At 41.3% G+C, this 133,098-nt stretch overlaps 2 protein-coding genes and 1 pseudogene across 4 annotated transcripts in view; 2 read left to right on the top strand and 1 right to left on the bottom strand.

The window, feature by feature from the left end:
• The first annotated feature begins 23,414 nt into the window (after positions 1 to 23,414).
• Positions 23,415 to 111,566, top strand: TPD52L1 (TPD52 like 1). Of its 3 annotated transcripts, XM_081524423.1 has the most exons (8): positions 72,429 to 72,483; positions 81,711 to 81,826; positions 89,882 to 90,030; positions 97,153 to 97,254; positions 100,499 to 100,513; positions 102,166 to 102,204; positions 105,102 to 105,162; positions 110,951 to 111,566. In XM_081524423.1, exons 1-8 carry the CDS (start codon positions 72,456 to 72,458, stop codon positions 111,077 to 111,079), a joined length of 639 nt encoding a protein of 212 aa, XP_081380549.1. In that variant the 5' UTR covers positions 72,429 to 72,455; the 3' UTR covers positions 111,080 to 111,566. The 3 variants fall into 3 exon arrangements, with proteins under 3 accessions (XP_081380550.1, XP_081380548.1, XP_081380549.1); XM_081524422.1 differs by lacking the exons at positions 72,429 to 72,483; positions 100,499 to 100,513 and adding an exon at positions 23,449 to 23,683; XM_081524424.1 differs by lacking the exons at positions 72,429 to 72,483; positions 100,499 to 100,513; positions 102,166 to 102,204 and adding an exon at positions 23,415 to 23,683.
• Positions 84,754 to 86,471, top strand: LOC145520848 (large ribosomal subunit protein P1 pseudogene; annotated as a pseudogene).
• Positions 111,567 to 116,331: 4,765 nt separating the features above from the next.
• The window catches only part of HDDC2 (HD domain containing 2), a 20,312-nt gene continuing 3,545 nt past the window's right edge, over positions 116,332 to 133,098 (bottom strand). Inside the window, exons 4-6 of the mRNA XM_081524421.1 lie at positions 125,201 to 125,269; positions 120,610 to 120,748; positions 116,332 to 116,681 (exon numbers count right to left, since the gene is read on the bottom strand). Coding sequence (XP_081380547.1) covers positions 116,584 to 116,681; positions 120,610 to 120,748; positions 125,201 to 125,269 — 306 coding nt within the window. The 3' untranslated portion in view covers positions 116,332 to 116,583. The remainder of the gene's footprint in view (positions 116,682 to 120,609; positions 120,749 to 125,200; positions 125,270 to 133,098) is intronic.

The following is a 133,098-nucleotide window of genomic DNA, read 5'->3' as shown; positions in this document are numbered from 1 at the left end:
GATTCCCCCCAAACATTAGAATTAGCCACTGTTAAATTATTTGTTAGCATTGCGTGTGTCTTAAGTCACTTCAGTCATGTCCTTAGCCCTCTAGGCTCCTCTGTCCATGGGATTCTCCAGGCAAGAATACTGGAGCAGGTTGCCATGCCCTCCTCCAGGGGATATTCCCGAGCCAGGGATTGAACCCACGTCTCTTATGTCTCCTGCATTAGCAGGCAGGCTCTTTACCACTCGCGCCACCCAGAAAGCTATTTGACTGAGTCTAAATAACTTGCCCGTAAAGCCTGTCAGGGACAGAGCTGACATCTGAACCCAGGCTGAGGAAGACCCTTGAGTCACAGCACTAGATTGCTTCCCCATCTCCTCTTATTAACCAGGGAGTCAGGTAAGCTACCTTATCCATTTTTTAACATCTGCCATTTTTTACAAAGAAAGTGAAAGATGCTCAGTCATGTCTGACTCTTTGTGACCCCATGGACTGTACAGTCCATGAAATTCTCCCGGCCAGAATACTGGAGTGGGTAGCTTTTCCCTTCTCCAGGGGATCTTCCCAACCCAGGGATGGAACCCAGGTCTCCTGCATTGCACATGGATTCTTTACCAACTGAGCTACCAGGAACAAAGGAACATTGGGAAATAGGGAATAATAACTCATACAGGGTTGAGGCTCCCGTCACATGAGACCATGTGTCTGCAAGCACACAGAATAATGCCAATGATGTTCTCTTTTATTTATTTATTTGTTGAAAACCTATTCAATATTTTTTATTCAGTTAGTTATTTAGTAAACATATATTGAGCTCCTCCTTTGTAAAAAGATTCATAATGTATATGCATTTCAGAGAAGGCCGGGCCCCAACATCTGTCTAATGGAGAGAGTGCCAGGCAAAGGTTTAAGGTATACAGCGTCAGGATTTGACTTACATATCAATACATCATGAAAGTATTATCACAATAAAGTTTAGTGAACACCCATCATCTCATATAGATAGAAAAATTTTAAAAATAGAAAAAACAATTTTTCTTTGTGATGAGAACTTTAAGATTTACTTTCTTAAAAACTTTCATATGTCACACGAGCAGTGTTAATTATATTTATCCTATTGTGCATTACATCCCTAGTACTTATCTTATTGCTAAAAGTTCGTGCCTTTTGATTGACTTCATCCAATCTTCATTCCCAATACTCCCTGCCTCTGGTAACCACAGATCTGATCTGTTTTTCTGTGAGTTTATTTTTGAAGTATAATTGGCCTAGAACCCTGTTAGTTCCTGTTACACAACATAGTAGTTTGATTTTTCTATACATTTCAAAGCGATCACCACAATAAGTCTAGTTACCTTATGTTAACATACAAAGATACAGGTATTGACTATATACCTCACACTAGGCATTTCATACCTGTGACTCATTAATTTTGCAACTGAAAGTTTGTGGAGAGGTATAAACTTTCAGATGACTTGCATTCTTAAGCAAGAAACTTAGATCATATGAATAAGATGCTCTGGGGTACTGAAAGAGCGTGACTTGAACCCAAAGACCTGGCTTCTGCTGCCTGCTCCTGGGTGTATGGCCTTGGAACAGGTGTTCGGTCTTTCTGTAGACAATTTCCCTTCCTTGAATATGGTAGAACCAGATTTCTCACATACTATGTGAACAGTAATATGTAATAAAGTCAAACTACAGTATTAAAAACCATTTATAATTGTATACAGTTAAATTTTGCTTTAACAACTGCACAATGGGAATAAATATACTGGGGGTAATGTTCATACAGGAGGTTCAAAGTAGTAGTCAATGAATGGCAGCTCCCTTCTGCTTCCCTCACAAAAAACACACTTGACCCAGAGAATGTTCTTAATAATCGCTGGGTTGTAATGTGCATGTTCAGTTGCTCAGTAGCGTCCAACTCTTTGTGACCCTATGAACTGTAGCCCAACAGGCTCGTAGAGACCCCAAATTAATAGACTTCTCATCCGGGTTATTAATTCAATGTTGAATTAACATAGTGGCTTGCCAAATTAGAATTTTGGTTTACCTAGTTAGACATGATTGCAGACTTCAAGACGTTTTGAGACTTGTTTCTCTTAGCTGATCTACTATTTAAATTAGGTACAGGAAGTACCCACACGAGGACAGCCCAAGAAATCATCCAGGCATTCTATGAGGGAGGTTGGAGGACTCCCCCCAGCACACACAACCAGCAGCACAGAAGCCCTTTCAACATCCAGAAATAGATCTCCCATTGAGCCTCTGTTTATCTCCTCTGACCATAAAAAGCAGCTGGCTCGGCAGGAAAGACTGGTGGCTGCAATTAACTCCAGGAGACCGTAAGCCCAGTCCCAAGCAACATGAATAAAGGCTGCTCAAAGAACTTTTGGAGTCATATTGCTAGCTCATTGCTAGGACCATTTGGTCATCTGAGGAGGAAATCTGTGAGCTAAACACCAGACACATTACTGCAACATTTCCTGTAACCAGCAGGGGCACTCAGAATCATCGCATTATTCTGGGAGATGCTTCAGAATGACGATCAAATATCTACAAAATGATTAAATGCTGATGGCATTTTGTTAAGTGAAAAGCATCAAATAAAAAAAAATAAAGGATTGCTTGATCCCATTGCTTTCCTCTTCCATGAATTTGTATTCAAACTTTTGCTCAATATTAGACTAATAGGGACTTCCCTCATAGCTCAGTCAGTAAAGAATCTGCCTGCAATACAGGAGACCCAGGTTCGATTTCTTGGTTGGGAAGATCCCCTGGAGAAGGAAATGGCAACCCACTCCAGTATTCTTGCCTGGAAAATCCCATGGACAGAGGAGCCTGGCAGGCTACAGTCCATGGGGTCAAAAGAGTCAGACACAACTTACCGACTAAAAGAAAGAGAGAAACTAATAGTAGTTGCAAAGAAAAAGCTGAATTAGAATTTTTAAAGCCACTGGAGGCAATAAGAGGTCTGTATTGGAACACTTTACAGTTCATTGCTAAACAATTACCAGGTCATTAGGAAACAATGTCAAACATCTCTCATATTTTTGCTAAGAGCCCTTAAGAGCACTATTTTTGTTGCTTATTTTCTATACAAATGAATTAATAAAGGCCTGGAAAATTGCAGTAATTTAATTCACTAGGCATGTGTCCAGGAGCAGAAACAGGAAGTATCAAGTGCAACCAAATGACCATCTGAAGCTCATTTCAAGTTTATATCAACTTGGTATTATTAACATTCTTGTGCTCATGCTCAGTGGTGACCGACTCTTTGCAACCCCATGGACTGTGGCTCCCCAGGCTCCTCTGTCCATGGGATTCTCCAGACAAGAATACTGGAGCAGGTTGCCATTTCCTTCTCCAGAGGATCTTCCCAACCCAGGGATCAAACCCATGTCTCTTGCATCTCCTGCACTGGCAGGCAGATTCTTTACCACCAGCGCCACCTGGGAAGCCCATTAAATAAGCCAAAAAAGGCGCCAAGTCGTTACCCCCAAAATTTCTCTGGGATCCAGCAAATGCTTTTAAAGCTACAGGCAGGCATTTTATATTATAAAAGTCTAGCTCTTTGCTTTTATTGCATCTAAAATTTGTTTTATATAAAACTAAAATAAATATTTCTAGGGTGCAGTTTCTACTATGTTGTAAACCCTCTATAGCTGATGGGTCCCTGCTGAGTACAATGAAAATAAAAACCAGTTACTGAAAAAGGTAAGAATAAGCAAAACCAAGCAGGTTGTGATGGGAAATCAAATATGGAGAAGCAGCCCCCTTGGTGGGAGGGTCTCGATTGTTTTCCTTGAATGTTTTGCTCCAAAGGCATGATTGTAGAGGACACAGCTGCAAAAATTTCAGTTGAACCCTCTGCCATCTTTACCTGCCTTCAGAACTAAGAAAGAAGACAGGGCAGGAGGGGTATGGTGGAGGGGAGAGAGTGGAGAAGGAGAAATGAATGAAAAGAGGAAATCTCAGCAGAGAAACAGAATCTGTTTTTAAAAGAACCAAATAAAACTCTCAGACTCGAAAAATGCAACATCTGGAAAAATTTACTGGTTGAGTTCAGAACTATAAGAGAGAGAGCAGAGTGAAGCGTCAATCAACTTGAGGACAGATCAATAAAAAATATTATATCTGAAGAACAGAAAGAATTCAAAAAAATGAATAGAATCTTCAGAATCTGTGAAAGTGAAAGTTGCTCAGTTGTGTCCAACTTTCTGTGACCCCATGAACTGCAGCCCGCCAGGCTTCTCTGTCCATGGGATTCTCCAGGCCAGAATACTAGAGTGAGTAGCCATTCCCCTCTCCAGGGGATCTTCCCAACCCAGGGATCGAACCCAGGTTTCCAGAATTGCAGGTGGATTTTTTACCGTCTGAGCCACTACGGAAGCCCTGTGTAGGATGATATCAAAAGTTCTCACATATGTAAACTTAGACTCCTAGACAGAGAGAAGAAAGAGATTGGAGGATAGACTACAATTGGACACAAGAAATCTTTTTGGAAAATATTCATTAACTTGATTGTGGTAGTGATTTACACACCCGTGGAAACTCATTCAACTGTACACTTTAAATATAAAAGTTTAATGTCCATTCTATATCAATGAGACAGTTTAAATAGTTTTAAATTATATACACATGCAAAAAAGAGAAATAAATGTTCTTACACCCAAATAAGATTTTTGGTTTTTTTAATATTCTTTTTCATATTTTCTAAATTCTCATTATATACATGTCTTTTTGTGTGTGTTCAAGTTGTATGTTTTAAAATTGGGAAAAATTAAAATTATTCGTTTCTAAATAAGCAACTTTACTTTGCCAACAAAGGTCCGTCTAGTCAAAGCTATGGTTTTTCCAGTAGTCATGTATGGATGTGAGAGTTGGACTATAAAGAAAGCTGAGCGCCGAAGAACTGATGCTTTTGAACTGTAGTGTTGGAGAAGACTCCTTCGAGTCCCTTGGACTGCAAGGAGATCCAACCAGTCCATCCTAAAGGAAATCAGTCCTGAATACTCATTGGAAGGACTGATGTTGAAGCTGAAACTCCAATCCTTTTGCCACCTGGTGCGAAGAACTGACTCATTTGAAAAGACCCTGATGGTGGGAAAGATTGAAGGCAGGAGGAGAAGGGGACAACAGAGGATGAGATGGTTGGATGGCATCACCGACTCAATGGACATGTGTTTGAGTAAGCTCTAGGAGTTGGTGATGAACAGGGAGGCCTGGCGTGCTGCAGTCCATGGAGTCACAGAGTCAGACATGACTGAGCGACTGAAATGAAGTAAACTAAAATAATCAACTTAGTTTAAATATAGTATTACTTATCTGGTTTTGTATTTGAGTACTTTCTAGTAAAGTTTTTGAGAAAATTTAAGTTTTATATTTGTCTTATCTATTGGATATGTTGTGTGTTTAGAGTGTTTCTTATTTTATTTTATTTGAAATAGCATGCCTCCTATTAAGTTTTGATTTGTAGCTATCTGAAAGACACAGAAAACACAAAAATGCATAAATCAAAAATAGCTGTCTTACCATATTTAAATGGTTCAAACCTAAGCCAAAAAGGGTATATTCCAATCTACTCAGAGTGTATATGGATTAAAATTACCTTCTGAGTTCATTATTAACTTTTTAAAGTTTTATTAATGAAAATCAGAATCACCATGTTTTGTTATTATGACAATTGTTTCCATAACCATTTTAAACACTGCATAAGAATTTTGTCTGTTCTTAAGCATATTTCTTCTACTATGTGACTATAAGAACTCATATTTTGTGAATGTGGGCAGAAGTACTAGTTTATTAACTAAATGTTTCTTTGTCTCTGATAGTTTACTGATATATATAAACGTTAAATAGAAGAAGCCCAAGGCAATTGATTTTATAAACCATTGTGTTGCCAGTATTTTCTCCTTTTTATAAGGCCACTTGGGTTTTATCATATAACTTTTTTTTAATTAGAAGTTACAAATTAAGAGCCAAATGGTTTTAATTTGCAGTTAAGCTAAAAAGAAAGCAAATTAATTGTTTCGTAGACAAAAATTTAACTAATAACCTATTTGGTGTTGCTGACAGTGATTACATTTCCTCACCTCATTATCATCATATAGACTTAGTTATAGGCCTAGAGTCTCAGGCTGTGCCCTCCAAAACAGCAGAGCCCAAGATTAGATCTTGCTTGTAGGTAATAGCTTATTCTGGCATGTGAATCTGAGAAACAAAAGCAAGCTGCTGGCAGAATGAAACAGGAAAGGACAGTGGATTTATCTAAGGCTGCATTATCAAGGCTACTGTTGCCTCTGTGGGCACCTTGTCTCAATCAATCCTCGAGGTCCCTCTGAAGAGCTTGGTAGAATATTTCTCAAATTGTCCACCCTAAAAACAGAAGAGGAGATGTTTATCCACCTGCTCTGATTCCCACTAGTTGAGGGTTGCTCCGCGGAACAAAACTCCCTCATACTTCTATGTACATGAATCTCAAGGGCTCAGCAGTCTCCGCAGGGCATCCAATGAAGCAGAAGCAGAGAACTCCCAAGAAGGAAATCTGAGGAAGGAGCTGTCAGATTGCCCTTGCCAGCAACTGACTGCCTCTGTGCGGCTGAAGACAAAGGATGGGCTGAGACATGACAGCATAAGATACAACAGTGCGGCATTCTAGGGATAAACATACCAACAAAGAAGAGAACCAAGACAATTTGTTAGGCTAATCCCATTAGCCTCTGACACACACACACACACACACACACACACACACACACACACACACACACACACACACACACACACACACACACACACACACACACACACACACACACACACACACACACACACACACACACACACACACACACCTGCGTGTGTGCATGTCCTGACATTACGTCCATCGTATTTCAAGAATCAATTACGTTCTTCTCTTCCAGACTCTACGTTCAGTAATATCAAGTTAGTAGTTTCAAATCAGCAAAGATGTGAGTGTTTCGCACTATAGAAACTGGCAGAGGATTTTTGTTTCTTTCTTTAGTGGTAGTAGGGCAGGGAGCTGCTTTGCCAGCATGCCACCACTATATATGACGTGTAGGTGTATGCATGTGCTTGCATATACGTAGACACACATGACAAAAGGTTTAACTTACTTGTAAATTGTAAGTTAAACAATTTTGGTAAAATAACAAAAATAAATTTAAAAGTAGTATTTTGATTTCAAAATAGAAACTATCATAGGAGCCTTTGTATGAAGGAATAAACTTGAAAGCATAAGTAAAATGTTAATGCACCACCTACCTAAACACAGATTAAGTGGGAAAGAAAAGAGCCTAGCTGAGATAGTAGCCATATGACAGTCTGTTACGGCCTGACTGGTGTACACATGAAATTTCTCAGACATTCAAGGACTAGACACATAGTACAAGTAGCCCTCCAATTCTTTCAAAGTTCCTGATTTTTTTTTTAATAAAAAGCATGTTTTAACATTCAAATAGCCATTTGGGGCCTAAATTCAAATTACTGAATTCATCGTGTTGCTTATAACTTCTTGCAGTTTGAAAGATCTTACTTATAACTTCGGATCCACAAGTTTCAACCAATTTAGAGGACAATCTGGTTACCAAAGGTAGCAAAGCTTGTCACAGAAAAGTATTAGTTCAAAGGGCCAGAACATACAAAAGGAGAAAACTTCTACAAAAGCCAGTGCTTCAATTCTGCAGTTATCTTTTCTGTCAGGAGCCAAACGTAAATTCTATTTACACTTATCCCAGGCTACTTATTGATAAATATCCTAATGTAGGACTATTATTGCATTTAAAATTTCACAATTTAAATTTCTTTCATGACGTTTCCACTTTAGAATAAACTTGAAATAGAAGCTTCTTGTGGGAAACACTCTGTTGAGTGTTCAGCATTTCAGCTGCTGGTGAAATGCTGTTAGCAGCATAAGTATTAGCTGAACCAAGATGTGGTTATTGAAGTCATGATAATGAAAGTGATTACCCTGGAATCTCTCTTTGGTTCTCTCACTCTTTTTTTAATAGGTAACTCTCTTGGTCCTGATACAAAGATGTTTGATCTTTGTTTTTCCAAAATGACCCAGAGTCATGTAGCTGACAATGACTTTAGGTTAGTTACATTATTCTTACCATCCGGGTGCCCCCTCCAAAAAAAAAAAAAAAAAAAATTATTCTTACCTTGTTATGTGGCACTTCATTGTATCATCAACTGAATTCAGTATCAAAGGTGAATTTACTTAAGTTGCTCATTCCTTTGTTTTATTTTTCTGATAAACATAAGAACATTGTAGTAAGTGTCCAACACTTGTATCAACTCTTTTATAGCTTACATGATGATTGCTTTTAACACTTTAACCTAATACCACACTGCTATAGGAGAAGTGAAATGAAAATGCTAAATGCTATGTATTTAATGGACATGAAGAGAAAGATGCATTGTGAAATACTTGAGAAACTTTTGACTTCATGAAATCAGAGGCTTTAGTTTCAGACAGACTTACCTCACCAAGAATTGCCTAGCCATATAATATTGGGCAAATTAATTAATCTCTCTAAGCCTCAGTTTCTTCATCTGTAAACAAGGAATGCAATATAACCTAACTCTCAGGGCTCTTGAAAATTATAACTAAGATGATCTATATCAAAGCATCAACACAATGCATGGAACAATATTAAATTCAAAAGATCAAATCAAAACATTGTTATTTTCAGAAGTAATGTCATCTTATAAAACGGAGATAATAGCTCATTTCAAGGGATATTGTGAGGAATAAAATAGTTTACACATGTAAACTGCCTAGAAAAAAATGCTTAAGATAAAGTAGATAATCAAGAAATTATAGCTGTTATCATCATTGGATTTATTGCCACTGAACCAAGTTCTTTTACATGTTACGTTTTATAGCGCTTATAATTTGGAGCCCTCTGGTGTTCATATCGGACACTGCAATTTTGAATCATTTGGTAGAGTTATGCTTAGATCGGTATTTCCTCAAACTATTATTTACATGCGATTTTGTCAATCCAAAAGACCTGTTATTTATTTAATATTTTAATTTAACTTGACTTATTTCTTAAGGGAAAATCAATATATTTCCTAAAACAATTTTCTATCGTTATGATAAATATTAAACCAGTATGTTTTTAACATCTGTTAAATACATAAATATTAACATAGAACATTGTAATTTGGGTACCAACCAGAATTATACCTCACACAACACTTGAGAAACCTCATTTTATATCAGTAGATTTCATTATATGCATGGTTAGGAGAACTTCCAATTTTTAAGCAAGTTTAAAAAAAAAAAAGAATCTTAAAGAATTATGAGACATTAGTTTGATGGACAAAAGGACAAAGGATTTTTCTGAACAGAGGTTAAAGTACATGTAAATGCAGAGGGCTGTGGAAGCACTTGCCTCATGGCAGAAACTGCCCGCGGCTGGACCTGAGGTCCACGTGAGAGGTGGGCGTGGCCACATCAAGGTCTGCCTCCTGTGTCCTGGGGAAAACAGACTCCTTTCCTGTAGAGTCATTATTTTCCCAAGAATTGAGTTCCACGAGATTTTAGTAAATACTTCTCACCATCTCTCAAAAAAATATACGTGTGTGCGCGCGCGTGCGTGCGTGTGGTGTCAAGTTTGCAAAAAGCTGAGTTAAACCAAATTACACAATATTTTTTTATTGCAGAGGTTGTCACAAGCACTGTAAAACTTTAAGGGGAAATTAAATTGGTAATATGCAGATTTTGTAATGGTGTTTGATCTTTGGAGTGGTTTAGTTTTTGAAATGTCTTGTGAGGAAAGTAAGAAATGCCTTGGGATTTTTTATAAAGACAGTAATAACATGATTAGATTTGTATTTCAGAAAAATCATCGGTAACAGTATGGTGACTAACTTGAGAGAAAAAAAAAAGTAAGGCTGCCAAATGTGTTAGATTATGGGTGAATCACCCATGCGCTATGCTTAGTTGCTCAGTCATGTCCGACTCTTTGAGACCCCATGGACTGTGTAGCCTGCGAGGCTCCTCTGTCCATGGAGAGTCTCCAGACAAGAATACTGGAGTGGGTTGCCATGCCCTCCTCCAGATCTTCCCAACCCAGGGATCCAACCCAGGTCTCCCACACAGCAGGTGGGTTCTGTACGGTCTGAGCCACCAGGGAAGCCCTGAATCACCCATAGTACATGTGGAGAACATAACACAATCACTACATATGTCATGAATTTTAAACTATAATAGTGAAAAATAATTTTAGGGCAGTACAAATTTGAAAGCAGTAATTTATGCCTGAAAAGAAAAAGAGACTCATTAAATAAAGTAATGGAGCTTATTGGGAGGAATGACAAAACCTGACAGATAAAAAGAATGGACAGAAGAAGAGACTTCTTAGAATGTCAGAAAAATATTCCATGCCAAGAAATTAGTACAACAGTAAATATATATGAGTAATAGAAAATAATCATGATGATAGAATAAAAGGTATACTAGATGCTAAACAGTAACAAATTATAAAAAATTATTTCTTTTTTATTTGAATAATTATTTTGTGTACTTTAAAGGTTTCTTGCTGCTTTTGTTGAAAATGACAGATGGAGGTGGAATACTTTAGCTTATGAAATAGAAATCAATTGTGGCTCTTACTATCATTATGAGTTATCAAAACCAGACTGTGTGTGAGTGTATGTGTGTTAGTGAATGGTAGTGTTTTGGCAAAAGTGAGTTGGAGATAGAAAGAGGTGGAATAAAAAAAAAAATCTCGTAAGATAGAAAGCAAAACTCCTTGAACATTTAAGAGGAATAAAAAGGGAGGAAAATCTTTTCCAGAGGATATTGAATTATTCAAGCAGGTTGATGGATCCCATTTGCTCTCAGACTGAGTTTATTAACCAGCATTTAGAGCAGCTGCTCTACTCATTTGACAGTTATGGGGAATAATTACTTGTTTTCCTTATCGAACTGGTTTGAAATGTCACATTGTGTGAGAGTTCCTGCAGTTCGTCAGATTGTGTTAATTTTGTTCATTTTTCTAGTGAATGGTTGAAACTGTTGACCCAGCTCATGAATACAGCAGCCTTTTTCTTTCTCTTCTGAAAAGACAGGTGATTGGGTAACAGACACCATTGGATATGCAGAAAATGAAGCATCCTGATATAGAGGTAAGTCAATATTTTTAAGAGAAAGTCAACATAATTTTTTCTTCTTTTCAAATTCTTCCATTGATATTATGCGACATTTATTTCAGGTGAATTTAATCAATTAAATTTTGTTTTTAATTTATATGTTCACTGACTATTCCCTAATATTATTACAGAATGAATTGTGGTTGTGATTTTTTTAATTGTTCCAAGGAACGGAGAGAAAGAAGATTAGAAACTAAGAGGCAGTCTGGAGTCTATGTGAAGAACATAAGTTGAGGAATTTAATCTAGGTTCATAGTCCAGTCCAGTTATTAGTGGTCTGACCTAAGCCAGTTAAACAATCTAAGACTCAGTTTCTTTGTCTGAAAGATGGATGAAAATAATACCTCTCTCCAAAGAGATTTTATGCATATGTGAGAGATTATTTTATTGTTGTGGAACAGTCTAAAATTACATTGTTAATATTAACTTAATACTATTACTTTGGGTTTTATTTTTCAAAATGAAAATTAGAACAAGAGCCCTGATAGTATGAAACATTCGGTACTCCAGATTCTACTTGCGTTCCATATCCAACCTCGTCTATAACTAATTCCCAGAATTAATCCCCCATTTCAGCATGGCTGGTCTTGTTGACCAAATTCCTAACTCCTGTTTTCTTGAGATTCCAGCTGGATCATCCCTTCAAGGTCACATTCTTGTGTCAGACCCAACTGAAGTGCCTTTGTACACAGCACAGCACAAAACACTCCAAGTGGTTGCCTGTCCACTCTGCCCATTTATAAGCTCATCCTAGATCAATAGGATAATACTTATATGTGAAGTCATTGCTTCATCAAAGATTAGAAAATAAGGAAAACTGGAATGAGAAAACCTTGCATTACTAAATTTAAATTTGGCAACTAAAAACCTCAAATCTCTAAATCTCATAATATGATAGACCAGAGATCCTAATACCATCCCACAATAAAAAATATAAATATCCTTAAACTATTAAAAATGTTAAATACACTTTTAAATGAAGAGAAGGGGCTAAAAAATAGGGGAGATATAAGGACAGGAGTGAATTATGAGAAGATGTCTGGGGAAGTAAGCTACCTTGGAAACATATGCAGATTCTTATTTCCATTCAGAGAAATAAGAAATTTTAGAAAGAAAAAAAAAGAAATTTAAATAAGAAATTTAAAAAAAAAGGTCTTCTAACTACAAAATATGGGGAGCCAAACAGAAGAACAGTCTTCATCAAGTTTAGACTCAACAAAAAATACAAGGAACCTAGGAATTAATGTAACAAAGTTCAAAGACTTTATTAAGAATATGATAAAGTTAAATGAAAAGGTCAGTTTTCATTCCAATTCCGAGGAAAGGCAATGCCAAAGAATGTTCAGGCACAATTGCACTCGTCTCACACGCTAGCAAAGTAATGCTCAAAATTCTCCAAGCCAGCTTTCAACAGTAAGTGAACCATCAACTTCCAGAAGTTCAAGCTGAATTTAGAAAAGGCAGAGGAACCAGAGATCAAATTGCCAAAATCCGTTGGATCATCGAAAAAGCAAGAGAGTTCCAGAAAAACATCTACTGCTGCTTTATTGACTACACCAAAGCCTTTGACTATGTGGATCATAATAAACTGTGGAAAATTCTTAAAGAGACAGAATACCAGACCATCTCACCTGCCTCCTGAGAAACCTGTATACAGGTCAGGAAGCAACAGTTAGAACTGGACATGGAACAATATACTGGCTCCCAATCGGGAAAGCCGTATGTCAAGGCTGTATGTTGTCACCCCGCTTATTTAACTTATATACAGAGTACATCATGTGAAATGCCAGGCTGGATGCAGCACAAGCTGGAATCAAGATTGCTGGGAGAAATATCAATAACCTCAGATATGCAGATGACACCACCCTTATGGCAGAAAGTGAAGAAGAACTAAAGAGCCTCTTAATGAAAGTGAAAGAGGAGAGTAAAAAAGTTGGCTTAAAACTCAACATTCAGAAAACTAAGATCATGGTATCCGGTCCCATCACTTCATGACAGATAGATGGGGAAACAGTGGAAACAGTGACAGACTTTATTTTCTTGGGCTCCAAAATCACTGCAGATGGTGACTGCAGCCATGAAATTAAAAGACGCTTGCTCCTTGGAAGAAAAGCCATGACCAACCTAGACAGCATATTAAAAAGCAGAGACATTACTTTGCCAACAAAAGTCCATCTAGTCAAAGCTATAGTGTTTCCAGTAGGCATGTATGGATGTGAGTTGGACTATAAAGAAAACTGAGTGCCGAAGAATTGATGCTTTTGGACTGTGGTGTTGGAGAAGACTCTTGAGAGTCCCTTGGACTGCAAGGAAATCCAATCAGTCTGTCCTGAAGGAAATCAGTCCTGAATATTCATTGGAAGGACTGATGCTGAAGCTGAAACTCCAATCCTTTGGCCACCTGATGCGAAGAACTGACTCATTTGAAAAGACCCTGATGCCAGGAAAGATTGAAGGTGGGAGGAGAAGGAGATGACAGAGGATGAGATGGTGGGATGGCATCACTGACTTGATGGACATGAGTTTGAGCAAGCTCCAGGAGTTGGTGATGGACAGGGAAGCTTGGCGTCCTGCAGTCCATGGGGTTGCAACGAGTTGGACACGACTGAGTGACTGAACTGAACTGAAAGCTTAATTGAAAAATATTGAAAGACATAAATGAATGGAGTTGGTTACTATGGTCATGGATGGAAGCTTCAAATTTCTTTAAATTTATCTATAGGTTCTATGATATTTTGATCAAAATTCTAGTATCAGTTTTTATAGAATTTGTCTTTCTAATTCTAAAATGTATGTGAAAGAATAAAGAGCTATGTATGGCCAAGACACATTTGAAGAATACAAGCTAGAAGTTTTCCTGAGCAGATTTGCAATTTAGTATAAAATACTGTTAACTAAGATTCTGCAGTATTGGCCTAAGGATAGATACACTGATCAATGGGATGGAATAAATATTACAGAAATTAAACCACATACGTATTGTTTAGTCTTGATAAAACCATTTCACAGATTTTCACAGTAGATTTTTTAAAGGTTTGAAATGAACTTAGAACAAATCTGTATATATGAACAACAAAAGAAAATTTAAAGTTTTTTTTTAACATAAAATGTATTCGCTTGAATTTTGTGAATGTAAAATGTAAATACTTCCTAAGTTAATTATGACTTAATATTACATGGGATATATTTGACTTGTGAATTTTTCCTGTACTATTTGCTTCATCAGTTTATCATAGGAAAGTTCCCTGGAGAAACAGATTTCTCTTCATTCATGAAGAAGACTTACTACGAAAAAACAAGAACTCACAGACAGCTCATGAAAATGTTTTTTCCTGAACAATTTTCATATATGTTCATTTTCATTCAAATTGTTAAATATTGCAATATTAAGTTAATAGAATATTTGAACAATTGAAGTTTATAGTACTTCTAAGAATTTTTCAATTCCAAAAAGCTCTTAATGCTAATTAATTTAGGGTATATTTTTTCTTCTTCCACAAATATGTTGGCACTACACAGTGTATATAAAATATACTGGGCTATATACAGTACTTCAAATCAATTTTAAATTGCTTTCTTCCACGTTATAGTTTGCAAAACCACAAGTTAATTCTGCTCACTCATTCACATCCCTAGCAGAGCTGATTTGATTGAGTCTTAACTAAGACAAGCCTACCTACCAGGCCAGGTCCTTGAATTTGACATAAACCAGTATAACAGAGGGGCTTCCCCTGTGGCTCAAGTGGTAAAGAATCTGCCTGCAGTGCAAGAGACTCAGGAGATACTGTTTCGATCCCTGGGTCAGGAAGATTCCCCTGGAGGAGAAAATGGCAATGTAATCCAGTATTCTTGGGAAATGCCATGGACAGAGGAGCCTGGTGGACTACAGTCCATAGACTCGCAAAGAGTCAGACATGACTGAGCACACACACATCTCCAAAGTAACAAAGCTTACATTGACATGTTCTTATTGACCTACTCCAGTTTTCATGATCAATTTGTATTGTCTATAACATTTACTTAAGACCCAGTTTAGATGATTTCAGGGTGCCAAAGTCACTTTGAAGTTTAGAAAACAGCGATCGTGGTCATGAAACAATCCTTTGCCATTTTGTGGTGTGGTCTGTGATCTAGCCTATGGCCATGACAACAGATGTGGACTGTCATTAAGATTTGCTGTATGGCTCAGGAAACTCAAACAGGGGCTCTGTATCAACCTAGAGGGGTGGGATGGGGAGGGAGATGGGAGGGAGCTTCAAAAGGGAGGGGGTATATGTATACCCATGGCTGATTCATGTTGAGGTTTGACAGAATACAACAAAATTCTGTAAAGCAATTATCCTTCAATAAAAATAAAAAAAAAAAGATATCATCCAGATTTCTGCTAAACCAAATAAATGAGCCTCCTGGCTCCTGTAAAACTATCCCTCAGGATTTTATCAATAATCTCTGTGATGGTCTACTTAACCTTTCTCTAATTTTTCAATGTCACTTACAAACAATGAAGCCAGAAGTGTACATTGTGTTCAAAAAAGCATGGCCCATACCTGCCTTTCTGCTTTTGTTTTACAAGAATGGTATGGTCATATCCATTTATCGAGAGGTCAAACCCTGACAAAGACAGTCACTAGATACACAGCCACTAACCACAAGAGCCATCTCACCAGCAACAAGCCATTCTGGAGCCTTTTCTAATGAAATTGTACTTTTCAATAAACCAGAAATCCTCTAAGGAATGAGGGAAGAAAACAAATAATGAGAGAATTGACTGTGTAGTAGAGACCTTGTCTTTTCATCCCGTCCTTTTGTGCCTCTTTTGGAACTTCCACGTTTTCATCACCCTGGCCACATCCTGTGCTGGCCTAGCTGTAGTTGACAGCACACTCCCTTTCTCTCTTTCCTTAGTGCTACTGAAAGAGTTGAACATTTTTGGAAACACAATAAACACTAAACAGAAATACATAACCAACCAGGACCTGCTGTATAACACAGGGAACTCTGCTCAGTGTTATGAGACAGCCTGGATGGGAGGAGGGTTTGGAGGAGAATGGATACATGTATATATATGGCCAAGTCCCTTTGCTGTTCACCTGAAACTATCACAACATTGTTAATTGACTACACTCCAATACAAAATAAAATGTTTAAAAAAAACCAAAACACTAAGCAGAGAAAACTATCCAAAAAAACCAAAAAACAAGAAGATACAAATAGCCTGAAAATAGCCAACTTTGGCAAACTACAGGTTTTGAAATCTAAGAAAACCAAATGAAAGAAAGTGAAAGTTGCTAGTTGTGTCCGACTCTTTGTGACCCCATGGACTATACAGTCCGTGGAATTCTCTAGGCCAGAATACTGGAGTGGGTAGCCTTTCCCTTCTCCAGGGGATCTTCCCAACCCAGGGATTGAACCTAGGTCTCCGGCATTGCAGGCGGATTCTTTACCATCTGAGCTATCAAGGAAGCCCAATGCTACCTCTCAAATGACTGGTGCTGGACAAGGCTTCTTTCTTGCCAGAGTCTCAGATTCTTTGTGTCTGATGGTCACCTTCCAACCTGAAGGCCCACATAAGTGATGTCTTCCCCGTCCTCTTTGTTATCCATCTCCTAAGAAAAGAAGTTGGGCTAAGAATGCTATCACTGGAAGGTCAAGTGTGTACCTGGGCAGAACTGATATGAAACCACTCAACCTCAAAAAAAAGAATGGACTTCTAGCACTTTCCTCATGCAGACTTACAGAGAAAAGCCACAGGGATCCTTCTGCCTTCTCTTGCCCTCTCTCCTTAGGAACAAGGTAAAGCCCCTCTTAGTCCTTTTTTGGACCACGGTGTCTGTTCAGGCAGCAGATAAGGAATGATTGATAAGAAGGGAAGAAGATGACAGGAAAGCTCCAGAGCAGCGGTGTGTGGAAATGAGGGGTAAGAACACCTCCTTGCTAGGCCCAGAGGCCCTCCCTATACTTTGTGTGCTAAGTAGATTTGGTCGTGTCCGACTCTTTGCAACCCTATGGACTGTAGCCCTCCAGGTTCCTCTGTCCATGGGATTCTCCAGGCAAGCATACTGGAGTGGGTTGCCATGCCCTCCTCCAGGGGATCCTCCCGACCCAGGGCTCAAACCCACGTCTCTTCTGTCTCCTGCACTGGCAGGTGGGTTCTTAACCACTAGCGCCACCTGCCTCCCTGTACTGTGGGGGCCTCCTTACCCACCCAGGGTAAGCATTTCTATTCATATGATTCTATTCATAATGACCTTCAAGAAATAAAGTCATGGCTCTTACCTGGGGGCAGTTTGGCCTGCCAGAAGACATTTGGCAACATGGAGACATTTTTGATTGCCCAAGCCGAAGAGGTGCTACTGGTGTCTAGTGAACAAAGGTCAGGGAAGCTCCTACCCATCCTATAGCACAAGAAAGGATTAGCAAGTGAAAAATGGCAACAGGCCTTTCCCTGGCAGTCCACTGGTTAAGACTCCACCTTCCACTGCTGGCGGCTATAGGTTTGATCCCTGGCCAGGGAGCTAAGATCCTACATGCCTCATGGCCAAAAAACCAAAACATAAAACAGAAGTAATATCGAAACAAATTCAATTAAAGACTTTAAAAATGGCAACAGTGTTGAGGTTAAGAAGACCTTAGAAAATTAATGCATTTTAAATGTATTTTAGAGATTGCTATATTTTAAAATGATTCTACATTTTAAAGCTTCAAAGTCTAAAGGAGTAAGTTTTAGTATTTGTGTATACTAATCCTCAGGGTACAATTAAGTAATATGTCTCTTTTCAATGGAAAAAAATCACCTTTATCCTCTAAAGTCTCTGAACATCTATGCATAATTTATGACCCAGAGAACACATTTAGAAATTTTGGAGGAACTTAGAAAAAGCAAAATCTGTACACTAGGTTTTTTGTAAAGGATTTTGTATAGTATGATCAATTTATTGAGGAGTGTTTGAGGGATAAACACATCTCATATGGGGTGCAAGGGAATTCACTGATATTTTCCTACACCACTTGGAAGGATGGGAAACTCAAGGTGATACCCATTCTATCCTAACATTTCTCAAAACGATTTGGACATCAGAGTTCCCCATGGGATTGTCAGGGTCAAGTCTTCTTTGCTCTGCTGGGAGGAGGGAAGGACAGGGTAAAATGCACAGACAGACCTATGTCTAATCTGTCCTTCAAACTTCTCTGCCTTCCCCAACTCCCCTGCAAGGAGGGACAGAAAATCCTCGCTTTGTCTGCTCACATTTCTTTTTCATTATACTCTGTTTACCCAGGTGGTGACTTTTTAATCTGAAGCTCAAATTTTCATATCCTTTAAGTATTTAAATTTTAGTTTAAAACACAAACTTTAGCATCAGATAGACTTAGGTTGAAATTGTGACTTTACCATATTTTAGGTATCTGTGCTTGATTTTACACTCTAGGAACAATGGTAATTATTAGTAATAATTATAGTGAATATGAAAGGTTGTTTGCTGAATCACGAAAAGACGCCGGGATTCTTGGCCTCCGGAGGAGAATTCTATCCGGGGCCAGAGACGAGGCTTGATCGCTCAGAGCTTTTGTGTAATAAAGTTTTATTAAAGTATAAAGGAGACAGAGAAAGCTTCTGACATAGGCATCAGAAGGGGGCAGAAAGAGTACCCGCTTGCTAGTGTTAGCAGTGGAGTTATGTACTCTAAAATAACAGGATTAGCCAGAAGATTTAATCCAGAGACTGTCCTCAGGCAGGATATATTATTGTTATATAATCCTTGTAAAGACAGACCTACTCCCATAATTTACATTTTAAGATAACAGAATTAGAATCCAGAGAGTTTAATCCAGAGACTGTCCTCAGGCAGGATACATTATTGTTACATAATCCTAAGGAATGTAGAGAGAAAAGAAAAAGTTTGTCCTTTCTTCCTCCTTGAGAATTCCAGACCCCTCTCTCCTTGGGGACCCCTAGACTTCTTATCAACCTGCCTAGGAAAGGACTCTCCCAAATATATGTCCATATGTGTGTGTGTGTGTGTGTGTATGTGTGTTTGTGTGTATATTAATATATTCATCTTCAGATACTGTGGACAGTTTCTAAAACAGTCATTCTCAATCTTGGAAGCATATCAATATTACCTAGAATGCTTTCAAATCTAAACGCATGCAGAGTGGAAGCCAGGTGGTCAGAAATGTTTAAAAGCCCTTCCCTGTGTTGTGAGGGTGCACCAGTGGGCTGGGAAACACTGCTCTGGCCCCAGAGGATAGGAGGGAAAGAACACATTAATTAATACTGCAGAGAACATCCTGCCACAAAACACCACAAAGTACCGAAACTCGGGCGTGGAGAGGCACAGAAACTTGCCTCCAGTTACATGTGCTTGCGCGCTTGGTCACTTCAGTCGTCTCCGACTCTTTGCGACCCCATGGACTGAGCCCGCCAGGCTCCTGCCTATGGGACTCTCCAGGCAAGAATACTGGAGTGGGTTGCCATGCCCTCCTCCGGGGGATCTTCCTGACCCAAGGACTGAACCCGCATCTTCTGCATTGCAGGTGGAGTCTTTACCACTGAGCCATTGGGGAAGCCCCTCCAGTTACATAGCTAGTACTTTTCATCAAAAGTACTTTCATCAAAAGGCATCAAAATCATGTTCTAAACGACCCAATCAAAACATGGGCCAAAGAACTAAACAGACATTTCTCCAAAGACATACAGATGGCTAACAAACACTTGAAAAGATGCTCAACATCATTCATTATCAGAGAAATGCAAATCAAAACCACAATGAGGTACCATCTCACGCTGCTCAGAATGGCTGCAATCAAAACGTCTACAAACAGTAAATGCTGGAGAGGGTGTGGAGAAAAGGGAACCCTCTTACACTGTTGGTGGGAATGCAAACTAGTACACCCACTATGGAGAACGTGTAGAGATTTCTTAAAAAACTGGGAATAGAACTGCCATATGACCCAGCAATCCCACTGCTGGGCATACACACCAAGGAAACCAGAATTGAAAGAGACACATGTACCCCAATGTTCATCGCAGCGCTGTTTACAATAGCCAGGACATGGACGCAACCTAGATGTCCAGTGGAAGAAGAATGGATAAGAAAGTTGTGGTACATATACACAATGGAATATTACTCAGCTATTAAAACGAATATATTTGAGTCAGTTCTAATGAGGTGGATGAAACTGGAGCCTATTATACAGAGTGAAGTAAGTCAGAAAGAAAGTCACCAATACAGTATGTTAATGCATATATATGGAATTTAGAAAGATGGTAAAGTGAAGTCACTCAGTTGTCTCCAACTCTTTTCGACCCCATGGACTGTAGCCTACCAGGCTCCTCAGTCCATGGAATTTTCCAGGCAAGAGTACTGGAGTGGGCTGCCATTTCCTTCTCCAGGGGATCTTCCCGACCCAGGGATTGAACCCGGATCTCCCACATTGCTGGCAGACAATTTACCCTCTGAGCCCGTAACAACGAACCATATGCGAGACAGCAAAAGAGACACAGATGTAAAGAACAGACTTTTGGACTCTGTGGGAGAAGGCAAAGGTGGGATGATTTGAGAGAATAGCATTGAAATATGTATATTACCATATGTGAAATAGATGACCAGTCCAAGTTCGATGCATGAAACAGGGCACTCAGGCTGGTGCACTGGGACAGCCCTGAGGGATGGGGAGGGAGGGAGATGGGAGGGGGGTTCAGGATGGGGGACAAATGTACACCCGTGGCTGATTCATGTCAATTGTGGCAAAAACCACCACAATATTGTAACGTAATTAGCCTCCAATTAAAATAATTTTTTATAAAAGCATGTTCTTCTTCAGTGTATTAGTAAGGATCACGGTCAGAGTGGCATAATTTATCTGCCCTTTCCTATTTGTACCTCAAATTTCTCTGCTCTGCCCATCTCCCAAGGGCTCCCTCAGCCTGGGTTTGAGTGTGCTCTGGGGAGTTTTAAGTGACCCAGGAACTTATTTAGGCAAGACTGTTGGTATACCATCCCTTTGTATACGTAAGATTCCCACTGCATCTCCACCTCTGAAGAAAGATCAATTGTGGAGGAGTGAACAAGTTTTCATTAACTTAACCACACACACATACCCATTGTTTTCCAGGTGGATTATCTACAGAGACAAAGAACACAAGGGTGAAGATGGCTGTTTTTCTTAGCTTTAAAGATGTGAAGGAAATTCACCATCCTAAGTGCCAAGAAAAAGCAGGACATAAACACAATCTCCCTTGACTAAACCATTAACCTGGTTAATTCCTCCATCCTTCAGGACTCAGCTAGGCAAGTATCCTCAAAGAAACCTTCCTTTGTCTCCTCCCCCATCTGAGTTAGGAGAGCTCTCTTATTTGCCCAGGTGCATACTTGGCTTAACTCTGGCACGGGACCTATTATACTGCACTGCTTTATAGAACATCTGTTTATCCCTCCTTCTCATGAGTCCATGAACTCCCTGGGTAAAAAGGATCATGCCTCTTCCTGTATCTTTAGTATCTAGCACAGTCCTTGGCACAGAGAAGATCTTTAGTAGATGTTTCTGAGTCAATATCAATATTTCCTTATTATGAACAGTGATAGAAGACATCAAGAGGGCAGACCTTAACATTTTGTAAATCAGAAAAATGAGTCAGAGCTTAGAAGAAGTTTAGATGACTCAAGGTGGAAAGTCATTAACTATTTTTAGCTCCTTTTAACTGCTAAGAGTCAACTCTAACCTGTTGTTTAATCTCCAGGGTAGAGAGGACCGGAACAATGAAATAGGCTCTAAAAAGTGATTTAATCACTGATTCTGATTCATCCTTTGGCGCATCCTTGTTCGCTATCACCAAAGCCATTTAAAAGCCATGCTTGGTGTTCTATAGAGGAATTTTAATGGTGATGATTACAAATCAGGGACCTCTTCAATATAACAAGAAACACTGATGTGTTTATACATGTTCCAGGCAATTATGAATGTCCCTCTTTCAAGCAAAAGTGTAAGTCTCTCTTAATGTTTATTAGACTATATTCTGAGAGTAACTATAGAACCTATTAGTTAGTTGTTTATTCAATAAATCATTTTGTAGCTATGAATCTGTATAAGGCTCTTTGGCAGGCAATGAGAGGCTCAATACAAAGACCCACATTGGCAATGCAGGAGACCTGGGTTCGATCCCTGGATCAGGAAGATCCTCTGGAGAAGGAAGAAATGGCGACCCACTTGCCTAGAAAATTCCACTGACAGAGAAGGCTGGTGGGCTACAGTCCATGAGTCACAAAGAGTCTGACACAACGGAAGGGACATATCACACATGCACGCACGCACGCACCAAGCCTAGTGCTGAAGAGCCGTGGGGTATCCTGAGTGCCTGAAGGCTGTCTGTGCCTTAGGGAGAAATGCAGATATTGAATAAGCTTCGAAAGTTCTATTCAATTTTCCTAAGTTAAATAAGCTTAATAGTGCCGCGGGCTAGGAGAGTTCAGTATTAGTGAGTGAACAGTATGTATTAAATAAGGTATTTTTAAACAGAAACACACATCAGACAAAATTATATACTAACAAGTTGACAAAAAATTATTGAGACCAGAGGGTCAGAGGAACCGACCACTGTATTTCCACCAGAAGCAAGGATCCCTTATGGTAAAGCCCCCTTCCTTCCTCTCTTCAGGCCATTGGCCCCCTGTTACAAGCCCATGGATCTGGCCATAGGTCAGCAACGGCATTCATAAGAAACAGTCCCATAAACACACACACACACACACACACACACACACACACACACACACACATACCCTTTCATCTCCAGTATTCTGGCACCAAGTGTCAACAGTGGTACTTTCTTCACCTAGGATATTGATTCCTAATTATTTCTTTTTGTTGATGATTGATACTCTTTTCCTTGATTTAAACGTACACATAATTTTACCCCACATGCTCCGTTGGCATAGATTCCAGAGCCACCGGACACTTGAGTGTTTAAGGGCCACTGTTTAATTATTTATCAATATTCGGGTCTGTGAATCGGCAGATGATTCTGACGATTGAGCATTTACACGGACCACGGTGATACCCAAAAGAAAAAAAATGTTTATATGTTTGTGGATTATTTCAATGAACTATAGACAGTGGGTATCAATAAATGCGTTTACAAAAAAAAGGAAGGCACCGCGGACCTCAGGCCGGCTTCAGACATCACCGGGCGGAGCACGCGTCCTGAGCCCGGAGCGCGCGCCCCCGGCCCGATGCCCGAACCGGCCGGCAGGTGGCGCCCAGCTGTGGGCTGCACCCCCGCGAGGTCTGGGCCAGGTAGACTGAAGGGGCGGAGGTAACCCGGAGCGGGTAGCGGAGGCCGCCCCGCGGCCCCCACCCCCTCCACACTGCGCTCGCTACACGCGCGCGGGGACAGGACGCGGCCAGCTGCCTTCCGAGCTCCGGCGCCGCCGCTGCTTCTCCGCCAGGCGCCGAGCGTCCCCGCCACTCTCAGTCCGGAGTCGGCCACCATGGAGGCGCAGGCTCGAGGTGAGTGGTCGCCGGTTGCCCCGAGGGTCAGGCCCTGGGGCTCCCAAAGGCCCTTTCCCCGCATCACCTAACTTTGCTCCCTGGCCGAGCGGGTGGGTGACCTCACCCCATGTGTCCACCAGTCTACTCCTCCCCGCGCCTGCGGGACAATTCCTGCTCCCCCAAACTCAGGATGTGCTGTGGGATGGCGACCAGTGACGGAGGCGTGAAGTGGAGAGGACCCTCGACAGGAAACGCGCCCCCGGATTGCTCGACTTCTTCCCCAGCCAGTCGCGCTTGCGCTTCCCACACCTCGCGGGCGCCCTCAGGACCTGTTGGGCAGGGTCCGGAGAACGCCTTTCGTCCCCTTCTCCCCGCGGGGAGTAGGGAGGGGACGCGACGACTCCTGCCGTACACGGTGGGCTCGCGTCCTGCACCTCCCTAATCGCGGGCTGAGCGCAGCGCGCGCCGCGGTGCTGGCTCCGCGGAGACCCCGGGTCTCCCGGACACGCGAGGGGTTTGCAGCGCGGGGACCTGCCTTCCGAGACCCAGGAGTGCGTTACCCGCCCTCTGATCTTAGCAGCTCGACCCGAGTGTCCCGGTTTCCTTCGGTCCGGGAGCGACCTCTGCCTCCCTTGGCGCGCGGGGCCTTCGAGCTCCGGGGTTCGCCGGCTCCAGGAGCCCGAGAGGGCTTCACCGAGGGCAGCCTGGTGTCTTGAGGTCACCAGCAGAGAAGGGTTAGGAAATTCCGATGGAATCGTACCAGAATGGAAGTAAATGGTATGTGTAAAGAGGCAGGGTTGGACGAATGTGGAGCAGGAGACTGGTGGGAAGTCTCTGACTCTAGAGTCTCTCTTGGGAGCAATACCAAAAAGGGATGGATGTGGAGTTCAGCCTTTTTCAGGCTTTAGAACAATCATCAGCACCTTTCTTCCACGGGGAATTCTATATAGGCTTTTAAATCAAATAAGAGCCCCGTCTAAAAAATTTCAAAAAGGAAGAAGAGGTTCATGACCCTCTGTGCTCCCCTTTTAGGGGCTTAAGTGTCCTACATGAGAGCGACTTGGCAGATGCTTGGTCTGGAGTCACCCAACAGGTTTGGCTGCCAGGCTTACAATGGTCTGAACAGTATGAACCATCCTCATTCTTTCCATCAGCCAAGATCTTGTCCGTAAAGCTGCTGCTTCCAGTATTTTTCCTCCACTATCTATCTAAATAGGAAAGGAGAATTCAAGCAAGGGTGGGGAATTTTTGTATGTGCGCTATGTGCTCAGTCGTGTTGGACCCTTTGCAACCCCATGAACTGTAGCCCACCAGGCTCCACTGTCCATGGAATTTTCCGGGCAAGATACTGCAATGGGTTGCCATGCCCTCCTCCAGGGGAAATTTCCCTCAGGGATCGAACCTTCATCTCTTGTGTCTCTTGCCTTGCATTGGGAGGCAGATTCTTGACCACTGAACCTCCTGGGAAGCCCCTGGGGAGCTGTTAGTCTAATGCAAAAGTAGAGAACAGGTTTAGGAGGCCTTCACTCCTAAACTGAAGCAGGTGGGAACAGCTGGAGCTTTCCAACCTGCTTTGCCAATGAGAATTATTTGCAGTTTTAAATACAGGCCCTGGCCCATTCCAGATCCAGCAAACTGGAATCTCTGGGGCCTCGGCATGGGGTTGTTTGAAAGCTTCCCAAGTGAATCTGTTATTCAGTGAGGTTGGAAAGAAAAACTACGGCAGGTAGGAAACATTCGTCAGATTGGACCCACTGGTGTTATTGGTTTGCTTTACTTGTGAGATTTACTTAACAAACACTCCAGTGCTTTCCTTCGCCAAGCGCTGTGCTCAGCAGAACAAACATGGCCTGGATCCCTGCTTTGTGAAATTTATAGAAGAAGAGACGGACATTAATTTGAGAGTTATCTGATAACTAAAATGAAAAATTGCAACCATCTAAATGATAAGAAAAGGACCACAGTGTAGTGAGAGCCTGAAGGAAGCTCCCAGCCTAGCAGGTGAGAGTCAAACCAGCAGAGTTTGCTAACTGTGTCTGTTTCTGCTCTTTGTGCTTTACATGGGTTGACTGACTGCTTCACAGCAGTTCCATGAGCTAGGTAGTGTGGTCCTTCCCATTCTCCAGAAAGGAAACAAGTCAGATATGTAAATTCCTTGTAACAACAAGTATATAATATCGCAGAGTGGATGCTGTAAAGGCCCAGTCCCCACACAAAGCCTACCACTTTTCAGAAGAAAGCTAGAACTTAAGTCCCTGCCTACTCTTCCTCTGCCTGCTCCCCTCTGCCCTTATTCCCTTTCCCTCCGAGGGAGACTGGATTAGGGTAATGGTCAGCCAGGGGGACAAAAGTGAATACAGTTAAGAAATACTTGGGAGGAAAAAAATGGTAACTTGGATTGGCTGTGAAGGCTGGCGGTGTCAAGGATGACTTTCAACTTTATAGTTTTACAATCAAGTGGATGATATTTGCCCCTTAAATTCTCGTCTTCCCAGTACTTTAAGTTCTCCATTTTCAGACTTTTTTTTTTCAGTTAAGCAGCAGACATGTTAAGTTCTTTAAGAATGAAACGTTTCACAAAATGTTTATGGTTTATATTAAATAGATATTCTTTCCATTTGGTACATTTCTCTGACTAAATAATTGCCTCTTAGATTCTAAGAGAGTCCTGTGATTTCCTAAATGCAAGCTTCTATCCTCAGCACTGTTTATTTTAGAATTATCTAGAGTGGGGGTGGCTTATCTTTCTGCCCCTTGATCTAGAGAAAAGCAAACATGGATGAGGTTAATGGTCAGTGCTGATGAGATGTCCTCAGGTACTTTATAGTACCTCTTCCTGGAGGACGGCATGGCATCCCACTCCAGTATTCTTGCCTGGAGAATCCAGTCCATGGTTGCAAAGAGCTGGACAGGACTGAAGGGACTCAGCACGCACTTTATAGTACAGATGCTATGGACTTCATTTGCACACAAATCTCCATAAATGCAGTAGCAGGTCTTAGAAGTGAAATGCTGCTGTTAGGTTCTTTGACTTTGTAGAAGAACAGATTACTTCCAACAAAACATGAAGACATTCTGGGAAGTTGGCAGAAGGAAAAACACAGAAGTGGGGTTAAGAACAATTCCATGAGGAGAGGCTGGAGAACTGTGTGCAGTGAGAGGCCCACATGAGGCTAGTGTTGCCAGCTTTCCTGGTACTAGAGAATTTTGCTTTAATAAAGTTGATATATTAGAGAGAGAACTTATTTTGGAATGTAGCATTTTCCTGAAACATTTGGCAGTCCTTTAAAGAAGGTTCCTGATCTTTTGGAACCACCTTTCATATTTCATTACTCTAGAAATTAACTTTTTGTCTTTCCCAATGTCTTGAATGTTACAAGGAAAAATTTCACTTAATGCTTATATGTATTCAGATTAATAATTGTGTTAGTGTCCTATGATTGCTGTAACTGTAGGGTAAGGGAGTTAGGGACGGCGAGGTTCAGAGAAAGAATGAGACTGGCACTTTACGGGAACAGATCACCTTTAATGAGGCGAGAAGGGGCAGCAGTCAGATTAGTGAGCTGCTGCACTTACCCAAGAAAAGAGTAAGTATATATAGGCATATATGTGGAAACCTACTGTCTTAAGGGGGCCTGTTCTTCTCGAAGGTTGTTCGGAGTAGTTCTCTCTTAAACGGCCAGGGCAAGGAATTCTGGAGATTGCCCAGAGGGTGGATTGCTGGGAGCTGGGCATAATCAACCTTAATGGCTTTGTTTTGTATAGAATGGTGGTGGTGGGGGACCCGAAGGGGAGTTTTAACTCCAGGCTATTTTGAGCCATGTAATGGCAACCCACTCCAGTACTCTAGCCTGGAAAATCCCATGGACGGAGGAGCCTGGTAGGCTGCAGTCCATGGGGTCGCTAAGAGTCAGACAGACTGAGCGACTTCACTTTCACTGTTCACTTTCAAGGATTGGAGAAGGAAATGGCAACCCACTCCAGTGTTCTTGCCTGGAGAATCCCAGGGACGGGGGAGCCTGGTGGGCTGCCGTCTATGGGGTCGCACAGAGTCGGACACGACTGAAGCGACTTAGCAGCAGCAGCAGCAGCAACAGCAGCAGCAACTTTCCTTCAGTAACAAATTACTACAAATATAGTGGCTTAAAACAACAGAAATGTATTCTCTCACAGTTCTGGAGGCTTGAAGTCCAAAATTACCATCACTGGACCAGAATTAGGATGTCAGCAAGGCTTTGATCATTCTGGATGCTCTCAGAAATACTTTTTCCTTGCCTCCTCCAACCACTGGCCACATCTCTTCAGTCTCTGCCTTTGTGGTCCCATTGCCTTCGCTTCTGTCAGATCTCCCTCTGTTGCTCTTATAAGAATATTTGTGATATTTCATTTAGAACTCACCTGGAGAGTCTAAGATAATCCTCCCATCCCAAGATTCTTTTCCCATAAAAAGTAATATTTACAGGCCCCAGGGACCAGGACCTGATATCTTTGGAGGCCAATATTCAGCCAATTACAGTAACTATTTTTTACATTCAGACATTCTATTCGGGAGGATTCTCAGAAGTCCATGAATGACTTAAAGTAATACATGTCAGATTAAGCCTGTTTGCAGATTCCATTAAAGTGAAATGTCATGTTTATCTTACGTTCCTCTTTGCTCACAGGACATTTGTTTGGACTCGTCTTGTTCCAGGAAGAAGTCAGGGCACTTTATACAGACAAATGAAACACAGGAAGATAATGTAAGTTAGATGAAAGAAAACAAACAGATAAGAACAGAAAATAAAGCAAAGAATGAGCTCTAGGAAAAAAATGAATACAGTTATATCCTTTTTATTAATATTCCATGCAAACAAATTCTTGCTTTGTAAGCAAAGCATATTATTGTTTTTTGACAAAACAGTAAAATAATCCCTTCTCTCTCAAAGAGCAAGAGGTCAAGTCTTCTATATTGTAGGGATCAGATTACCCAAAGAAAAAGAAATCTATTTTCCACATTTCAGGCTGTGCAATCATAAACCTCAAACTATGGAAACTAGGTATTATACCTTTTGATTATGACTTTTAAAAATATTATGAAGAGTATTCTTACTGTCTTCAAAGATACTTTCTACTGTTTTACTTTCCCTCTAAATAGAAATTTTAAAGTATGTAGTGATGTATATATAAGATAAAGTCAATCATTTGTAACAAATCATATACTGTTAGGCTTCCCTGATGGCTCAGTGGTAAAGAATCCACCTGCCAGTGTAGGAGACACAGGTTTGATCCCTGGATTGGAAAGATACCCTGGAGAAGGAAATGGGAACCCACTCCAGTATTCTTGCCTGGGAAATCCCATGGACAGAGGAGCCTGGCAGACTACTGGTCCATCGGGTCACAAAAGAATCAGACACAACTTAGTGATTAAACAGCAACATGTACTGTTGTTGCAATTAAATTTTTTATAAAATGGAGTCACACGAATCATAAGTATTATGTTGTTGTCGTTGTTGTTTAGTTGCTAAGTTGTGTCCAACTCTTTGTGACCCCATGGACTGTAGCATGCCAGGTTCCTCTGTCCTCCACTACCTCTAGGAGTTGGCTCAAGTTTATGTCCATTGAGATGGTGATGCTATCTAATCATCTCATCCTCTGCCGCCCCCCTCTCCTTTTGCCTTCAATCTTTCCCAGCATGAGGGTCTTTTCCAAGGAGTCAACTCTTCTATCAGGTGGCCAAAGTATTGGAGCTTCAGTTTCAGCATCAGTCCTTCCAATAAATATTCAGGATTGATTTCCTTTAGGATTGACTGGTTTGATCTCCTTGCAGTCCAAGGCACTCTTAAGAGTTCTCTCCAGCACTACAGTTCAAAAGCATCAACTCTTTAGTGCTCAGCCTTCTTTATGGTCTAGCTTTATGGTTTTTGTGGACTAACTCTCATATCCATACATGACTGCTGAGAAAACCATAACTTTGACTATATGGACTTTGGTCAGCAAAGTGCTTTTTAACATGCTGTCTAGGTTTGTCATAGCTTTCCTTCCAAGGAGCAAACTTCTTTTAATTTCATGGCTGCAGTCACTGTCTGCAGTGATTTTGGAGCCCAGGAAAATAAAATCTGTCACTGCTTCCACTTTTTCCCCATCTATTTGCCATGAAGTGTTGGGACTAGAAACCATGCTGTTAGTGTCTTTAATGTTGAGTTTAAAGTCAGCTTTTTCACTCTCCTCTTTTACCCTCATCAAGAGGCTCTTTATTTCTTGTTCACTTTCTGCCATTAGAGTTGGTATCATCTGCATATCTGGGGTTGTTGATATTTCTCACGGCAGTCTTGATTCCAGCTTGTGATTCTTCCAGCTCAGCACACTGGAAACTATTTTGAATTGCATTCCCTAATATATGCCTTGTTTTCTTAATACTCTTGGTAGACAGAAGTTGCTTCAAAAAACTTAGAAGTCAATGAGTCCATTTTTCTGGTCAATCATAAGATTTGGTACTTGGTGTTAATATGTTGTCTCATGTATTCATCACAATACAACCTCTGAACTAAATCTGCATTTTTATACTATGGAACTGAGACTGAGCAGTCTCGCTTACTTCCTCTAATTTACCAGCCAATGTGTGTGCTGAGTTGCTCAGTCATGTCCAACTCTTTGCGACACCATGGACCATAGCCTGCCAGGCTCCTCTGGGCATGGGATTTCCCGGGAAAGAATACTGGAGTGGGTTGCCATTTCCCTCTCCAGGGGATCTTCCCCAGCCAGGGATCGAACTCATGTCTACTACATTACAAGCAGATTCTTTATCCCCTGAGTCACCAGCGAAGCCTAGGGAACTAAGTAAATAATAAATAAGTACTTTGGCAACTATCCTTTAAAACGTGTAAACCATCTGTACTTAAAAACTGGCAACTGGAGAAAAGGCAGTGGCAGCCCCAGTTGCCAGCCTGGCTTGCTCTCCACGTTTGTGAATGTTCGTCATTACTGCAGTTCTCCAATGTCCCCAGCAACACTTTGAAGCACCTCCTAAACTGAGTCAGGATGCAGTTAAGAACACATGAAGGATGACCCTAAACTGTGGATTTTCAAGCCTGTCATTCTATTTGTCATTGAATGTTTATGAATGAAGTGTAATTTATTTAAAAATATATGCATTAAATTAAGAATCATTATTAATGCACCAGAGAAGGCAGCAGAACATTTTAATGAATTTGAGTTGGCTAAAAGAAAGCTTTGGGTCCTCAGGGAAAGATGAATTTTCTATAGTTTCTCACAGTGTGAGTCGTTTATAAATGTTGCATTTTGATGCAGAGCATGTGAAAGTCCCAGAATAAAACCACAAATCTCCAAGAATACCCCTTTATCACCAACCTATTACTTCTTTCTCAGAAGACAAAAATCTGATGCTTGACTATTTGTGCTGTAGCCAAATGATGTACCACATACCAAAAATGTGTGTATATATGTTACATCTCATCTCTAGACTTATATCTGGTTATTTGCACCTTATACAAATTACATTTTCTCTGATGTGTATCTAAAATGCAGAATCTACCAAGCCCTTGGAAACTGCAAAATGCAATTTTCTTATAATTAGACACTTTTTTTTTTGTCAATCAGTAGCAAGAGCTGCTTGTCAAGGATCCTGGAAACAGAACTGATTCATTCAGAAGAAAATGATAACTACGGGGACAATAAGAGGGGAGTCTTTTCAGATTTCTCTATTTCAGAGTCTCTGGATGTTGGATATTTATTTGTTTGTTTTCCCGACTTCCCCCCCTGTTCATGAACGGACTGAGAGGAGCGATAATGAGAACAGAAAATATTCTATAAATATTGCCAACATTTGGGATTTCAGAATTCATGTAGGATTCATTTCTACGTGAAGACATCATGGAAAGATGGTTCCCTTACTTAAGAGTCGAGACAAGTCAGGAGGAAATTGAAGTCTTTGATCCTCATTATTCCTCTTTTGATACCCCATGATCCATCTTCTTGCTTTCTGCAAAGTTTATTTCAAATAATGGAAAGGTTCTTCTCCTGTTTTACACATTCCATGAAGGACATTACTGACAAGGAAAATATCCGTTTATTGTAGACTTACTGTGTGCCAGACCTGGTTCCAATCGCTTATGAGATGTTCTGTCAGGTTCCCAGAGCCCACTATCAATGACTCTGTACCTGAAAGAAGGAAGCTTATTCTGAGGATTAAGACACGTTTGTCACCGTGAACATTGCAAGAATGTATAGGGGTAAGAACACAAATGCGGAACTCTTTTGAAATATGATCTTGCTGTTTTGGGAGGGAAGTATCCACCAAAAGGCAGTGGGTTACTCCATGGTAGTGCTCAATGCATGTGCCTGATGGATTCTCTTGCATGCAGGAGAAGGGCTGAGTGGAGACCTTGGCCTCTCCTTTCCAGAAATGATTTTGGCATCTGAGAAAGGCCCTTGTACTTACAAAGAGAAAATCAAATACATTTGAAAAGCAAATCTTGTATTGGAAAAAAAAAAGTGGGTTGAGTACCAGTAAAAAACAGAGGGAAAACACACATCTAAAAATCGATTCATACATACATCTGAAAAGAATTGGAATCACAATATTACCTAGCCCCCTAATGACTTAAATTCTTTTTTTTTTACATTTAAAAATATATTTTATTTTTGAATTGGAGGATAATTGCTTTACAATGTTGTGCTGGTTTCTGCCATACAACTATGGGAATAAGTCATAATCATGTATATATCCCCTCCTTCGTGAGCCTGCCTCCCCCCTCCTATCCCACTCGACTTAAATTCTTTGATTATGTATGTTATGGGGTTGCTGACTTCCTTCATTAAGAGAATTAGACAAATAATAGTGGTATTAATTGGAGGATAATTGCTTTACAATGTTGTGTTGGTTTCTGCCATACATCAACAGGAAGCAGCCATAGATACATATGTCCCCTCCTTCTGGGTTGGGGACATCTGAACCTACATATGAACCTCCCTCCCCACCTCCCACCTCATCCCATCCCTCTAGGTTGTCAGAGAGCACAGGGTTGAGCTCCCTGCGTCATACAGCAAATTTCCACTGGCTATCTATTTTACACTTGGTAATGTATGTATTTCAAGGCTACTCTCTCAATTCATTCCACCCTCTCCCTCCCCCGCTGTGTCCATTAGTCTGTTTTCTATGTCTATGTCTCTATGGCTGCCCTACAGATAGGTTATCAGTATCATTTTCCTAGATTCCATATATAAGCATTAATATATGATATTTGTTTTTCTGACTTACTTCACTTTGTATCACAGGCTCTAGATTCATCCACCTCACTAGAACTGATTCAGATTTGTTCCTTTTTATGGCTGAGTAATATTCCATTGTATGTATGTTCCATAACTTTTTTATCCATTCATCTGTCAATGGACATCTAGGTCATTCTATGTCCTGGTTATTGTAAATAATGCTGCAGTGGACATTGGGGTGTCTTTTAGAATTGTGGTTTTCCCAGGGTTTATGCCCAGTAGTGAGATTTCTGGGTCATATGGTAGTTTTATTCCTAATTTTTTTTTTTAAAGAAATCTCCATACTGTTCTCCATAATGGGTGTATCAATTTACATTCCCACCAACAGTGTAGGAGGGCTCCCTTTTCTCCACATCCTCTCCAGCATTTATTGTTTGTAGATTTTTTTTGATCATGGCCATTCTGACTATTGTGAGGTGATATATATATATCTCATTGTAGTTTTGATTTTCATTTCTCTTATAATAAGCAATGTTGAGTATTTCTTCAGGTGTTTATTAGCCATCTGTATGTCTTCTTTGGAGAAATGTCTCTTTAGGTCTTCCACCCATTGTTTGATTTTCTTGTTTGTTTTTCTGATACTGAGCTGCATGAACTGCTTTATTTTGGAGATTAATCCTATGTCAGTTGCTTCATTTGCAGTTACTTTCTCCCATTCTGAGGGTTGTCTTTTCACCTTGTTTATGGTTTCCTTTGCTGTGCAAAAGCTTTTAAGTTTAATTAGGTCTCATTTGTTTATTTTTTCATTTATTTCCATTACTGTAGGAGGTGGATCATAGAGGATCTTGCTGTGATTTAGGTAAAAGAGTGTTTTGTCTGTGTTTTCCCTGTAAGAGTTTTATCTGGTCTTACGGTTAGGTCTTTAATCCACTTTGAGTTTATCTTTGTGTATGGTGTTAGGAAGTGTTCTAATTTCATTCTTTTACACATAGCTGTCCAGTTTTCCCAGCACTACTTATAAAAGAGACTGTCTTTTCTTCACAGTATATTCTTGACTCTTTTGTCAAAGATGAGGTACCCATAGGTGCATGGGTTTATCTCTGGGCTTTCTATCTTGTTCCATTGGTCTATATTTCTGTTTTTGTGCCCATACCATACTGTCTTGATGACCTATCAACATCACTTGGCACAGTTGCTCAGTCCCTCCTCCCTGGAGCAGTTTCTCTTGGTTTCCAGGATGCTAAGGGCTTTTCCTCCACTCCTTGTTCACAAGCCCTGCCTCAGTCTCCTTTCTTTCTATATGCACTCATTCTCTTGGTGAGCTTCTCATACTTTTAAATTCCATCCATAAACTAACAACTCCCACATCTGATTTTCCAGCCTGGACCTGGCCCCTCACCTTCAGCCTGTTCACTTGCTGTCTCTACATGAATGTCTAATAAGCATCTTGAACTTAATGTGTCTGACGTTGAATTTCTGATCTTCTTTTTTGGAAATAACCCTAGAATCCCATTATCTCCCAAAGTTATCCCCATCTCAGCTAACAACACCATTTCAAACACAGTAGCCCCAAACCTAATCCTTGGAAAGCTTTTGTTTTGGGGTCCCCCACCCCATCATATCCCATTTCCAGTCTGTCATGCTAGCTCTGCTTTCAAAATGTGAAAATGTGTGTGTTAGTCACTCAGTCGTTCCCAACTCTTTGCAACCCCATGTACTGGAGCCCACCAGACTCCTCTGTCCATGGGATTTCCCAGGCAAAAATACTGGAGTGGGTTGCCATTTCCTCTTCTGGGGGAGGTGGGTCTTCCCTACCTAGGGATCAAACCCAGGTCTCTTGCATTGCAGATCCTTTACCATCTGAGCTACCAGAGAATCCCCCTTTCAAAATAAACCTAGAGTCAAATGGCTTGCACCCTCTCTGCACCTCCCAGATGGTGGTCTGGGCCACCATCATGTCTCACTGACTCTCCGCTACAGTTTCCTAGTTGGTCTCCCTGCTTTGGCCCTGGCCTGTCTTCAGGTTGTTCCCCACATAGTGACGAGACTGACCCTCTCAAAGCATGTGGCATCAGGCCACTCGTCCCTTCAGGACTCAGCAGTCAGCTCTCCTTTCACTCAGGATAAAGGGCGGGGTCCTTACTGTGGCCACGAGGCTGCTACATGATCGGTCTCCCTTCTTCCTCGTTTCCTCCCTGACCTCATCTCCTAACGGACTCCCTCTGAGTTCCCCCGGCTGCCTCCTCACGGCCTTTCAACTCACTGAGCCTGCTGCCTCAGAAACTCTCCCTCGCTGCCTGCCCGGCTCGTGTCCTCATCCTCGTTTCCAGTCGGGGTCACCCTTCGTCCTGGCAGCCGGGCCCTGTTGTGAGGAGACAGTTCTCCGTTGGCCTCTCGAGTTTCCGCACGGCTGGGCTTGTGAGCAAAGGCATTCACAGCTAATTCTCCCGGGACTGTCTTTTCTGGGAGGCTTTGCATAGCAGGCAGCCTTGGAAGACAGAGACTGTCTCCCTTAGGGGTAGATAGGTTTACCGTCCGAGATAATAAAGATCAGGACTCCGGCGAGACCCGATGTCTGTGGATCTGTGTAAAATCGGAGCATCCTAATCTCGGTGTTGCTCTCGGAAACTCATCCCACTGTGTAATCAGACAGCACCTGGGCCTCAGCATGTCACCCTGCCGGAATTAGGGCTCGGGGAACCGGTGCAGTGATGTTACCATGGCTACTGCTATCACTGTGAGTAATAAATTCTCTCTGTTCTGTGACCCAGGAGTTGGGTGTTTTCTGCCAGCATCTCTGAAGCTGGCAGGCTAATTTGTTTGTTCGCCAAGTGGGGCAAAATCCAACTCTTCACAATTCTTGACACCCATCCTGAGTCATTAACTTCAGACGGCCCCGTTTTAGCCTTTGCCTATCTGAGCCTTGTCCAGAGGGAGCAGTCTGTAGCCCCAACCTAGAACCCGTGTCTCTTCTTCTAGGCTGTCCTCTGGGTACCCAAGACTCCAGAACGCTCTCTGTAAACAACCCTCAGTGGGCTGCCAGGTGTGGGTGGACCATGCTGCCAGCATGAACAGTCTTCATCCTGAGCTATGACAGAGCTGACTGTCCTTAGAGGTGGCAGTGGTGTACGGGCAATGTACTGCTTGTCAAAGTGTGATCCCTTGACCAGCCTCATTAGCTTCACCTGGGAACTTGTTAGAAATGCATATCCTTGAAGCCCCACTCTGGGCTTCCCAGGTGATGCTAATGGTAAAGAACCCGCCTGCCAATGTAGGAGACATAAAAGATGAGAGTTCAGTCCCTGGGTCAGGAAGATCCCCTGGAGAAGGGCATAGCAATCCACTCCAGTATTCTTGCCTGGAGAATTCCATGGACAGAGGATCCTGGTGGGCTATAGTCTATGGGGTCACAAAGAGTTGGAAACAACTGAAGCTACTTAGCATGCATGCACGCAAGACCTACTGAAGCAGAGATTTTGAAGACGAGCCATCTCTGTGTTAAAATGCCCTTCCAATGATTCCGATGCACACTCTGCTTGAAACTTCCGATATAAACTCACCAGGCTAGGTTTCTGCATGCACGTGTATGGGAGCCCCTACTTGTGCTCATGGTGGACAGACCCCAGGGTGACCCCAGTGAGGAATGATTTCAGATTTGCATACCCCTGTGTGATCCCTCCACCTGGATTTCAAGTCTGTTTGCTCACCTCTTACTCGAGAGGTTGAGTCAAATGTCCTTTGAGCTTTGACTAGCTTGTTCTTGAAAGGCTCATTCAAATTCTTTATCACATGTTGCTTTTTAAAAAATGAAAGTATGTATACACGTATGTACAGGATGTCCCAGGTGGCACTGGCAATAAAGAACCCGCCTGTCAATGGAGGAGACATAAGAGACTCAGGTTTGGTCCCTGGATCGGGAAAACCCCTGGAGGAGAGCATGGCAACCCCCTCCAGTATTCTTGCCTGGAGAATCCCATGGACAGAGGAGCCTGGTGGGCTGCAGTCCACAGGGTTGCAAAGAGTTGGACATGACTGAAGCGACTTAGCACGCATGCATATGTGTATGTGTGCGTGTGTGTGTGTGTATGTATATATATATAAAGCCACTCTTCCTATATATATATACAAAGCTATAAAGCAGCAATAATGGAACTATGCTTGCTTCCATTTCTATGTGGAAAGTTTGCAGCAAAATTAGATATTTTCTTTTCCTAATGTAATTCCTAAAATTTAAGTCTGGATGCTGGTCCTTCGCATTTAGAGAATGACTGTACACCCACATAAGCTGTTTCTCCTGGCTAAGGATATGAATGTGGTCATGTGGGAAGAAGTCAGAAGGAAGAAATAGAAGAAAAAAATAAAGAGGTTCTGGCATATAAAGGGACTCTAGCCTAGTGGTGGGAGCACAGATGTTGTCTCATAGAAATGAATTCGTGAACTGAATTGAGTTCAGTTACTTTTTGGATGTGTGACTTTTAACTTAAGCTTCAGTTTTCTCATCTGAAAAACGGTGAGAGTGGTGGGTTTGGTGATGACTGAGACGATGCCCGTGAGGCGCTTAGGACAATGCTTGGGTACTATTCCAGTAATGAAACAGAAAGGTGAGATTTATTAATTAAACCAAAGTCCTTTCTTATGAGCTTACCACTCTATTTTTGTCATAGCAGTTAGGTGTCAAGCTACTATCTTTAATGCATTCTTTTATCAGAAAATTCTTTGGATTTTGTACACCACCTACCATGCGATTAAAAATAGCTCTCTGGAGCTAAGGAAAGATGAGTAGGTTGAAGATAGAAATAAATATATAAGTTGCTGGAATTTGGACATCTGGCCTGCATGCAAAGTTCTTTTCTGGAATGCAAATTTTACCTAGTAAAGCACACTGCAATTTTGCTAACAAGAAGGTATTTTAAATGATTGCTCCTTTGGTCCTTCTTGGATCAAAACTTACAGATAGGCAGACATACAAAGTCGTATTCATCATTTAGACACATTTTGAGGATGTGAGTGCTAAGTTGCTCAGTCATGTCTGACTCTGTGACCCCAGGGACCCGCCAGGGTCCTCTGCCCATGGGATTTCCCAGGCAAGAATACTGGAGTGGGTTGCCATTTCCTACTCCAGGTGATCTTCTCAACTCAGGGATTAAACCCGCATTTCTTGCATCTCCTGCATTGGCAGGTGGATTCTTTACCACTAGCACCACTTGGGAAGCCATTTTGAAGATGAATGAGTTAAATTCTTTGCTTCCATTTCCACTGCTTCTCTCATAATAATTCCATAAATCATCGGAGGCGGGGGAGTGCTGGCAGTGCTTATCTTTTCAGATGGCAGATCTTATTTCTGGTCTTTTGTGGTTTGGATGTTGATTATTACAGTGCAGCCTTGCTGAAGCAATGCAGAGCCCATGGAGCAAGGTGTGTGTTCCGGGTGGCAGGCCTTTGAAGATCCTGGTGTCTGTTGCTTAGCAGCACGCTTGAGATTTCCAAGTATTCTGAAAAGCTCCTAATGACAAATGTAGGTTTCTGCTCTCGCTATTTCAGAGGTTTCAAAAAATAAGGTACAAATGAAAACTACATATATATATATATGTATATATATATATATACATATATATATATATGTGCTATGCTGTGCGAAGTCACTTCAGTCATGCCCGACTCTTTGCGATCCTATGGACTATAGCCCGCTAGGCTCCTGTGTCCATGGGATTCTCCAGGCAAGAATACTGGAATGGGTTGCCTTGCCTCCGCCAGGGAGTCTTATATGCATATATATTTTATGTATATATATATCCATCCCAATATATTTCCTTTATTCTGCCTTCTTTTTCTTCATAGCACTCTGGCATTTTATATTATGCAGAACTGTTTGCTTCCATTTTCTCCCAACTATTATTTAAACTCCTTGAAGGCCGGGAACTTTGTCTTCCTTGTTTTCATACCCCCAGTGTCTGGAACAATGACTGGTCCATGGAAAACACTCTGTAAATACTTGTGGAGGAAACAAAAATGAAGGAGTAAATAGTACTGAGTAGATGACATCTTATCTAACTCCAGCAAGGTGTAATAGGGGATGAACATCTCAATTTTTATATGAAATGACTAGTTAAAAAAAAATTTATTGTAACTTCTCATCAAAGCTTTCTAAATTAAAGAAGTGCTAGTAAGAATTATGGGCTCCCCCAGTGGCTCAGCAGTAAAAAAATCTGCCTGTAATGCAGGCGATATAGGAGACACAGGTTCAATCCTTGAGTCAGAAAGATCCCCTGGAGGAAGGCATGGCAACCCACTCTTAGTATTCTTGCCTAGAGAATCCCATGGACAGAGGAGCCTGGCAGGCTACAGTCCATATGGTTGCACAGAGTTGGACACGATTGAAGCAACTTAGCACACCCATGCATAAGAGTGGTAGTAAAAATTCTCAGTGTTCTTTCACTGTCATGATTATCTCCAACGTAAGTACTGAAGATGATATTAAGCTTAGGAGTTGAGGGATGTCGATATAATAATAGAAGCTGGGGTAGAACTAAGTTGTTCCTCTTAAGAAAAGGAGAGTGAGAAGGCTCTGGAGAGGGTGAGGGAGAAATACAGGAAGTAGGGAAGGAAGGACCCACAAAGAGTGAGCCTTGGAGAGAGAAAAGGAGATACAGCGGGAGAGAAGAAGAGATGCCTGGAGGCTGAGGAGAGAAACTGAGGACAAGAGGTGCTTCTAATGGCGCTTTCCCAGGAAATGCTATCAATCACCTCCTAGTTTTCCCTGTCATATCTTGATTCAATGAAGAATTTCTTTTTTAAAATAGAGTTTTGTTGGTAAGACAGCTCAAAAGAAAAGAGGTCACAGGACACCTGATGTATATTTGACAAGCAAAGAAATAGATAGTCAGTTTCTCCCAGTCTCCATTTCATAAGCCACTATCGAACAAATACGTAATAGACTTCAGGATGAGCTGTGCAGATGAACCGTGTGCCCCTGCTTCCCAGGTTTTTCTGGCTGTCCTGGTGCAGAGTTCAACAGGGCAGAGGAGGGACCAGAAAGAGAGACTGTAACCTACTCTCTTGAGGATGCTTTACCCGAGCAGCTGATTTTCAGTGCAGTGGAAAACCCTGCATCAGCATTACTTGATCATGCTGTTTTACTTGGACAAATGAAAGTCTCATTCATAGAAATAAAAGCTACCAGAATTTGGTAGCATTTTCTTCTGCAGGTGGCCTGCTCTGCTTGCTCTTTTGTAGAGATTTATAAGATATGTCCTTATTCTTACATCCACTCTTCTGCCTGTTGCAAGAAGTTACTGAATTAAACTTGAAAAGCACTTATTTCCTTCCCTGAATGAGCCACCTCCCCCAGGTCTTTGCTGATGGCCTGTGAGGGTTTGAAATATTGATGCATATGCATCCATTTTTCTCCCACTTTCACTGACCTTTCATTGGAGAGTATTTTTAGCTTTGTTGAGAATTTAGGGCAAATTCTGATTTCTGAGGACATCTCTTACAGAAATATCAGACTATGTGGGTATTCTTTCAGTTTCATAAAACTCAAGATGTATTCTGTAAAATGAATATTTGACTCAGGATTAGCCCTTATACTAATGAAGTTGTACACTATGAAGTAAATTTAAAATAAGCTCCTAAGGAATTACTATGTAATGTAAAAGCATATTTTTTTGGTGAAATCTAATCTTAATACAAATAGATGTAATCATTTTGATAATCAAATGTTTGTTGAAGCACTATGTAAATACTGCTATTGTGCTGTTAAAATGTCTCTGACTTCCTAGCAGATACAGTAAATGCTGCTGCTAACACATTAGCTTTTTGAGCTGTGAGCTGTATTTATCCACACACCAGTGAAGAGCTCTCTTGAGTGTACTGGATGGCATGCTCACCATTGGACATTTTTCTGTCTTTCCATTTCCCAAGCCCACTTTCTTGTTTCCCGTGCTTTGTCCACCTGGAGTCCTGGTTCCTCTCATGTTGACTTGACAGATCCCATCCACCTGCTAATGAACTTCTGGTTTTCTCCCTGGAGTTAATCCCTCTCTTTTCCCAACTTCCGCGGCATTTTGAATCTGTTGTGTCCTTAAGGAACAGCATCATCGCTTAGAGTTGGGAAAAGTTAATTAGTGATCTCATACAGTCTCCTCCTTTTGTAGATGAAAACACGCCGAGATCTGGGGTGGGGGTGGGAGCTTGACTCATGCTGGGTTCCTTTACGTGGGGACATTGGGACCGAACGTGGGTTTCCTTCCTGCCTCGCGGCCCTGTGACCCTGTCATGTGCGGCCTTCCACTTTCTGAGTCACGTTGTGATTTGTTCCTGTGCCCTGTTGAAAAGACTATTTGGAAGTGTGGTTTTTTTTTTCATTTAACAGTTAACATTTTATTCATTGCAATCAGATTCAGAAAATTTACATTCTTAAGTTCAGCTTGCAGATCTTATCCTATTTATAAAATGAGCAAATGCTAATAATTACTGCTAAAGGAACTTTGAATAGTATGATATTAACCAATATATACATGTAGCTGATATAGTCAGTTTCACATGTGAGTACTTCAGTTTTTCCAGTTGACTATCCAGCCCGATTACTTAAGTCCTGTAAATCTAGAAATTAAATATATAAAGATAATAAATCTAAAATTCTCCTAAATGTCATAATATTACTTACAAATTTAGTAAGATTTCTACTTTAAAATCACATTTAAATCAATGACCTAATTAAACATTTAAAATTGCAATTATCAAATTGATAGTCTCTCAAAAGATGAAACTCTCTCAACCATAATATGAAATACCAAATATTCAAATGCCTTCCCACAGGTTCCCTGGTTCTGTGGTCTTATTCATTTCTTCATGCAATAATTACCTAAAATATCCATGTGTCAAGGCATTGTTCTAAGCTCCAGAAAAATACAAAGAAACAAGAAAATTTCTGCCCTCAGGAAATTCCTTCCCCCTACTTGAGGGAAGAAAGTGAAAGTCACTCAGTCGTGTCCAACTCTCTGTGACCCCAAGGACTATACAGTCCATGGAATTCTCTAGGCCAGAATACTGGAGTGGGTAGTCTTTCCCTTCTTCAGGAGATCTTCCCAACCCAGGGATCAAATTCAGGTCTCCCACATTGCAAGTGGATTCTTTACCAGCTGAGCCACAAGGGAAGCCCATTCGAGGGAAGAGGCAAATAGTAAACATGGGCTACCTCCTGGACTGTAGCTCACCAGGCTCTTCTGTCCATGGAATTCTCTAGGCAAGAATACTAGCTTAGGTTGCCATTCCCTTCTCTAGGGTATCTTCTGTACCCAGGGACTGAACCCAGGTCTCCTGCATTGCAGGCAGATTCTTTACCGCTGCACCACCTGGGAAGCCCATATAAATAGTAAACAACATAAATTAATTAAAGATGTAATATACTAGGTATATTGGTCAATGTTAAAAAAACAGTGAACAGTTGAAGGGGGTGGGTGGAGTGATGCTCGTAGATGATTCTGCATCTTTGTGGGGTTGATACTCCCATAGAGACTTTATGTATTAACAAAGCTTACTTTTCAGGAGACAGAGTTGGCTTTCTGAGTACATATGAAGTTGCACAAGGACAAGAGATCTGGGTTGGGACATTGCCTACATTCTCACTGGTGACCCTGGTGAATACCCAGAACTGCTGTGTCCATAATTCTGGGACTTCTAGATGGAAATCTGTAGCCCCAACTTGATTGGATTTTGCATTTCTTTGCCTCTTACAAAATATGAACATTCTTTCCACCCAACTGTAAAGACCTCTGCTGTATCTCTGAAATCCTTCATATTCTTTGAACCACTCAGTCTTAACAGACACACCTGACTGCATTCTTGGCATCCTTCATGGTTCTTTCCTTCATTTGGACACAACTTCCCTAGTCACTTTCCTGTTCAACTTTAGCTCTCCTGGCAACAGAGAACTTCAAGAAGAAAAACACTGTGCTTTGTTCCATTACTCTGTTTATCATTGTGTGCTGTGGAACACAGTGGATTACCCAAGAAACCCCTCAGGACATGTTGCTCAAAGCAGTAAGTACCGGGTACGCTCCCTGGTCGTCTGTGATTAGGATTCAGAGCTCTCACTGCCGCAGCCCGGGTTCTCTTCCTGGTCAGGGAAGCCTTTCTTCTTCCTCTCCACCTGCCACCTACCAACCTCCTCAGTGCAACCATGCCACCCTTTGGGCTTCCCTGGTGGCTCAGGTGGTAGAGAATTTGCCTGCAATGCAGGAGATGCAGGTTCGATCCCTTGGTTGGGAAGATCCCCTAGAGAAGGAAATGGCAACCCATTCCAATATTCTTGCCTGGAGAATTCCATGGACAGCTGAGCCTGGTGGGCTACAGTCCATGGGGTCACAAAGAGTCCGACAGGACTGAGCAATTAGCACAACAACAACAGCAGTTAGTGTTGCTCAAAGAAAGACAGGGTCATCCCACTCAGCCTCCTGGTTAAACTCAACTGCTCAGAGGCTGGACTCCCTCAAGATTGAATGTTGTTATTGTTCAGTCACCAAGTCAGGTCCAACCCCACCAGGCCTCCCTGTCCCTTACCATCGCCCAGAGTTTGCCCAAGTTCATGTCCGTTGAATCGGTGATACCATCCAGAGGATACATCTCATCCTCTGTCACCCTCTTCTCCCTTTGCCCTCAACCTTTCCCAGCATCAGGATCTTTGCTGGGGTGGCCAAAGTATTGGAGCTTCAGCTTTAGCATTAGTCCTTCAAATGAGTATTCAGGGTTGATTTCTTTTTAGGGTTGACTGGTTTTATGTCCTTGCAGTCCAAGGGACTCTCAAGAGTCTTTTCCAGCACCACAGTTCAAGAGCTTTCAATTTTTTGGCGCTCTGCCTTCTTTATGGTCCAACTCTCACATCTATATATGACTACTGGAAAGACCATAGCCTTGACTATATGGACCTCTGTCGGCAAAGTGATGTCTTTGCTTTTTAACACACTGTCTAGGTTTGTCATAGCTTTCCTTACAAGAAGAAGTCATCTTCTAATTTCATGGCTAAAGTCACCATCTGCAGTGATTTTAGAGTCCAAGAAGAGGAAATCTGTCACTGCTTCCACCTTTTCCCCTCCTGTTTGCCGTGAAGTGATGGGACTGGATGCCATGATTGTATTTTTTTTTTAATATTGAGATTTAAACTGACTTTTCACTGTCCTCTTTCACCCTCATCAAGAGGCTCTTTAGTTCCTCTTTGCTTTCTGCCATTACAGTGCTATCATTTGCATATCTGAGGTTATTGATATTTCTCCTCGCAATCTGGATTCCAGCTTGTAACTCATCCAATCTGGCATTTTGCGTGATGTGCTCTGCATATAAGTTAAATAAGCAGGGTGACAATATGCAATCTTGTCGTTCTCAAGTGTGAATAGGAATTATAATAATCCTCACATGCCTCTAAGTCCTTTGTTAACTAAGAACCACTATTGGAATACTGATTTCCATAGTATTAGTGGTTGAATGTTTATTTTATAAATTCCTTAAAACATTTCACAGGCAGATCATCTTTTCCCCTGTCTATTTAGGCGTTAGGGTAATGTGAGTTGTATTACTGTTTTGTTTCTAGCATGCTGATAATTTCATTGTGTCTGGTATATATTTCAGGCAGAAGTTTTTTCCACAGGATAGCTTCAATGTAGCAGAATGATTTTTCATTTCTTTCTTTTCACTTGGTACTACTAACTTTTTTTTCTAGTCCTTCAGTATACTTACTCTGAATGCCAGTGACCTTTTTATGGACAGAAATACTGAGAAGGCAGCTCTTATTTGAAGTGAGTCTTTTCTGTTCTCGTGCATGCGAATGTTGTTTGAGCATTCTAAGAAAAATTCAAAAAATAGTTTTTAAGAGGGCTGTGTTGCCCTGGGGAGTAGCATCTTAGAGGCAATTGGGTTAAGGGAGAGAGTTTGAAAGCCATGTCGACAAGGAAAGTCACTTTCTACCTCGAGTCTGAATGCCCCTGAATCCATCACCAGGCAGAACTCTGATACCATCTTGACACTACCATTTCATTATCTCTTATCCATAGTTCTGGTTATTGCTGTTCTTCAGTCAGCGCTCTATCATGTGAGTAATTGTTCCACTCAGAGTCTTTGGGAATCATCAGATGTGTTAGTTTCCCTGTGTCTTCTCATAACTACTATACAGGCCCTGTTTTATTTTTGTGTAATTATTTTCTCATATATGATGTTGTAAGTCAATTCAACTCTGTTATGGAGTGAAGGTGGAAGACAAGGAAGCAAGGAAAAGAAAGGCAGGATTGTATTTGTTATGATTTCAAGGACAGATATTTGAAATTTAGCCTTTTTCCAGGGTTCCCTACCACCTGCTACGGTTAATTGGACAGTTAGTGCCAAGCATAGCTTATAACTTTTTTAAATTGAGCAAAATTTCACTTTTAACTTTGAGGTTCCCGAAAGTACTATCAAATTGGAATATGCAAATTAAATTCAATACATAATTTTTAAATAAATAAATTCAGCATATCTATGTGTGTGTATTCAGCTTTTCTTTATCAGAGGATATAAAGGAGAATATGAATTACCCCATTCTGTAGAATTCAACTTATAATTGAAAACATGAGTGGGATTCTTTAACATCTATATAAAACACTGTTTCCCAGTTTTTGTAATGATACATTCAGGTATCAAAAATGTTTTCTATTTACTTGCTCAAAGTTCCTTTAAATAAAGAAATAGAATCATACCAGCTCCAAGCTCTGGTGGCCCACAGAATGGCAGCCAAATGACTTGCTATTACCATAAGCCTTTATACTTGCTGAATGCTATTCAATACATCTAACTGTGAGTATTCACAGTATTTTCTGGGGGTGTGAAGGAGGCTGGCATTGCTCTTGTGCAGGTTACAAAGCTAGAAACAGAAGGGGGGAAAATCATGGCTTAGAGTAGGCTTAGAAGTTGGGTTCAGGTCTACAGTTTGCTTTTCTCTTTACGATCCAGAAAGGTGAAAAATCTGATGGCAGTGAATATGATGTCATATTATTAATAAATTATTAATTTATATACTTCAAATCAATTTGTAGCAATGAGGTAGCAAACCTGTTAATATGTGATCTAAATGATTAGCATAAGTAACAATGCCAAGACCAAACTTCAGGAAGACTAAGAGGTTGTAATATAAGATACCTCTTCAGAAGGATTTAGGAATAAGCCAGGGAACTACGCAACAGATCTAAGAGACTTGAGAAACATTATCGGCCATAGTACAAAAAGAACTAAGGCTGCTGGGAGTTTAGTGATACTGTCAAGGTGACCAGCAATTTTACCTGATTATGTATATGCTATTTTCTAGAGAAAAAAGAGAGAGAGGAAATCAAACCAAGATTTAACCAGAATCATGGAATTTAAATATCAGACTAAGAACAGCTATAGAATTTGGGTGTTTTCCACTAACACTGAGGATAGAACTAGACGGAGGCATATGTTACTTTATGATAACATTTATTAAATGATAAGCATTTCCTGAACATCTTCTGTATTCTGGGAAATGTATTGTTGTTCAGCCTCTCAGTCATTTCTGACTCTTTGCCACCCCATGGACTGCAGCACACCAGGCTTCCCTGTCCTTCACCATCTCCCAGAGTTTGCTCAAACTCATGTCCATTGAGTCAATGATACCATCCAACCATCTCATCCTCTGTTGCCCCCTTCTCCTCCTGCCTTCAATCTTTCCCAGCATCAGGGTCTTTTCCAGTGAGTCAGTTCTTCTCATCAGGTGGCCAAAGTATTGGAGTTTCAGCTTCAGCATCAGTCCTTCCAATGAATATCCGGTGTTGATTTCTTTTAGGATTGACTGGTTTGATCTCCTTGCTGTCCAAGGGACTCTCAAGAGTCTTCTCCAGCACTTGAGAAGTGTTCAAAAGCATCAATTCTTCAGTGCTCTCCTTCTTTATAGTCCAACTCTCACATCCATACATGACTACTGGAAAGACCACAGCCTTGACTATGCAGACCTTTGTTGGCAAAGTGACGTCTGTGCTTTTTAATGCACTGTTTAGATTCTGGTGATACAGTGATGAACCAGAAGGGATACTAAAATGTGTCAGCATAGATGATTATGGGCATTCAGGATTGATCTGTTTCCCTTGGCATGGTATGATCCATAGGTCTCTGGACAATTTCTCTCTTTTTTCAGGTTTCAAAGGAGAGCTGGAGTGAGTTGGTATTGGTTGGTGCAGGGTCTGAGGAGTCTCTCAGACAGAGAGATTCTGGGGCAGTTGGCTTTTGTTTGGAAAGTGGAGTTTGAGTGCTCTTCCCCTGGTGGTTCTGTCCTAAATCACCCCTTCAGGCTAGTTCTTGTGGGCCAGGCTACCTCTGGGATGTTTCTGGCTTTAGGAAGGCATGACTATGCTCCCTGGCTGCTGTACTTTCTAGAAATCAGTTAAGCATATAATGACAGTTCCTGAGAAGGCAGAAAGGCATAGATGCTGAGTCAATGCCCAGGGGCATTTTATTAAGCCAGTACTCATAAATGCGTGTCACTTGGCTGCACATTGTACACATCAGTTTAAACAGCAGCTGTGCCTTCTCTAAGTCAGAGGTGCGAAGCACACGGCATTGCAGGGAAAGTGTGTGAACCTGAACAAAAGCACAGCACCACATTGTTTTTGACCATGCAGAGGCACAAGCTGCCTTTTCGGGGTTCGTGAGCTGAAGTCGTGAGCAAAGTGGTGTAGGAGTTGCATTTTTAGAACGTGAGGTGAGAGCAGTGGCTGCCTCTGTATAGACAGTCAGGAGAGGGTTGCTGAGGGGGCGGTTTTGAGAGTTGGTTGAAGGTAGAAAGGGAGGGAACCTGCCATTTAGATGGATGATGACTTTCCAGGCGCTGGGTACAGCTTCCTTTTATTTTTCTTTTTAAAAATTTATTCTTGAATTGGAGGAAAATTGCTTTACAATGTTGTGTTGGTTTCTGCCATGAAATAAAAGAAAGTGAAAGTGTTAGTTGCTCAGTTGTGTCCAACTCTTTTCAACCCCATGGACTGTAGCCCACCAGGTTCCTCTGTCCATGGGATTCTCCAGGCAAGAATACTAGATTGAGTTGCCATTCCCTTCTCCAGGGGATCTTCCCGACTCAGGGATAAAACTCCAGTCTCCTGCATTGCAGGCAGATTCTTTACTGTCTGAGCCACCAGGGAAGCCCTACAGCGACACAATTCAGCGATAATTATACATATATCACCTCCCTTTGTGCCTCCCTCCCATCCCCCCATCCCACCCATCACAGAGTGCCAGGCTGGGCTCCCTATGTTATATAGCAACTTCTCACCAGCTATCTATTTTACACACAGTAGACACATTGCTGCTGCTGCTGCTGCTGCTAAGTCGCTTCAGTCGTGTCCGACTCTGTGCGACCCCATAGACGGCAGCCCACCAGGCTCTCCCCTGCCTGGGATTCTCCAGGCAAGAACACTGGAGTGGGTTGCCATTTCCTTCTCCAATGCATGAAAGTGAAAAATGAAAGTGAAGTCGCTCAGTCATGTCCGACAGGAGAAAGTAGGACGGAGGGAGAAAGTAGGTTTGACATACACACACTACCATGATTGTGGGTACAGCTTCTTAAAGAAGCCTTTGCTTTTGGAGTACATGGGTAGAAGGAGATATTAAATTAACTTGGCTGAGAACAGCTGAGTGAGTCAGGATGTTATGGCTTGATTATTAGACATCATCTTCCCTACCATTTCCTCACCTTGGGATGCTGGACCATGGCTCAGTGAGTGTTGCCATATAAGATCCCATTTCATGTTCTCCAAAATATAGCTATGTGATAGGTGACAGCATCTTCAGTTTGCAGATGAATTAATGGAGGCCTTGGGCTTCCCTGATAGCTCAGTTGGTAAAGAATCCACCTGTATTATCTTAAACCCAGAAACTGTCAGATGCACTTTTGTCTTTATACCTCCTCATCTACCAAGGTTTATTATGGCATTCAGACATGAAGGGTTTTAGCTGGGGTTTGGAGCGGGGAGTAAGGGGAGCATTTCACCTTTAACAATAATTAATAGAGATCTTGTTTTGGAAGTTTCTGTTGAGAAGGTGGCCAGGATTTATGGCATCGCCTGTTGAATAAGATACCCCATAGTTATCCAAGTGTATTGTACATCCTGCTAAAGCCTTCACAGCTGGGTAGGTTTTGGAACAAGTTACCATATCTGAGAAAACTAATGACTCCAGTGGAAACTACAGTGCCTCTCTCCTCTGTCAACTTGGTATCTAAGTGGAAAGGCACATTTTTATCCTTCGGTGGATCTTCTTCCTGTAGTAAGTGTTGATTCTTCCTCCTACAGCTGTGTTCTAAGTGTAGCTAAAAAAGCCTCACTCATCCTGGTTTACTCCTACCCTTACCTTGTTGGAAAGAGGGACCTATACAGTGAGAGTGTGTGAAAATTTAAATCTTGTATTAAAAAACGTTAAGCGTCCTTCTTAGATGTGCTTTTCAAGCTTTTCAAACCTTGATACAAAATAACCAATACATCTTATGTTACATTCTGTTATATTGGTGTGTATATGTATATGGTTTTGCCTATATATATATATATATATATATATATATATATATATAATAATGGTTAAAACTTAAGCAAAATTTCATGAAATATTACTTGCCCTAACCTTGTGTATTCCTAGTAATTTCTACTCTATTCTCATCTACTTTGTTTTATTTCATTAAAAAAAAAAAAAACGCTAGTCACAGACTCTTAAGTTGACTTACTGATCCACTAAATGGGGTAGAGACCTGCAGTTAAAAAAAGACAAAAAACGCTTCAGAAAACAGCCATCAAGCTGGGAGCCTGGCCTTCCCTGGTCAGAATATTTCCACTGGGCTGGTAAGGCAGTTACTCAGTGAGGTCAAATCCAGACCTAGATGTTCTTTGCTTTGTTGAGTACATGCCAGTAAGGCCAGCTTATGTAGACATTCAGGGAGCAGATTCCTTAAGATATTGGGTTGGCCCAAAAGTTCATTCAGGTTTTTCCATTACATCATATGGAAAAACCTAAGCAAACTTTTGGGCCAACCCAATAGTTTCCAGTCTTAAGGAAAGCATTGTGTGATACTTTTAGAGAATTAGCTTAAAATGGGAGCAGACACTTTTTTACTGCTGTGGAAGATGCCTTAGGTAATAATTTTTCTCCAGCAGTTGGATTTGTCATAAGAAGGCTGATCATCCTGATATAAATAGAAGGCATCTCAGTTAATTTCACCTCTGCCCTAAGCATTCTTTTCTACTTAGGCTTTAAAATTATATGCTTAAATAGAAAGAAAAAAGTTCCATACCATACTTAACAACAATTAAGTATATTTTTATAACAATTATCCCAGTTGGGCAAACTGCTAAATTAATTCTTTTTAGGACCAGTAGAGATCAGCTGTACACTTCATTTCAAATACAGGATTTGTGTGGGTCATAATCACAGAGGTGGCTGATGGAGGCATTGAAAGTGGAAGTATTTAAAAATCTGACTCCTACTTTGACTGCAAAGGAAAATGACATGTATTATATCTAACTGGATTTGGGAGCAACAAATTTCAAAAAGAAGGCAGAAAATGGATTCTGCCTACAGCGTCCTGGGATACCTAATTTAAAATGTGTATAACAAACATTTTTAGGTATTCATTAGGAAAGAAAGCCTTTATATCCTGCCATCAACTTAATTTTTTTAATCTAACATGTTTTTCATAGTCATTAACACCGATGCCTTTGATTTTGCAGGTGTTGTCAAAAGATGGGTAATCACACGAGGAAAGAGCCGAGCTGGGGTTGGCAACCTCTCTCTTCATAGTACTGGTCCATAAGACTTCTTTCAACAACCTCATTGTTCTTCCCTTTTTACTCTGAAATAGATCTAATATTGTAGGAACTTGATTTTGTTTCCTTATTCCATGAGTGCTTGAAATAAATTGAGCCATAAGAAGAATATAAAATAAAAGCCATAGCAGTAATACTTACAGTTAATGAAACACTTAATAAAATGGGTATTCTAAGACAGTGAAAGTCAAATCATAGGTCCTCCTAAAATATCCCTTTCCATTTGTCCTCCCTTCCTAGAATTCTCTACCAACCCTGAAGTATTGGAGTTTAGGATAGAAAGGAAGTGTGGATAGAGCTTTCTGCTCTTAGGTCGTTTCCCACATCTTTAAATCAAGACAGCCTCAAGAGCCAGAGTAGAAATAGCTTTTATAATCTATACTGGTCATAGTTTGAACGATTCCTACTGGCTGTGACTTTGTAACTGGCAAGAATTAATACGCCTTCCTTGGTTTTTGTAGGACTGTCAAAAACTGAGCCCCCAAACGTGTGACTGGTCCCGAGTGAAACAGACCGTTGCCCCTGGTGCCCTATTTTCAGAATAAGTCCTAGGTCATCCTCTCCGAAAACAGTTCTGAAGTAGGTGGCGTTGGGAGTCACTGCAAAACCCAGACTGACGATAGGAAATCAATGAAGTGGAATGCCATCAACATTATATCCGCATGGTTCGGAGTTTTTACAGTGTACCCAACATGATCTCTTTTGCTAGACCATGGAAATAACATGGAGTCATCCATTACTGTTGTCTCTGCTCTACTTACTGATGACAGTGGTTTGTATTATGTCGTATGATGTTCCATGGCATCTTAACTGGATTCTGAATCCGTTTGTCTTCCAAACTATAGCTTTGTTTTTTCTAAGACTGAGTTCTTGATGACCTTGGGATTTTGTTTTGTTCTTGACGTCTGCTTGGTTATTTTGTTCAAATTATATTTTCTCCATTCCTTTATTCTCAACAGCGTTCCTAACCTTGTTTCCTAGTGGACGATTTTGCAGGAGAACAGACTGTCCTTTGACACTTGAATCTCACCCATTGGCCACTTGCTTGACGTGTTTCATGAGCACAGTCGTTTCTAAATGGAGAGACTCAATGTCCTCTTTCAGGTTCCATCAAAATATGGATTTAATTAGTTTTCCTTTAATTTCAAAAGGAAAAGGAGAAGGGATAATGATGTGTTCAAAATTGGGTGCGTATTATTTCTTTTAAGTGAAACAGTGTAGAGGAACCTACCCACTACCAGCTATCACTGATGCAGCACTGAAAGTGCCCAAGAACAGCAGTGTGTTCCGCTTGGCTGGCTATTCTCACATGCAGTTTGTCAAAATAGAGAAACAGGGTGCAGATATTCAAAGTATTAATATAAAGCCAAGCATACTCTGAGCCTGTCTGTCTCCCTAATATCTGAAGAGAGAGAGAGTTCTGAGCAAAGGAAGAGATGGACAACTGTGGGACGTCACAGTCCTCACCGGCCTTCAGATACTTGATTTTTCTTTCTCCTCTTTCTGCACACTGGACACCAACATACCTTGTCATTATGAACTTTTTCTGTTTTTCAACAAAAAGTTCAAGAAAAAAGAACCAGTATTCACATGGTATAATAACATGGAACTTGCTATTCTAAAGCACAATATAGAATCATAAAAGGTTTGAACAGGATTATGAATGAAGAACCTGAAATAGCGACTACACAGCCACCAAACTTTCCTAGTCGTGCTGTTGCAGAAAACTGTCCCCTCCTCATTATTCCCTCAGGGCCTCTGTTGCAGAATTGTTGGGGTAGGGGGTGGTTAAGGGTAGTTTTACTCCAAGTGGAAATTGTTGTTCTCCTGATGAACCTGGCTGGCACTCAGGACACCAGGCATTTAGCTCTTGGCATATGACTGTCACCCAGCCATACTGACACCTGCCCTTAATGCCAAGGGCTTCAGAACCAGCATCATGAAGTTCTTTGGGGTTAATTCATAGCAATAATACTTTTGAGAAAAGGGGGAAATCCTCATTTTCCTTATCTGAAAGTGCCTCAGAAGGATCCCCAAACTTACTTGCTGGTAACTTGATACATCATCTGCTAAGGAAGAAATGGACATGCAGACCTTGTCCCTGTAATGGAAAAAACACCTGCTATGACATCACTTGGTCACCAGGGGATGCGTTACTAGCCCCTCGTGGGAAAGCAGAGGGGGATGGGTGTGTTTTCTTTTCTTTTCATGCAGCAGTACTTCACAGTGAGTCTTCCTAATGCGCATCTTCAATTCTAAGGAAATCAGTTCAGTTCAGTTCAGTTCAGTTCAGTTGCTCAGTCATGTCCAACTCTTTGTGACCTTATGGACTGCAGCACGCCAGGCCTCCCTGTCCATCACCAACTCCCGGAGCTTACTCAAACTCATGTCCATCGAGTTGGTGATACCATCCAACCATCTCATCCTCTGTCGTCCCCTTCTCCTCCCGCCTTCAATCTTTCCCAGCATCAGGGTCTTTTCCAGTGAGTCAGTTCTTCGCATCAGGTGGCCAAAGTATTGGAGTTTCAGCTTCAGCATCAGTCCTTCCAATGAATATTCAGGACTGATTTCCTTTAAGCATCAGTTTTTCTCCCCTTTGTTAATTTACCAGCTAGGGCTAAGCCCACTTTTCTGAGAGTTATTAAGAACTCAGAGAGAAAAGAGAATATTAGTCATGGTTCTAAACAGCAACCACGCACTTTGCAGTGGGGATCTGCTTCGGTGGCCGGCCTGAGCCTGCACGGACCCCTGTGGGACTTGGCTCCCCTGTACTCCACACTGGACATGCACATGACCCTTACTGATAAAGTCAGGCCCACGTGTGGCCGTTTGAGTGAGAGCTGGTTCTGTCACAGGTGTCCCACCTGATTTCTTGAGAGATTTTATTAGCATCCATGTCCTCCATTGTTGTTGTTCAGTCGCTCAGTCACGTCTGACTCTGTGACCCCATGGACTGCAGCATGCCAGGCTTCCCTGTCTGCTATCTCCTTGTCCTCCTTGGCAAGCATTTAATCCTAAGGGCACTGATGGTGGTGTAGCTCTGCTTAGCTGGTTGTTTGCAATAATCAATGCTGACATCTATTCATTATCCTTCTGTGTTAGACATTTTACCCAAGAGATTACATAATTTAATCTTATTTAATCTTCTGGGCAATTTTTTGAGGAATTGACTATTATTTTCTCTATTTTACACATGAGGAAAGCAATGCTTAGAGAAGCTAAGTGAGATAGCCAGGACTGCTCAGCTCTTAAATGTGTTGCTAGGACTAGATTCAGGTCCATCTTATTCCGAAGGAGATATTCTGAAGTTATACTGCGATTCTCAGTAGAGGGGGTGGAGACCAGGGCTAAGACCCGTCCTCAGTGGGGTGGGGCAGAAGGACCTACGGGATTTTTGTCAAGCTGTTTGTGTTTCTGTTCCCCTTTGCGGTGTTCCTCCTCCGTCCTCCCCTCTTTCTTCCCATTCTGGTGCCTCTCTTCCTGGGTAGACAGGGTGGGGGAGTGCCTCTCCTCGACACTGCCATTCACTGCCACAGTGAGTCACTGTGCCTGAGAGTGTGTCACAGCTCTTACCTTCGTAAATCGCTGAGAAACCAGTGGGCTGAGGAAGGCTGCCAAATCCCCAACCAATTTTTCTGTGACTTCCTGTGTGAGGCATTCTCTCTACGACGGCATAGCTTCAGGCGCACGCACAGTGGCAGAGTGCTAAGGCAAGCTGGAAACAACCTCTATGGATAGGAGAAATGTATGCATAAAAAAATAGGAAACTTGTCTGTAAAATGTATGTGTGTGTGTTCACTCAGTCGTGTCTGACTCTTTGCGACCCTATGGACTGTAGCCCGCCAGACTCCTCTGTGTCCATGGAATTTCCAGGCAAGAATACTGGAATGGGTTGCTGTCTCCTACTCTAGAGGATTTTCCTGACCCCAGGGATCAAACCCATGTCTCCTGTATTGGCAGGTGATTCTTTACCACTGTGCCTTTGCATGTACACATACATATGCAAAGCACATATTCATGAAAAATATATATGTAAATGAGAAAATATATATATACATAGATATTTTATATATAAATCTATATATCTAGGTATAGATATTGATGTGAAAGTATTGGACTCTAGGTACGTATTTCCTCCCCTCCCAATTCCAACATCAGCCTTAGTAAAGGTGCAAAGCTGTTATGCGTTCATTACACAGCAGTTCTCCTTTGAGACTTGCAAGACTGATCTGGGGAGTTGATGAGGATGAAGGCATGCCCAGGCCTTCAAGGAGCTCACAACCCAAAGGACTTTTGTTTTTCTTGAGGATGATGTTGACAGTTCAATTTATAGATCACTGCTCTTAGAGCATCATGATTTAGACAGCCAGAGAATTCTGTGGAGAAGTTTTCTGAAAAGTAAAAAAGTTAAAAAATGAATACAGGGCCCCATGCCATTTAATCCGTAAGAGCTGACTAGAACCACCTTTGGAGTTCCAGAGTATTTACTCAATTACACAATTGATATTGAGTGCAACTTTTTTTTTGTTTTCCTTGGCATCCTGTAGTTTGCAATCGGTTAGAAGTGGGCAGTTCACAGCAGGGAAAGCTGGAAGAAGCAGGAATAGATCTGGAAGCTCAGTACTTCTGAGTTTTCTGTTTAAGGATGAAAGGGCCATTGATAGCTCAGCAGCCCCTGAGGTCCTCCATGAGTACATCATAGCATCAGGAAAGTCGTGCTTCCTTCTCTCAGCACATCTCCTATCCTGTCATCCCTCTGCTCAAAAGCCTGTCCTTCTCTTTTTCCAGCTCCTGCCTCCAGTCTCCTTTCCATCTTTTTTCTCATTCAGGGTCCTCTAGCATCCAGACCAAACATTCTTTTTGGTACATTTCTTATCCCTTCCCCTAAAAGCCTAACTTCAGATGGTCAAGCAACTCTTCATTCTTGTACTAAACCTGAACTTTTTTGGTTCTTATACTTTGCCAATGCTCTTCCTATAAGATTTCCCTCCCCAATACTACCTGTCAAGATTCTCCTATTTTGTGAGACCAATATTAAACAACGTTATTTCTGAGAAGACCTTGAGGATTAGTTTTTGGAATTAAACATTTCCTACTTCATGCCAATAGTATGCTGTTTAAACACTTTATTACATTCTTTCTTTATTTATACTTAGCTGTGCACACTGAGGTGCTCTACTCTGTTCTTTGAGGGTAAGAAGCATATCATGCATTTTTTGTGTCTCTTTCATGAGAGAAAGATTTTGTATAAAATGAGTATTTTAAAAACATCAAGTAAACTTTAGGTCTACGAGAAGCGCACTGATGTGGCATTCGCTGGTAATACTGGGTAAGTGAGCGTTGTCCTCTTGAGTTGCTTTAATCAGTACTTGCGTGTTTTGATTCTTTGATGTTCCAAGCAGGTTTTAACCTTAGGGCTTTTGAGCTAGTTCTTGCCTGTCCCTAGAAATGTCTTTCCTTTTGCAGTTTTAAATTTCAGCTCCTTCTTGGGGCCAGCACAACGACCCATCTTAGAGAGGCTTCTTTTGACTTCTGAGACCGCTGCTGGTCCTGTTTTGAGATGGAAACCCTTCCTCCAGTCACTCTGCTGCCCTGTTGCACTGTGGCACAGCCACAGCCTTGTGAGTTGTTGCTTATCTGCTCAAGTGTCTCTTAAGTTTCATGAGAGCAAAGACTTTGTCTGCTCTCATGATCATTATATTTCTAGAAACTAGACCAGGGCCAATCTAACTGTGACACCGCTTATATCATATTATGTCATTTAAAATCAGTTGTTCTCAATCTTGACTGCCCATCAGTGTCGCCTGTGGGACTTAAAAAAACACAAATGTGCAAGGTTGACCTCAAAGATTCCAGCTCATTTGACCTGGAGTGATGCCTTAAATTTAGCTCTAAAGGCTAAATCATCAAAGGCTCAGGAAAACAAGAAAAGATAAGCTTTGCATAGCTTCCAAAGTTGTGGTTGTTTTCTAAGACTTCCTATATTTTATGTTAAGACCTCATCTCATATCCTTAATCCTTGTGACTGTCACAGAGAGATAATAAGAAGATCAAACATGAACTTGCATCAGAAACATCTGGGGCAATTCCAAAGTGTTAATTACCATTTCAGTAATGTAAGAGCTTAATTATAGTTTGAATATTGAAACAAGTTCAGGTATGTTGCCCTGCAAATGCGGGAAATGTAAATAAATATCATCCGGGCTTCTGTCTCAATACAAGACTGACAATCGCCAAATGGTTTTTAAGAAACATACTGCAAGATAAATTGTTATTTTTTCTCTTAGCTTATATAAGACACATGACATTGATTAATGAACTTGACATAAATATTTATTTTTCATGTCAATGTATAGCAAAACAAATACAATGTTGTAAAATTAAAAAATAGAAAATAAACTAATTAAAAATAAATAAATAAATATTTATTTTATCCGTAATATGCACTTTGGTGTTTATCAGATTCCATTAAAATTGTACAACAAATTTCAGTGGAAATAGAGCTTTCCTTTTCCTCATGTTTGTGTATGTGACATCAGACTTTATTCTTAGACTCTCCACCGACCTCATCACCATGGTATCTAAACAGATTTATGAGTCTGACGTGCTGTCCGTGTGTTACACGTGAAGCACAGAGGTGAGAGCACAGAGGAGTCCTGCGTGGAGCCACTTACCTGGAGAGTGGCAGACCCGGCATTAGAATTCCTGCCCCTTAGTAGCAAAGGTGTAGTCATATTCCTAAATCGTTTGGCACAAAAATGAAAAAATAACAACCGTAAAACTGTTCCTCGGAGATACTTGGCCAAACCCATGCTTTTAATCAGAATAGTCATGTGGTGACTCTCCCACTAAGGAGCTCCGGAAAAGATTCTCCCAACTTTTTCTAGACTTTGAGGAACTACATTTAATTTATAATCTGAAAACATTTCTGAATACAGACACGTAATCTTGCTTACTGCAATGTCATTTCATCTCTCTTGTCACTTACTGAAAAAATAGCTGTGGCTCCTTTTAACACGCCTCCTAATATGAACAGTCTTTCATATAGAGAAAGAGATGTCCCTTTCCCAGATTAGAGTTTCTTTTTGTGTGTTATCACTTTGAACGTCTAAACCCTTGAATCTGTTAACTTTTTCATCTTGGTAGGTCTGTTCTCTTCATAATCTCTAATTGGCTAGTTCTCAACAACACATATCTGCCCTTTGATCCAGTTCCGTACTGAGTGGTATGAATCAAGTTCACATGCTTAGAAATGCAGGAGATGTAACTTTCCTTATTTTTCTAATTCTCGTTTTCATATCTCTTTCAAGTTCTTTTTCTAACAGGGAGACTTTTGGGGAAATGTTTGTCTTCCAAGTCAGGAATCACTTCCCTCTTTCTCCCTGCCAGGCCCTAAAGTAAAGACTTTTTTGAGTGTTAAGTGTACGACTCAGAAAGTGGCAGAATGCGTGCCATATGCTAAGTCACTTTAGTCGTGTCTGACTTTTTGCGACCCCATGGCTAGGCTCCTCTGTCCACGGGATTCTCCAGGCAAGAATACTGGAGTACGTTGCCATTTCCTTCTCTAGAGGATCTTCCCGACCCAGGGATCTAACCCGTGTCTCTTAATATCTCCTGTATTGGCAGGCAGGTTCTTTACCACTAGAGGCAGAACAGTTGGATGAATTTTTTTTAAGCAAAGTCTGTTTTCTACTCAAAGTAAAATATGATGTTCTAATCATGTGTGCAAACTTGGTATTTCTGAAATAACATATAATTTAATATTTTGTTAAAGTTAGCCCATACTTCAGAAACAAGAGTTTCTTTCCAGTGACTACTCTCATTTGAGCTCTACCCCAAACGACCATTAAAAACTTGGCCAAGTTGCTTTTCATTTCATCTTAGTGCTAAGGATTCAGATGGGTGGCAGGAACTAGGTAAACAATAGTGTCTGTAATTGGTGACATGGAAGAGTCCAAAGAGAACTGAATGAAGCCCACTAACCTTCGGAGGTGAGAGGTTACACCATCCAGTTTTCAAAGAGGCATTTGAGTGCTCTTTATTAGTGTTCTGGAGTCATTAATGTCTCCAGAAAAAAGGGAAATAAGAGAGAAGGGAGGGGATGTTATGGGCTTCCCAGGTGGAGCTAGTGGCAAAGAACCTGCCTACCATGCAGGAGACGTAAGAACCTATGCAGGAGACGTAAGAGATGCAGGTTCAATCCTTGGGTCAGAAAGATCCCCTGAGGAGGGCATGGCAACCCATTCCAGTATTCTTGCCTGGAGAATCCAATGGACAGAGAATCCAGTAGACAGAGGAGCCTGGCGTGCTATAGTCCATGGGGTCACAAAGAGTCGGACACGACTGAAGCAACTTAGCACACACACACAGGGGATGTTACAACCGAGGGTGGTTGGCAGCAGTCCCTGCTGGTGTCCACACGAGTGAGGCTGACCAGCACTTCACCTCTGCAGCTCCTGGCCAAGGGATTAGTTAGTCCAGGGCCCTGTGAGTGAACCTGTTGCTCCAGTTAAATAAGTCTGGGTCAGGATCTGGCAAGGTCAACACTGTCAAAACCCTACCAGGAACTAGGACTGTGCCCAGGGCTTCAAACCAAGACCCTCGCTCCCCGCCTGTTCTTCATGTGATCTTGAACTCTGCTTTGCTCCCTGAGAGGAGGAGCTCAAGGTTTGTCTGCCTCTAGGGATGGATGTGGTTAGTTTCCAGTGGACCTGATTACATCAAGGGCAGCCCCAAAGGCTCTCAGTCACTGTGAGGCTCTTACTGTCCTTTAAATCCTGAAAGGTGATTCAAATCTTCCGAGTCTGTTGTCTTTGAGGGCATCCTGTGTGGTACCTGAAACGTGTAGTGGCTGGGTTGCCAAGTGCTTTTCAGTTACTCCCTGGAGATGGAGAAATCACACGGTTCTTTATTTTACATCTCTAGTCATTTGCAGTGACTGCCCCTACTCTGTCCCTCTGCACACATGCTTGGATACATGGGGGTAAGGGAAATCTATTGACAGTCAAGTGACCAGCTCTTAAAGCTGGGAAGTCTAGGGACACATTGAAATGATAAGTTGCCTAAATGTAGACAAAGCAGGTTTCCTCGGTGGTAAAGAATCCGCCTGCAATGCGGGAGATGGGTTCGATCCCTGGGTCGGGAAGATCCCCTGGAGGAGGAAATGGCAACCCACTCCAGTATTCTTGCTTGGAGAATTCCATGGACAGAGGAGCCTGGTGGGCTACAGTCCATGGGGCTTGCACAGAGTCGGACATGACTGAAGTGACTTAGCACACACGCACGCAGAAAAAGCAGGAGAACATGGCTCGACCATTTTCTCTCTGTGAACACCAATTTTCTCATCTATAAGTTAGGAGTGGTGATACTTAACTGTATGAATTAATGAGCATCAAACCCACTGACCTAGTGCCTAACACACTGAGAACATGTGTCAGTTCCCTCCTGGCAGCCATAATAGTGGAAATGGGGCTGCCTCCATGCTTCCAGAACTTCTTCAGTGGTTCCCAGCTGGGTGTGGTTCTGTCCTGCAGAAGACATTGGGCAATGTCTGGAGACAGGTAGTCCCAGCTGGGGGAAGTGTCCTACTGATATCTATCTGGCAAAGACCCTGTAAACTACTGAGCATCCTACAGTGTGCAGAACAGTCTTCCATAACAAAGAATCCTCTGACCCCAAATGTCAAATTGTGCTGGGGTTGAGACACCCATCCAACTGAAAAGTCATCGCATAAAAGAACAAGTTTGGCTCATCTTCCTTCACCGTTAGGAAAAAGAACATGTAAATATACTAACATCATGTTAATATAGCATTACTGACCTCTTCTGGCCCTTAAGGAGACAAAGAGCCTATAGAATCTAGACACTGCTGTGAAACTGAATCTGATTCTGGTGAAAGAAAACTTTTTCTTTAAATGTAAGGGTGTTTTTGTTTGTTTATTTGAATTTAAACAAGCACTCTTACCTACTCAGCTGATTATGGATTGAAGGATCGAAGGCTGGATTTTATTGATTTTCATTTTTACCAAAAATATAGCCTAAAAAATAATGTTTTACAAGATTTGCATGATTCACTAAATAATTACTGATGTTTGCATGACACATAAAACCAAGAAAAAGTCAAGTGTTAAATTCTTTATTTAGACATTTATTTCAATTCAAATGAGACTCTGAAGGAAAAAGACATCAAATTTAGCTTGCCTTAATATACAAGGAAAATGTGCTAGAATTGAATACTTCTATCATGCAATGGCAACCCACTCCAGTACTCTTGCCTGGAAAATCCCATGGACAGAGGAGCCTGGTAGGCTGCAGTCCATGGGGTCGCTAGGAGTCAGACACGACTGAGCTACTTCCCTTTCACTTTTCACTTTCATGCATTGGAGAAGGAAATGGCAACCCACTCCAGTGTTCTTGCCTGGAGAATCCCAGGGACGGGGGAGCCTGGTGGGCTGTCGTCTATGGGGTCGCACAGAGTCGGACATGACTGAAGCGACTTAGCAGCAGCGGCATCATGAAATATCAGATGTCAATGAAAAATTTTAAATGACTTCCTGCACAAGAATGCTTTGGAATCATAGGGCAGTGTTAAAGCTTGACTTTTCTTGTGTTTCCACATTGTTGCACCACCGGATGAAGTCTCCTTAGTGGATGATTACCACCTCACTGCCTGCGTTGGGTTGCCTGGGACACATCGCCATGGTTTAGAGCTGCTGTGTGTGCGTGCTAAGTCGCTTCAGTCATGTCTGACTCTTTGTGGCAGTATGAACTGTAGCCCATCAGGCTCCTCTGTCCATGGGATTCAACAGGCGAGACTACTGCCTGGGTTGCCATGCCCCTCTCCAGGGGATCTTCCCAACACAGGAATGGAACCCGAGGCTCCTGTGTTGCAGGAGGATTCTTTACTACTGAGCCACCGGGGAAGCCCTTAGAGTTGCTAGCATGTGTTAAACTTCTGAGGTGCATCTATCTAAAAGAATGTACATTTTAAAGCCACTGATTATTATTTAAACCCTTCTTTCAGTCATTTTACTTGAATAAATAAATTCTTAAGATAGTTTGATCTTTTTTAAAAAAAACCAGTTCTTGCTTAGTCATTTGTTAAAAATGTGTTGAAAATTGACTACATGTGTACAGAATTGTACTAACTACAAACTAATTTAAGTACATATTTTCTTTGAAAGAATTTGCATTCAAAATATAGGAAATGTTTTCACAAAATAGAAACAAATGATATACACAGTTTCTCATCAGTTCAACACGACCTGATTTTTAAATGTTCCTCAGTAGTCATTGGTCCCCAGAATGAGCAAAGGCTTGTATGTCTGAGAATGTGGGGACAGCAGACCAGCCTCTGGTAACTGCTGACCACGGTGGGTCTGTGAGCACGGTCTGAGGCTGTTGAAGATGATGACGCTGGGTCTTTGCGTTCTCCCTGTCCCTCCCCTGCTGATCTCCAAAGTCACTGTCTCTTCAGTTCAGTTCAGTCGCTCAGTCGTGTCCGACTCTTTGCGACCCCATGGACTGCAGCACACTGGGCTTCCCTGTCCAGCACCAACTCCCAGAGCTTGCTCAAACTCATGTCGATCGAGTTGATGCCATCCAACCATCTCATCCTCTGTTGTCCCCTTCTCCTCCTGCCCTCAATCTTTCCCAACATCAGCGTCTTTTCCAATGAGTCAGCTCTTCACATCAGTGGCCAAAGTATTGGAGTTTCAGCTTCAGCATCAGTCATTCAGGACTGATTTCCTTTAGGATTGACTGGTTTGATTTCCTTGCAGTCCAAGGGACTCTCAAGAGTCTTTTCCAACATCATAGCTCAAAAGCATCAATTCTTCGGTGCTTCCCTGTAGCTGAAATGGTAAAGTACCTGCCTGCAATGCAGGAGACCAGGGTTCAATCCCTGGGTGGGGAAGATCCTCTGAAGAAAGGAGTGGCAATCCACTCCAATATTCTTGCCTGGAGAATTCCACAGACAGAGAAGCCTGGCAAGCTACAGTTCATGGGGTCACAAAGAGTCACTCAGTCATGTCTGACTGATGTCATGTCTAACAGACACACACAGCTTTCTTTATAGTCCAATCCATACATGACCACTGGAAAAAACCATAGCTTTGACTGGATGGACCTTTGTTGGCAAAGTAATGTCTCTGCTTTTTAATATGCTGTCTAGGTTGGACATAGCCTTTCTTCCAAGAAGCAAGCGTCTTTTAATTTCATGGCTGTAGTCACCACTGCAATGATTTCGGAGCCCAAAAAAATAAATTCTCTCACTGTTCTCATTGTTTCCCCATCTATTTGCCATGATGTAATGGGACCAGATGCCACGATATTAGTTTTTGAATGTTGAGTTTTATACCAGCTTTTTCACTATCCTCTTTCACTTTCATTAAGAGGCTCTTTAGTTCTTTCTTCGCTTTCTGCTTTAAGGGTGGTGTCATCTGCATATCTGAAGTTATTGATATTTCTCCCAGAAATCTTGATTCCAGCTTCTGCTTCATCCAGCCTGGCATTTCACATGATATACTCTGCATGTAAGTTAAATAAGCAAGATGCCAGTATACAGCCTTGATGTACTCCTTTCCCAATTTTGAACCAGTCCATTGTTCCATGTCCGGTTCTAACTCTTCCTTCTTGACCTGCATGTAGATTTCTCAGGAGGCAGGTCAGGTGGTCTGGTATTCCCATCTCTTTAAGAATTTTCCACAGTTTGTTGTGATCCACACAGTCAAAGGCTTTGGCATAGTCAATAAAGCAGAAGTAGATGTTTTTCTGGAACTCTCTTGCTTTCTCTATGATCCAACGGATGTTGGCAATTTGATCTCTGGTTCCTCTGCTTTTTCTAAATGCAGCTTGAACATCTGGAAGTTGATGGTTCACTTACTGTTGAGGCTTGGCTTGGAGAATTTTGAGCATTACTTTGCTAGCATGTGAGATGTGTGCAATTGTTGAGTAGCTTGAACGTTCTTTGGCATTGCCTTTCTTTAGGATTGGAATGAAAACTAACCTTTTCCAGTCCTGTGGCCACTGCTGAGTTTTCTAAATTTGCTAGCATACTGAGTGCAGCACTTTAACAGCATCATTTTTAGGATTTGAAATAGCTTAGCTGGAATTCTGTCATCTCCACTAGCTTTGTTTGTAGTGATGCTTCCTAAGGCCCACTTGACTTTACATTCCGGGATGTCTGACTCTAGGTAAGTGATCATACCATTGTAGTTATCTGGGTCATTAAGATCTTTTTTATTTAGTTCTTCTGCGTATTCTTGCCACCTGTTCTTAATATCTAATTTAATTCAGATGACCATTATATCTACTACTGTGGGCAAGAATCCCTTAGAAGAAATGGAATAGCCCTCATAGTCACAAAAGAGTCCAAAATGCAGTACGTGGGTGCAATCTCAAAAACAACAGAATGCTGTTTGTTTCCAAGGCAAACCATTCAATATCACAGTAATACAAATCTATACTCCAACCAGTAATGCTGAAGATGCGGAAGTTGAATGGTTCTATGAAGAGCTACAAGACTGTCTAGAACACCCAAAAAAGATGTCCTTTTCATCATAGGGGACTGGAATGCAAAAATAGGAAGTCAAGAGATACCTGGAGCAATAGGCAAATTTGACCTTGGGGTACAAAATGAAGCAGGACAAAGGCTAACAGAGTTTTGCCAAGAGAACTCTCTGGTCATAGCAAACACTCTCTTCCAACAACCCAAGAGAAAACTCTGCATGTGGACATCACCAGATGGTCAATACTGAAATCAGATTGATTTTATTCTTTGCAGCCAAAGATGGTGAAGCTCTATACAGTCAGCAAAAGCAAGACCAGGAGCTGACTGTGGCTCAGATCATGAAGTCCTTATTGCCAAATTCAGACTTAAATTGAAGAAAGTAGGGAAAACCACTAGACCATTCAGGTATGTCCTAAATCAAATCCCTTACAATTTGGGGATTTGACAAATAGATTCAAGGGATTAGATCTGATAGACAGAGTGCCTGAAGAACTATGGACAGAGGTTCTTGACATTGTACGGAAGGCAGTGATCAAGACCATCCCCCAAAAAAAGAAATGCAAAAAGGCAAAGTGGTCGTCTGAGGAGATCTTACAAATAGCTGAGAAAAGAAGAGAAGCTAAAGGCAAAGGAAAAAAGGAAAGATATACCCATGTGAATGCAGAGTTCCCAATAATAGCAAGGAAAGATAAGAAAGCCTTTCTCAGTGATCAGTGCAAAGAAATAGAGGAAAACAATAGAATGGGAAAGACTAGAGATCTCTTCAAGAAAATTCGAGATACCAAGGAAACCGTCTCCTCAGCCACCTTCTAAAATCCAGACCCTTGGGACTTCTCTTGCCGTCCAATTTTTAAGACCCCGCATTCCCAGTGCAGGGGGCACATGTTCGATCCCTGGTTGGGATTCCGCATGTCACATGGGTGTGGCCAATATGTAAGTAAATAAATGAATGTTTAAAAAATAATAGTAAAGTAAAGTCAAACCCAGACCCCTTTGGCCCAGGTCCATTTTGCTCAGCTTGTGTAAGTTTTCCTTGTGCATGTTCCTTTATCAACTTTATATTGGAGATTAAAATCACCATTCACGATTCAGAAGTGTGCATTGTCTCCCTCTGGTACCAAAGCTGTAGACTGAAATGAGTTATTTAATGGTTTATACCTATACTGTATATATACTGTCCTTGTGGTGATAGCATTGACACATTTGAAAAGACTCATCTATTCTTTTTACTCCTATATATTTTAAAAGTCTATCTTCCCCCCCAAAATAGGGTATGATTTTGGATTGCAATTTGTAAGAATTGGCAACTCTCTTGCTCAGAAAGACTCCCTGATTCAGTAATTTTTCTTGTCTTTTCTATTTTCTTGGTGATTTTTGACCAGAGGTTCCAATCATTCTCCTATTATATGCTACAACTGTGCTAAGTGCTGGAGATTCAGACATAATGAAGACAGAGTCTGTATTCTCAAAGAGTTCTTAGGTAAAGACTAATAAACCCTGAAGTCAGTGTGATGAGTGCTGGAGCAGAACCAGTCAGAACAGATAAGACACCTATATGAGAAAGCAGTTAATTCAGGGAAAAACTTCACAGTGTGGGTACCATTTGACCTGGGCTTCCCAGGTAGCTCAGACGGTAAAGTGTCTGCCTGCGATGTGGGAGACCCAAGTTCAATCCGTGGGTTGCGAAGATCCCCTGGAGAAGGAATGGCAACCCACTCCAGTATCCTTGCCTGGAGAATCTCGTGAACAGAGGAGCCTGTTGGGCTACTGTCCATGGGATTGCAGAGTCGGACACGATTTAGCGACTGACACTTTCACTTTCTGAGACTGAAGGACTTCCCAGGTGACACGAGTGGTAAAGAACCCACCTGCCATTGCAGGAAACATAAGAGACACGGATGCAATCCCTAGGTTGGGAAGATCCCCTGGAGGAGGGCATGGCAACCCATTCCAGTATTCTTGCTTAGAGAATCCCATGGACAGAGGAGCCTGGAGGGTTACTGTCCATAGGATTGCCAAGAGTTGGACATCACTGAAGTGGCTTAGCAGGCAGGCTGGCTGAGGAAGAAGCAGTGCTGAACACATGAAGATGCCAGGGAAGGGTATGACTTGCCAAAGAGTAGCGTGAGTAGAGGATTGGGAGCTGAGATTGCCCAGTGCTCTGAGAATGGCTGATGAGCTGACGTAGGTGGAGAGCAGGCTGCCTGATAAAGACTTCCGAAGGGCTCAGTATAGAGGGGCTCTATCCAGTCTTGATGCTCTGCTAAGATGGTTATATTTTATTCTGTATCTAGTAAAGAGCCATCAAAGGCTCTACAGTGATGTTATAGACCAGCTTATCCTTAGGTGAGCTAGGTATGATGTAGGGGCCCCAAGGAACCCGACTAGAAAGATCTGGACTTTTTTTCTTAATATGTATCTATTTTAGAAAATTTGAAGAATGCAGAAAAGAGGAAATAAATGAAAAAGTCACCTATAAATCCACTTCGCAGTAATACTCACTTTAAATATTTTGTGGATTTCCTCCATATAGTCTTTTCCTATGCATAGAAAATATATGCATTTTACATAAAATTTGTTTTAAAATTTCAAACTAGAGTTTTATATGTTTTAAAGTTAGCATGATATTTTGAGCTTTTAATGTTATCATTAATTGTTTTTCTGGAAAATGATGTTTTACAATGCAAAATGTTTGTTTTTAATGGACTTATCATGAAGTGTAAAAATAATCCTCCATTTTTTTGACATTTAACATTTCACTGTTTTGTTGTTAGTTTTCAATATTTGTCTTTAAGAGAGTTTGCTGAACATACCAGTTAGTATTGTTAAAAATAACACATCAGTGATATTGTATAATTTTTAATTGATTCCACTGAAACGAGATAATAAATGTTGTTTGTCCTGAATGGAAATGAGGCATTTGCTTTGATGGTAGTGAGAGTAATTTGAGTTAGACATTAGAAAGGACTTTCTTACTCTAACAATGGGAGACATATTTGTAACCATGGGACTCCTGAACCTATAGTCTCATTTTCTGGATATCTTAAAAGATAAATAGCCAGGACCTAAGTACTTATCTTTCTTACCTGAATTGACTAGGATAGGTAGTATCTTGTATATATATATTTATATTTTTGTTATCCTTTTAAATTTTACTTATACATAATTTTGAAATTATAAAATGAAAATTTTGAGAAATTTTAACAGTTATATACTATGTTAGTCCATTCAGGCTGCCATAACAAAAATGCCATAGACTGAGTGGCTTAAACAACAGAAATATATTTATCACACTTCTAGAGGCTAGGAAGTCCAAGATCAAGGTGCCAGCAGATTCTGTGTCTGGTGGGAATCTACTTCCTGGTTCATAGACAGCCATCTTTTGCTATATCTTCACATGGTGGAAAGGGAGAGAACTCTCAGGGGTCTCTTTTATAAGAGCACTAATCCCATTCATGAGGCCTCCACCCTCATTACCTAGAAGTGTTAGTCACTCAGTCATGTCCAACTCTTTGTGACCCTATAGACTGTAGCCCGCCAGGCTCCTCTGTCCAGGCAAGAATACTGGCATGGGTTGCCATTTCCTTCTCCAGGGGATCTTCCCAACCTAGGAATTGAACCTGGGTCTCCTGCATTGCAGGCAGCTTCTTTACCATCTGAGCCACCAGGGAAGCCCTCATGACCTAATCTCTTCCCAAAGACCCCACCTCCTAATATCATCACATTGGAGATTATGATTTCAACATGTGAATTTGGGGGGACCACAAATATCCAGTCAATTGCATATACTTATTGTAACCAGCCAGGTAATACAGAGGTATATGGAACAGTTAATCTTTTCCCTGTCCAATCTCACCCTTTTGCAATAAATAGCATTAATGATTTGGTGTGTATTTTTTCTCACCTTTCTCAGTACACTTACAAACACACAGACATTCATGTTCACATATAAAAGGTATTTCTGTTGAGCAGAGTACTAAGTGCTGGATATTTATCCCAAGGGAGCAAAACACCATGCACCAACGCCAGGAGAGAATTTTAAACACTCATGTCCATTATATCTTGATATTGAAGTTGCCAAGGAAAATACAGCAACACCGTCAAGCACTCGATGGAACAGTGCTTTGCTTACATAGAAAGAGCACGATCAGCTTCATTAGTGTGCCTGGGTCCCTCAGGACTAGCAAGTCCCCTCCGTCCCCTCCCTTACCCAGGTTGACAAGGGCAGTGGATCTTACTTGCTCCTCTCCTTTCTACCATCATCAGCAATGGACAGGAATGATCCCAACCCCACCCCTGTGGAGTCTGAAATACTGAAAGCTGGGGTGTGCTTGAAGGCCATTGCCACGTGCTTAAGCAGAGCAAAAAAGCACCCACTAAGCCTGAGATAAGGAAAGAGATTCCCTTACGAGGTGATAAACCCTGCAGAGGCCATGTGGGCTCTTTATCTCTTGGTCTGAAATATCCCAGGCCCAAGGCCCCTTCTTATTCTGCCAGATGGAGGTCCGAAGACCTCATTCTTGAGACTCCCTTTCCCAACAATTTTTATTCTTCTTCCCAAGTGGGTCATAGGCAAACATGACTCGACAATTTGCTTTAACACATTTAACAACACACAATGAACCTTCCTCCTGGTCCATGCATGTCGATCCAATTCATTATTTTTAATAACTGAAAAATAGTACTCTGTGTGAGTATACTGTGCTTGTCTCTGACATTTCTATACTAATGAGCATCCAGGTTTTTTTTTTCTAGTTTTCTACCGCTGCCAACAATGCTGCTGTAAATATTTCATACCTGTTTTCTTAAGTGTTCTTTTCTTCTGTAAGATTGATTCGCAGAAGCGGGAGGGCAGGGTCAGAGGGGCTCTCGATCAGCTGTCACAGTCCGAAAGTGAGTGACGTGACGTGACCTGTTTCTCTACAACCTTACCAGCACAGGCTGTGCTCCCACGTTCGCAGTTTTGCTAATCTCTTAGATGAAAAATCATATGATTTTTCAATTTTAATTTGCGTTTTCCTTCTTACCAGTAAGGTTATATTTTCATATTTTATTTAGCCATTGCATTTTCTTGTATTTAACTTGCCTTAAAAGGAACAAACTTGCCTTTATGCATGCTAAATCACTTCAGCCGACTCTTTGCGACCCTGTGGACTGTAGCCTGCCAGGCTCCTCTGTCCACAGGATTCTCCATACTGGAGCAGGTGGCCATGCTTTCCTCAGGGGATCTTCCCGACTCAGGGAATTGAATCCCCATTGCCTCTGTCTCCTGCGCTGGCAGGTGGATTCTTTACCACTAGTGCCACCTGGGAAACCCTGAACTTTCCTAGTTCTTGCATATTTTATTTCTGCTAAAGATTTCATGATTCAGAAACACATCTTTCTAGCTCCTTTAGCATTTATTTTCCTCCTCAGATTTCAGGAGAACAAGAGGTTCTTCTCCTGGACATTGTCAATAGCAGCTAATTGAAATGCTGAAGTTTTGATAAGCGAAACTGGATAAATGTGAATGTTATTGAACTGATTGTTTAACTTAAAGGGAAGACTGCCTATACCTCATGCTCTTTAAATGAGCAGGCATTGGAGTGAGACTGTGGTACCTGTGGCTGACGGTATAAGAAGGAAGAGGGGAGAGGAAGGGAGAACAGGACAAGGGATTTCTTTTTTAAAAAATGAGTGTTAATTTTTGTTGATGAGTTTGGATCCAGGATAGTTTATTACCCTGGGCTCTTCTTGTAATAGAAAAGAGACCATCTCCCTTCTCGTTCAAGGCAAAAATCTGAGGCTGGGTGTTAAATTTGGAGGATTTATCTTTTGTCAGTTTTTATTTCTTTTTCCAAATTCCATGAGAGGCAAACTTGAATATGTATGTATGGGGCTGGGAGTTGTGAAATGAAGATGGGGATGCAAAAGAAAAGGATGATTTAAAGGTTTAGATGGTCTACCTATTTTGGGTTTGTCTATACACACCCCTGCAATAATTTTATTTTTCTGCAGCAGTGTAGGAGTTTATTCAGAGAAGGAAGTTCCTAGAGTCTGTCTCTCAGGAAGATTAGCTATTTTTTGTTTTTCCACAACTATTTGTTTGTTTTTTAGTCACAAATTTGTGGCTGCTCTTTTTATGACTGTGTTTTTGGGTTGCTTTGGTCTGAGTTGCAGATTTATCCACCACGCATCTATTTTGTGTGTGTTGAATTGTGCCTTTCAAGACTAGCAAATGATGGTTTGAAATGGGAAACATATTCTAAGTGCCTTAATCTTATACTTGAAACATAGGCCATTGGAGAGCCAGGAAGATTCACAACAAATATTTTACATCTTTTCATTGAAAATTGACTTCATGTTTTTCTCCGTGGTTTGGAGTGTGTTCACTTGAAATGCTTGTAAGCAACAGAAGCCATTGGTGTGAATAAGGCCACGTGACCTCAGGTGAGAATAAAAGCTCAGGTCTGCGTGGCTCACTCTTTGCTTGTGATGCATGCTTTTTTTTGCTCTTTGCTTGTGGTCCCATGGGAGTGACGTTCAGAAACAGCCCCTGACAGAACGCATCTACCACATCAACTGTAAGGAACTTAAGCTTCTCTGTTGCTGGCTTTCATTTCAGAAAACCTAACTAATGTCTTATGTTTATTCCCTTGACCCACTTTTAAACATTTTTTTTAAAAAAACTTTTTTTACAGTATTCACAGTTATCTTTTATCAATATATTCTAAACAACATAAATTAACCCTAATGTTGGAAAGTATAATACACCTATGTCCTGGGTGACAGGAAGAGAACCTTTCTATCACAAATGTTGCTGTTGTTCAGTCGCTCAGTCGTGTCTGACACTTTGCAACCCCATGGACTGCAGCACGTCGGGTTTCCCTGTCCATCACTATCTCCTGGAGTTTGCTCAGACTCATGTCCATTGAGTTGATGATGCCATCCAACCATCTTATCCTCTGTCATCCCCTTCTCTTCCTGCCTTCAGTCTTTCCCAGCGTCATGGTCTTTTTCAGTGATTTGGCTCTTCTCATCAGGTGGCCAAAGTCCTGAGTGTATGTCTAGTTTCAGTTTGTGGGGATGGTGGGTAAGATCCTGCTGTAGGCGTTTTCTTTCTGTTACCAAATGGAGTTAACTTTCTTGGGTCACCCATCATGTCTTAAGGATCCTAATTCATCTTAATCTTTCTCATTTTACTTACTTGTATCTTTTTCAAGGAAGTAGAAACTTAGAATTGTTTTATCTGGAATTATGGAGGTATAAACTCAGGCAGAACATTGATAGAATGAAAGCTAGCCTCAGGTTTAGCATAGTTCTTGAAGGGACTAGATGCAGTAACAGAGATGGAGTGCTGCTACCAGGGCAGCTGACATATTGATGTGTGTTGATTGTTACTTCTCTGCCATGTTACTTACCACTTTTGTCAATGGCCATCACACTGGTTGTAAGTCTTGGTCATCTTGTTGTCAACACCACAGAAAGACAGGTGTTCCCCTGACTAAACAGCAGATTTAATGTATAGACATTTGAATAGCACATATGTAAGGTCGTGATAGATAATTAAATTATTCCACAGATATTTATGGAGTACCAAGTATTGAGTGAATAAAGTACCTCATAATCTAATGAAGGAGAAAGACAATGATGAATCATACAGTTAAAGTACAGCATAAGTGCTAAACATCTTGATGTCGTTGAACTCTCTGTGTCCTTTCCAATGCTTACCAAATAATCCTTTGCTGTTCATTTGGTTTCTCAAATAGATATTGTTCTGAGAAAGTAAAGAGCACAGACTTTCCTGTTAGAAATTTGATGTACTTGACAAACAATCTCCCAGAAAACCTGTTAGTAAAAGCTATCATCTAAGAGGCTGATTACCACAGTGTGAAATAGTGACATAAAATATCTGGACCTAAGAAACCCCAGATGACAACTTGGAATCTGACGTCTCTCAAATATGCAGCCAACCCGGTGATCCCAACCTGAATGGCCAGCTAGTCTTTCACAATAATAATGGCCTGCTAGTCTTTCACACTGTACTTAATGCAATGACATTTCCTATAGCTCAGTAAAATGATGCCACAAAGCAAGCCACTCACATGGGCCTGGACAGTGGCACTCTAGCCGTAGGGGGAACAAGGTCTGCCCATCCTCAAATGCCCACAGTTTTCAGTGTCTTCAGGAGCACCCTGAAGATGTGGGTTGGGTGGGAGCCCAGGGAAGCCTTGGATAAATGGGGCCAGTTCATGCTATCTGGGATTCTTATCCTGGGAGGTGAGTAAGAGCCCTGGTCAGACCTTAGTCACAGAAATGATCATTTAGATTTAAGTGCATCCTGGATTGATCTGAGCTCCTTGAAGATAGACTACCTTTTGGGGCTGTGCAATGCTTGTGTAAGCACTGGGTGCCATATACTTTCTGCTAACTTTAGTTTTCTGTTGAATTTTGGTGACCTCATCAATACCCAATGCAAAGGTATGTTTCCTTATACAGTCAGAAGACAGTTACCTTGTACATATGTATGAGTGAGAAATGGAAGGAAATATTTCGTACATATGTTCATCTGTATCTGTAGTAGCTTGTTACTTCCATCTCCAGCCAAATTTAGGTTTTGATCAGTCATAAATTTTTCTTTAGAGATGAATCTATTTTAACTAGCATCTAACTATGTGGGTTATCACCTAAATGGCATATTTTTTAAAAAAGTAGAAAGATGGAGTATAAGAATTTAATTTAGTCTTCTACAACCTCAGAAGCATCTTTAGATAAAATACTTAGTAAAAAGCATGAAGTCTTCCTTTAGTTAGCTGATTAATAACTCTCAGGCTAAGCATTACAGAGATGACTTGTTTTAGTTACATTATTAAATGACGCCAAAGCTTTAGAAAACAATGCTTTTGATAGTGGTGATTCATGTGTCCTTCATATTTTAAAAAGGATAAGAAACTTTTACAAAACAGTGTCTGAAATGTTTTCTTCATAAACTTAGTTAATTATAATTATAGTAATATATAGTATTGTGTGTTTTACTGCAATTTATAATGCAAATTGTAATGTAGCTTATACTCTATATATGCTATTTAGTAGCAATATGTAGAGTAGTATATGTCCTAATATGTAGAGAAAGCAAAAAAGGCAACATGGTAGATTAATTTAAGGCACACAATGTGTTAGCTTGTTTTCCTAGTGTTGTTGGCAACTTGGTAGGATTCTTAGACCAGAAACTGAAGAGGAAGCGGAGAGAGAATTTGGAGAAAGATGAGGTGGTTCAAAAACAGGAATGAATAGGATATGACAGAGGGACATAGCATGTGACAGCCTGTTGGGTTTTGAAGCCTTGGTGGGAAACTCTTAGGCAAGCTAGTTGGAATCATCACTTGTAGACCGCTATAGAAAGTTTTGAATGCTAGTATTAGAATTTTCAAATTTAGTCTAGAAACAAATCTCATCCATTGAATGTTTTTTAAACTAGGTTTTGACATGATGAGAGTATTGTGTTCAAAATATTAATCTGAGTGTTGTGTAGGTTGAGTGGTGGAGAAAGCCACTGAAAGCAAGGAGATAAAATTTAGCTGAGATTTAAATGTTTTTGGGTGTGTAGTGGTAAAAGCCTAAATCAGAGTAGCGGTAGGCACAGCAAGCAATATTGGGTCGTAGCAGTGAAAATTCAAAAGGATAGACAAATATGACAGATAATGAAGAAATATGCAAAGGGCATCAAGAAGACTTGATAGGATGTAGAAAACAAACTTATGGTTATCAAAGGGGAAAGGGGGTGGGAAAAGGATAAAACAGGAATTTGGGACTAGCAGATACAAACTGCTATATATAAAATAGACAACAAGGTCCTACTATATAGCACAGGGAGCTGTAGTCAATATCCCATAATAAACCTTAATGGAAAAGAATATGAAAAATCTATAAATATATATGTATAACTGAACCACTTTGCCATATACAAGAAACTAATACAACGTTGTAAATCAGCTATATTTCAGTTAACAAAAAAGAAGAGTTGATCGCGTGGTTTTCTATTCTAGGGTATTGGTTCAATGACCGTTATTTGAGCAACTCCTATGCAGAAGGTTTGGGAGATGAAAGCCCACCCTGGACTTTTTCCAGTGTTCAATGGTGGCGAAGCTGCCTATATTAAAGCTACAGACTGTCATAGGTGACAGTCGGGGTTTATGTTTCACCCCTGTTCTCAAAGGTGGAGATAGGTTATCCCTGCCCAGTTATGTCCTGCCTTAGGGTTCAAGCCTTGATTTTAGGATGTGGCAGTGCAGAGGTCTCACTATATTGCTGTTAGCATTTGAGGCCTCTGCCAAAACTACAAGGCGGTGCATAAGAAACAATATTTTGGCTTCTTTGTGGAAGATTTAGTGAATGTACAGAAAGGATTCTAATAAATAAATTTGTTTTATAGCTTTAATTTCTATCCTCCTCAAATTAATATTTATTAGAGGCTTTGTACACTTAAAGATAATCATAAATCCAACAGTAATGAGATTAGCTCAGTTGTTTTTTCCTGAGGGAATAAGTGGAGATACTTTGAAGTTTTATGTTAAAAGAATGCTGAGAGCTATTTTTACCAAACATCCTAAAGAAAATGTGATTAAATAATAAATATTGCAGTCTGAAATTTATTATTTAAAACATGGTTAATTTTCATTTAAGCTATTTTATTGAATTCTTTTTTTAAGTCCTAGGATAGCTGTGTGTTCTTTTTGACAATATACACTATTCTTCTTTGTTAGGTTAAATTTATTTGTTAATTTCTGAATATTGGTGCAAACACACACATACATGCAAGATTATTTTGCTTTTTAAAAGAAATTCTGTAACTTTTCTGTATTTGCCAGCAATTCAGGATATGATCACTCAACTGAAATCATAGTTCATTTTAACTCATAGCTGTCTGTACTGTTTCAATCATATACATGAAGCCACAACCTAATCCATTGACTCTTGAGAGTCCCTTGGAAAATAAAGAGATCAAACCAGTCCATCCTAAATGAAATCAACCCTGAGTATTCATTAGAAGGACTGATGCTGAAGTTGAAGCTCCAATACTTTGGCCACCTGATGCGAAGAGCTGACTCACTGGAAAAGACCCTGGTGCTGGGAAAAACTGAGGGCAAGAGGAGAAGGGGATGACAGAGGATGAGATGGTTGGATGGCATCACTGACTCAATGGACATGAGTTTGAGAAAACTCAGGGAGATAGTGATGGACAGAGAAGCCTGACATGCTACAGTTCAGTTCAGTCGCTCAGTCATGTCCGACTCTTTGCGACCCCATGAATCACAGCACACCAGGCCTCCCTGTCCATCACCAACTCCCGGAGTTTACCCAAACCCATGTCCATCGAATCGGTTCATGCTACAGTTCATGGGGTCACAAAGAGTCGGACATGACTTAGCGACTGAACAACAACAGCAATCCATTGGAGCACTTGACAAGGATGCATTAAAAGTATGTTGATACCAGTGGCTGATTTCATTTCAAGACTAGAGGGAAGATATTTTCATCCAGAGCTCGCTCTTGATTTGTGTTTGCCAACATTTTGTTTACTATTCTTCAAATGGTTGCGACATATAGAAGGATTAGGAGTCGGACTAGCCTCAACTAGAGCCCAACGACTTGTGACCGAGCCAGACTCCAAACACAGCTCCTGTGAGTGAGAGTCCCCGTTAGCAAAGGCTGAGACCAGCCCACAATGACTTCTCAGTTGGATCTGGTTCAGTTTGTTGTCATTCAGCCCTATATTCGGGACTGACCCATCTGTGTCATTACTGGCCAGTGGTAGATATAGTGAAAGCAGGCAGATGCTAGCATTGGATGAGTATTTACAGACCTACCTGCTTCCCCAGGATGTCACCTCACCAATGTAGAAGCACGAATCCTGCAGTAGAGTCAGACCTGTGGATATTTGTTACTTTTGTTAAAACTGTATATTTTGTTGCGTGTACTAAATGAAAGGAAATCAATTCCGAATATTCATTAAAAGGACTGATGCTGAAGCTCCAATACTTTGGTCATCTGATGTGAAGAGCTGACTCACTGGAAAAGACCCTGATGCTGGGAAAGATTGAAGGCAGGAGGAGAAGGGGATGACAGAGGACTAGATGATTGGATGGCATCACCGACTCAACGGACATGAGTTTGAGCAAGCTCTGGGAGTTGGTGATATACAGGGAAGCCTGGCATGCTGCAGTCCATGGGGTCGCAAAGAGCTAGGCATGACTGAGTGACTGAACAACAACAACTAAATGAAAATAAAATGGCCATCTTTGCATGCCAAGTACTCCACAGCAGGACCACAAGATTTATTCACGCTACATCTTGGTGTACATACATGTGCTCCATTTCGTTTTTTAAACCTATCCCTGATCTATACCTGTATCCCTACCACCCTTGGGCTTTGGATAGTGTGGAAGAACAAATGGTTTAGTGCATTCCAGTACAATCATTTTTAAAGCCCCTTGAAGTAATACTCAATTCCTCAGTAAAATTACCCTCGAGCTCAGAGTTCTCATTTTTAGCTGCCCCTTCCCTTTTCTCAGCTGGGAGTGGCTGGTATATGGAAGCAGGAAGGGCCCGTGCAGTGCCTTGTTTTCTTCTCTGGCTCTTTGGGCAGTTGGGACCGTGAAGTCGTCTGCTGCTGCTGTTTTCTGCAGATATTACTTGTGATCTTGTCTTCCTCACCTGAGTTTCGGCCCAGTAGCCCTTCCAGGCTGACTCAGCCTCACTTTGGCACTCGCTGGCGTCAGATCTCTCTACCTCCTCCATCGAGACCTCTGGCCAGAGCCAGGACCCTCCACTCCCACTGCAGGACCCCAACCCCTTGCCAAGGTGGCAAGTTTCTCCCTGAGTATGAGGGGTCTTCTGGATCCCATGCATGGTTACCTGACAGCAGAAGAGTGAATTAGGAAACTAAACACCAGGGATCAATTTGCCCCACCACTCAACACCTGCCCAGTTTACAGAGACGTGGCTGTGTTCCAGATTGGTATGGGACAACCTGAAAGACATTTTTTTTTTCTAGACACCTCACCCCAAAATAAAAGGAGAGTGGGGGTAGTCTTCCTGTACCAGTCAGGGACCAGGAAAGAACTCGATAGATGGCATGCTCAAAAAGGGTGCCTGATTCAAGAGGGTTTAATGAAGGAACTATTAGAAAGATAGGAAGGATTAAGGGAAACCAACAGGGGATGTTGAAGTTCCTCAGAATGACAGAAGCAGGAAATCAATACAGTCTCTAAGCTGGAGGAGAGGTAAGGGTTCTAGGAACTAGATGTGAGCTGAGCTATAGAAGAAAACTATCTAACAGGAGCAGTGGTCTTTGGTGGTGGAAACCTGATTCAGTATTTTGATATATTGAGCCAACTCATTGGAAAAGACCCTGATGCTGGAAAAGATTGAGGGCAGCAGGAGATGGGGACAACAGAGGATGAGACAGCCGGATGGCATCACCAACTCAACGGACACGAGTCTGAGCAAACTCTAGGAGACAGTGAAGGACAGGGAAGCCTGGTGTGCTGCAGTCCATGGGGTCATGCAGAGTCGGACATGCCTGAGCGACTAAACAACAAATACTCCATTTAAAGTTATTATAAAAATATTGGCTGTACTTGACAATATATCCTTGTATCTTATTTATTTCATATAGTAGTTTGTCTCTCTTAATCTTCTACCCCTGTGTTTCCCCTTGCTGATCCTTCTTCCCACTGGTAACCAGTAGTTTGTTTTTTATATCTGTGAGGCTGTTTCTGTTTTATTTATTTGTTTTATTTTTTTAGATTCTACATAGAAATGATAGCAGACAGTATTTGTCTTTCTCTGTCTGACTTATTTCACTAAGCATAATACCCTCTAGGTCCATTCATGTGTTGCAATGTCTTCTTTGTTCTTTCATCTGTTGATGGACGCTTAGACTGTATCTGTATCTTGGTTATTATAAATAGTTATGCTATGAATATTGGGGTACATATATCTTTTCAAATCAGTGCTTTTGTTTTCTTTGGGTAAACACACAGAAGTGAAATTGATGGATCATACAGTAAGTTTTATTTTTGGTTTCTTGAAGAATCTCCATACTGGCTTTCCATAATGGCTGCGCTAATTTGCGTTCACAAAGATTCCCTTTTCTCCTCATCAGTATTTGTTATTTGTGGTCTTTTTGACAATAGCCATTCTGACAGGTGTGAGATGATACCTCATTCTTAATCTTATCCTTCCTTTCTTTCATGATTTGCCTTTTTTTGTGTATCTTAAGAAATCCTTTCTTACCTAGAGGTCCATAAATATGAAGTCCCACGTTGGCTTCTAAAATATTTATAATTTAATATTGGTGAATGGTGTGAAGGTGTCCTGTCAGGATACACTTAACAGGAGGCTTGCTGTGTGCTGTTTTCAGTCTTGCATGAATTCTATGTTCCTTAACAGCACCTGAATACAGGTGCCAGAGAGCTGGCAAGCCGGCTTTCGGGGATAGTAGAAATTCGTGTATCTCATTCGTATGGAAATTCCATACAGGGAACAGCAGCCATTTACAACTCTCCTCCTTTCTGATATGTAAAGTAACTTTTACAACCCCCTCTCTTGAGAATGATTCTAGCCTCTGGCTTTCTAGATGACTTGTTAGATTTTTGATCCCTGTCTCTGCTAAAAAGGGCTATCTTGTAAGAGAGTATATATATGCCCACAATATGTTGAATAAATGCCTTTGTTCCATCAGAGCACTGGTCCCCGTGTCTTTCCTAATTGTCTGTCTGTCTGTCTCTCTCTCTCTTTCTCTCTCTCTCACTCTCTCCCCCTCTCCCTTTCAGGCTGCTTCCACGGAGCACAGGTTTCCACCATGTCTACTTACTTGCCCGGGCTTTCAAGACCTCTTCGAGAGGGCGCCCTGAGCCTACGTAGATGGTGCTAGCTCTCTGTCCTAGAGTTATATTGGCATACTGTGTAAACCAGGGAATATCAGCCTCTTTTCTTCCTTCTTTTACTTTCTTATTGGTCGACTCTGTACCCCCAAGTTCCAGTCCATTAAAGGACCACAACAGTGTCCCATTTTATTTTTTTAATATGGGTAACAAGTTGTTCCAGTAGAATTTATTGTATGACCTCCCTTTATCCAGAGATGTATAAATGCCAGCACTGTCGTAATTCATGTCATAAATAAAGCTTCCCTATATGTGTGTGCCTGCATCCTACACCCCCAGAGAACAATGCATTTGCGTTGACCAGATACTGACGAACTCTATAGGGAACCTCTTTATTTTTTTTGCTAAAAAGGCATTTTTCTCACATGACAAGTCAGAAGTCCCTTGACAGTCTGTGGCACAATGGTGTTACCAAGAACCCAGGCACTTCCCGCGTCCCTTACTGAGAGTCCGTGTGGTCATGATGTTTCCTTACTGCTGCAGCTGTTTTAGGCTCCATAGCTGCATATTTCCATTACCAAAGTGTAAAAGAGTTTATTTAATACCTCTTGTCTCAAGGTTTGTTCATAGTGATGCTTCCAGTGGAGGTGATGGAATTCCAGTTGAGCTATTTCAAATCCTAAAAATGATGCTGTGAAAGTGCTACACTCAATATGCCAGCAATTTTGGAAAGCTCAGCAGTGGCCACAGAACTGGAAAAGGTCAGTTTTCATTCTAATCTCAAAGGAAGGCAATGCCAAAGAATGTTCAAACAACTGCACAATTGCACTCACCTCACATGCTAGCAAAGTAATGCTCAAAATTCTCTGAGCCAGGCTTCAACAGTACATGAACCATGAACATCCAGATGTTCCAGCTGGATTTAGAAAAGGCAGAAGAACCAGAGTCAAATTGCTAACATTCGTTGCATCATCGAAAAAGCAAGAGAATTCCAATAAAACATCTACTTCTACTTTATTGACTACGCCAAAGCCTTTGACTGTGTGGATCAAAACAAACTGTGCAAAATTCTTCAAGAGGTGGGAATACCAGACCACCTTACCTGCCTCCTGAGAAATCTGTATGCAGTTCAAGAAGCAACAGTTAGAACCAGACATGGAACAACAGACTGGTTCCAAATTGGGAAAGGAATATGTCAAGGCTGTATATTGTCACCCTGCTTATTTAACTTATATGCAAAGTACATCACGTGAAATGCCGGGATGGATGAAGCATAAGCTGGAATCAAGATTGCTGGGAGAAATATCAGTAACCTCAGATATGCAGATGACACCACCCTTATGGCAGAAAGTGAAGAAGAACTTAAGAGCCTCTTAATGAAATTGAAAGAGAGTGAAAAGTTGTCTTAAAACTCAACATTCAGAAAACTAAGATCATGGCATCTGGTCCCATCACTTCATGGCAAATAGATGGGGAAACAATGAAAACAGTGAGAGACTTTATTTTGGGGGGCTCCAAAATCATTGCAGAAAGTGACTATAGCCCTGAAATTAAAAGATGCTTGCTCCTTGGAAGAAAAGCTATGACCAACCTAGACAGCATATTAAAAAGCAGAGACGTTACTTTGCCAACAAAGGTCCATCTAGTCAATGGTTTTTCCAGTAGTCATGTATGGATGTGAGAATTGGACTATAAAGAAAGCTGAGCGCTGAAGAATTGATGCTTTTGAACTGTAGTGATTGAGAAGACTCTTGAGAGTCCCTTGGACTACAAGGAGATCCAACCAGTCCATCCTAAAGGAAATCAGTCCTGAATATTCATTGGAAGGACTGATGCTGAAGCTGAAACTTCAATACTTTGGCCACCTGATGGGAAGAACTGCCTCATTGGAAAAGACCCTGATGCTGGGAAAGATTGAAGGCAGGAGGAGAAGGTGACAACAGAAGGTGAGATGGTGGGATGGCATCACTGACTCAATGGACATGAGTTTGAGCAAGCTCTGGGAGTTGGTGATGGACAGGGAAGCCTGGCGTGCTGCAGTCCACGGGGTCACAAAGAGTCGGACATGACTGAGCGACTGAATTGAACTGAACTGATCTCAAGTTTTTTCGGACCACCTTAGGATGTCGTGAATTCTCGGGGGAGACTCTATTGATCTGTCCATTCTGTGCTGAGGGTCAAGGCAGGTGATCTGCCTTGTATATCCTTGTGGGGAGAAAGGGTATTTATTTCTAGTTCACCTTCCTCTCAGGGTGTAGCTCTGTGGGGAGGTAGATTTATGGAGGGGTCTCCCTCAGTAGTCCTGGGCTTTGTCCTCAGTCCTCTGCACCCCATGGGACAGTGAAAACTGAGGCTGGGATTCGTCTGGGTGGCAGATGTAGAACTAATGAAAACTTGTTTATATCTATAGCTTCCCGCTTTCACTTAACTTTGGGGGATTCTTAGTATTCTTCACTTTCTTGGCAGCTCATTACACAATAGAATGATTTTCTTCTGTAATTTTTAGTTGTTTTTCAGAGCGAGGGTCGATCAGAGTATCTAGTCCTTCAGACTGTGGAACTAGAATTTGGCTAAATTCATTCTTTAAATGACAGTATATTTTACCAATCTTGCCTAAAGGTTTGTTGGAGACCGAACCACTGCAAGGAAGAGATGAAGACGCGATAGCCAGTGCTGACTCCCCTAGCACGCTTTCCGAGGAAGAAAAAGAAGAGTTAAAGGCAGAACTAGTTCAGGTATGCATAGTGATCTTCTTGTTGCTATGCCTATCTCCGGATTCTCAGAATTATTGTTAGTCTGATGTTGGGTTGGCCAAAAAGTTTGTTTGAGTTTTTCCACAAGGTCTTATGAAATGGAGGTCCGTTTATATGGACCAATATATTGGAACATTTATATGGTCCAATAAAAGCTCCATATTACAGTTATGTTGCCTTTCATTTAATAAGATTGAATAGATGTAAGATAATTCATTTTCTATGGTATTTTGTAATGCTAATGGTCCATTACCCATTGGTGACCATAGGAAAACAAATGGTCATGATGCTCAAGCAACAATAAACAGTTGTAAACATGCACCTCATATTTAGTATCACAATGCTTAAACCTGATGGAATTCCTTCAAGACCTCAGTTTAGGTGCCAGCTACCTTTTAACAGCAGTTGTTTTTGGTCAGCAGCCTAGCTCAACAACTACTTGGAAATGATTTATTTTTATAATGATAAGTCAGTCACGGAAGCAACTGAATTTATTAAATTGATGTGCTCTTTTTCAGAAGAACAGAGCTCTGGGGTTGGAGAGGGAACTGTGATGACTTTAGGCTTCATTAGAGCTTGTGTAGTTGCTCCGAGCATCTGGTCCTAGATTCGGGGAGGCTGCCTGGCTTGTTGTGAAGATAACTCTTGGTTCAAGCCATTTGTCTGTATCACCCACAAGCCCCTCAATACTTTGCTAAGGAGTGTTTACATTGTGGGAGGAAAGGGCAGGAGAAGGGGAGCTTCTTCAGTAGAAGCAGCAATAGGGCAAGAGGGAAGGGGCCAGCGTTCCTCCCCATTTTGAATCCCCGGCTCAGAGGACAGGAAGCCCCTGGTCCAGCGGGAAGCAGGGCTCCACCTTCCTGCTTTGGCTCTTCCACTGCTTTAAATTAAGCTTCACCTTACCCTCTCCCCACTTCATTCATCCCAGACTCTCCAAGCTCTAAGGTTGTGATGGTGAATGTTCATGATAGCTCTTAATAATACTGAAGACATTTCAGGTGCTTTCACAAGACACACCCTAAAATAACTTCATGCTCAAATAAAAGAGCAGCTTGTTCTTCTAGTGCAGCAGAGATTATTTTAGTAAGGACAGTGCTTCAGATCAAATGGCCTAGTTCTTTAGCTGGGTCTGTTGTCTGTGGCCACTGATCCAGAACCACCTTGTTGACTTCAGCTTGGCCACACCTTCCAGGGTTCATGGACCAAAGTCAGCCTTGACAGAGAACATCCTAGCTCACATTTTCTTAAGGCCTGGGATCCTGGATCATGACTTGTTTGTGTCAGTTGTGGTGTCCAAAAGTTATATTCTACCGACAGGTGTTAGCTAACTGACTCTAAGCTAAAATTTAACTCCTTCACTGCTACCGTCCAAGTTTAAGTTCATACACAAGCTCTGTAACAGACCAAGTTTTATGACTTGATTTTTCTTTCGGCAATTACTGATAGATAGATAGGTAGATAGATAGATGGATAGATACACACATATGTACATCTATGTCTTTGTGTGCCTGCATTTTGTATTTTCCAAACTTTCAACAATGATCGTATATTACTTTGATAATTGAGAAACAGTAAGCCTTGGTTCTCAATGGTTGCCCCCATGAATATAAAAACCCAATGTTTTCACACATTTTTGTCTCGTTTGGCCACATTAATAATTCTCCAGTGTGTCTATTTTTGCGCCTGACTTCTGAAAGTAACATCAGACTCCCTGTTGTTTGTTCACATTATCAGGATTGATGTTTTCATCCCTTAGGATGCATTAGCCTGTATGCCTCCTGTCTCTCATTTCTGGATTCCTCAGGGGTGAAGAAGCACTGCACCTTGCTAAAGGTGGCAATGTGACTTCTGGGGGTACTGGGCACAGCTCTTTGCCTCATGCACAGCACAAAGCAAAGGGAGTTCTCTGCTCTTTTTCCTTTTCACATTCCCATTTCTTCTCCCTCCAACTCAGGCCACCAATGCTTTATGCTCACTCGTTTCTTAAACTCGCTTTTTCTGCCCTTACGCAGTGCCTGCGCTTTGCACACACACACACATTAGGTTCTTTCAGACCACACATGCATTCAGATGACCTTGGATGCTAGGGTTTAATTGTATCAAGGACATATCAGCAGTCCCATGGCTGGCCCTATGAAGAACTAAGACGTCTTGTAAACAGCTCAGCTTATCTACCTCATTTCTCCACAGATATTCTGCTGGCACCCCTGCTCACAAGCAGCTCCTCTCTGTTTGAGGGAAGATCCCGCTGCGTCTGTTAGCCATGTGGGTGGACACCTCACAGCTCAGCCTGTTAGACTGCTTTTGAGTCAGGCAATCAGTTGTGGCCATGATCCAAGGCAAGAGCTTTGTGTAGGAGGACGTCTTATGTCTGACTGCTTTGCTTAAAGGGGTCAAGGGTATGCCGGGCACCCGGTCTCCCCTGCTGTACACTGCCCTCGCTTGGATTCTCCTACTGTCTGCTAGCTGTGCTTGATCCACCCCAGTCCGTTCCCCTCACACCCTGGTCTGCTTTTACCTTACGCTGTTTTGTAGTCCGTATTCCCAAGAGGACATCTTTAGACTTCAGGGTGAATCTGTAAGTGCGTTCATTCACACAACTAGCATGTTGTTCTGCTTACCAAGTGCTGGCTGCAGGAAGACCTGTCCCTGAGAAGAAAGACATAAGCAAATACTGTCCAAGAGGCTACTACATCTTAGATGGAAGTCTGCATTTTAAAAGAGGAATCTGTTCAGTCCTGAGTTTGTTATTGTGGTCATGCAATACACGTCTTTTTAAAAGTTCCTTCAGCTTTCCTCCGCTGCCACTAAGGTGCTTGGTCCTTCTGAGGAAGCTAAGGCCATTTTGGGGTGAGGCTCTCACTTCATCCAGCAACTAGCACTGTGCCTAGCAGCCCCCTCCTAGCTAACTCGCCTGCACCCTGGCCTCCCTCTCGGAGCTCGCCTGCATCCACTTGGCCCTCATTCTGCACGACAGTGAGGTGACGCTCCCAGAGGATAAGATCAATGCCCTCATTAAAGCAGCTGGTGTAAATGTTGAGCCTTTCTGTCAAGGCTTGATTGCAAAGGCTTTGGCCAGTGTCAACATCAGGAGCCTCCTCTGGGGCTGGCGGACCTGCCCCAACCACCACTGCTGCCCCAGCTGAGGAGAAGAAAGTAGAAGCAAAGACAGTAGAATCTGAAGAGTCTCATGATGACTTGGGCTCTGGTCTTTTTTCACTAAACCTCTTTAGTAACACATTCAATAAAAAGCTGAGCTCTAAAAAAAGAAAAAAAAGTTCCTTCAACACAACACCAATATCACTTCTGACCTGGTGCAGTGGTTTGTGTATACATGGAAGGTGCACAGTTAAGATTTCTAATGAACTTGACTCATAGCACCAACAAATATATGTATTTGTAAAATCCAGAAGTAGAATATGGGGTGTTTTTTTTTAAACAAATCTTGTCCATATATAAAGAAATACTATTTAAGTATTTGTTCTTATTAGTCCTATTACCAGCTGTCCCTAACATCTTTTCTGAGGTCTTTACACATCTATTCTGTGGGGTTTTTTTTCTAGCTCTCTTTTTAAATAAACTTGCTCATTAGTTCTGTGCTACTAGCATCCCACTCCCACTTTTATTTCGCTAAGCTGCATTTGATGCTCAGTGTTCTATAATGTGGCTTGGTTTTTGAAAAAGATGACATGTTGGCATTATAACTGTAAATTTATGATTATATAATAATCAAGTACTGCCAATGTCTCCTAGATGAAATGACTCAAGAAAAATAGGCATTAATAAGAGTAGGAAAACTACCAGACAGCATTACTAAGTAGACAAGCCTCTTTTGGCTGTTCCTTCTTGGTGTGTGGTTTCTCAAGGAAAGCACACAGTGCCCTCAAGCCACCTGTCTCAGGCTGACAAGTAAGTGTCCTGGGCTCTTCCTTCTTCTCCCAGTTTTTTCCTTCAAGTCTTTATTTCTTTCTGGACTTAACTGGTGAACAACTAAAGCCGTCATAACCAATAGTGTCTTACTGTAGCACCCCTCTGTGTTAATCGGGGTTCTCCAGAGAAGTAGAACCAATAGGATGTATATAGAAAGAGATTTATTCTAAGGAATCAGCTAATGTGATTCTGGGGCTTGGCAGCTCCCAAGATCTACAGTCAACAAGCTGGACACCCAGGGAAGTCAATGGTGCAGCTCAATCTAAAGGTCTGGGAAGAGCCAATGTTTTAGTTTGAAGCTGAAGGCAAGAAAAAACAAAAAAGCCAAACAACAACAAGACAAAACAACATCCCAGCTCAAAAGCAGTCAGGCAGATAGAATTCCCTTTTACTCAAGGGAGGGTCAGACTTTTTGTTTTATTTAAGTCACCAACTGATTGGGTGAGGCCCACCAACTTTGGGAGAGCAATCTGCTTTACTCAGTCTGTCAGTTTAAATGTTAATCACATGCAGAATCACCTTCAAACACACAGCCAGAATAATGTTTGACCAAATGTCTTGGTAACCCAAGGCCTGTCATACTCTCCCAGGTATTATCTGCATTTTAATTTTAATTCTTCCTTACTCTCAGCCAGGGCAGGAGAAGAAGCATGACTTGAAGCGGTATGAACAAGAGACCAAAGGCTCTTACTCCTAAACATCATACTGATAATTAATAGTTTAAAAAGCTATTTCTTTCTCTGTATTTGTGACATATTTTATGTAATATAGCAGAGTAAATAGAAAAGTAAGTTTTCAGTCTTCTAACATAAATTTTATTTTGAAGCTAACTCATTAGTTCATTTTTTTTTGCATTTTTATTGGAATAAATTGATATAAAATTAACTATTTTAAATTGAATCATTCAATGGCATTTAGGACTCTTATAATGTTGTGTAACACCACTTCTCTCTAGTTCCAGGACATTTTCATAATCTCAAAAAGGAATCCCTTACCTGCTAAGCAGTTGCTTCCCATTTACCCTTCTTTTCTGTAGCCATGAGCCAGCATTCTGTCTCTGGATTCAGCTATTCTGAGTATTTCATATAAATGGAATCATACAATATGTGACCTTCTGTGTCTGATTCCTTTCATTTAGCCAAATGTTTCTGAGGTTCATGTGTGTTGTAGCTTATATCAGTACTTCATCTATTTTTGTGACTGAATAATATTCCATTTATGTATATACTGCAGTTTATTTATCCATTCATCCTTTGATGAATATTTGGGTTGTTTTTATCTTTTGGCTATTGTGAATAGCTCTGTTATGAACATGTATATACATGTGTTTGTTTGAGTACCTGTTCTCAATTCTTTGGGGGATATAGTAGAAATAGGAATGCTGGGTCATATGATAATTCCACCTTTAACTTTTTGAGAAACTACTGGACTATTTTCCATAGTGGCTGAACCATTTTTATTTCCACCAGCAATGTACAAGGGTTTCAATGTCTCCACATCCTCGCCAACACTTAAATTCCTATTCATTCATATTTACGTAACCAAGTTTAAATATCTAATCTTGTACATAAATATTTATCCTACAAGGAGATCTCCTAGGGGGTCAAGAAACCAAAGAATCAGACGATTAGTTTCTAACGAAGACATGATTACTTTAAAATTAACAGGGAAAGGATATCCTAAATACTTTAATTAATGATTTACCTGCACTCCAGCTCATTCCAAAATGAATTTGATATGGCTTATAGCGATACTTACAATGTAGAATTTCTATACTACCTGCATCAGAGTATCTGGGGGTGCTTGTTAAATAATATGTATAGACAGGCCTCACCAAATTTGAGACATCAGAATCTCAGGGCCTTAAAAGGGGCCTCCTTCTGGAATCTGCATTTTTAATGTGCTCTCTGAGTGACTTTTATATAAACTGAAATTGAGAACTGCTGATGTAACTAGGCCAAAAATTCTCATTAGTCCAATAAGGGATTGAATCTCACCAGGATCATCATTTAAAGTATTTGTGATTAAAGGACTCTCTGCTGTGTCAGGACTCTGTGCTCTGCAGAAGGAGATGAGATTGGCCATTTTCAGCCTTGCATGTTAATGTAATTTAAGAATTATCTTTTTATTTTACCTTTTGGGATTTTCTTAATAGCTATTTTGGCATGTATTATATTTAGATCACTGATATATAAATGAAAACATTAAGAAGTGTGAGACTTACATTTTATTGAAATAGTGAGACTTTCATTATAGTTCCTGACATTAGTCTGCATAGAGTAACTGAGTTAATGTTTCCGTCATTAGAAGTTTTTTCTCTACAAATACCTTTTAACATATGCTTTAATTTTTAAATGATTAGATGTGGGATTTAATATTTCCTTAGAATGATGTTTGATGAATTGGTCACTTCAATATTTCTATCACTTTTTTGGGATCATGGATTTCATTAGAAAGCTTATGAATCCTTTACCCATTCCTCCCAACTCCCCAAAACTAATGAATATCCTACTTTCCCCCATAATTTTGAATAAATTTCTGAGGTTCCATAGATAAAAGGATGAGAATACCATGTTGTTTAAACCTCTCTCTTCTTCTCTACATCTTTCATTTTTCTCTGCAAGTTAAAAAATTTCTCATTACTCTTGCTACACATTGGAAAAAGCAGTAATACCTAATATATCTACAAAACCAGATTCCCAGTCATTTCAGTCACTCAAACATATTATTTATTCAAAAGAACGAAGACAAAAATCTTTCTATACTGAATAAAAAGCTGACCTGAAGCCCAAATATTTTCTATGGTAAGAGAGCTGGAGATAACAACCTTGAGAAATCTTAGGCAACAGACTAAACGCAGGTGAGCACATTGACTAAGATGAAAATATGGAATATAACATGAGGGCAAAAGGAGGGAAGGATCTGATTTTAAAATGATGGTGTGTTCTCATTAAATGGAGAGACTAAAAACACAGTCCCCCTTGGTCACCCCTGAATATACTCCTTTTGGAGTAATGAGTGTATATCTGCATACTGAAGACTCTTGCTTGTCAAGAAGAGATAGTGTGGAGACTTCTCTGGGGGTCCAGACTCTGTGCTTCCAGCACAAGGGGTATGAGTTTGATCTGTGGTTGGAGAACTAAGATCCCATATGGCACTTGGCAGGGCCAAAGAAAAAAGAAAAAAAGAAAACATAGGATGCTACTAATTACAACATGTTAGGGAAGGTGGGATTCATTTTAGAAAGACTTCAGAAAGATTTCCATGAACATACAAAAACATTTCACAACCGTAAAAAAGTGGACAATGTTAGATTACTAGGAAATTTGGCTGATATTAAAAGCTCCAAGATAGTGTTCTTTTCTACTAGAATATTTCAGATGGTTGACTCAGTATTTCTGCCTGTTTTGTTTAAGTGATTTTTTGTGAATACAAAGGTTTACAACACTATTTTTGCAAAAGTAGTTGTCATTGTTGAGATGTTTTTCTAGCAGCTATGTCTCTGGTGACCCAGGGAACACATTTGCAAGATGACTGACAAGGTTAGTGATGCTGTTTGTGGTCAGAAGTAGAGTGACACTTGGAATGTAAAGGAGACTTAGATGCTCCATTTTTTTAAAAAAAAAGTAAGTAGTAAAGTGCCAGCTTGGCAAAACCACAATGTATGCTTAGGTGTGGATGGCAAACAAATAACACTGACTAATGGCACTTGAAAAGAAGTTATTTGGTATAGACTACAACATCAATTTTCTGTTCAAAAATTATATCTATGTATAATTTTAGAAAAACATTTGGACGATTGAAAACCAAAGCCTCTAAGCAGTGTCTATTTCCTAGTAGATTACACATGGTTTTTATTGTCTTTGTATTTTGCTGTATGAGTGAATTTTTTACAAGGAGTAGTGTTTACGTTTAGAATCATTCAAACTAAAAAATCTACTTTCATTGAAAATATTAGACTCCTCTACAGGATGTGTTTGCTAAGGCCTTGCATGGGGCTGTGTAAACAAGAGCGTGCCCAGGGTGCTTTGGGTCACTGAGAGCTTCACCCTTGTATGTTTCACCTGGTCTGACATTTTCCCCCATCATTTTCCCTCCTGCTTGTAGCTGGAAGACGAAATTACAACCTTAAGACAAGTTTTATCAGCAAAAGAAAGGCATCTTGTGGAGATAAAACAAAAACTCGGCATGAACCTGATGAATGAATTAAAACAGAACTTTAGCAGAAGCTGGCATGATGTGCAGACAACTACTGCGTAAGTGTATTTTTTTCCTTAAAAAGAAATCACTCAGCCTGCTGTCTTGCTTCTTCTATATTTTTTTTCCTTCAATGCTTGCCAGGTGGTCTTGTGCCAAAGGGAAGAAGGTGCCCACATCATAATGTGATTTTTCTTCCTTTTGTGTGTTGTGGGGGTGGGGCCTGATGGAGAAACCTTAGAGGATTCCTATATTTGACCCCAGATTCCACCATCAAGAAATTTTTGACCTTGTGTTATGCATTTTCTTCCCTACTATTACCCTTTGGAACTTAAAGATATTACATTCCTAGTATCTGAGTGGGAAACAGTTTTTCTCTTTGCTGATACTTCTCTCCCAAGCATAGAGGGGCTTCCATGAGATGAGATCATATTAGTACCTATCATAGGTAGTGAGGATTCAGTGAGTGCAGAACAGCATCTGACACTTTGTACACCTGTTTCCTGTTCTAGGAAGCAGGTCTGGTGGGGAGATACAAGAATTCTGTTTTGGCTTCACAGACTTAGAGAAGGAACCATGGTTGCTGGGGAAGGGGGGATGTGTGGGGGGCAGGGATAGCTAGGGAGTTTGGGATGGACAGGTCCACTGCTATATTTTAAATGGATAACCAGCAAGGATCTGCTGTATAGCACATGGAATTCTGCTCAATGTTATGTGGCAGCCTGGATGGGAGGGGAGTTTGGGGGAGAATGGATAGATGTATACGGCTAAATCCCTTCACTGTTCACCTGAAACTATCACAACATTGTTAATTGGCTATACCCCAATACAAGGGCTTCCCTGGTGGCTCAGTTGGTAAAGAATCTGCTGGAAATGCAGGAAACTGCCTGCAGTGCAGGAGACTTGGGTTCAGTCCCTGGGTCAGGAAGATCCTCTGGAGAAGGGAATGGCAACCCACTCCAGTATTCTTGCCTGGAGAATCCCATGGACAGAGGTGCCTGCTGGGCTATAGTCCGCAGGGTCGCAAAGAGTCGGACATGCCTTAGCAACCAGGACAAAATAAAATGTTGAAAAAAATTCTGTTTGAGCTGTGTTTAGTCTGAGATGGCCAACAGACCAACAAGTTGCCCCAAGGGGGCAACTCAGAGGAAAAGTCAGGGCTAGAGATGGACATGAGAGTTATCTACATATTGATGCAGTGAAAGCTACAGGACTAGAATAGATTTCCTCAGAGATTAGTTAATAATACAGATGATTATGGTCTCACTAACCTTTAGGAATGATTCGAACTTTCTTTTGCAAAGAAGAATAAATCTCTTTTTTAAGAGGGAGGCCTGAGTCTATCAGCAACATAATTTCAGGAGATCATTCTCTTCCACCCTTTTTTCTTGACTGCTGAAGGAAGGGAAAAGTCCTATGTTGGGACAGGGGGTAGGGTGTGATCATAGAATCTATTTTTCCCCTGAATATTTTTAATGGTGAAATAAATTATTGTTTATCAAATAATTTGCATCCATTAAAATGCTACTTTTCCAAAAAAATTAATTACATGGAAAAATGCTAGCTAACATAATACTCAGTGAAAACTCATCTCACTTATAAAATATATATATGTAGAAAAAAGACTGAAAGGAAGCCAATATATTAACTGGGATTAACTGTGAGTGATGGCTATGTGTGTAAGATTCATTATTTTTTCTATTCGCCCATCTTTCCTTTTTTTTCTCCCCTGATGCAATTTAAATTCTTGCTATTAATGTACATCATACCAATTTTAGAACAATATGCATCATGTGGTGAAAATTTTGGTGTGAGGGAGTGATGAACTGGGGTAGGGTTAGCTTGGATAGAATTAGATTTCAAAGCACTGAAAAGAATTTTAGCTGTCAAGGCACTACAAGTGTTCCAGAGGCAATACTTTGCATACTGATTAAACAGTCATGACCTATTTAGTTTGATTTATAATGAAATGAAAACCTCTGATATGTTAATGAAAGATTTTGCATGTTTTAGTTTGTGGTAGGATTCAAATTGGAATGAAACCAGATGAATAGGAATAACTACACAGCCGATTAAAATTATCTCCTTTTTAGAAAGATAACCATACAGTATTAGGTCAAGAGGTCATCTGTGTCCCAGGGCTTGTTGTTGCTATTGTTTTGTCATAGTTTTTTGGGTGCCTTGATTTCAGAGACTCTAAGAACACACACAAAAAGTCCCTCTACCCTCTTCTTTTTCCTTCTCTGAAGCTTTATGATGTTTTTAGGCTTTAAGGAGGCACAGGGGAGGTGGGTGGCCTTGGGAGAAAGAGGTGGGGAGACCATTAGAGGAGAAATTGAATCTCTACTGGAGATAGTAGGAAAAGTAATTTGAAAACCTGATGTCATGGTGGGCTATTCAAACTGATGTGCTTCATTTTAGTGAGTGTTTGGCCTTTGCTAACCCGTGAAATTGCCCCAACAATAAACCCCTCTGAGTTGTATCATAGACCAAATGGTAGTCTACAAAGGGGAGAGGGTCATGGAATGGAATTTCAACTATTCCATCTTTTGGAAGCTTAATAAATTCACCCTATATATAGAAGAGTAAAACTCTAACATTCAGCTTTTAAAAAAATGCACAGTGCTTGAAAATTGAAGCTTGGTATATGATTTATTTACTCTTTGATTTTGTGCTTCTAAGACTTCCAGCCCATTGTGGTCAGTAAAGATTATTATATCTTATTTATGAGGAATTGTTCTGGCACCATTAGGTTCAGAAGTGCCGGTGAAGATTAAAGACCTAATTTTAAGAGACCACATAGCCCATCTCTCTCATGGTTGTTCATTCTTCTTACTGGCCTCATCACACAAGGTAGAACGTAGGTTCTACTTTTCTAGATTCAAGTGGTAAATCTGTGATTTGGTGTTGTGTTTAGGGAACCTTTGGAAGAGAAGAAGCCTAAATAGTTTTTGCGTCTTTGGTGAAGTGCCGCATATGCAATTGTTAAAGTATTGCTCTCTTTTAAATCCCATAGTAGAAAATAGATTTGGGCTATAAAATGTCTTCTTGTAAAAAGACTGTTGAATTTAAATTTTTTTCTTCTACCTGCATGTAGAAAAATGCTTTAAGTCAGAACACTTTAGAGGATGACATGCTTTCTCCTTTTGATTATTAACACTGATTTTCAAATCACTAGGATATGAAGAGAGGAAGAGCCCTTTGTCGATATGCCAGCCAAACAGCTCACTTGTTCTAACAGTTAAAGGTTACCCATTCCTTAAAATGTAAAGACACACACACACACACACACACACACACACACACACACATACAATGGAATATTATTCAACCATGAGAAAAGGAAATCCTGTTGTTTGCAATAATATGGATGGACCTTGAGGGAACTACACTAAGTAAAGTCAGAGAAGGATAGAATCTGCATGGTGTCACTTATATGTGGAATCTAAAACAAAGTCAGACTCTTGGAAACAGAGAATGCAAAAGTGGTTCCTGGAGGTGGTGGGTATGGGTGAAATAGGGAGAGGTTGCTAAGAGTACAGACTTTCAGTTATAAGTTGAATAAGGTTTGAGGAGCTAATGTATAATATAATGACTATAGTTGAAAACACTATTGTATAAATGAAATTTGCTAAGAGAGTAGAACTCAATGTTCTCATCAATATATACATGTGTGTGCATGCTTAGTTGCTTAGTCTTGTCCTACTCTTTGTGACCTCATGGACTAGCCCGCCAGTCTCCTCTGTCCATGGAATTTTCTAGGCAAGAATACTAGTGTGAATTGCCATTTCCTTCTCCAGAGGATTTTCCCGATCCAGGGATGGAAGCTGCATCTCTGCGTCTCCTGCATTGCAGGCAGATTCTTTACCTTCTGAACCACCAAGGAAGCCCATATTCCCCCAAAGCGGGTATTTGCTGGAGTTGCTTTAGAGCACGCAAGGACAAATTTCCCTCCCTCATTTTAAGGTCACCATGGCTCTTGTCTAGAATGGGAAAGTTCACCCTGCAAAGTCCTGACTTTGCACCTTGTACCTGAAGTCAGGGAATCCAACTGGACTCTGTTTCCTCCCTTTGGCCTCATGGGGCTCTTGCTCTGATTGATTTCAGGCACTGGGGATACAGTGATGATGAACAAGATGTGGTCCCCACCCTCAGGAAGTTCAGATAAGTCACAGAGAGGGATTCAAACACCCTAATTGCAGCACGAAGGAACAATGTTTGGAAAGAGCTGTGCAGAGGGGATTATGGGAACCCTGAGGAGAGGCACACAACACAGACTTCTTAGAGCAAATACTCTCGAATTTGCTGCCTTCCAGTGCATAGCTGACAGCAACCTGAGGATATCTTAGCATTTTGACTTTTATTTAAGGAAAATGTATTAGTCTCCTGCTCTGTCAGTTATGGAACTCAGCAATGGTGTAATTCACATTTAGCTTAAAATAAGAGATGCTAGTAATCTAAAATGCTAAATACTGCTTCCTTTTAAATTAGAAGGTTGTCAGGTCAATCAGAAGGTTAGCATTAAGTTGTTTTTCATTATTTGAATATTATTGAACATATTTTTATGAGGTAGAGTTGAAAAACAGTTTTAAGTGTTAATAGTATAAACTATGTGGGCTTCCCAGGTGGTGTAGTGGTAAAGAATCCAATCCACCTGCCAGTGCAGGAAACACAAGAGACGTGGGTTCGATCCCTGGGTCAGGAAGATCCCCTGGAGAAGAAAATGGCAACCCGTTCCAGTATTCTTGCCTGGAGAAACTCATGGACAGAGGAACCTGGCAGGCTGTAGTCCTTGGGGTCGCCTAAGAGTTGGACGTGACTGAGCACAGCACAAACTATGTACAGAATTTCATGGCACAGTAAAGGGAGTAAAATGCAACTATGCTGACTTCCTTGGGGGTTATCAGTGGCCTGACAGAAGGACCCTTTTTCAAGATGCAGGCTCCTAGCATCTGGATGGGGATGTATATTACTTATTCAGTTTTAAGATCAAACCCATTTAGGATGCACCATAAGGTACAGGGTCTGTGCAGTGCATAACTCCAGAGGGGCCCTTCACTTAGGCTGTCATGTGTAATATGTATCTTTCCCTAATTCCCTAGGAAATGTCTGTTTAGTAATGAATGTTTGGTTTGATTTTATCATCTAGATAATACATGATTTTTACACTTCCTAAAAACATAGGCATTGTGTAAATAAATAACATATGGTGCTGATAATATTATAGACTTGTTTCTTCCTGCTAACAAAAAAGAATAATAGAATACCATATTACTAAAGTGATTTCAGTCCCAAGGAAAACCAACAAGGGTCTTTTAAAGCATTTGCGTCTTTTAAAGCATTTGCTTAGAGTCTGATAGTATATTTAGGGCTGGATGACTTGTGGGAGGTGGAAGGGGTGGAGAGATAAGGGAAGTTCCCACATAATGGATTTCATAGGACATAGTCTTCTTGGAGGTGCCATATGCATGAAAGTGTTCTAGGCTAAGCAGGGAGTTTTGAGGAACTTACCTGGGAACAGCATATATTGGAATATGATGGTATGTGCATTATAATAATTGATTTTCAGTTGCGATCCCATGGATTGCAGCACGCCAAACTTCCCTGTCCTTTGCTATCTCCTGGAGTTTGCTCAAACTCATGTCTATTGAATCAGTGATGCCATCCAACCATCTCATTTATAATAATTAATTTTTAAAAAATCAGTTCAAATCTTTTGGTTCAGTTGAGATATAATTATATTAAATATAGTACATGTGCATGCATGCTGAGTCACTTCAGTTATGTCCAACTCTTTGCCACCCCATGAACTGTAGCCCACCAGGCTCCTCTGTTCATGGGATTCTCCAGGCAAGAATACTGGAATGGGTTGCCATGCCCTTCTCCAGGGGATCTTCCTGACCCAGGGATTGAACCCACGTCTCTTATGTCTCCTGCATTGGCAGGCAGGTTCTTTACCACTGGCGTCACCTGGGAAATCCTATATAATATGTATAGCTCTGTATAAGTCTAAGCAGTGCATTATAGTGACTTGACTTACATACTCCCTCAGGTTAGGTGCTTTTGTTGTCTGCTTTATTAATTAACACTTAGAAATTTCCCAGGCCGGTGGACACACAACTGCCTTTCCTGCCACCATGCTTAAAACCTGAAGCCAATCTTTTTGTCTTGTTCCCTTTGTCACTAGTAACCTCTTGTCAAGTCTGTCCATTCTCTCTCTCTAATCCATCACACCACTCTGTTCTTACTGCCTTGACTCCCAGTTCAGAGCCACAGAGGAGCTTCTTCTTCAATCACTGATTCCTTCATCTAGTATTTATTCAGTTTCACCTTTTTCCTGCTGCCAGATCCTAGGGACACAAAGATGAATGGCTTCCTTGCCCTCGGGGAGTCAGCCTTGTGGGGATATAGGCTTAGGAACAGATCATCTCAGTACTGTATTCCTAAAACTGTTTTGAAAAAAGTCACTGTGTTAGTTTAAGATTATGCACCCTTCTCATTCCAACCTCTCTCCATATTACAAAGTAAGTACTAGTTCTATTTTGCCTTTTTATGGTTCCTTTTACCCACATAAATAGTAAAAGCTTAAATTTCTCTTTGAAATATGCATTCTCTAATCTGTGTAACCTTTGATGGCTAGAGCTTTCATTGTCTTTTCATAGAGTTAATACATCTCTTTAAGAATAATTTTCTACTATCAGAGCAGTTCTATTATTTATGATTAAAGATCTGCATATTCAGATCTAGACTTACAAACATGTATTTTTACTGAATTCAGATTGCATGATCTGACTTTCCTGCTGATGAGCAGCCACCAATCCCTCCTTCCCAACAAACAGAAGCAATTGCTTCTGTGGATCATCTTCCCAAATCTGTTTTGGAAAGGGAATTTTCAAAAGTTCCCTGATAGCTCAGATGGTAAAGAATCTGCCTGCAATGCGGGAGACCTAGGTTCGATCCCTGGGTTGGGAAGATCCCCTGGAGGAATGCATGGCAACCCACTCCAGTATTCTTGCTGGAGAATCCACATGGACATAGGAGCCTGGCGGGCTACAGCCCACGGGGTCCCAAAGAGTTGGCCACGACTGAGCGACTAAGCAGACAGGAGAGAGAAGGATGATGAATGTATTATGGGCGGTCTTGATATATAAGCTGTTCTTATTTTTCTGTTTTATTTCTAGCTACAAGAAAACACATGAGACCCTGAGTCATGCAGGGCAGAAGGCAACTGCAGCTTTCAGCAATGTTGGGACGGCCATCAGCAAGAAGTTTGGAGACATGAGGTACCGTGGGAAAGAACCATGCGGAAGAGGCTAGGCCTTTGGCTTTCAGAGACAAGGAGGGGCATTACCCATTGACTAGTCTTCCTAAGGCATTCTTTTCTTTAATTGGATTAAAATTTTATGTGGCTGATTGTATTGGTGACTGAGATACATTTTTATATTGGGACATTTTCTACCTAAAGGTCAGCTTAGTGGGCCTGATCCCAGAGATGCCCTTTCTATTATTTAGTAAAAATAGAAGACAGAGGGTACCTTTAGTCACCAGTAATAAGGAGAGATTCCAAAAGAATGCAGCACACACTGAATTTGAATCACTGTAACTTAAACTAAGTTAAAATATGCTTTCAGTGAATATGCTCTGATAAACTTTTCTTGGTTACATTTTTGTATACATACAGCTAGTACATATATTTTTTTCTATGCTAAATATATAGATATTTATTCTTTTATTCTAAAAAGGTACCATGGATACATGCATCTGGTAATACTCTTTCTTTACTTTGGAGATATATTGTGAATATGTTAATAAATGTTTATTACATCTTCACTTTCAGCGGATGTATTATCTTCCAGGGCACAGCTGTAGCAAAATTTTTAAACCAGTTCCTTTGCACATTTTGGTTATTTTCAGTACTTGTTATATAAAATTAGGGTGCATATCAAGATTTTGAATTGAGAACAATGTAGTATTGACCATTTTTATTTTTTATATTATATTCTAGGAAGTTATCTTACATACAATTTCTGCTCTCATATTTTTTTGCTTGTTTAAATACTTATCATAGTTTATTTTGAATTTGGCTGATATGCTTAGGAGATTTTTCTTTATTAATCAATGTCATTTTTCTCTCTAAAAATCAAGTTCAATTTTTAAAAATTTCTCAAGTACATTTTGTATTTCTTCTTTTTAAAAACTATGTGCATATTATTTTACTGGATTCTTAAATTATTGCTTTCTGTACTACCCTGCAGCTTTGATGCCTAGAGGCAAATATGTATATCTTTGTGTTTAAGTTATTTTTTGACTTCAAAAATTACTGGATTGTGCCCAACATTCATGCATCATCTTAACAACCTGGCATTCATGAGGCTAGAATTAAGTAAGTGCATATGCATGAATCTGAGTACATTGCTTTATCTTCATTTTTGCTAATAAAGCAATAACAAAAAGCAATTAAAATTCTTCAGAGGCAGCGTGTGATGAACTGGTAAGCGTTCTGGATTATTAATTAACCCTAGCTTTATTAGAATAAAATTTGCAGTCATTTCAATGGCAGGAAAGCATTTATCTAAACTAATTAAATAATTCCTTTAAACAGAAAAGACCTTATCACCAATTATATCCCAGAAAATATATTTTGTCATGTTTATAAAATTTGTTTTCCACAGGCTTAGTTGAAACAATGATCACAGTGGCATAATACTGCCAACAGGAACAGTGTTTCTCCAACTGTAGGAGACTTTACAGACACCTCTGAAGCTTGTTAAATGCATATTCCTAGATTCCACCTCTCTCTCTGAGATTGCACCTCAGTAGGTCTTGGATGGCATCTAGGAATCCGTTTGAAATAAGCTCCCAGGTGATCTGACTTCAACTGGTCAGGTGTTGAGGAAGCCAGGTGTAACTTAGCTTACCTGTACCTGGGTGTCCTGTTATAAATGTAGATAAGAGTGACAACGTCACCAGGTTATTACGCAAGTAGCAGAAGAGAGCGTGCCATGTACTAAACATTCAATAAATGCTACTTTTTACCTTTACTAAGGAACTATCTCAGTTACAAGGTGGCCCTCCAGGACAGAAATTAGGGAGAGTCCCTGAACAGGAGTGTGCTGTGTTTCATGAGTTGTAAAGAATGAAGACTGTGTTTCACACATACAGCATGTTGACACACTCATGCTCCTGCATGAACTGGGCATAATATCAAGGGTGTGTTGACTGCCTCTCCTCCTGTTTCAATGTGGCTTTGTTTCAGCATAATGGATAATCTGTTTCCCAGAAGTTCCAAACTTTCATTAATTACTGCTCTGTGTAGAGGACACACTTCCATTATAAACTGTGTCTAAAAATATTGGGAAATGTAGTCTTTATTACTAGAGATTCAAATATGATCCTGTAATATTTTGTAGACCTATATTTTCTGACCTATATTTTTCTCAAGCTAAATACCTAACATCTATATATAAATGAGGTTAAGTCCCTGTGAAAACAAGTTTTACAAAGGATTATTACTTTTAATTATACTAGAACAAGCAGTATACGTAAAAGTCATATTTGAAAATGACTTAAGTTTAATACAATAATGATTCTTAAATGAGAACAATTAGTGGGTTTTCAATTTGGGGTTCAAATTAATTTGCCAATTGATAAAATGATGGGAAATTTAAAAATGTTATTGCAGGCATTTTACTTTGAACCCCTTTGCAGTTTGAAAGTATTAATATCATATTATTTTATATTTTGTTGGTTACATCATAATATCCTTTTGTGAATTCTGGGAACACATTTCTGAATTTGTTCAAAAAAATTGCCAGAAAAATTTAGATACCTCAGGAGAAACACAGGACCTCTCAATTTTGCTTTAAAATCATTATAAGTTAATACTCACAGATTTCCAAAACTTAGAATTTAGACTTTTTAATAACTGAGTGAAAACACTATGTTAAGATTTAATTTAGATGTTTTATAAAAATAAATACTATTTCCTGAGCTAAGGTCCTCCTTTTACCCTGATGACCCCTAAGTGAAGGCCCCTCAGCCAGTCACGGAATTCTTCTGCCTCCTTCTCTGTCTGCTGGATAACATGGCTAATAGCTACCTAACAAATGGTTTTCTCTGAGGTTAACACGAAGTCACATTTATGAAAGGACTCTGTGAAGAAATGCAAGCTATTAGAATCATTTTTATAATAATAATGTTGCCATCTTCTTGGCACTTCTGGGTGAATTCACTCAAAATAGCGTGTAATCTAGTGGAGAGAAATCTTTGGACGAGGCATGTAACTTTGACAGAGAATCCAGCTACAGCCATGAGAAAAATGGTGAGAAGCACAGCACATAAGAGCTGGTAAAGCAATTGTGAAGACATTAAAAAGTCAGTGCACTCAAAAAGAGTAAGGGATTGGGGTCCCTTATCTTTTCCCTGGGGCTCTTGAAAGAGGGGACAGCGGGCAGTGTGGTCCTTTCTCTGCATCCTGATGTGCTAACCTTGCTCCTGCTTTTCTCTCCTGTGCTGCTATGGCTGCAGGTCTCATTCCATCGGGTAAGCGCTGCCCCGGAGGCCCCACCAGCTCCCTCCCTTGCAGCTCCCTTCCTCCCCAGAGCACCATGGTGGGCGTGCCTCAGCCCCACAGCTCTTTTCCTGAGAGGGTTCTTGACCAGGGAGTTACAGAGTATAGGGCATCTAATGTGTTTGCATCTATTTCAGCTCTTGTTTATATCATTTCTGAGTCATTTATTAATGCATCACTTTCACTTGCTGAGTCATCCTCAGGGATCTCTTTCTGCATCATGCCCGTCTACATGGCAGAGGTCCTTAGGAGAAAAGGAAAGTGGAAATTGTGCACTGCAGATGTATATGACACTGGCAGAAAGTAAAGTCGAGAAACAGAATTATTTCCTCTAGATTGTCACGTTTTTCTGAACTTATAACTGTTATTTAGGCAGATGGTTCACCTTCAACTTTCTGTACCCTCTGAAGTTGAGGTGGAGAGCCCAATGTTAACACGTGTGCAACTGTCAGTTCCAGGTCTCTGAATTTAAGCCTCCGTTGGGGTGGAATCTTATTACATAAATTAAAAAAAATTTTTTTTCCTAAGAAAACTACCTGTATTTAAGAGGTGAATGCTTGATAATGTTGATGAATTTCTTTTAGTAATTCTCTTTTTTAAATGTAATTTATAAAGAAATATTTTGCCTATGATTTCTAAATGGAGTGTCTGTAAGTATCCGCTGTATTTCTTTGTCCTTTTCTTTCTGAGTAATAGTAAAGTTCTAGTAAAGTTACTAACCCTAACCTCAGGGGATACTGTTGGGGAAGGTGAGGGAGGGTTTGATCCCTTACCTGTTAGCTTCTTGGGAGAGGAGCAGACAGGAACTGTGCTGGAAAGTGGATGAGGGAATGCTCACATAGGAAAATGAACCCATTTTGCTTCCTCCCTCCACACACCCTGATTTCTAAGCGGAACTCATATAGAAATAACAGTCAGGGACAAGAATCAATCGCTGTAAGATTAATAATGTGAGACAGCTGATGCTCTTAGAATTCTCAGAAAAGTCGATCCTTGTACCAGATGTCCTAGGATGGAGGCGGAAACCCTTGCTCCCACGTTGGACTGTGTGAAGTGTGTTTACTTGGCGTCTTTCCTTGATTGACTCATGTTAACTCTGTGTAGTCCTCTGATGAGCTTCAAATGGGATGATGAGCTGTTGGCTGCCTGGCTCTACCTGCTGGGCACTGCCCCTTGCCCCTGACTGTCTTCCTGAAACAGGAGGAGGGAGCTGGACCAGGAGTCATGTCCCCCGAGTCATGTACACGGGCTGCTAGGCTGACTTGGGGAGAACCAGACACTCTCCTCAGATTTCCTGGCTTACAGGGAAAGTATAGGGTTGGCCAAAAATTTGTTTGGGATTTTCCATATGATCTTGCAGAAAACCCGAACAAACATTTTGGCTAACCCAATAAAATAATATGCAGCCATGGACCATCTGCTCTTACTTTATTCCTTTGGAAATGATTGTGGCCCATCCTATCCAACAAAAACAAATATCATCTTGGTGGGGAGGGCAGGGAATACTTCATATAGTTGAAATTGCTGTTTTAAAACTGTGAATGAGGAGTTTCTCATATACTTATATTGTACTATCTTCGTTTTTCTTTTTTTGTTTCCCCTTTAATCTGCTTTTGCCCTGAAGCTACTCCATTCGCCATTCCATAAGTATGCCTGCGATGAGGTAATGTGTGTAAATTAGTTTACATAATCTGAATGCAGAATGTGTATGAAGTGTTACTTTTATTGTGGATTGTTTCCTTTTTTATATGAGGGGAAGTGCCATGACCTATTATATTCTCTTTTCTGATGGCACTCAGGAAAAAAAGGCTGACAATGCTATAGAAGAATTGCAGTTGTGAAGGACTTGGGCTGTTGACTGGACACACTAGTTTAAATTCAGCAATTCCTGATTTGTATGACCTGAGACAATTTACCAAATCTACTTCAATCTCCATTCTCTTGCCCATATACTAGGAGAAATGAGAATCTATCTAGTTCAAATGGCTGTTGTGAGATGTATGGTCTGCATAAAGCACTCAGTACAGGGCCTGGAACATTCCAAGCACAGCTGTAAAGGGGGAAATCATTTTATTGCCACAGCATTAAATGAAAAAATAGGAGACAATGAGGGCTACAGTTCTAGAAAGGATAACATTAGGATTTGTTAAAGGATATATTAAGGTGAAGAGTCTGTTGAACAATAAAAATGCCATTAAGCTTACTAGTCAGCTGAAAACTCCGGAGAAAGGTGTTCCTCTGGCTTCCAGTTGGTGTGACGTAGTGATACGGTCAGATAAAATCAAAATGTTAGATTGGGAGTCAGAGGATGCAGGTTGTAGCCCAGTTATGCTAGGGGTAAACTTGGCAGCTTTGGGAAGATCGTTTCAGTGATAGCAGTTTCATCATGTTTAAAAATAAAGGGCTAGAACCAGACTTCAGGCTCCTCCCACGGTGCTTCCAGGAACCCTGGGGCTGCCCTGGGGAGGGGCTCAATGGGAGAACATCTAGCCCCTGGAGCTCTCCCTTACTTCATTCAGAACTGTGTCTCTTCTTTCCTGGTTTATATTACATATTGTGGTGTGATTACATTCTAGAGGGAGCTCAGTTACTCTAAATAGTTCGAGCACTTTGAAGCCAAGTTCTTTCTAGGGTTATTTGCAGTTTCTCCCTGTTCTCCAGCATGCACTCTAGTGTAATCTGATTAGAGGAATGTCTGTTTTATTATACCTGCTCATGTCTCTTCTCACTGGGGCTGTGTTGTGACTTTGCAAGTTGGACCAGAGCATTTGATTTCCCTAATGTGGGGGAAAGTAGAGAGCATAGATGGCTTAGTTTATATGTGAATGACTTGCTCCCCTAGCATAAGAACATTGAACAGTGCACCCTGCAGCCCTGAGCTTCCTTACGTGTTAAATTTTGTCTGAGAGTCCAAAGAAGTCCTAATAAAAATTAGTATGGCTTTTCTCTGGGAGCCAGAAATAATCAAATGACTTATGGGTCAAATGGATTCCTTATGAGCTTGCCTGAAATTAACTTTAAAAAAAAAAAAGGATTTTACTCAACTAACATACACTATGAGCCATTGGGATGAACTAAGTGTCTGCCCACTGTGGTCCTATACAACTGATGGATAACAGGTAGTCACGTGACTAGCTTGGCCAAATAAAATGTGCATTGGAAGTAAGGTGCTAATAAGAAAATACTTTTGAATCATTCTCATGCAATTTCACTAATATTTCATCATGTGGAGGATTGCTCATAGGAATTTGACTCATATTTGAGTCATATACAAGATGTGATGCTGTGCTTGGTCCCTCCGGGTTCCACATTGTTAATTCATGCAACCTGGATGCAAATGCATTTCTGACCATCCAGAGTATCAGCCTTGACAGACAAACTCCAACAAAGACAAATTCATTCAAAAACATATTCTGTATGTTGGTTTTCTCTTGATAGTATTAGAGCCATGCTACAGCCCACACCACACAATGAAGCCCATGTTTTATAACCATTCTCCCGTATAAAGTTTCTTTAGGTCATTTCTCTTATTTTATTTCTTCTGCCCTCAAGAGAAACTAGAAAGTGGCTTATCAAATATAGTAACATTCAGTTGAATTATTTGACCTGAAAATGATGACAGTTCCAGTTGCCTTAGTTGGACTTAGTTGATATCATTGAACTTGGTTGATATCACTTTTAAGGGTAATGATGTCATTAACTCATAATTTCATGTAGACAAATACAGTATAGGAAACCAAAAAGCACCAAATGAAAAATCTAAATCTTAGAAGTATAACATGGTATGTAGATTATTTAATACAATGACTGAGTCACAAATAAAATGTCAATAGACTGCAAGGTTCTGTCTAGTAAGAACAAATAAGTATCTTCTTTGAAAGGAAATATAACACATGCAAATAGCACCATTTTGATCAAGCATTAGACAAGTAATGAGTATATTTCAACCTAAAATAAAGAAGGCATTGACTTTCAGAAACAGTGCTTCCTGGACACTGACAAAATACTTAGTTTCAAAACTTAAAAACTTCAAAGTTTGAAAACATATGAACCGTTTTTCCCCTGTAGCTATTTCTGTCTTGTCTCACATTCACTAAAAATAAATGACTTTTAAAATTCCATGTGGGAAAACTTGAACATGACATTCTTCAGATAGACTTTCCAGTGGTTATAAAATAACTGGATTTGGGAAAGGCATATTGTGATAGAAATAATTAATTAGTAAATGAAAAATTAAGCTATCACTTCTTTGACTCACTGGAAATGATTTACGGTTTAACATGGAATTATGCCAGTTGTATCCTTGCCAAATGCTATATTGTTTATTCTATAGCTGAGCATCTGACAATTTTACTTAGAAACATTCCATGGTAGGTTATGGTTTCTGGATCTAACCTAGCAGAAGTGAAATATCTTTTAAAACATGGTTGGTGTAGGTGGCCCACCAACAACTAGCTCTGGTGCAGAGGCGATGTTTGCAAACAAGAGCAGAAACCAGACAGCACAGTTGCTAGGACAGCTAGGTCTTTGGAGCTGACCTCTCTCTTTTTGTTATTTTAGGAATTCTCCTACTTTCAAATCATTTGAGGAGAGGGTTGAGACAACTGTCACAAGCCTTAAGGTACAGGTGAAGTAAATGTTGTGTCGTGGGCTCATGCATCAGGAAAGCTTAGTTGCTGCTGTTGGTTCCAAAGGCGGGCCCAACAGCATTTGGTGTAGCCAAGAAGGCAGCCTTGCACCGAGTCATTTTGCTTCACATATCAATCTATAAATAAAATTGAATATTGTCACTGTATATGTACAACGTTGTTCATATAAAACATTCAGGAGTGAATTGTGCATTCAAGTGAATTGGGGTTTGTGTTGATCTCTTTGCTGGTTAGAACTCTTAATGCTATTACTCAAGAAGCAGGTATGTGATAGATGAATGTGGATAGGACAAACCATATGTGAACTCTGAATTTAGAGTGTAAGGGAAATGTCAGTAACAGCTCAGAGCTCCTCTGATTTGGTGTATCAGTAGAAATAAACTTGGCTCCATGGGTTATCCCGCCATCCACCACCCCTCAACTATTTAGATTTGTCTACTCCATTCACATATTGAGCACAGCACAGCATGAAGGCAAAATGAAGCTGAGTCACAAAATCTATTATTTTGTAATGGTGCATTTGTTCCCAGGATATACACTGAAAAGATGCCTGTTGTATCAGTTCAGTTCAGTCGCTCAGTCATGTCCCACTCTTTGCGACCCCATGAATTGCAGCACGCCAGGCCTCCCTGTCCATCACCGACTCCCGGAGTCCACCCAAACCCATGTCCATCGAGTCGGTGATGCCATCCAGCCATCTCATCCTCTGTCGTCCCCTTCTCCTCCTGCCCCCAATCCTTCCCAGCATTAGGGTCTTTTCCAATGAGTCAACTCTTCACATGAGGTGGCCAAAGTATTGGAGTTTCAGCTTCAACATCAGTCCTTCCAATGAACACCCAGGACTGATCTCCTTTAGGATGGACTGGTTGGATCTCCTTGCAATCCAAGGGACTCTCAAGAGTCTTCTCCAACACCACAGTTCAAAACCATCAATTCTTCGGGGCTCAGCTTTCTTCACAGTCCAACTCTCACATCCATACATGACTACTGGAAAAACCATAGCCTTGACTAGATGGACCTTTGTTGGCAGAGTAATGTCTCTGCTTTTCAATATGCTGTCTAGGTTGGTCATAACCTTCCTTCCAAGGAGTAAGCGTCTTTTAATTTCATGGCTGCAATCACCATCTGCAGTGATTTTGGAGCCCCCCAAAATAAAGTCTGACACTGTTTGAACTGTTTCCCCACCTATTTCCCATGAGGTGATGGAACCAGATGCCATGATCTTAGTTTTCTGAATGTTGAGCTTTAAGCCAACTTTTTCACTCTCCTCTTTCACTTTCATCAAGAGGCTCTTTAGTTCTTCTTCACTTTCTGCCATAAGGGTGGTGTCATCTGCATATCTGAGGTTTTTGATATTTCTCCTGGCAATCTTGATTACAGCTTGTGTTTCTTCCAGCCCAGAGTTTCTCATGATGTACTCTGCCTGTTGTATAGTAGGTGCTAAAAAAAATTGATTGAATTTCACGTTTGAGTATAGATAAATTAATGTACTGAAGAGAAAAGAGCAAAAATAGAAGCAGTCTAATCTTAAATGTATAGAACATTTAAAACAGGAAAAAAATCATTGATACTACTAAGGTTTTTTTAAAGGTGTTACCTAAACATAATTACATCTTGATATTATCACTATTTTGTATACAATCAGTCTTTGTATTTCCCTATTACTGGGAAAATTAAGAACATGTGTGACCTTTAACTAGCTCAAACGCAGATATAGGCATGTGCTGATTACCCAACTGCTTCTGAATCATGCAGCCCTCACATGTGCTGCCAGGTGAGAGTCTATGAGATTGTAAGTAATTCCTTCCTGGAGGTCCTACATGCACTTATCGATTTTGAGCTGGAGGGTCTTTCCCTTTAAAGGAGGATTTTTACATGGTCTTCTCTTTTCCAGGCCTGTGATTAGGTATTTAAGGCCCAAGAATGAAATTATTACTCAGCATTTACCATGCTTTCATTGACTTCACTTATGAGCAGTTTCTAGTTGTACAGTTCTACTGCTCTGCTTGTCAACGTTATCATTTATTGAGTGTTTAGGAACCAGGAGGAGCCATTATATTGCCCCTATTTGTAGAGAAAACTTTTGATAGGGAGGAACATGCAGTGTCACAGACATTTCTCTTGCCAAAATATCTAGTTTCAAAAGAGAAGATTCAAAAAACCCTAGGGGTTAATTTCTCAACATTTGATTCTCAGCCTTAGACAGTCCAAGAAGGATGGATTCTGTTGTTAGCTAAATTCTGACATAGGGAAAGTTGTACTTTTTTAGGTTTCCTTTAGAAGAAGGAGATGTGAAGAAGCAAAAGAAGAGTAAAGAACAACCTATTTACTTTTGCTTTTAGGAAAATCTGGTAAGCTTATAGGACACATATGATCCAAGTGTTTGATCCACACTGTCAGCCTCTCACTTTCCTCACCTCATCTGGATGGAAGGTATAGAGCGTGCCTCCTCCCTCAGACATGCACAAAACTAACTCAGCCACCGGGATACTAGCCTGTGTCAAGACCACCTGAAAACAGGTCCTATATCTGCATGACTGCCCATAGATTTTACAAGACTCACATCCCACCCATCTGCTGGGTCATGGTCAATGCTTAGTTTCCCTTTTTCCTGCCCACACAGATAGTGGAGAATAGCTGATAATCATTCTTTGTGTCAAACTGCCAATTACAAATTGCTCATTCCTTTTTTTCTCCTAACTAAACAGTAGATGTTTAACCCTTCTTACATTGTTTACTTTCTGTGTAGTTTACTGTTGTGTTCTGAATCTTCTCCAAAGCTTCTGTAACTTTCTTCAATTATGAATCCTGAGGCTGTTTCCTGCTGAAGGAATGATTCATGAATCAGTAAGGATGAGTGAAATAACCTGCAGGTCGATATGCTATATTTGTACTGACACATACTGCTTCAAGCTTGATTTTTCAAATACCACTTAAAAGGGATCATGTTCATATTTGAGTTTTATTAGAAATAATGTTCTGCTGTGAAGTTAGGTCCTTTCCTGCCATCTTCTCACACTATCTGTCACACCATCTGGCATTTGTACCCAATGGATCATTTGGTGGATCATTTTTATTTTATACCCAATTGTGTAGACCGTTTGATTTTCCAGAAAAACTTGCCAATTCATCAAAATCATATAAAGGTAGTCCTTTCCACCTACATCCTTGTAATACACATCCTTATAATACACATCAGTGTACTACTTGAAATCTTGGCTGGTGTCACCTGTACAATCAATAAGCACAATTTCTATTTCATCTAAAACAAGCAAACAGAAAGCAGACCTAGAATCAGCTCCTATGAAACCATATTTGGAATGTTCTACCACGTTCCAGTGAAGCATAAGCAATGACATCCTTTCCAACTGTTCTATTGTTCCATGTCAAACAGAACATATTTTCAGTACACCTACTTTTTGATAAGCACATTGTATAGCCTAAATTAAAACCTCATAAAAGGTAAGACATATTATACTTACTGGTTCTTTTGTGTCCTTTCAACTAGACATTTTATTATGAGAGATCAGGAAACCCAACTCAGTAATTCAAAGAAATTTTTTTTTGCTAAGAGCAGTTATAATTTTGGGGACACAGTGACAAATTCTTGGATGAAAAACCATTTTGAAGGGAAGAGTTCAGGAGAAACTTATTGTTCACATCTCTGCTTAAGTACATGTGTACATGCTAAGTCACTTCAGTTGTGTCCAACTCTTTGTGGCCCTATGGACGTGTAGCCCACCAGCTTCCTTTGTCCATGGGATTCTCCAGGCAAGAATACTGGAGTAGGTTGCCATGCCATTCTCCAGGGGATCTTCCAAACCCATAGATTGAACCCAAGTTTCTCAAGTCTCCTACATTGGCAGGGGAGTTCTTTACCATAGCGCCATCTGGGAAGCCCACATCCTTGGCTTTAGGCAGTACTTTAGTATTGTATTGTATCATCATTAAACTCACATGGTTAGGAAACTGCTTTTTAGTCCACTCCTTTCTTTGCTAAATTGCTTTATTTCAAAGTGGTTTCCTCCTTCTTTAATTTTCTCTTTTGATTTGAGAAATTGAAAACTAGAAGAGAAGAATAAACCAAGGCCCAGAAGAAAACATCAGTAGTTGGTATTCACCTGACTCAATACTCTGTGTGACTGAATGTGACTAAAGAGGAAGATGGAAACTATTAATAGAGTTGATTACATTGAATTAGACTTGTCTCTCTCAGAAAAGAAATAAGCATAGTGAAAAATTAGATAGTTGAAGCCAATCCCCTGCTTCTTCCCAGTGTTAAGATAACGAGTAGAGGAGGAATCAATGCTCTGTGCCTGAGGTCTGCAAACTAAGATGGATGGACTGAATCCAGCTGGTCCCCTATTTTTGAGTGATCTGTACACTAAGAAATGATTTTTACTTTTTTCTTAATGGTAATTATTCTTCAAAGGAAGAATAATATTTTGTGATTTGAAAATTAAATTACATGAAATTCACATTTCATTGTCCATACATACAGCTTTTATGGAACTCAGCCATGCTTATTTACTTATATATTATCTTGGCTGCTTTCTACCATGGCTGATTTGAGTATTTGTGACAGAGACTATGTGGTTCTCAAGTCTAAAATATTTATAATCTGTCACTTTCCAGAATGAGTTTTCCAATCCCAAGCAGAGTGGAAAAACTCAATTTAGTAACTGAATTTACAGAGGCAGAGGGATTTTAGTGACAGTGGAAGAAGAGTGTGTGTGTGATTTGCGAGAACTGAACTGGTTTCAAAACCTGGTGAAAGTTTTAGAAGGGCAGGCCAGGCAATCAGCAGGTACATTCCCCAGTGTAGTCTATGTCCTTGTGAGTGATCATAATAAGTGACAGTGAGGTGTAGATAGAATTTTGGGAACAGCCACATTATCTATTCTGTACCTTTCTTTTCCTCAAAGTGTTTTTCCATATTGTTACTGGTTAAAGGAGGGCCAATGTGACCATTAGTAAGACTTGCATTAAGCCTTTGGGGCCATTAAATATTCTTTTGAAAGACCTTTTGCTAAGAAATTTTTCAAAGTACTTAACCATATTCCTTAATTATAAATTGATTTCTTCCTGACTATATTCTTATTAGCCAATAACAAGTATACAAAAAGAGAGCATCTGAAAGCATCATAACTTTGCATTTTAAGGTATATTCCTCCTATAAAGAACACTGCCTGGAAAGATGTGAGGTGACCAGTGCTTAAGCCGTGATTCATCTCCAACTCTCAAAGTAGAGACCAGAGATCATGTTCCCTTGATCCACTCTGCTTTCCAAGAGACATTTATCAGAACTTCATATTGCCTTGCTAAGTCTCAAAATGAAAAGCTGGCGTCGCTTAAAGGAGTTCCTACATTTGTAAAATTGGGGGGATTTATCTAACATTCAATTCCGTTTTGATTAAATTGGTTCTCTGGGTGACTGAGGAGACGATGCAAATCCACATATCTGGACATGCCCCTGAAGGGGCAGAGAATTTTAGATGTAGAAGGGACAAAGAGAATATTGCTAAAGTTAGACAGACAGAGTGCTATACAAATTAAAGTTTCGAGTCCAGTCCCCAAACCCAAATATGAATGACCCCTAGCCCTCTGTGAAAGGAAACTTACTTCTCTACATCCTTTGCATCCCCTTTGCATGCCCTTTCAAGAAAACAAGTATTTCTGAACTTCAGAGTAATCCATCTTATTTTTTAAAATTACAAAAATGACGAACTAACTGCACGTGTGCCTCTCTGCCCGTTTCAGACGAAAGTAGGCGGGGCGAACCACGGCGGCGGCAGCTTCGAGGAGGTGCTGAGCTCCACGGCCCACGCCAGCGCGCAGAGCTCGGCCGGCAGCCCCCGGCTGGCCGAGGGGGAGGAGCTGCAGTGCTAGGGCCCCGCCCCGCCCGCGCGCCTCCGGAAGGAAGACCACAACCCCACCGGGAAGACACGGGCCTTGACCTTGTTCTTCAAATGGCTTCGCCTCAAAGTTTAATTAAATGATTTACATTTGAATTCGTGTCTTTGCTGGACCACGCAACCATTTTAGAGTTCCTAGATTGTCATCTTTTAAAATGTCGACTTCAGCAGGTACACAATTGGTCATGACCCTTGTTTTTTGTGTAATTCAACATGTTTTCCGAACCTGTGGCTGTTAATTATTTGCTTTGATTTTTGCTTGGACTCCTGTAGGAAGTGCATGTCTTTGAAGGCTGAGTGCCCCCTTTCAGTTCTGTCTGCTGGATGGCTCTCTTTCTGACTGGCTCCAGCAGGGAATGAGGTGACACGGCAAATATCCTCAAACCGCTTGTGAGCTCCCTCACCTACTTCAATTAATTCCTTATGCTTATTTGAGCAATTAAAATAACTGATTTTAATGATAACTTTGAATCCTTAATTTCTTTATGTTTCAGGGCTGTTGATGACCTTGATAGGTGGTAGTGTAATTCTGTAGATGCTGTTTTAAAATCAACTTCTTCTGCTAATCTGGAGAATATGAGGATACATAAGTAATTATAACCTGTGCTACCTTAGGATGCTAAAACAATCTCCAATTCTGAAATTCTCTCTAATCTACCTAGAATAGTATTTAACTCAGGTAACTACCGGAGAAGGAAATGGCAACCCACTCCAGTACTCTTGCCTGGAAAATCCTATGGACAGAGGAGACTGGTAGGCTGCAGTCCATGGGGTCACTAAGGGTCGGACACGACTGAGCGACTTCACTTTCACTTTTCACTTTCATGCATTGGAGAAGGAAATGGCAACCCACTCCAGTGTTCTTGCCTGGAGAATCCCAGGGATGGGGGAGCCTGGTGGGCTGCTGTCTGTGGGGTCGCACAGAGTCAGACACGACTGAAGTGACTTAGCAGCAGCAGCAGCAGGTAACTACTGAGTTAAATAGGCAAGAAACAGATGCAAAATAATCTGCTAGAAAATGGTAGAAGCAGAGTTCTGCCACTCTTTCCAGTTTGCAAACTGCTCACATAAATTAAAAAAAAAAAAATCATCTTAGTACAATCAGATTTCTGCAGTAATGTTTACCTTCCACATCACAAACTTCTCTTTTCCTCTCAATGGGACCATACATTTGTTGTTAGGTAGCAGGTAGCATTTATTATCAGTGGGGGGGGGGTGGCGGGTATATAACTTCCTCAGTTCTGTCTCATCCCAGCAAAAATTTGAAATGGCGGACCAGTGTTTCAGCTCTGTTACAGCTCAGTTTTATTCAGCAAGCAAAGAAGAGTACATCCTCGAGGCGTGAGGGTGGGCCAACCCTAAAGGAGAGGCCTCAATCTGTGTTGGCTTCCTCCTTTTATTCATTCATCTCCTCCTCCCCTTGAGCCTGCCCTATGCCAATTGGGCTAGCCAAGAAGGGGGCATGTTTGTTTCACCTGAAGTTCTCACTCCAGTCTGCGGATTTTTGCTCTGTTCCATTTTCGCAGGCTTTTCTCTTTCTTTGTCTTTTAGCCACTGCCATTTTGGACTCCTTTTTTCTATTTTAATTACCTGACAGTAGCATCCTATAGCTACATTTTTAAAATGTACACTCTAGAATGTAGAATAGACTTACCAACTAAAAAAAAAAAAAAAACCCAAATTTAAATATAGTAGTAATATATATAACATATAACTCTATATTATTTATAAATAATATATAATCCATATAATATGCATAACGTATGCTCATTGTTAATTTTTTAACTTCCTTAGATAGAAGTGGGTATTTGTGACATACTGAAATAAAGCTAACTTTAAAAAATTCTATTCACATTAATGAAGCAGGACAATCCATATACCTAACTGAAAATCAAACTGGTTCAGAGACACAGAATCTCTGAGGCCTGGACTCTTGGGAGCAACAGGTGTGGGGATGTAAACTTAAACCAGAGTGGACGAATGTGGACAAAGGAGCTCTGTCAGTCAAAGTGCTGGCATTCTCCCTAACTTAGCCTTCCAGCCTGCTGGCTGAAGCCAAACCCCGTCTAGCAGGCTTGTGACTGTGTTGCTTGCCCACTGCTGTGGCGTGCCCTTGGTCTGTCTGTCCAATCTACAGTGGCCTGGTCACCTCTTATAAACTCACTGCCACCTTCTTTTGGCCACATGCAACACACTGCATTGTATTAGAAAAGGCAGTTACATTGCTATAAACAAATGTCTTCATTTACCAACCCATTTCTACACACAATAGTGTCAACCTTACAATCTGAAAACACAGCATGAAAACTGGGCAGAAAAGTGATCAAGAAAATTAGTGTTAATGCTCAAAGCTAAAATGAACTATATCTTAGCTGTTTATTTTAAATCATTCTTCAAAAATTCTATTTTGATCTGTTTTATAAAAGCTATATTCATATCACCTCTATTAATTGTTTTTAAAAAATTATTCCGAGTGAGAAATGGTATGATGGCCATGATATCTTTTTTCATTCTGCCATGAGATGTGTGGTGAATAACCCACATCACTCAAATAGAATAGTTAAAACAGTTGTTGGTTGGTAGGTCTCATTTTCTCACTGCCTAGTGACTCTGGAGCTGCCTGTGTCTCCCTGACTTTGATGGGCAAGTGTATCTCAATTTGACTGGCTGCTGAGTTGCCCTATTTTGTTCAGCTGGGCTCAGCTCACATGCAGTAGTTTCCAGTGTTCCACAGTACTGAACAGTATTTGCACACAATGGACATAAACTTTGGCTAACAAAACAACTTCAGGCTAGGTCAGCACCAAGTATATGAGATGATATTACAATATGTGTGTTACCAAAAATACATCTCAATAATCAAAAATTCCAATGTGAATTGTGATTACAAAATACTGGTTTTAAGGAAGCCATTCTGTAATTTAACCATTTATCACTTATTAAATCTTGTTGTTTTGATGGAGAATATTCATAAATGCACACTACACCTTTATCTTAAATTCGTAGCTCATCGACTATGACTATTGATAGTCATATCAGCAAACAATCTGCATTTTCCCTAAATTACACATTTCTTATAAATCTGGTCTTGAACCATGGAAAACAGAACACTGTGTGCTACACTGTGAACACTCCTGATAAGCCAGTGGTCAATGTGACGAGAACACTGGGGATCTAAGTGACTGTTCTGCCACTGTACATTGTTCCAAAATTGTCAGCCTGAAAGTTGTTGAACTTCACTGTATAGTGGTGCATAATGTTGTGAACTTTAACCCCAACCCTCTCCTCTCACTTTTTATCAAGTTGGAGTGTGGGTGGGTGCAATAAAAGAGTGTAACTGGGAAGGGTTAATTTTGAATTCATGTTGCTTATGTGACTTTAACCCTCATCTTGCCACTTTGGGGGCTTCCCTGGTGGCTCTGATGGTAAAGAATCTGCCTGCAATGTGGGAGACCCGGGTTTGATCCCTGGGTCAGGGAAGATCACCTAGAGAAAGGCATGGCAACCCACTCCAGTATTCTTGCCTGGAGAATTCCATGGACAGAGGGGCCTGGCAGGTGACAGTCCAGGGTTGCAATGAGTTGGACATGACTGAATGACCAACACTTTGCCACTTTGTTATTATAGGCATACATAATTGCCTGCCATGGGGAGACAACCTGAGCCCAACTACCTGTGAAGGACAGCAAGGAAGTGAAACTCATATATCCCTCTGTCTGAGGCTTGCCATTCTGAGACATTTGCAAGGACTGAATAGTCTTTTTACTTGTTTCCTCACCTCCCCCCATCTCTGATCCTTTAAAGAACCTGGCAACCAGGCCCTGGAAGGATGGTTATTTTGAGGTGCTATCTTGCCATCTTGTTGGTCAGCCAGCTTTCCGAATAAAGTCGTCTTCCTTGCCTTAACACCTTGTCTCAGATTTATTGGCCAATCTTTGGCAAGCAGAACGAGCCTGGACTTAGTAACAGGGAGATGGTGATAATGTGAACACGGAAAGCAACTGTTTCAAACCTGGTGTTTGAATGTATTATTCCAGTAAGCAAGATTTAGGAGTAAATGTGAACCCTCACATGGCAGGTAAATGAAAAACTGAGATGATTGTGACCAGTATTAAGTCTGACCCAGTAAAATCTTCCAAAGTCTCTGTGTGGATTTATGAAAATTACAGCAGGCAAACATCCCAATAAAACTCCAGAGTCACAGAACATCTTCCGGTTTTAAATATCTGAACTTCATCTGGGGTTATTTTGTGTGCATGATTTCATGCCAGGAGAAAAAAACCCTCCAAAATACTGATAGGATTCTGTTTTCTTGCTCATCATATCTCCAGTAATAACCAGACTTTGTTGACTTTCAACCATTTAGTGCTTTTTACATAGTGTGGCTATGATGCAACAGCATCTCAGTGCAGAGCAGCGTGGCTCTTTGCAGTGCAGATCAGCCCTATGTACACGTGTGTGTTGTCTCTGAAGAGATCATGGCACCTTACTTCCGGCAGGCTGGGTATCCATGGATACTGCAGAGTTTCCAAAGAAACGCTGCCTAGAATTCTCACCATGCCAGCCTTTTTAGGCCTTCTTCAAATGGACACTGACATCTGAATTAAAGGGACAGGCATCATGCTTCCACCAAACTCCTGAGCTGGCCTGCACAGACAGCCATCCTTTCTTCACCATTCAGTGGCTGTGCATCCTTTAAAGGCAAGTGGGCAAATTAGTTATCCTGTGAAAGGGAAATGAGGGGAAGAAGCCATGCCTGACATGATCTCTCCATAAGGTCCAATGACCCAGTAATAACTTATTATGCATTTCTTGTCTGGTGATAAATATAATCAAGGCCTGAAAAATAAAAACCAGCCAGGGGAAAAGCAGAGGCAGACAAATAACATTTGAAATTGCATGCCCAGATTTCTATCCCCAGATGAAAAAAAGGATTGCAGGGAGGGAACCATGACCAGGTTTTCAAGTCTTTGATCAGGGGCCTAAAGCAGGTCATAGTGAATTAAAGATCAGGCTGCAGAACTTGAATAAAGCAGCATTTCAATTGATGGGAGAATGCATTATAATAATTTGTTCTCCCTAGATCCTTATCACGAAGCCAGCTGAAGAATCTTCTTAAAAGCAATCATAATTAAATTTTCTATTGTTCAATGAATCTGGCCTTCAGGGATGTAGGTTATGAACTCAGAATACAATGATTTAGAATCAACAATAAAGATTCCAAAATTTAAGATTTTAAAATTTTATTTAGTTCAAACCCCTCCCCGCCAGCCTCCAAGTCTCCATCCACGACATTTTCGTGACCACATTCTGTAGCTTCTTTTATTATCCGAACTGTAACACGTTTCTTGCTGGAGTCCAGGCAATTGAAAATAAACACATCTGGGAAAATCATCAGAACAACAGTGGCAAAACACAATACCATGAGACAGAAAACTGAAATGTTTGTTACAGGAATGCAGCAACGTAGAGGACATTTCAGGAGCGTGGCTCACTGGCGGCGCCGGCTATGTTAGCGTTTCTTTCTGCCTCAAGTTCAGAAACAAGCTGGACTATCTCAGGGTGACTGAATTTTCCTGCAAGGCAAGAAGATGGGGGAAGAAATAACGACAAGAGAATACATCAATTTCTCCAGCTGGATCCTAGGGCTTGCCAGGGGCTCGGTTCTGTGATCTGACCCACACTTCACTCCAACACAGATGATACAATCCCAGGTCCTGGAGAGGTGCTGAAGGCAACCACTCAGAACTTACTTTTCATCACCCCAGATGCAACAGAGAGTAAAGATGAGAATCAGGAAAAGAACTGTAGCTCAGGCAGAGCTGGGGAAAACTGCACCAAGCAACATTTACTGGGAATGCCAGGGAAACTTGGGGAGGTTGGAGCCCTCTCTGGGAACATCTGAGAACAGCCTCTGGCCATTCTGAATCTGCAATTGTGGGGAACCAAGCACCTACATTGGAGAAGGAAATGGCAACCCACTTCAGTATTCTTGCCTGGAGAATCCCATGGATGGAGGAGCCTGGCAGGCTCAGTCCATGAGGTCACAAAGAACCCAACGCGACTGAGTGACTAACACTTTTGCCTTTCAAGCACCTACATATGAAAAGACTAGCAGGAAGACCAGTGGGTCCAGGCTGTCCCCTTGCTTGCAAACATCTACCCTGAAACCAGACGGTCTGTTCTGTCTTCCTGGCTTCTTGGCTTTCCCCGGACTTCTGCCCTCGGCAGTAACCAAGCTCCTAGCCATCTTAGGTGGACAGTGGCTGGCAGGGGCGATGTTAAGCCCACTGTCTGTTACCTGAGGGTCTTTTCTTGCCAGTGCCTTTGTGAACTCTATCCCATTTATTCCCAATGTGCCATCTCTTCGCTTAATGTCCCCTTCACTTTCTTGCCCTACCTGACACCTGGCTGGTCCCGAAGTGCAGCTTTCCCTGTAGCTCCCCCAGTGCTGGCTGTTTTCTGTCTTACGCAGCTCTCAGCACCAAGCCGGGGGGCCTGTCCTCCACACTCCATGCTGTTTCCAGGTCACCCTCTGCCCCACTGTGTAAAGGCTGGCCATCAGACTTAGCATCATTCCACCAAAACTGCTCTTAAGGGCACCGATCAGCTTCACGCTGCTCAATTTGATGGCTACTTCTGCCCTCTTGAAACTTTCTTACCTTGGCTTCTGGGACCCCTGATTTTCTCCCATCTTTCCCATCTAGTGTGTGTGTGAGCTTAGTTGCTCAGTTGTGTCCGACTCTTGGGAACCCATGGACTGTAGCCCACCAGGCTCCTCTGTCCATGGAACTCTACAGGCAAGAATACTGGAGTGGGTTGCCATGCCCTCCTCGAGGGGATCTTCCCAACCCAGGGATGGAAATCAGGTCTCTTGCATTGCAGGCGGATCTTTCACCAACTGAGTCACCAGGGAAGCCCAATCTAGTGGAAAGTCCAAAATCCTCAGGCTCCTCTTACAAACACCCCCACATACAAATCCTGTTGACTCTATCTCAAAATATATCCAGAATCTGACCTCTTCTTACGTTTTCTATTGTGACCACCCTGTTCAAACCAGGGCAAGCAACAGTGAGAAATCATTTCTTACATCGGTTACACTTTTTATATTTATTAACGCACTGCACTTTCTCCAGTGCAGTGTGTTTTAATCTCAAATTCAGCTGTGGGCTCATCACCCACTTTTAGGCTCAAGTTTTTTCCTCGGTAAAATGTGAAGCTTAAACTAGATGATCCTTCCAGCTCCCATATTTCTGGATCCTATCAGTATTCTCATTTCATTTTGTATTTTTTTCATTGTGAATGTATCCAAGGATAACAGTGTTAAGACGTAAAGCACAACACAAACATGATTATGACCTTATTGGGAAAAAGATGCTATCTGGGAACCTGATCATGCTTCTAACACGGTTGGCAAAACTTTTTGGTGAAGAGTCAGGCAGTAAATATCACGGGCTTTATGAACAATTTCGTCTTTGTGGCCAACTACTCAACTCTGCGGTCATAGCACAAAACAGTATAGACAATACATACTGTGGCTGTTTCAATAAAACTTTACACAAACAAGCAGCAGGCCAGTTTGGCCCATGGGTTATAGCTGACCGACTCCTGGTTTACAGTTTTATTCTATTTAACTGAAGTCAAACATTTACATCAAGGACTGAGGAGACAAAGTTGGTCGTGGCCCTCAAACAGCTTACCATAGGGTGGGGTGAGTAAATGGGGATTTGGGAAGAAATCCAACTAGGAACATCATAATGGAGAATGCAAGTCAGACTGTGACATCACAGTGGCATGCTCTGGACCATGCACAGGTTGAGCAAAAAGAAGGAACACTTAGTTGTGACAGGGAGGGTTGAGAAAGGAAACCAGAGAGTTGAACGGCCTTAGACTGCAGAGCTGTTTGTGCTCAGTCGCTCAGTCATGTCCAACTCTTTGTGGCCCCATGGACTGTAGCCCACCAGGCTTCTCTGTTTATGGAATTTTACAGGCAAGAATACTGGAGTGGGTTGCCATCTCCTACTCCAGGGGATCTTTCCAATCCAGGGATTGAACCTGTGTCTCTTGCATCTCCTGCACTGGCAGGCAGATTCTTTACCACTGCGCCACCGGGAAGTGCAAGAAATATCAAGAGTTTATCTTCAAGGAAGAGGAAAGCCACAAAGCAAATATGTGATGATACCTAGATCTACAAAGGAGGAAAGCACTGAGATGTGCAGGGTGAACTCCTGAGCCTGGGGGATTAAATTAGGTGGTTATAGCCGCCATCTGTACAGAAACAATGAGGGCCTTGCCAAGGGTATTGCCTAGGGCAGAGGTAAGTGAGCTGAAGAGACAAAAGGAAAATCAAATCAACCCCATTATAATGCAAATCAGATCTGGGAGCTTATTTTGGAGCTGGGACTGTCCTCAAATTGATGAGGCCACAAAAGGGTCAGGAGAGGTCACAGCAAGGCCATCTCTAACAGTTCTCTCAGGAGAGATGGAGACTCAGCTGAGCCTGGGGAACTCCGAGGGAAGAGAGCTGGGGCTCTACTCCAGGGAGCAACAGGAGACCCCATGGTCAGTGCCCCTGGCTCCTCGCTGCACAAGTTGTGCCGAAATGAGGACAGCCAAGGCTTACTGCCAGGCATTCTTCTAAACACTTCACATATATCCTAAAACAACCCTATAAAGTAGACTCTATAATCATCCTCAATTTAAAAATGAGGAAAAAAGAAGAAAAGAAAGATAGTGCTAAGTCATGTCTGACTCTTGCGATCCCATGAACTGTAGTGTGCCAGGCTCCTCTGTCCATGGGATTCTCCTGGCAAGAATACTGGAGTGGGTTGCCATGTCCTTCTCCAGAGGATCTTCCCGACCCAGGAATTGAATCCAGGTCTCCCACATTGCAGGCAGATGCTTTTACCAACTGAGCTACACAGGAAGCCCCAAGAATAAGGAAACGAAAACCCAGAACTAGGTGAAGTAATCTACTGGAGCTTACCTAAGCTGAACGTGGCAGAACCAGGATTCAAACCCAAGCAGTTTCAGGCCTGTGCTCGGAACGGCTACAGAGACAATGGTGACTTCGCTGTCTGGAGTCTTCTCTTTTTAAATCTCTATCTCTATCTCCACCTTACATGACCTTCCGTCTATTAAGTACTGACATAATGCACTTCGACATTCATCATCTCTCTTAAATCTCAAAACCAACCTATGGCTCGAGTAGGGTACTATGATTTCCATTTTTCAGGGAGGATACACAGAGGTCAGGAGACCGCCCAGGAGCACACAGCCAGTATGTGTGACGTGAACCTGCTGCTCAGACTCCAGGGCGGCAAGGCTCTCTTGCATTAGGTAGCCTTACACCATGAATCCCACCATGTTCTTCTCAGATGCTCCATATGGAAGGGTCAGAGAAGGGTTGAACAACCATCAACTTCCCTAAGGTAATATTAGTCATTACACTAGGAGCAAATTAGGCAAACTAAAATGATGCTTATTGAAATCAGCGCTTTGTACCTGCCGTGGAGTCGTAGAAGTCCTGCAGTCTCCCAGGCTTGTTCTCAAGGTCTTCATATTCAGATGCCTGAAGAATCATCTCACATTGGTCCAGCTGCTTCACGAATTTAGCTTCTGTGCTAGACTGGGTCTCATATTCCTAAGTAAAGGGACAATTAAAGCAGGAGCATGATTATGGATGCATGTGTGTGTGCTAAGTCGCTTCAGTCGTGTCTGACTCTTTGCGACTGTGTGGGATGTAGCCCACCAGGCTTCTCTGTTCTTGGGATTTGCCAGGCAAGAATACTGGAGTGGGTTGTCATTTCCTCCTCCAGGGCATCTTCCCAACCCAGGGATTGAACATGCATCTCCTATGTCTTCTGCATTGGCAGGCAGGTTTTTTACCACTAGCACCACCTGGGAAGCCCACATGATACGTTATGCCAGGAAAATCTGGTACCTGAAATCAGTTACAGCTAAAAGCACATTCTCCACTGGCCGTATTTCTCCACTGTACACAGAACCATCACAGAGACTATTCACACACAATTCCACAGCTTAACACCCATGTTCCATGTGGGCACTCACAGCTCCATCTAGTCCACCTGATGCCTGCCAAGTCTCACGTGTGCACATGGGCACTTCCAAACATTTTCCTTCCTGTTTAGTAACTTGTCTTCATTGTTATTTATTTAATAATCTATCCATTATTATAGGATAGAGTCAATTATACGTACATTATTCTTTAATCAGATTCTGAGTATTAATTTGCAAGTTAATATTTCATCTTAAGGTTTCCCCGATGGCTCAGTGGTAAAGAATCTGCCTACTACGCAGGAAACATGGAGATGTGGGTTCGATCCTTGGGTTGGGAAAATCCTCTGCAAGAGGACATGGCAACCCACAGCAGTATTCTTGCCTGGAGAAACCCATGGACAGGGAGCCTGGTGGGCTACAGTCCATGGGGCTGCAAAAGAGTCAGACATGACTGAGCAACTAAATAACAACAACAAATATTTCATTTTATGCTTCTCCAATTAGTTCCCACTCCATTTAATGTCAGATTTCCTTTTCCTTTTGAAGTGATTTTCTGGCTTTCTCTTTTAGTTTTGGTTTCCACTCTACACTGGGAAGCTCTGTCCTTGTTTTCAGAGTAGAGAGGAGATCATCACATCCCTCTGGGTTATGACTCCTGAGGATACAGCCAGGGTCTGAGAAATCCTTCTGCTGGGTGTATATGCATGTGTTGGTGGCAGGGAGGAGGTGAAGGCAGTGGACAGGAAGCAGCTTCTTTACCTTTCCTCGTCCCTCTGGTCCCTCCGTCCTCAGTGCAGACCTGAAACAAGAAGCTACAGGCAGTCTGCCTCTTAGAGAACACTTGTCACACAACCACACGTCCCAATTAAGGCTGCAGAGAAGCACCTTCTATTAAGACCAGACTGTTCCCAGCTGATTTCTGTGTCAGGTTCTCATTTGTAATTCCATCCTAGATAATGAATCTGCCGTGCTTTCTCTCGCCAGGGTGACGTGTTGTGAATCACTGATGGTTTCTTGGTTTTTATTAGATGCAGCTCTGGTGGGTGTTTGCAGAGCAACAGAAGGATAAGTGTTTCAATCAAGAAAGATATACAAGTTCTAGGTCTTCAACATGGAGGACCAAAGGGAAGAGAGAGAGGAAAGGCAGAGGTCAAAGGTTTCCTGTCTCCCTTGGAAAGGGTGGCCCTGACCACAGTGCAGACATAAAGTTAATCTTCTGCATGTCATGTTTTCCCATCTTAATGACTCTCCGTCTGGGACCCAGGACCCTCATATTGCTGCACATCAAACCCCCCACCGAAATACTACCCTTGTAGTTGGGAGGACAGAACAGGGAGACCTTCTGAAGTGCTTGCACACTCAGTCATGTCTGACTCTTTGTGACCCCATGGACTGTAGCCCACCAGGCTCCTCTGTGCATGGGATTCTCCAGGCAAGAATACTGGAGTGGGTTGCCATTTCCTTCTCCAGGGACCTTCTGAAGGAGTACATTTTTACCCAGCTGGATCTTCAGCTGCAGGCTGGGAAACAATCCAAAGGCAGGTGTGTGTGCCAGGTGCTGGGCACGTGGCGGTGAGTGGCTCCTGCTTTGCATTGGGATTCGAAGGGCTCTTTCTTTAAAGCAAAACTCAAGTGGTAGAGTGGACATCCTTCTGTGATACTGCGAGGAAAAAGTGAAAATGCTTTCTCTTGATTTACTGAAATGTGATTTCATGCTTCTACGCTGCTGCTGCTAAGTCGCTTCAGTCGTGTCCGACTCTGTGCGACCCCACAGACGGCAGCCCACCAGGCTCCGCCGTCCCTGGGATTCTCCAGGCAAGAATACTGGAGTGGGTTGCCATTTCCTTCTCCAGTGCATGAAAGGGAAAAGTGAAAGTGAAGTCGCTCAGTCGTGTCCGACTCTTAGCGACCCCATGGACTATAGCCTACGAGGCTCCTCCGTCCATGGGATTTTCCAGCAAGAGTACTGGAGTGGGGTGCCATTGCCTTCTCCTCATGCTTCTATAGCAAAAGACAAATTATAATTAAGGATATTTAATTGCTTTAACTAGACTTGACCCTTTGGGTTGATAGCTGTTGATAGTGGTGAACAGCAGTGATCTACATTTCAGAAATCAATTCAACTGCCATTTTCTATGTAACTAGTACTATTCAAAGTTTCCTGGGTTCAGAATGACCCTATTTTCTGAAATCAAAATCAGACCATATGGACTGGAGACAGAAAAACAGAGCATACTATATATCTCAGGCAATATTCTAACTGCTTTGTCATCATTGTTTGGTTGCTAAGTCATGTCTGACTCTCTTGCAACCCCATGGACTGCAGCCCGCCAGACTCCTCTGTTCATAGGATGTCTCAGGCAAGAATACTAGAGTGGGTTGTCAATTCCTTCTCCAGGCAATCTTCCTGACCCAGAGATGGAACTGGTGTCTCCTGCATTGGCATATGGATTCTTTACCACTGAACCACCAGGGAAGCTTTCCAACTGCTTAACATACTAATTAATTTGACTGCAATACAACCCTGTAAAATGGGTATGCTATTATTAGTGACATTCTGTAGAGGAGGAAATTGACATACAGAGAGGTACCTTAAGTTGCCCAAGATCACACAGCTACTATACAGAGAAGCCAGTTATTCGAACCCTGGAAATCTCATACCAGAACCAACCTGTTAATACTGAATATGATTTTTAAAATGTGTAATATGAGAGTTGTTCTCTGTTTATAGTGTTCCCACAAGTTCAAATCTACTTGTAACCTATGAATGTGATTTGGAAACAGTCTTTGCAGATGTAATCAAATTAAGAAAGAGTCATACTGGATTAGGACAGATCTTAATCTAATAACCAACATCCTTACAAGAGGGAAATGGGCCCAGATACAGACACAGGGCAGGGGGTGGGGGTGGGGAGGTGGCGCAGGCAGCGGCTTCCCTGGTGGCTCAGTGGTAAAGAATCCGCCTGTAATGCAGGAAATGCAGGTTCGATCCCTGGGTCAGGAAGATCCCCTGGAGGAGGGCATGGCAACCCACTCCAGTATTCTTGCCTGGAGCATTCCCACGGACAGAGGAGCCTGGCAGGCTATAGTACATAGAGTTGCAAAGAGTTGGACACGATGGAAGTGACTTAGCACGCATGTACAGACACGGACGGAACATCATCTGACTATGCAGGCAGAGCCTGGAGCCATGTGTTTAGGGCCAAGGCTGCCAAAGCTGGGTGAGGCATCACCAGAAGCCAGGCAGAGGCAAGGAGGGAATCTTCCTCTAGAGCCCTCAAGGAACATGGCCCTGCCCACACCATGATTTGGACTTCAGGCCTCCAGAACTATGAGGCAGGGCTACCCCAGAGTAAGAAGGGGCTAGGGGCTCAAGCAAGGAAGGCGGGGGAAGAGGTGGTTGGAGGGAAGTGAGAAACTGCCTGAGGCAGGCATTTGTTATTTTCCCTTCACACATGGAACTCAGCACTAGGAGGGGGACGACAGGAGCACTAGGCATGTCCCCCTCCCAGGAGCCACCTGCCTCAGCAGTCTGCTATCAGCAGTACCAGGGAGGGACTGGGCACCCACAGGGCCCATGTTCTGTGCTGGGCTCCACGGCACATCTGCCCTTGACCTCACGCAACCCTAACAACCCTTACGGGTTTCACAGATGGGCAGCTGACTCAGGGAGGCGAATGAGCCCACGGTCACTGAGCCAGGAGGCGGTGTGGTGGGAACCCAGTTCTGAACGACCCCAAAGCCCACATTCCTCTCAAGGACCAGAGATGGGTGGGTGGGGAGGGGTGAGGCTGGCAGGGTGGAGGATGAGAGCAACGCACCAGGAAATTCAGGGGCTCTGAGTCAGTATTTGTACCAGGCATTATGGCGAAAAGGGAAATGCTGAACGTGGAAGGAAGAAACATTTCTATTAGCCCTGACGGAACACCTACAGAAGCTGGGAGGTGAGAAACAGACACAACCCAGAAAGCAGGTAAGTTCGATACGGCATGTTAAGATAGTCTAAGTCAAGTAAAACACTGATGGGCCATATAAATTCAGTTACAGTAAAAAGCAACCCAGTGTATATACTTACTTCCCAAAGTTCATAGAGCTCCTTCTGGAGATCCTCTGGGAGGAGCTGGGTTAGCTGCTTCATTGCTTCCTGAAAGATCAAATCATTACTTTAATCATGTTCACATTTGTTAGTTAACAACTCATCTACAAATGCCAAATAATGGACTCACACTCTTACAAATAACTCCCAAAGGGGCAGCAGAATGTTGGAAAAGATTTAGGCTAGCAAGGAGGGCAGTTGTGCACATCAAATAAGTAAGTGTCTTTATTCATATGTATTTATCCAGGAGCACTTACGTTGTGGCCTGCAGCACACTGGACACAATCAAGGACAATGAGGAGGATATGAGACGATTACAGAAATAACAGAAGTGAGGCCAAAGGTTTTATATCTTGTGGATGAGAGTCCCAAAATGCATGTGAATTTCAACCGTAAGTGCATGCGTGCTCAGTCGCTTCAGTAGTATTAGACTTTGAGACCCGATGGCTGTAGCCCACCAGGCTCCCCTGTCCATGGGATTCTCTAGTCAAGAATACTGGAGTGGGATGCCATACCCTCCTCCAGGGGATCTTCCCAACTCAGGAATCAAACCCTCGTCTCCTGCATCTCCTGCATTGCAGGCAGATTCTCTACTGCTGAGCCACTAGGGAAGCCCTCAACAGTAAGTACTATAGTTTAAAACAAATCTGACTGTGGGGAAAACAGGCAAGTATCAGTGAATTACGAAGCTCAAATAAACTTTTGGTACACCATCATGTTCATTTTCTATTGTTAATGTTTCTATTTGCAAATGTAAAGCACTACACAAATGGGCAGCTATTGTCACTAACATAAAGGAAATTACAAGACAGCATTTTGTTCAGCTCGCAGACTCACAGGCTGAAAAGAGATGTTAAAGGGTAGTGAGCCAAACCATCCACGTGCAGCACACCCTTCAGCATCACCACTGGGACTTGTGTCCTCCCTCCACACACACGCCTCAGGGTGGGACCTAGCACAAGAGGCTGCTCAGACGGACTTTAGGCAGCACTGGTAGGAAGTACCGATGTCTCCTATCAAGCTGAAAATCATCCCTGCAAGTTCTTCCACTATGCCTAACCCTACCCCTCCTGTGTTCCTCCCTCACAAAAACACAATGTCAATCAGGTGGGCGGTAACCCAGCAGACTAGAATCTCTGTGGCCAGGACTGGTCCAAGGGATGCCCGTGTAACTCTAACCAGCCACTCAGGGACCAGCTGCATGAGGGGATCGAGGGAGAGAAGCCCCGGAGTACAGTTCAGAGAGCCAAAACGCACAGAAAGGCTGAAATGAGACAGTGAGAGCATGGAGGGTGTTCAGTACATATTTCTAATCTCCAAAGTCCCAAGAGGCCCTCTTATTCCATCTCTTCCTTCATTTCTGTGTTGCTCCAAAATCCTCAAATATCCCATTTTGGGGGCATGAGGTCTGCAACCTACTCTCAAATGGCTTCCAACTCCTTCAATCTCCTCCTATCGTCATCCTCCACCTCTTAATCTGCTCCAGTTCATCTGGCCAGAGCTTAGCCTCCCTGAAAAGAATGCTGTTGTAAGAACCACTTTTGGCAAAGTGCTCATATACAAGGGGCAAGGTCTTAAGTAAAATCAAATGGTGAAATTGTAAAAAGCAAAAATAAAAGTGAATATTTGTATATATAATTATTAATAACAGGGAGAAAAACAAATTGTTATAGAACACAACCACTTCCAGAGCAAACCATACTGGCCAGTGTCAACGGTTTGCTCTTGTTAAGTAGTGTCGTCATCTTGAACGTCTTGTAGCATCATACCACCCTTAGTGGTATGAAATTTCGGGTATTTTATACTTGCCTTCTCCCTTGTTTCTCAGCAATTTTGCTTGAGAAAAAACTCTGCATTTTCAAAAATTAAAAATGTCTCTACAAATAGATCACTTTTCTTTCCACTATTGTAGAAACGTTTGCCCATTGCTTTTGTTTGAAAAGAATGAACTGAATAACATATATGTACAGAGACATATCAAAATCTAAACTCATCGAATATAAACTTAAAAGTCCTGTTCTGACAAGGAATTATTTTATTTCTTTTAAAGTGATGTACCCAGCACTGAATATAGTGATTGATACATGGTCTGACCCAGTCAAAACACAATGGAACCAAAGTGTCCATCATGGTAAATGCTCTGTTTCTATAAATGCAGCCCAAGACTGAGTTGGTTTTTTGGAAATCACATATGACTTATTAATAAGCTTCCTGTTGACTAAAATCACAATGTCCTTTAAAAAACAAAACATAACAAACAAATATGTTTTTGCTCTCTTCCTGAAGCTGAGCAATGACTTTTCTGGATCTAAACTCATTGACACCATTTGTTATTATACAATCAGGATTGCATTTGAGACCTCTTAGCTGTTATTCCTTGTTTGGCAGCCTATGCCACAGAATCAGGCCCCTTTTAAATGATCCTCTGAAATTGACTTCACTGAAGTCCAGGACAAGGGTCTGAAGATACCAGACTTTCCCTTCTTGATTGTGAGCCCTGCCACTTTCACTTCTAAACTGAGTTTTGCCTTGTTCACACATAGGTTTAGAGTGATAATTTCCCTAGATTCTTCCTGTTAGCAAAGCATATCAAGAATTTGCCTGAAGTTCTGAGCTGAATGAAATGTTAAGCACCCAGAAAGCAGTATTCATCACTCACACATCACTGGTGAGGCTACACAGTGCAAGAGCTAATGACAAACTATAGACTGAGATGCTGCTTGAAACCCAGCTTGCCACTTACTAGCTGTGGAATCCTGAGCAAGATATATTTGTCTTTCAGGTTTCTCATCTATAAAATGAAGTTAACAGGGAGGGGTACTTACCTGAAGGGGTTTGCTGTGAGGATGAAAAAGTCACTATATATAAAGTACTTATTATCTGGAACAGGGTAAGGACTCTATAAAATATCCACTATATGTTTCACTTTCTCCATCTTGCCATGTTCACTCCCATAATAAATGGTTCTTCCCCTTTTAACCTCTAGTTCTTCAGCAACTTTAACTGTCAGGTATGTATATATATGGATGTATCATGATTCTGTCCTCTTAAAAGACTAGAGATCTCTTCAAGAAAATTAGAGATACCAAGGGAACATTTCATGCAAAGATGGGCTCGATAAAGGACAGAAATGGTATGGACCTAACAGAAGCAGAAGATATTAAGAAGAGGTGGCAAGAATACACAGAAGAACTGTACAAAAAAGATCTTCACGACCCAGATAATCACGATGGTGTGATCACTCACCTAGAGCCAGACATCCTGGAATGTGAAGTCAAGTGGGCCTTAGAAAGCATCACTACGAACAAAGCTAGTGGAGGTGATGGAATTCCAGTTGAGCTATTTCAAATCCTCAAAGGTGATGCTGTGAAAGTGCTGCACTCAATATGCCAGCAAATTTGGAAAACTCAGCAGTGGCCACAGGGCTGGAAGAGGTCAGTCTTTGTTCCAATCCCAAAGAAAGGCAATACCAAAGAATGCTCAAACTACCGCACAATTGCACTCATCTCACATGCTAGTAAAGTAATGCTCAAAATTCTCCAAGCCAGGCTTCAGCAATACGTGAACCATGAACTTCCAGATGTTCAAGCTGGTTTTAGAAAAGGCAGAGGAACCAGAGATCAAATTGCCAATATCCGCTGGATCATCGAAAAAGCAAGAGAGTTCCAGAAAAACATCTATTTCTGCTTTATTGACTATGCCAAAGCCTTTGACTGTGTGGATCACAATAAACTGTGGAAAATTCTGAAAGAGATGGGAATACCAGACCATCTGACCTGTCTCTTGAGAAACCTGTATGCAGGTCAGGAAGCAACAGTTAGAACTGGACATGGAACAACAGACTGGTTCCAAATAGGAAAAGGAGTACGTCAAGGCTGTATATTGTCACCCTGCTTATTTAACTTATATGCAGAGTACATCATGAGAAACGCTGGGCTGGAAGAAACACAAGCTGGAATCAAGATTGCCGGGAGAAATATCAATAACCTCAGATATGCGGATGACACCACCCTTATGGCAGAGAGTGAAGAAGAACTAAAGAGCCTCTTGATGAAGGTGAAAGAGGAGACTGAAAAAGTTGGCTTAAAGCTCAACATTCAGAAAACTAAGATCATGGCATCTGGTCCCATCACTTCATGGGAAATAGATGGGGAAACAGTGGAAACAGTGTCAGACTTTATTTTTTTGGGCTCCAAAATCACTGCTGATGGTGATTGCAGCCATGAAATTAAAAGACGCTTACTCCTTGGAAGGAAGGTTATGGCCAACCTAGATAGCATATTTAAAAGCAGAGACATTACTTTGCCAACAAAAGTCCATCTAGTCAAGGCTATGGTTTTTCCAGTGGTCATGTATGGATGTGAGAGTTGGACGGTGAAGAAAGCTGAGCGCCGAAGAATTGATGCTTTTGAACTGTGGTGTTGGAGAAGACTCTTGAGAGTCCCTTGGACTGCAAGGAGATCCAATCAATCCATCCTAAAAGTGATCAATCCTGTGTGTTCATTGGAAGGTCTGATGTTGAAGCTGAAACTCCAATACTTTGGCCACCTCATGCGAAGGGTTGACTCATTGGAAAAGACCCTAATGCTGGGTAGGACTGGGGGTGGGAGGAGAAGGGGACGACAGAGGATGAGATGGTTGGATGGCATCACCGACTCGATGGACATGGGTTTGGGTAGACTCCGGGAGGTGGTGATGGACAGAGAGGCCTGGCGTGCTGCAATTCATGGGGTCGCAAAGAGTCGGACATGACTGAGCGACTGAACTGAACTGAGTAACTTTTCCCTTTGCAAAAGAATATAATAACCTATTATTGCTGTATTCCAGCCTCAAGGTCCATTCCACTAGGTCTTAACGATCCCTTCAGTTCAGGCCAGTTCAGTCGCTCAGTCGTGTCTGACTCTTTGCGACCCCATGAACTGCAGCACGCCAGGCCCCCCTGTCCATCACCAACTCCCGGAGTTTACCCAAACTCATATCCATTGAGTCAGTGATGCCACCTAACCATCTCATCCTCTGTCATCCCCTTCTCCTCCTGCCTTCAATCTTTCCCAGCATCAGGGTCTTTTTAAATGAGTCAGTTCTTCACATCAGGTGGCCAAAGTATTGGAGTTTCAGCTTCAACGTTAGTCCTTCCGATGAACACTCAGGACTCATCTCCTTTAGGATGGACTGGTTGGATCTCCTTGCAGTCCAAGGGACTCTCAAGAGTCTTCTCCAACGCCACGGTTCAAAACCATCAATTCTTCAGCACTCAGCTTTCTTTATAGTTCAACTCTCACATCCATGATTCTTACGAGGCATCATTTACCATCCCGGTTTATAACGTAAAGTTCATTTTATTCTGTTTAGGAGTGGAGTCAGCCTACAAGCATTGCTTTTGCCCCCACCCTCTAAATTTTCTCTTCTACACCCTCATTCTCCCTTTCATCTTAGTACCTACTTTCCTCTGAGACAATCAGCCTTCCAGGGTTATCAAATATTTTCCCTCCCTCTTACTTGGGTTTAAAGCCCTCTGGATGCAGTGGACTAGCCTCTCGGCAAATGACACTTCTTGGTCCAGTATGTGCATTTCACCTCAAGGAGCCAAGAAACCCTCAGTTAATTATCTTAAGGCATGGTTCAGACATTCAAACCTCATCCCTAAACACCATCTGCATAAGAAGTTGTTCACCTCCCACATTTTTCTCTCTGTTCCCAAATCCCAACGAGCAGAGGAAGAAGCGATGAAGGATCAGCACTTCCCAAGCCTTTGGTTTCCTGTCCAAGAACTTGTGGTTCTTAAAGATGTTTCCCCATCTGTTCTGACGAAGGCAATGGCAACCCACTCCAGTACTCTCGCCTGGAAAATCCCATGGACGGAGGAGCCTGGTAGGCTGCAGTCCATGGGGTCACGAAGAGTCGGACACGATTAAGCGACTTCACTTTCACTTTTCACTTTCATGCACTGGAGAAGGCAATGGCAACCCACTCCAGTGTTCTTGCCTGGAGAATCCCAGGGGCGGGGGAGCCTGGGGGGCTGCCGTCTATGGGGTCGCACAGAGTCAGGCACAACTGACGCGACTTAGCAGCAGCAGCAGCATCCTTTCTGATGATGATATTTATTCTCCTGTGAATCAGATGGGGTGGGCAGCAGCCAGGAGGTTTAATGAGGCTGGGAGGGCTTTTCATCACTGCTCAGATATGGCATCCAGCACTCTCTGGGTGGCAAGTCCCCTGGATGCTCCTCCATGGGGTGCAACTAGCCAGGGCTCAGCTTCCTTCAGGACAGAAGTAGCTTTACTTGGTTGCCAGGCGTTGGAGATCCCTCCTACTGAACTGTTCTTTCTTCAGAAGTTTCTGACTCATTTCTCGGTGGAGTGAACCTCACACTGCTTGGGTGCCCACATGGGAAATGTCTTCTTCCTTTGGTCACTTTAAGGTTTTTGATCACCCTATGGTTCTTCAGCCTGTGATTTCTCCTCCACAATGTCTAAATTCACCTTTGTATGAAACTACCATACATCCTGAAACGTGCTATATAATTGAGGAATCTTTCCTCTATGCCATACGTCAATACCCAGCATCCTCCGGTTTGGGGCTAATTCCTTTCTGCAACTAAGCATCATTTCTTTTTTTTTTTAATTTATTTGGTTGCATCCAGTCTTAGTCGTGGCACATGGGAACTTCGCTGCAGCATGCGGGATCTAGTTGTGACCAGGGATCGAACTCAGGCTTCCTGCTTTGGGAGCGTGGAGTCTTAACTACTGAGCTACAGGGAGAGTTCCTGCAACTCAGTATCTTGAACTAACTGGTTTCTTTTTGTATCAACCAATCAACCCAGGAATTCTTTATTCACCACAGTCTAGACTCCTACAGAGAAATATTTCCTTAGCTCCTCCCTTTTTCACAAACTGTCCTGATGCTCATGTGTTCTGGACCTGTATTTATAGGATGGCCACATTCCCTATCTCCCTTGTTCCCATAATTTATGGTGTGTTGGAACTCCTGAATTGAGATTCCCTGTGGATCTTCTTGCCTCAAAAGGGGAAAAAATGCTGTTGGCTACTGAGCTCTGGCCACACCCTTCCCCCAAGAACAGCTTTTGAAGCCCACCTTCCCCGTTAAACCATCTTGATGAAGGATCTGTCGACTTAAAGACATTTAGGATCAATCCCTCTGGCCTACGAGAAAAGCAGCTTGTAACAATCCCTGAATTGAGAACCGTCCATTCAGCTAAAAAAAAAAAACTTCCTGAATTTTCCAGTCTCTGCTTCAAATACGTCTTCCTCTTTGTCCCTGGGCTCTGGTTTTAAGACTCCAAATCAGCAGACCCTGTTTAATTGATGTCATTTCTTATTAATACAAATTTTAAAAATTTTTAACCACTAAATTAAAGGACTAATTTAAAATTTGTTGTTATTGTTTAGTCTAACTTGTGTCCAACTCTTTTGCAAATCCATGGACTGTAGCCCACCAGGCTTGTCTTACTAAATACTAATTATAATAATGATTATTCCTGGGTTTTATAGAACTTCTCTCCAAAGAGCTTAACTGGCATGGAGAATGCCTTCAAGTTCCAGCTATCTCCATGATTCAAATGAAAGCCACACCACATATATCCTGTGTTCAGATCCCCTTTCTGCCTCTCCAGGAAAAATGAAACCAACACAATGACCTGTCCCTGTGTTAAGGCTTAGAACAAGCAAAAACCAATTCACTGCTTATTCCAAGAAATCCTTACTTCTGGAAGGTAAGATTGTAAACCAATCCAAAGCAGAGTAAGCACTAACAGCTTGCTCTTCAAGACCCTTGCTAAGACCTTGCCTCAACAGCCCTACCAACCCAAAGCTTTTATGTTTAAACTCTGGGCAATCTCATCTAAGACAGTAGCCGCT

The sequence above is a fragment of the Giraffa tippelskirchi genome, chromosome 9, assembly GCF_054371585.1.
Source record: "Giraffa tippelskirchi isolate mGirTip1 chromosome 9, T2T-mGirTip1v1.2.pri, whole genome shotgun sequence".
In the NCBI taxonomy this organism is placed as follows: domain Eukaryota; kingdom Metazoa; phylum Chordata; class Mammalia; order Artiodactyla; family Giraffidae; genus Giraffa; species Giraffa tippelskirchi.
This window is presented reverse-complemented; position numbering and strand designations above follow the sequence as displayed.

Bases quoted from the DNA above. Each gene is read 5' to 3' on its own strand.
- TPD52L1 (XM_081524423.1), top strand. From the start codon at position 72,456: ATGCTATCTGGGATTCTTATCCTGGGAG. The intron at 72,484-81,710 runs GTGAGTAAGAGC...TCTTGCCTAAAG, and splicing joins TGGGATTCTTATCCTGGGAG to GTTTGTTGGAGACCGAACCA. The intron at 102,205-105,101 runs GTAATGTGTGTA...TTGTTATTTTAG, and splicing joins ATAAGTATGCCTGCGATGAG to GAATTCTCCTACTTTCAAAT.